Source organism: Sorex fumeus, unplaced genomic scaffold (genome assembly GCF_029834395.1).
Source record: "Sorex fumeus unplaced genomic scaffold, SorFum_2.1 ptg000091l, whole genome shotgun sequence".
NCBI classification, from domain to species: Eukaryota; Metazoa; Chordata; class Mammalia; order Eulipotyphla; family Soricidae; genus Sorex; species Sorex fumeus.
This window is the reverse complement of record NW_026606148.1, coordinates 4,138,050-4,276,261: the sequence shown is the minus strand read 5'-3', so window position 1 is coordinate 4,276,261 and position 138,212 is coordinate 4,138,050. Positions and strand designations below refer to the sequence as shown.

The 138,212-nt window shown below is 57.5% G+C and overlaps 2 protein-coding genes and 2 non-coding genes across 7 annotated transcripts; 3 read left to right on the top strand and 1 right to left on the bottom strand.

Moving 5' to 3' along the window:
- Positions 1 to 19,964: 19,964 nt before the first annotated feature.
- APLP2 (amyloid beta precursor like protein 2) lies at positions 19,965 to 79,768 on the top strand. Of its 4 annotated transcripts, XM_056131458.1 has the most exons (18): positions 19,968 to 20,147; positions 53,863 to 54,036; positions 54,701 to 54,824; positions 58,946 to 59,058; positions 59,636 to 59,847; positions 60,252 to 60,487; positions 61,182 to 61,349; positions 63,732 to 63,862; positions 64,778 to 64,852; positions 65,596 to 65,754; positions 67,829 to 67,957; positions 72,091 to 72,190; positions 73,856 to 74,008; positions 74,826 to 74,861; positions 77,637 to 77,722; positions 77,840 to 77,914; positions 78,077 to 78,232; positions 78,821 to 79,768. In XM_056131458.1, the coding sequence occupies exons 1-18, from the start codon at positions 20,040 to 20,042 to the stop codon at positions 78,920 to 78,922; spliced, it is 2,337 nt and encodes a 778-aa protein (XP_055987433.1). In that variant the 5' UTR covers positions 19,968 to 20,039; the 3' UTR covers positions 78,923 to 79,768. The 4 variants fall into 4 exon arrangements, with proteins under 4 accessions (XP_055987435.1, XP_055987436.1, XP_055987434.1 ...); XM_056131460.1 differs by lacking the exon at positions 61,182 to 61,349 and having other exon boundaries at positions 19,965 to 20,147; XM_056131459.1 differs by lacking the exon at positions 74,826 to 74,861 and having other exon boundaries at positions 19,967 to 20,147.
- A 10,508-nt stretch (positions 79,769 to 90,276) lies between these two features.
- On the top strand, positions 90,277 to 131,651 carry ST14 (ST14 transmembrane serine protease matriptase). Its single transcript, XM_056131468.1, has 19 exons — positions 90,277 to 90,358; positions 114,662 to 114,821; positions 116,144 to 116,280; positions 116,433 to 116,503; positions 117,624 to 117,781; positions 117,869 to 117,904; positions 117,997 to 118,243; positions 121,018 to 121,157; positions 121,409 to 121,506; positions 122,053 to 122,162; positions 122,245 to 122,375; positions 123,240 to 123,344; positions 123,529 to 123,639; positions 126,022 to 126,135; positions 126,436 to 126,558; positions 127,862 to 128,048; positions 129,609 to 129,883; positions 130,423 to 130,559; positions 131,288 to 131,651. The coding sequence occupies exons 1-19, from the start codon at positions 90,278 to 90,280 to the stop codon at positions 131,447 to 131,449; spliced, it is 2,583 nt and encodes an 860-aa protein (XP_055987443.1). The 5' UTR covers position 90,277; the 3' UTR covers positions 131,450 to 131,651.
- On the bottom strand, positions 97,404 to 97,530 carry LOC130039607 (small nucleolar RNA SNORA3/SNORA45 family). The gene has a single exon (XR_008794931.1). It is a non-coding gene; the product is annotated as a small nucleolar RNA SNORA3/SNORA45 family (small nucleolar RNA).
- Positions 100,579 to 100,719, top strand: LOC130039603 (small nucleolar RNA SNORA29). The gene has a single exon (XR_008794928.1). It is a non-coding gene; the product is annotated as a small nucleolar RNA SNORA29 (small nucleolar RNA).
- Positions 131,652 to 138,212: the final 6,561 nt, after the last annotated feature.

The window sequence follows — 138,212 nt, the reverse complement described above, 5'->3', positions numbered from 1 at the left end:
GAAAATGTTAACTTTAGAAATATAGCAATATATTTATATACATACATATACATGTTGGGAGGGGTTTGGGGCCATACCCACAGTGTTCATGGATTACTCTTGGCTCTTTGTTCAAGGGTTACTCCTGGCGGTGCTCAAGGGACCATGTGGGGGTCCCAGGATTAGAATCAGGGTTGTGTGGGCTCAGCCGCACGCTAGGCAAATATCTTATTTAACTTTAGTAGTAAATCTCTGAACCATAGAAATATGGAATATTTTATTTATTTCAATTTTAGCTTTAGAAAATACAATCACCATACAAATATAGAATGCCTTTGACTCAGGAATTTGGTGGCTATTATTTCCTATTTAGTGCTTAAGATTTCAGCAATGGCATGAGAATTTCCAGGGTCTTTTGTTGGTTTGTTTGTTTGCTTTTTGGGTGATACAGAGCTGTACTCAAAAATCACTCCTGGTTAGAATTGGGGCACCTTCTGGGGTGCCAGTGATCTAATCTAGCTGGACCATGTGTAGGGCAAGCATCCTACTCACAGTCCTCCAGAATTTTCCAGGCCCCTAGAATTTTCCATTTTTCCTAATCTTGATAAATGCCACATGATTCAGAGTGACTTAGGCAGAAAGAGCTAATAACTCAAAGGAGATTTCAGGGTGTTTATTAAACATACACATACCAAGTAAGACTGCTTTCAATTTTTGGATAAAGTAGAATGAAAGACTGGGGAAAGTCTCAGTGGGCTGGGGTGTAAGCTTTTGGGTTTTTTTGTTTTGTTTGTTTGTTTGGGGGGCAACACCCAGAACTACTCAGGGCTTACTCCTGGCTCTGAACTCAGGGTTCACTCTTGGTGGTTCTTGTGGGACCATATGGGATGCCAGGGACCAAATCCAGCTGCGTGCCAGGCAAGCGCCCTCCCCACTGTGCTCTCTCTCCAGCCCTGGAGTGTATGCTTTGACTGCAGGAGCCCTGAGTTTGACCTCTGGCACGGCAAAACCCCCCTAGTAGTACTATCTGCAGGAATCCCTGAAAACTACCGGATTTAGCTCAAAAACAAAAAAAAAAGGGGGGGGTTGAATGGCTGGAACAATAATACAGAGGGGAAGGCACACGTTGGCCTGTGCAGGGTTTAATCCCTAGCGCCCCATATGGTCCCCCCAACCCCACCCCAGGTGTGATCCCTGAACGCAGAGCCAGGAGTAAGCCCTGAGCATTGCCGGTGTGTGCCCCCCTCAAAAAATATGGTCACGGTTCACGGTCCCGTTGTTCATCGATTTGCTCGAGCGGGCCCAGTAACGTCTCCATTGGAGACTTTGTTGTTACTGTGTCTGGCATATCGAATACGTCACGGGGAGCTAGTCAGGCTCTGCCGTGTGGGCGAGATACTCTCGGTAGCTTGCTGGGCTCTCCGAGATGGGCGGAGGAATCGAACTCGCGTGGCCATGTTGGCTGCGTGCAAGGCAGACGCCCTACCGCTGTGCTATCGCTCCAGCCCAAAATATGAATAGGATATAAATAATAGAAAACCACAATCAGGCTCCAGAGTTCACTTTAACTAATTATCTCAGCATGAGTCTCTTTCTTTCCTTTTTTCTCTATCTCATATCTCTTTTCTTGGGAAGGCATCTCCCCGGAAGTGCTCAAGTAATCTGGGGTCACACCTAGAAATGTTCAGATGATTCAGTGCTTGGTTAGAGGTGTTGCCAGCCATGAGGATTATGCCGAGTGGGGCTGCAGGGAGAGGCATTCAGTACCAGGGTCTGAATTCAAAGTCTTTGAGGTATTTCTCTGGCCCCTGCATCTCTTTCTCTGGTCCCCGCATCTCTTTCTGTTTATTTTATTTGGTGGCTGGAGTGATAGCACAGCGGTAGGGCATTTGCCTTGCGCGCAGCCAGCCTGGCCAAACCGGGTTCGATTCCTCCACCCCTCTTGGAGAGCCTGGCAAGCTACCGAGAGTATTCAATATGCCAAACACAGTAACAAGAAGTCTCACAATGGAGATGTTACTGGGCCCGCTCAAGAAAATCGATGAATAACGGGAGGACAGGACAGTGACAGTTATTTGGTTGGTTGATTTTTGGCTTCTGGACCACACACAGCAATGCTCAGGAGTTACTCCTGGCTCTACACACAGGGATCACTCTTGGCAGTGCTCAAGGGATCCTATGGGATGCTGGGATCTAACCCGGCTTGACAAGGCAGAAGCGATAGCACAGCGGGTAGGGCATTTGCTTTGCACACGGCCAACTTGGGTTCAGTTCCCAGCATCCCATATGATCCCTCAAGCACTGCCAGGAGTAATTCCTGAGTGTGTGAGCCAGGAGAAACCCCTGTACTTCACCAGGTGTGACCCAAAAAGCAAAAAAAAAATAAAAAATTAAAAAATAAATAAATAAAAATAAAAATAGCCTTGCATGGCAGTTGACAAGGCAAGTGCCTTACCCACTGTATTTACTCTCCAGCCCCTCTTCCTGTTTATTTTTTATTGATTGATTGATTGATTGATTGATTTTTGGGTCACACCTGGTGATGCACAGGGGTTACTCCTGGCTCTGCACTCAGGAGTTACTCCTGGCGGTGCTCAGGGGACCATATGGGATGCTGGGAATCGAACCCAGGTCGACCGCATGCAAGGCAAACGCCCTACCCGTTGTGCTATCTCTCCAGCCCCTCTTCCTGTTTATTTTTATTTGAGACACCATGATTTATACATGTTGTTACCCACATGTCCTTTTTGGCAGAGTTTCTCAAGCATGGGAAATTTTGATATTAAAAAGAAACCTGTATGGGGTTGGAGCGATAGCACAGCGGGTAGGGCGTTTGCCTTGCACGCAGCCAACATAGCCAACCTGGGTTCAATTCCCAGCATCCCATATGGTCCCCCGAGCACAGTCAGGAGTAATTCCTGAGTGCATGAGCCAGGAGTAACCCCTGAGCATTGCTGGATGTGACCCAAAAAGCAAAAAAAAAAAAAAAAAAAAAAAAAAAGGAACCTGTCTTTGCCTTTCGTCAAGGGAATAACTGGAGTAGTTTGAGGGATTGACCTGAAGGTCACAGCACAGAGATGACAGATGGCTGAGAGCTGACTCGAGCTTTGACCACATGCCTCAGCACCTCCTCTACAATGGATTCACAGAACAAGAGATGGGAATAGCAGAACTCTGGATGGACCCCTTGACATGTTTTTAAAAACCCAAGCAAAGGGCCAGGGAGATAGCACAGGGGGTAAGGCACACCCCAGTTCCGCCCTTGGCATCATATATGGGTCCCCAAGTATGGCCAGGAGTGATCCCTGAATACAGAACCAGGAATAAGCCCTGAGTATTGCTGCGTGTGATCCCAAGTACCCCTCACATAAAATAAGCAAAAAGGCACACCTGGTGATGCTCAGGGCTCTAAGCACTCAGGAACGACTCTCGCAATGCTTGTTGGGACTCTGTGGAAACTTATGTTCTATCTTCTATCCTGGGATTGAACCTGGGTCAGCTACGTGCCATGCAAGGTAAATGCCTTTACACTATCCTGTGTCTCCATCCCCTGGATGCCGCGACCCCTCCCATTGTACTTGACCATGGCCATATCATTTAGTGTGCGAGTACCCGCCGTGTTCAGGGGGTCTAGCCCTGGTTTTCAGAGCGACTCTGTGGCAGATTGGGCTTTTCTGAGATTAGCACCATGTGAAGCATAACAGCAGGTTAGTCAGCTCCCAGTGATGAGGGCCTCGCCCGTCTGCATTTCCTCTCCCTGAGGACCACGCCTGCCTTCCCCAGGTCTTTCTGGAAGCAGCCCAAGTCCCCGGCAGTCACCCTCCCGGAAACTGGAAGGAGGGATTTAAAGGTCGGTTGGCAACCCATCTCTGGGCTGCTGGATGCAGGATCCTTCTTAGCTCAAAATAGTACAGACATCATCAAAAGCCCCAGGAGGGCCAGCGGCCAGGAGAGCTGATGCTGCTGACCATCCTTCCAAGGAGCTGAGCCAGCCCCTGTGATCAGGGGCGGTCTCAGGGGCCTCCGGGTGGGGTACCAGGCCATACTTGGATAGCAAAGCCAGGGCGGGCATGGAGCTCAGCGTAAAGTATATGCTTTCAGTGGAGTCCTGACACTGAAGGAGAAGGGGGGGGGAGAGAGAGAGAGAGGAGCGTGGGCGTGGGTGTTTATGGGACCCTAAAATGCTGGGGATCCAACTTGGGGTTCCCATGCGCAAACTGAGTGCTCATCCCTTTGAACATCTCCCCAACTCACATCCCCATCCACCTCTTTTTGCTGTTGCTGCATTTTTGTTTTTGTTTGGGGGTATCATCCAGCCCCCGCGCCTCGGTGTTCCTTCCCGGAGTCCCTTGGAGGGGAGCGGGTTGAGCTTTCCTCCCCGCCCCGGCCAGGGCTACGGCAGCCGGAGACCTCCAGGACCAGCCACCACCATGCTGAGACCACTCTCCGCACACCTGAAGGTACTGGCAGAGGGACAAAGCCACGCGGGTTCCGGGGCCGAGACCTCCAAGCCTACTCGAATTGGAGTCGAGCATCTTCCACCCAGATCCTCCAAATTCCAGCAGGCGGGGGTCACACCCACCACCTGGCCCCCTGGCGCCGTGTAATCCCATCAGCGGCCAAGACTCAGAGACTATAAAATCCAGATACCGGAACCGCGCGGCCGCATTCGCGGCCGCGCGACATCTTATTATCTCATTCCTACTTTGGACAAACTTGCAGGCTGTCGAATGTAGCCTGCCCACAGGGCAGAGTCTGGCAAACTCCCCGTGGCCTACCAAATATGCCAAATACCAGTAACAATGATGGGTCTCATTCTCCTAAAGAGCCCTGAATATAATCTCAGGGCTAGGATGAAAGAGACGTTACTGGGGCCTGCTCGAGGCAATCGACGATTAACAGGATGATGAAATGAAATGAAAAATGAAAAAATCATCCAGCAGTGCTCAGGGCTTACTCCTGGCTCTGTGCTCAGGGATCACTCCAGGAGATGCTCAGGGCACCATATGGGGTACTGGGGATCAAACCTGGGTTGGCCACTTGCAAAATAAGAGCCCTACCCCTTGTACTATCTTTCCAGTCCCTGCCTCTTTTCCAGTCCCTGGAGCAGTTGACTTGGTCGCTCTCAAGCACAGACGTCTGCTGGGAATGCTAAAGTCAGTATGAAGTGAAGTCACTCCCCACTTTGCAGATACCTTGATAGAGCAGGCGACATTGCCTGGACAGCTCGTGTGAGGAGCAGAGGTGAGTGGTCCAGTGGTAAAGCGGGTGCCTGAATGCAGGACACCCGGGTGAGATCTACACACTACAAAACACATAGCAAAACAAACTAGGGTCCAGGGAGAAGGCACGGAGGGAGGAAGTTCTTGTTTTGCATGTGGGACGTCAGAGTCGGCTTCCAAGACCACATCCCCCCCCCTCCACACACACACACACAAGCACTGAGGAGGAAGGAGCACCCAATATAAGTGGGTCTGAGACGAGAGCAAAATTCCAAACATCCACTCACAGAAACTTGCACAGGAATGTCCGTAAAATATTCTTTGAAATAACTCCCAAGTGAAAACAATCTAAGTACCTCCCAACTGCTGGGTGGGCACATGAAATGCAGATACGCACATATAGGTTCACTGCTTGGCGATAGGAAGTGGTAAGGACAGAGAGCAACTGCAACCAGGCTGGGCCTGAAATACCACCAGGGAAAAGCCAGGCGGAGAACTGCACATCTCTATTGCCACTGGTAAGAAACGCCCAGGAGAACGCAGAGCCACACAATCAGGAAGTAAATTGGCTGCAGGGGCCGGTGGGCAATGAAACTCTGGGTGGGGAATGAAACTCAATGGACGCCGCGTCTCTTTCTGGTGCAATGAAGATCTTCTCAGATTGTAGTGAGAATTACACAACCCTGAACATGAGAACCACCAAATTGTCCCCTTTAAATGGGTGGATTATGTGGTTTGTGAACTGCAGCTCAATTTTAAAAAAAAATGTAAACCAAAAATCAGGTTCCATCAAGTTCCTCTAATTTCTTCTTTTATTTTTTTCCTTTGTTCATTTTTGGGTCACATGAGTGGAGCTCGGGGGTTGTTGACTCTTGGTACTCTTGGCTCAGGGGACCATATCCTTGGGGATATCCAACTTGGGGTTCCCACAGGAAGAATGTCTAATCCAGCCCAGTGATCTGTCTTTTGGCCCTAATGCTCTGATACTTCTTGTTTTGTCATTGTTTGAGGAACACATATAGCAGTGTGCCGGGTTTGCTGCTTGCTCTGCACTTGGGGTTCAGTCCTGGCGGTGCCCAGCGAACAATCTAAGGTGCTGGGGATCGAACTCAGGTTGGCTGTGTGCAAGGCCAGTGCCCTCCCCACTGTCTAGCTCTTCGGCCCTCTCTGTTTTCCTTAATTGGTACAATAAACACCCACAGGCAGTGTAAACCAGAGAACTCAACATGGTATATTCCCTTAACTTCTAGCTTGAAAGGTAAGAAGTTCTCAAATCACTTAAAGCTGTACCATTTTGTAGATTCAAGGCTCTTGAACTTTCTGTCATATTTGAATCATCTGGAGAGCATCTGAAATTCCCGACGACGTTCTTCTATTTCTAAGAACAGGGCTGAGGGCCAGCCCACAGCTATGAGAGTGACAGCGTCATATCTGATGTTAGACTCAAGCTAAAGGAGTTTTTTGTCTCGTGTTTCTTTTTGAGGCCATATCTGGCGATGTCTAGGGGTTACTCCTGGCTCTTAATCACTTAATCACTTAATCCCCGTTATTCATCGATTTACTCGAGCGGGTGCCAGTAACGTCTCCATTCATCCCGGTTGCGTGCTAGCGTAGCCCAATGGTATCTGTTCGTTCTAGAAACATGCAGAGCCTCAAATCAATCATTCAGGGTCTTGACGAAGAAGTCTGACCATCTTGTAGGTGGGCGTCCACGTGATCTTTTGATGTCCCGTGGAATCCAATCAGTAATGGCTCTAGTCCAGCGGTTGTCTGTAAACCTCATTACGTGTCCAGCCCATCTGATTTTTGATGTCTTGGCAAATGAGATAGCGTCCCTGATTCTTGAGCATTGACGAAGATCAGAACTCCGGATTCTAGCTCTCATTTGAGTGAATCGTGATATTCCAAGCATAGTTCTTTCGATTCCTCTTTGAGAGACCCGAATAGCGTTCTCATCCTGTTTTCGTAGGGTCCAGGTCTCTGAGGCATATGTTAATGCAGGAAGAACAGTGGAATCGAAGAGATGTGCTCGTAGCTGGAGGTTCTTTGTCCTTTTAGTTATTTCTTCAATGCTCTTGAAGGCATTCCAAGTCGCTCTCTTCCTCCTGTGCAACTCAGGTGCCAGGTCATTCATCATGTTGATTTCTCGACCTAGGTATATATAACTGTTGCATTCGGAGGTGGTGGTTCCGTTGGGAGCGAATGGGGCGTCAGGAACGAGGCTGTTTCTCATAAACATTGTCTTCGTAAGATTCAGCTGTAGTCCGACCTTTCCACATTCACGGTCAAAGTCGTTCAGCATTTGTGCCGCTTGACTGATGTTTGGTGTTATTAGAACGATGTCATCAGCAAAGCGAAGGTGGTGTAGTTGCCGACCGTCTATCTTCACTCCCATGCTTTCCCATTCTAGTCGTCGCGTGATGTTCTCGAGGGTGGCACTGAAGAGTTTTGGTGAAATGGTATCACCCTGCCGAACCCCTCTGTTGATATGGATGATTACTTCTTTGTAGAATGGTGAGATCTTGGTAGTGAATCCGCAATAGAGCTCACGAAGGATCCTGATGTATTGAGTTTGTACGCCCTGATTGGCTAGGGCTTCCATGACCGCTTCCGTCTCAACAGAATCAAAGGCTCTGCGCTCAGGAATTACTCCTGGAGGTGCTTAGGGGACCTTATGGGTTGCCAGGGATCGAACCTGACTTGGCTGTATGCATCGCTGCAGGATTCTTGAGTCTGTTCAGGTATACTCCCCATGAGTACTCAACACGACGTGAGAAGCAGCGCCATAGATAAGCCAACCGACCTGTATTAAGTGCGGCTCTGAGCAACAGGTGGAGAACCTAGAGGAAGACCCCAGGCAGGACACTGTGGATGGAGGAAAGACAAAATGTATGAGTATCCTGGTAGTGTTCCTCCGCCCCTCTCGGAGAGCCTGGCAAGCTACTGAGAGTATCTCGCCCACACGGCAGAGCCTGGCAAGCTCCCCGTGACGCATTCGATATGCCAAACACAGTAACAACAAAGTCTCCAATGGAGACGTTACTGGGCCCGCTCGAGCAAATCGATGAACAATGGGAGGACCGTGATCAGTGATCAGTGATCCTGGTAGTGGGAGCCAGAGCCCATCTGAACCCTGATATGATCATTGGCATGTGTACGTGACACCTGAAGTGTCTTTCTCCCTGTTCTCCCTCCCACCTTGTCTTAGTTATCACCCCAACCTCCAGCCCTCGGGAGCTCCTGGTTGCTCTTTCCCTTCCCTTCTGGAAGTAGCTGTGATGAAGGGTGCAGGTCACACGCGTTCAGTTGCAGTGCTTAGAGCAGGTCGCACACTTCGCTGCAGAGCTCACACACACTTGGCTGTGGTGTGCACGGCTGTAGCATAGCACACTGGGTTGTGGCACCAGGAATCCTAAATGAAAGTCCTGCTGGGATTGCTCGTGGCAGAGCGATAGCACAGCAGGAGGGCGTTTGCCTTGCGCGCAGCCAGCCCTTCGGAGCCGGGTTTGATTCCTCCGCCCCTCTTGGAGAGCCCGGCAAGCTACCGAGAGTATCTTGCCCGCACGGGAGAGCCTGGCAAGCTCCCCGTGACGTATTCGATATGCCAAACACAGTAACAACAAATCTCATGATGGAGACGTTACTGGGCCCGCTCGAGCAAATCGATGAACAACGGGAGGACAGTTTGTGTGGGTAAAGCTGGAGTTCGAACTCACGGCCTCATGCCTACAAGCCAGGAGCTCTGCTGCAGAGCCATCCTAGGGCTCCCTTGGCACATAATTTTGCCCCCCACTTCCCTGCTTCCCCTAGTTATTGATTCAGGAGCTGGGCTGTGACCTGAGCTGGAAAATCTCAGGCCTGTTGTTCTTCGGAAGGCTGGAGCAAAGCTGTGGTTTTTTTGCAGCAGGTTTCTGCCGGAGGACAGGGTCTGAAGCACTGCCGGCGACTCCCTGGCAGCCTGAGGAGGCCCAGGAGAATCACAGGGCTGTGATCTGGTTGGCACCAGTGCCCCGCTACCCCTTACCTCCAGATTCTGCAGTGTTGTAAAGTCAACACACACGCACATTTTTTTTTTTGGCTTTTTTTGATGGGTCACACCCCATGATGCTAAAGGGTTACTCCTAGCTCTGTACTCAGGCGGTGCTCAGGGGACCATATGGGATGCTGGGGGTCAAACCCGGGTTGGCTGCATGCAAGGCAAACACCCCCAACCTGCTGTACCATTGCTCTGACCCCACATACACTCTTTTGTTGTTCTGTTGTTGTGGTTTTGGATTTTAGGCCACCCCCTGGCAGTACTCAGGGCTGACTCCTGGCTCTGCGCTCTGGAATCACTCGTGGCAGGGCTTGGCGGATCATATATGGCGCCGGGGATAGAACCTAGGTCAGCCTTGTGCAAGGCAAACGCCTTACCCGCTGTGCCATCGCTCCGACCCCACAGTTTTTTGTTCAAGGCAGTTTGAATGGACATTTCTATTACATATAGCAAACTTCTCCAAAATAAGATGATTCTTGTAAATTCTAAACTCATCTGAAGGAGCTCTGAGCACAGCCAGACACTATCAATGACTGTTTCACTTCCCCTTCCCAGCCCTATGTTTTTGCCTTTGTTGCCATGACCACAGATCACACTCTCTCAGGGGTGGTGCTCACAAGCTCTCGAGGGTAGTGTGCCAGAGCCCATGCACTTTTGTTGTGGCACTGAGGCTCCTAAAGGGTGTGGCCCCCATCGGGCCTGCACAGGCATGTGGGTGGCACTGGGCATCGAACTCTTGGCCTCATGCCTGCAGGTCGGGCACCGCCTGGAGTTTGGGCCACATCCAGTACTCAGGGGCTATTCCTGGCTCTGTATACTCTCCTTGGGGCCCGCCCTCCATTCTTTTGACCCAGTATCCTTGACAACCTCGGCAAGAAGTCCTAAAATCAGACATTAATTTTTTTTTCTTTTGGGGTCACACCCGGCGATGCTCAGGGGTTTCTCCTGGCTCATGCACTCAGGAACTACTCCTGGTGGTGCTCAGGGAACCATATGGGATGCTGGGAATCGAACCCAGGACGGCCACATACAAGGCAAACGCCCTCCCCGCTGTGCTATTGCTGTAGCCCCCATACATTATTTTTGCAAGAACCCCAAAGTTATTTATGTTTTAGGCCTTACAGAACCTGCTGGCTTTTAGCATGAGAACCAGATAACCAGCAAAACTACGCATGGATAGAGTGTATAAAATTGTTTTTCAGATGCAGAGATACAGTACAGGGCTTAAGACACCTGCCTGGCATGCAGGTGAACCAAGTTTGATCCCCAGCATATATAGGACCCCCTGAGCCCCACCAAGAGTGACCCCTGAGTGCAGAGCCAGGAGTCAGCCCTGAGCACTGCCAGGTGCGTCTCATCTCCCCTGTCCCCAGCATCATTTTTTCTCAGGGTCAGTGTTGGAGCACAAGCATAATATATTCAAGGCCCAGAGTTTGTTTTTTTATTTTTTATTTATTTTGTTTGCGATAGCACAGCGGTAGGGCGTTTGCCTTGCACGCAGCCAATGTGGCCGACCCGAGTTCGATTCCTCCGCCCCTCTCAGAGAGCCCGGCAAGCTACCGAGAGTATTCGATATGCCAGACACAGTAACAACAAAGTCTCCAATGGAGACGTTACTGGGCCTGCTCGAGCAAATCGACGATCAATGGGAGGGCCTTTACTTTTTATTTATTTTGTGTGTGTGTGTGTCACACCTGGCGATGCACAGGGGTTACTCCTGGCTCTGCACTCAGGAGTTACTCCTGGCGGTGCTCAGGGGACCATATGGGATGCTGGGAATCGAATCTGGGTCGGCCGCGTGCAAGGCAAACGCCCTACCTGCTGTGCTATCTCTCCAGCCCCCAAGGCCCAGAGTTTGATCCCTAACTCTGCCTGCACCCCGCACCCCTGCCCAGCACGACTGCCTATAGACTATGACTCTGGGTCCCCACTGCCCCCTATGCATTAGAGATATACAGAAACTAAAACTGTTTTCCAAGCTCTGTATTTCAGACACACCTACACACCTAGATCGTTATCTTTGAAAACAAGAGCTATTTACATGTACACTGCGGGGCCAGGTTTTAACCCTGCCTGGGCCCTCTCCCGGCGTTATTGAATTTGGGTGTTCTTTATTGATTGCAGGTGCTGCTTTCTGGATCCGTTTGAAAACAGGCCCCCTTGGCTTTCATCTAGCTCGGTCGGGGGGGAAACAAGAAGAAAGGCTTCCTACAAGACAACATTTCAGTCTTCACGCCCTGATCCTGTGGTGAGGATGTCAATCGTGGAAGCACCCCGATCTGTTCTTCTGGAAGCCATCCCCCTTGCTGGGCTGCAGCCACAGATGGAAGGCAGAGGCCTAGGGAGCAGCAGGGAAACGGGGGGCCGCTAGCCTCTGCCTGCCCCCCCGCGTTACGTTGTTCCCCGGCCGCTCCTATTTATTAATGGGAGTGTGGTTTTCTCCCACATCCCAGAGCCGCATTAGGATGGCCGGGAAGAGAATGTCCAATGCCTAGAGGCACGCCGACACACGGCCCACATGAAGATTTCCTAACATCTGCCGGGGTGTTGGTTAGCAGCGACGTGGAAGGAAGATCTCCAGTGTCCGCGAAGTACAACGCGAGATTGAATGTGCTCTTGACCGCAGGCCTGTTGTTTGGCTTCTCCCAGCCTCAGTTTCTTGCTGCTGCCTTCTTCTTCTCTTCTCCTTTTCCATTTCGGGGCCACGGCTAGCAGTGCCCGTGGACTTGCCTGGCTTGGCAAGGCTCAGGGATTGTTCCTAGTGGTGCTCAGGGGAGCAATGTGTTGCCAGAGGTTAAACTCAGGACCTGACATCTATCTGCAAGGCAAATGCTCTACTACTAAGTCAAATCCCTGAACTCCCTCACTCTCTCTCTCTCTCTCTTTCTCTCTCTCTCTGTCTATCTCTATCTCTGTCTCTGTCTCTCTGTCTCTGTCTCTAACTCTCTCTCTGAGGGGGATGTGGGGGGCCCCATATTTGACTGTGCTCAGGGCTTAGTCCTGACTTTGTGTTCAGGGATCATTCCTGGAAGTGCATGGGGTCTGTGTGTATGTGTGTGTGTGTGTGTGTGTGTGTGTGTGTGTTTCTGTCTCTCTGTATCTCTCTCTCTGAGGGGGCCCCATATTTGACTAGGCAAATGCTCTACTACTAAGTCAAATCCCTGAACTCCCCCCCCTCTCTCTTTCTCTATCTCTTTGTCTCTGTCTCTCTGTCTCTATCTCTTTCTCTGAGGGGGATGTGGGGGCCCCCATATTTGACTGTGCTCAGGGCTTAGTCCTGACTTTGTGTTCAGGGATCATTCCTGGCAGTGCATGAGGTCCATATGGGATGCCAGGGATGAAACCCAGGTCAGCAACACGCAAGGCAAGCGCCCTACCCTCTCTGCTCTCTCGCTCTCTCTCGACCCCCTCTCTTATTTAAATTTTGGTTGTTGTTAGTGGTGGGGACCACGCGCAGCACAGTGCCTGGGACCAAACACACAAGGAATGTGCTCTCACACTTGAGCCACATCCCTGGCCCCTCTCCAGAGCCGCCTTATCACCCACAAACAGTGGCCAGAGAACTCCCCACCCATGCCCACGTGAGCGGCTGGCTCCTCCGTGCCCTCAGCAGGACGTATCTTGAAGTCAACTGCTCCCTCTCTCTGCTCGGCCACACAGATCTTGACTGCCTGAAGTAGCTTTAATCCTTACAAAAAAGGACCCAGAGCAAGTTCAAGGGCTCTGAGTTCTGCGTTCCTGACTCTTCATCCCGTTTGGCCTTTTCTAGCTTTTGCCTTCCTGCCGCTATGACAGACATTGGCTCGGCTGAAACAGAATCTATCCTGGTTTCTTTCAGCTTCTCTTGTTGCTCTCTCCTTGGGTTAAATCTCCTGGATTATTTTCCCCTTCCTTTTTCAGTGGTGAGGGCACACCTGGCAGTGCTCAGGACTTACTCCTGGCTCTGTGCTCAAGGATGACTTCTGGCGAGTTCAGGGTTCCCAGGATTGAAACCTGGTCAGCCACAAGCAAGGCGAACACCTTCCCTGCTGTATTATCTCTCTGATCCCAGATTCTAATCCCACCCTCTCCCTCTCTGAGCTTCTCCCCAGTAAGCATTCTATCTCAGATGGGAGATGCCCCACCACTCCATCACCTCCACGCTCCTGCCTGCTCCATAATCTCATTTCCTGTTCCTGCGGATGTCATCCCTCCCTCTTCCTGCCAGATTTGGACCCGAGTTCTTTAGTTTCCTCTTCCCCTACCTCCCTTGACTCCTGAGATCCATTACTAACCTTTTTTTTTTCCTTTTTGGGTCACACCCGGCGATGCACAGGGGTTACTCCTGGCGGTGCTCAGGGGACCATATGGGATGCTGGGAATCGAACCCGGGTTGGCCGCGTGCACAGCAAACGCCCTATCCGCTGTGCTATCGCTCCAGCCCCCTACTAACCTTTTTTTACCTGTCTCTCCAATCCCACCGCTTCTCTCCTGGTTCTGCCCCTCTTGCCTCTCTCTCTCTCTCAGTGCCACTGGAGACCCTCATTGGTCTCCTTGCCTCTGGCAAGGTGCTTCTTCAACTTTTCCTGCTTAGACCCCCTTCGACCACCTGAGAAATGCAGCCTGGGTGAGCGCTGCCAGAAGCGCCTCAGATTCACAGCACAGTTGATGTCGAATTCATTTGTGGTCTCAGTGTGTTCAGAAAGCTTGAACGGTGGCCACATTGTCCCTGACCTAACCTTTGGTGATGCCAATCCATAGCATGCCAATACATCCCAATGGACTCTCCCCTGAACACCTGAGCATCCCTGAGACAGCCTGCCAAGTGGTGACCCCAGTTTAAGAAGTGAGAGTCAGGCTAGAGTGATAGTACAGCAGGGAGGACGTTTGCCTTGCACGCGGCCGACCAGAGTTCAACCCTCAGCATCTCATATGGTTCCCCAAGCACCCCCAGGAGTAATTCCTGAGTGCAGAGCCAGCAGTAACCCCTGAGTGTCTCTGGGTCTGACTCAAAAGGCAAATAAATAAATAAATAAATAAATAAAGCGCGACTCTCCTGTGGCAGCCAGAATCATTGTGTCTCTTTTGTTTTGTTTTGTTTTGGGGCTACTCCTGGTGATGCTCAGGGCTTACTCCTGGCTCTGCACTCAGGGATCATTCCTGGAGGTACTCAGGGGACCACACACAATCATTGTGTCTAAAGGATGATTCTGTTTCTCCCGCCAGAGCTTTCAATGCCTTCTCAGCATCCTTGAGCTAGACCCGCCAGCCCTCCCATTTTGCTTTTCATTACAAACCCTGGGCTCTGCTAAGAGAAACATACACTTTCTCTCTCTTGCCTCTCCAGGGCTGCCTGCTCTGTGCCCTTTATGCCCAGTGTTCATGTGGGAACTTCCTGAATCCCTCCCTGCTGCCTCCTCACTGTCTTAAGAGGTTTTGGGGGATGGGAGGGTCTCTGATCAGGCATCTGTCCCTTTAGGACATCGAAAGATGCCCAGTCAAGCTACAGGGTCACTGCCCGAGCACATGCCCACTTGAGGGCCCTCTCAAACAGAGGCAGACCAGTGTCTGGGAAACGGGCGCATGGACCAGCCCAATGGACTCACCCCTGAACACCTGTGTATCCCTGAGACATCCCTGCCAGCTTGCACATCTTTTGGGGGTGATGGAAAGAAGAGGTGCATGAGGAACCTGAGTCCCCTAAAGATGAGCAGGTTGACATCATGAGGAATCAGGTGGAGAGGAAGAGGAGGAGGAGGAAGAGAAGGAAGAGGAAGAGAAATTATGCAGGAATGAGAAGAAGGGACAAGACCGAACAGTGGTAAGATGTGTTAAGGAGGGCGCCCACCCCACACTCCTGGGGATTGGGCTTCATTGGGGGTGGGAGGTTGAACGCAGGGCCTTATCCATGTGGAGCTGCACCCCCAGGCTTGAGATCACTTTCTTTTTTTTTTCCCCAAGGTCGGTCTCCCAAGCAGTGCTCAGAGGGCTGCAGGCTGATTCTGCAGAGCCTGATCAAGCTGACCAGACAGTTCAATGCTCAGCAATATGGTAAGAATCTGGCCCAGGCGAGCTGGGGGCCACCAGGACTGTGCCTGGAAGTGCTTGGGAGGCCACACGGCGCCAGAGATTGATCTCAGAGCTTCGTGTTTGTGTGAAACATGTGCCCTACTCCTTTGAACTTGCTCTCCGGCCTCAAAAATGAACCATTTCATTCAATTTGGGCTACAACCCACAGGGCTCATCTTACTTCTAGCTCTGTGCTCAGCCACCAGTCCTGGGGCATCATTCAGGGCATCACATTCGTGGTGCTGGGAACGAAACAGCGCACATGCAAGACAAGCATTTTAGCCGCTGTCTGATCTCTCCAGCTTTTCATTTTATTAACTCAATTGGTGATAAGGCAGTGCTTAAAGCTGACTCCTGGCTCTGTGCTCAGGAATCACTCCTGACAGTACTCAGGAAACCATAACGGTGCTGAAGATGGAACCAGGATCAGGTTGAAGCAGTTCTATGCAAGGCAACTGTCTTAACCCTTATGCTATCTTTCCAGTCAAAAGTGAACCTTTTTATTTCTTTTTTTTTTTTCTTTCTTTCTTTCTTTTTTTTTTTGCTTTTTGGGTCACACCTGTCATTGCACAGGGGTTACTCCTGGCTCATGCACTCAGGAATTATTCCTGGCGGTGCTCGGGGAACCATATGGGATGCTGGGAATCGAACCTGGGTCGGCCACGTGAAAGGCAAACGCCCTACCCGCTGTGCTATCGCTCCAGCCCCAAATGAACCCTTTTAAAGCACACAGCTGAGCAGCGTGGATCCATTCCCAGTGATCTTCCACATCCGTGCCTCCTTCCATACTTCTTTTTTGACTCTCTCTGTGCATCCTGTGGCCATTCCCAGGGAATCTCGGCTAGAGTTCTTAGATTCCGTGCCTGATCTCCTCAAATGTAACCAAGCTCCTCCTGTAAATTCCCTAAATATTCAGCCAGTTCTCTTAGCCCCTTTAGGATGTCCCATCTAGTGCTATACTCGCTCACACGGACAAGTCTTATCCTATGTGTCAGATTGGGAAGCTCCTTTAGTTTCGTGTTCAATCAGAATCTTTTCCTGGCCACCTGTGAAGTAGTTACCATGATGGTAACCTGCAGAGATGAACATGTCATGATGAGAGACAGCAGGGCCTGAGAGATAGCTCAGGCTAGTGCCAGGCTTGCCTGCAGGAGGCCCTGGTACTGCATGGTCCCCCATTTATCACTGGGAGTAACCTCTGAGTACCAGAAGATGCCTCTGAGCATCTCCAGGGATGGCACTCCTCCAAATTAAGCAGATAGTAAGGAAAACAGGTATGGAGGAGGATGTGTGTAGACCATACAGATGTGACGCCCTGTGTTTGATTCCAGCATTGCAGAAAAAAGAGAAGGAAGACAAGTGATTACTATCTGGTTCAGGAATACTGTGACTGAGCCATGGTCAGAAGGATTGGGGGAACTTGGGTGAGCACAGGGAGGTGCACCCCTCAAGCTTTGGAGGGGTACAAAGCAGAAAATGTCCACGAGCAGTTGCTACATCACTGGTCCAAGTCTTTTTATTTTGCTCTGGGGGGGGGGGCATACCCAGCAATACTCAGGGGCTAGTCCTAGTGGTGCCTGGGGGACTACATGGGCTGCATGGGATTGAACCCAGGCCTTCTGTGAGCAAGGCAAGCGCCCTAATCACTGTACTATCATTCTGGCCCCAGCGGTTCAAGTCTTACAGGTGAAACAGAAATGGACCAAGCTCAGGAACTCCTCTGGGGCTTGGCAAATTTCAAATTTGCCGAGAGTTACAGGCTCAGGGCCAGGCTGAGAACTCATTCACACTCTTCCTTGCATTCCAACTGGGTTCCCTTAAAGAGTGGCCACCATTCTGATCTTCACTTAATCACTTAACTTCCCGTTAGTCGTCGATTTGCTCGAGCGGGCGCCAGTAACGTCTCCATTTGTCCCTGTCGCGTGCTAGTGTAGCCCAATGGCATCTGTTCGCTCCGGGAACATGAAGGGCCTCAAACCGATCGTTCATGATCGTATCGTATTCGATATGCCAAAACCAGTAACTACAACTAGTCTCATTCACCTGACCCTGAAGGCTTCACCGACATGGCATTCTGATCTGTAAGGACAAAAACAAAGTAGGGGGTTCTCCACAGAGACACCCTAGTGTTAGAGAGGTAGCACAGGGCTTAAAAGGGCCTGCTTTGCATGCCATCGACATCGGTTCCATCCCCAGCACCCCATATGGTCCCCTGAACCCCACCAGGAATCACCCCTGAGCACAGAGCCAGGAGTAAGCCCTGAGCACCACTGGCTGTGGCCCCAAAGGAAACAAAGTAGAGGCTCCTGGGTTTAAGTTGCTAATTTTTTTTTTTTTTTGCGCTTTTTGGGTCACACCAGGCGATGCTCAGGGGTTACTCCTGGCTCATGCACTCAGGAATCACTCCTGGCGGTGCTCGGGGGACCATATGGGATGCTGGGAATCGAACCTGTGTCGGCCATGTTGGCTGCGTGCAAGGCAAATGCCCTACCCGCTGTGCGATCGCTCCAGCCCCATTAAGTTGCTAATTTTGTGGAGCCGATTCCAGAGCAACGTGAACCATGGAGATCCCCAAGAGAATTTGGACCGGGGTGGGGGGAGGGGTCTTGGATTTGGCTCCATGCAGCCTGGCAGGGGAGTTCGGTCCCAGTCTGCTTCGCCTCCTCCGCCCCTTCTTTCTGGTACTTCAGTGCTCTTCCCACGGGCACAGTAGAAGGGAGGCACATGATGGAGCAGGAGAGAGAAGTCCCGTGGCTTGCACGGTATCAGAGGCCAGCAGCCCTACCAGAGTGGGGTTCTGAGACCCAAGTTGATTTTTTTCCCACAGTAGCGGAGGCTGGGAAACCCCACATCCTGGGGCTGGCACGTTTGGTTGTGGGCTGCCTTCTCCTCCTGTGTCCCCCCCCACACACACACACACCCGGGGTGGATGCAGGAAGCTCTCAGGTCTTTTCCTCTCTCTCAATTTCATCAAATTCTAGTTCTCTGTGTAGCCCATCTTGGGGTATGAGGCACTGAAGGTTTAGGGCTTCAGCATCTGTGCAATTCGGGGGAGGACACATTCCAGTCTACAGTCAGCTTGGCTGGTTTCGTTAAACAAACACGGCCGAGGGCTCTGGTCTGAGAGGGGCACGCTGCACTCCAGTCTGGCCAGTGGTATGGGAGAGGCGTGGAGAACAGGAGGAATGACAACATTTTCAGGGCCCTGGTGATAGTGCTGAGGGTTGGAGTGCAGCTGGGAGCAAGTCCTTCCCAGGGCATTTCAGGGCATAACTCTGGAGCCCACACCCAGCCCCGATCCCTGGTGGCCCTCACCCCTACCAGCACTGAGCAACCCCAAATCAGAGGGCTTGGGCTAAGGGAGTGGTACTTACCCCCTGAGCACTGCTTGGGAGTGCTCCCTTCTCTCTGCTCAAGGAAAATGCTTCCAGCAGGTAAGAGACTGGAGAAAGAGCTCTGAATGCAAGCCTTGGGGTGTCCTTGGGGGACAAGGAATTCACCCAGCAGGAGCGGGCAAGCCACCGAATTGGGTGGGCAAATCCCGTTTCATTTATTCAGCACCGTCTCCTCCTTTCTCTGAGCGGAGAGTCTTTTTCTTAAACCTAACACAGGGCTAGCCAGGATCTACAGAGGGTGGCACAGAAATCACAGGACTCTTGAAAGGACACAAAGCCGGGATCCCTCACCACGGGGAGGCCAGGCCAGTTGTGAAACGGGGCAGCAGAACACTTCCCCAGCTGGTGTGAATGCCCCGGAGCAGGGCGGCAGAGTGGAGCAGGTGCTTGGCCGCGGCGCTGGAGCTGCAGAAAGGAAAATCATCTTTTTCTAAAACTCCCGGGGAGGGGACCCGGCCTTAAAGTCCATGCGGTCCTTGCAACATTAGTCTCCAGGGAGAAGCAGCCGCCCCGGCGTCGAGGGGGCACCAGGGAAAGATCACGGAGGAGGCCTAAAAAAAAAAAAAACTGGAGTGAAAAGTGTGCGAACATCTCCCAGTCCAGGGGCAAGGGAAGGGCAAAACCTGCTCCCCGGAGGCGCGAGCTGCAAGGGGCGCGCCCGGGGCGCTCACGGGTCTGAAAAGGAGGGAGCGGCTCCCCTGAAGTGCACCGCTGCCTCCGGAACCGAGGGGTGCGGGCAGGGTTCGCTACACTTGCCTGGACTCGGAACCACTGGTTCTGGGTATTTCCACTAAAAAACCATTTTCAGAACCCCATAGAGGGCGGTTCCCGGAGGGATCTGAAAAATACCCGGCAGGGGCGGGGGAGCGGGGCGTTCCCTAGGGGAGGCCGCCAGCGGACGGGCCAGCGGCGCGGGGTGCAGGACACGAGCGCCAGCCCGAGCCGAGGGGCCAGAGCGCGGCCCCCGCCCCGCGGCTCACACCCCGACCTGCGCGGCGGCGGCGGCGGCGGCGGCGGCGGCGGGGTCCCGCGCGGGAGGCGGGGCCGCAGGGCGGAGGGGCGGGGCCGGCGGGGGCGCGCGGCTCGCGGGGGCGGGGCAGCAGGCAGCCCTGCTCGCCGATTGGGTCCCGGTGGAACGAGGGGCGGGGCCTGGGGCGGGCCCGCGAGCCCGCGCGGGGGAGGGGCCGGCGGGGAGGGCGTGGCTCTGTGACGTCAGTTCCGGCCGGCGTAAAACCCCCGGGGCGGCGGCGAGCGGGCTTCAGACGCCCCTGGGTCGCGGCGGGGAGGTCCCGGAGTGGCCGCTGCGCGTCCGCGAGTGTCCGCGCCTGCGAGCCCAGCTCTCGAGCGACCCGGCGAGGGATGGCGGCCTTCGGCACTGCGGCCGCCGCGGCCGCGGCCCGGCTCCTGGTCGTGCTGCTGCTGCTGGGGCTCACGGCGCCCGCCGCCGCCCTGGCCGGCTACGTCGAGGTGGGCAGCGCCCGGGCGCGGGCTCCTTCCCCGGGGTGGGCGTCCGGCCGGGCGCGCGGGCGGCGGGGGGCGAGCGCGTCCGGCGCTGCGGCGGGTCCGGCGCACCCTCCCCCGCCCCTGCTTGGCGCAGTGCTTAGCGCTGGAGGTCGGTCCGCCTGCACCGCCGCAGAGGCCAAATGAAAGGCATCGGGGCTGCGGGGGGCGCCGGGCCGCCGCCGCGGCGCTGCCGCCTCCCCGGGGGACCCCCGCGCGGCGCAGACGCCCCCCCCGCCCCGGGCCCCCCGCCCCCGCCCCGGGACAATGCTGGCCGGCGCTGGCGCGCGCTGCGGCCCGGCGACCCCGCACCTTCCCCGCGCGCTCGTGGCGCGGGGGTGGGAAGGGGTCGCCCGGAGACCCCCAGCCTCGGAGACCCCCGGGGCTGCCCCACGACTGCAAGCTGTCGCTGCCGCCTTTGTTGGCCCCCGTGGTCGTGGAGGCGGGCTCGCGGGCTGGCCCTTGCAGGGGTGCGGGGTGCGGGGTGCGCGCCCCGGCCCTGGCCGCGGGGCCGCCTCCTGCGCGCTCGGTGCCCGCGGGCACCCAGCCGTTTGCGAGCGGTTTGCAGAAGACAGGCATCGTCCTTAAACCCTGGGGGACCCTCCCAGTCTCCGGGAGTCCGTGTGGCTCCCCGCTTTTTCTGGGGGGTTACCTCTCGCCGTGCCGAAGATCCCCGTGCAAACCCGCGTCCGCCTGTCGGTACTTTCCGGGTGTCAGCATGAACTAGTTGGGCCCCGTCCATCTGAGAGCTGCCCGGTCCCCGCCGTCGTGCCACGGAGCTGGCCGAGTGGCCCGGAGTCCGGGGCGTTCGGCTGGAGGCCGCCGGAGCCCCCCGGGTGGCGGGATCGGGGCCGGGTCTGCGCCGCGGTCCGGACTCCCGCGGCCGCCGGTCACGCACGGTCCCTGCTCCTCCGCCGGACACTACCCTCCACGGATTGGGGGTGGGTGGGGTGGGGGTGCTGCTGTTGCACGGGGTTGCGCGTTTCTGGGGCGGTGGATTCCCTTTCACCCCCCTCGCGGCTATTTTTAAAATGCCGATCGATGCCTGCGTTTTACGCTGGGTTCGGAGAGACGCGAGGCTGGGTTTGATTACCTAGGCATTTACCCAGAACTTTCTAAGAACGAACCCGGGCCCAGTGGGCAGCAGCAGCAGCAGACCGGCCAGACCCTTCCCCAGGTGAGCCCACCTCGTGCGCACGGTTTGCATTCCTTCTGCGCTAAAGCCGAAATTCTTTTAAGGGGATGGCCCTGAAGGAAGGTGGAGCCCCAGTAGCGAATTGTGAATTTGTACCCTCCTGTAGAAGATTACTTTGTTGCTTTTTAGTCTGCACACAATGGTAAGATTTGTATCCCTGATCCCAGGTTGGTGTCCCTGAAAGCCTGCTAGGTCGCCGAGGACGGGAAGGGAAAGGAAAAAGGGCTTTTGTATGGAACGAGGACTTTGAGGTCAGGCTATCCAAAACCACTTTCACCTCTCTGCCCAGAGGCAGGAGTAACTTCTGTCGCTAGTGGATTCACAACGCAGAACGCATCAATTTTAAAGACATCTCTCAGCTTAAACAATATACTAACACTCCCACTCGACTACCACCCAGAAAGCAAATAATATTAGAATTGGTTGTTGTGGATTCAGCTCGTTCATCACCACCACATTGCTCGGTTGAGAAATGATTCAGTCAAGACAGAATTAAGATATCTCCCTAAGATGTCTAATTTTAATTATTATTTTATGGTAACTTCCACTCCAAAGTGTGGCGGGTTTTTTTTTTTCTCTCAATGATCTTGCAAAAAAAAATTTTTTTTTTTTTTTTTGGTGAGGCAGGCAGAATTGTATTCATGTCCTGTATAAATAATTGGGTTGTGTTTGTTTGCTGGCAGAGGACTGTCTGGACCTTAATTTAAACAAGAATGGCCTAAATCGGGATGTCTTTGGGAAGGGCCCTACTGGCATTTGCCAAAGGGATTCTAGCCAAATCCCTGATCAAGTTGCTTGGCACAGGATTATTGATTGGCGAATCTTTCATGGACCTTCGTGTTGATTGAGTTAATCTCTTACACCTGTTTAAAAGGAACCTTCTCACCCCGGGGCCTCCCAGCTAGGAGCTCAAGGCCGTTTCCTCTTAAATCTGAGACCGTTGTGGGCCAGAGCCAGTGGGTAATCACAGCCTGTCTCAGTGGACGCTGCATCTCCTGTGTGGACTATGAAGCCTGAGATCCTTGGGCCAGGTTTAAAAGGGGCTATGTGAGGGGCTGGAGCCATAGCACAGGGCAGGGCATTTGCCTTGCACGAGGCCAACCCGGGTTCGATTCCCAGCAACCCATATGGTCCCCTGAGCACTGCCAGGAGTGATTCTTGAGTGCAGAGCCAGGAGTAACCCCTGTGCATGGTCAGGTGTGACCCAAAAAGGAAAAAAAAATTATAAAAAAAAAGAATAAAAGGGGCCAGCTTGTAGGAACTCTAAACTCTGTATGTATGTATGTATGTATGTGTATGTGGGGGGGGGGTCGGAGGAGGGTCTGCCTTTTGGTAAATATGATGAACCCGGTTTTACCAAGCAGGCCCCTCCTTTGCTGGAGGGATTGGTTTCATCATCTGAGTTGTCCCCAGAGCAGCACGTGCGCGGCCCTTGGGACTGAGAAATTATAATAAGAATGCTGCATTTTTTCTTTTATTTAATTTGTAATTAATCTATGTTAACAGTTGAAAATGGAACTCAGCTCGGTGATTGTAAAACTCGGCGGTTTGAAATGACAGTTACTACTTTTTCCCCCCGCCGTCTGTTTTATTAAGAACATGTGTGTGCGGGGCCAGAGCGAGCGATTAGGCGCTTGTGTTGCGTGTTGCTGAGCCTGAGTCTATCCCCAGCACAACATGGGGTCCCCTGAGCACTACTGGGTGTGGCCCACCTAAGTGCATGCCTGTACGTGGGGGTCGAGGTGCCGCGGATCAAACCCTGACCCTCACACGTGGGAGATCATCAATGAGCTGCATTACGGAATCATGCAAACTGAAAACCAATCTGGTTTTTCTCATGGAAATGGATTTCTAATGAAACCTGGATTTAGACCTAGCCTAAGTGTAAAACGCGTACCAGAATTTGAAGATGTAGAAACAGAACTGAAAGAATTCAGTGACTTGCACTGGCCGTATTAAAAGATACTATTTTAGAATTAACTAAGGTAGGTAGCCTGGCATTCTCCTGCATGACACAGTTTACTTCTGCTGGGTGGTGCTAATTTAATATCTGGCTTGAAGTTGGTCCTGTTTGAGTTTATTATTAGTGCGTTGTTGTTGTTGGGGGCCCCACCCGACTGTGCTCAGGGCCACTCCTGGCAGAGTGCAGGACCATAAACGTGCCGGGGGCCATGCCACACTGGCCGCAGGCAAGGCACTCTAGCTGCTGGACTCAGCTCCCACATTTTTAATATGTTGCTGTCCCTCCAACCCCCCTCCCGCCAAAAACAATTTTGAAAAGCTTTCATGAAGGTGGTTCAACATAGCTTAAGATTATAAGCACCGTTTTAAACATTTTTGTTGTTTTTCCGTTACATTTTCTAACTTGGGCCATACCCAGCTGTGATGGGAGGGGGGTGTTCGGGGGGGGGGGGAGAGGGCGGGTGCTGTTCCCCTCGATGCCAGGATTGAACCTGGACCTCCTTGGCAAGAGACATATGCTCCAGTCCATTGAGCTGTCTCTGGCACTGGGCTAAAAGCCTTATTTAGAATTTCAGCTTGATGGAGTGCCGCGCAGTGGAGCCCAGTGCTCAGGCAGCCGTCACTTCATTCATTCGCCGAGCCCTGGGAGAGGGTTGCTTGCTTCTGGCCTGACCCTTCACCCCTGGAAAACAAGGCTTGTGATATTTTTGTCAGGGCCAAGGCCGTTGTCTTATATAACCTTACTCTAATTTTCTTTTTTCAACCTTTTCAGTGTTTTGTTTTGGGGCCATACCTAGCAGTGCTCAGGGCTGACTCCTGATTCTGTGCTCAGGGGTCACTCCTGGTGGGACTCCGGGGATCTGTTGGGTGCCAGGGATTGAACCCGTGTTGGTCGCGTGCAGGGCCGCCGTTGCCTTACCTGCTCTTCTGTGCCCCCAGCCCCCACCTTAGGGTCCTTGCCCACATAAGCAAATTGAGCATCGACACAAACTTTGGTCCAGTCTACAGATATTATTTCAGTTTGTAGGTTGACCCGATAATGTGTTCTTTATAGCGTTCAAAAATAAGGCTATTTTTAGAACTAAAGAGTTTAGAATTCTTGGCAGGAGTAGTTGAAGGGTTATTAATTTTTTTTTCAAATAAAAAAAATCTGAGTTCTGTGGTGATAGCTTCTGTGGCTGTGTGTGCCTTGCCCTGGGGGAGGCCCTGTGTCCCAGCCCTGTGTCCCCAGACAGTGCTCCGTGTGTCCTGGTGGCCCCGAGCCCCAGACACTGACGCCCCCAGCGCGGGGAGTGGCCCCAGCTTCCTTCCATATACTGGGTGTGGCCTCTTTCAAACAAAACAAAACTGAACTTGTTTGGACTTTGGAAAATCAAAGTTAAAAACCTTTCAGGATTTTTTAATTCTATTACTCATCCTTATTGAGTTTTCAAGCTTTTTAAAATAGCAGAAAAAAAAACTCTGTGTCGTGTAGTGCATATTCATTGTAGGGAGAAAAATTAGTAGCTAAACAGTAACTGCAAAAGAGCCTGAAATCATATTTCAGGGAACCCTTGCTAAGCATTTTGGGAGTGTATATTCTATTATTCTCTGTAATATATCACTTGGTTACTATAGATTTATTTTGGTAGTATTATTTCATTGTTTTTTATGTAATATATATCACTAGGTTACAATAGATTTTTGGTAGTGTTTGTTACTCTGTTGTTCTTTCTATAATATATATCACTCAGTTACAACAGATCTCCTTGATAGAAATGACATGTGTCACATATTAAAGCCGGTACCCCAAAATTGCCGTTTGTATTGTTCTAAAATGAACCACTCAAAGAAAACAAGAGTTTTCTGTGTGATAAAAAGTAGAAATACATCCTGTACAGTAGCTGACGTTTCCTTGAGAGGGGCCATTTGAGAGAATTTGAAATAGCCCCTAATCCAATTTTCCTGAGTTGTTTTTTAGTGAGATAAACTAGATTACCTTGTCGCTTAATTGCATTTAGCTCAGGGTATGTACCTTGATTTATGGCCTGTGATGGCAGCTTCAGCCATGCCTGCTCAAATAGAAATGAGCTCCAGTTCTTTGCATCAAGTCCCACAAATAATCATTTTTGTTTGTTTGTTTTGGGGCTAAACCTGGCAGTGTTCAGGGGCCCAGATTGCACCTGGGTCTGCCACATATGAGGCAGATGCCTTACCAGCTGCACTCTCTCCGGCCCCAATAATTACTTTTTTTGTTTGTTTTTTTATTTCGTTTGGGGGCTACACCTGATGGTGCTCAGGTGTGACTCCTGGCTGTGCGTCATGGCTGAGCACTCAGGGGTCACCCCTGGCAGGCCTCGGAGGACCCTGTGTGGTACTGAGCCATGGTTGGCCTTGTGCAAGGCCAGTGCCTCAGCCCTGCTCTGTCTCTCCAACCTTATGAAGTCATTCTTCTTCTTTCTTTTTTTTTTTTTTAACTTATTTTTTAATTTTGGGTTAGGGGCCCAGCACGCTTCCGCTGCACCACTCTGCTGGGCCGGAGCGATAGCACAGCAGTAGGGCGTTCGCCTTGCACGCAGCCAACATGGTCGACCCGAGTTTGATTCCTCCGCCCCTCTCGGAGAGCCCGGCAAGCTACCGAGAGTATCTCGCCCGCACGGCAGGGCCTGGCAAGCTCCCTGTGACGTATTCGATATGCCAGACACAGTAACAACAAAGTCTCCAATGGAGACGTTACTGGGCCCGCTCGAGCAAATCGACGATCAACAGGAGGAGGCCTTTTAATTTTGGCATTTTGGGGCGGCAGCGGGCAGCATTCAGGGTCTACTCCCCGGCTTTGTGCTCAGGGGTTCCTCCTGGTGGTGCCAAGGCGACCGTGTGCAGTGCGGGCGTTGAGCCCGGCGTCCGCTGCCTGCAGGGCAGCCGCCTGTCCTGTACAGTCGCTTCCAGCCAGTGAGGTTTGTAAACATCCCTGTAATCTCTTGGGACTCGAACCCCGTTGTTGCTGTTTAAACCACGGCTTCCCTCTGTTGTTCGGCCTCGTGGTGGTCTTCCTTCCTGGAGCCTGGCCGACGCAGCCTGGTGCCCGGCGCCCACCGTCCCAACCTACCTGTCGGTTCTGTGAAAACCAGCCTGTGGGCCCCACCCTGTGCCACATGTGATTCTGAGTCGCCAACGGCCCTCACCCCCACCAGTGCTCCTGGAGTCCTTTGGGTATTTCTTTCATGTGCTCCCCAGGTGATGCTGGTGCGCTAGAGAGAAAAACAAAACAAACCACCTTTAGCTAACAAAAACCCCAGCGGCTCTCATTCCCGAGCCTGACGTAAGTCCCCAGTCCGAAGTTGCTGTTCTTCTTTGCCTGAAACGGGAGACAGGCGGGGGGCTCCCCACCAGCAGAGCCTGGCCCCGGGTCCCTCCGTTATGTTTGATTGCAGGTTTCATCTTGACTCACAGCTGCCTCCCTCTCCCCCCAAACCTCATCACAGTCCCCTTCCTCCCTCCTTTCCTTCCTTCCTTCCTTCCCCTATTGGGCCACACCTGGAGATGCTCAGGGCTTAGTCCTGGCTCTGCTTTCGGATCACTCCTGGCAGTGCTTAGGGGACTGTGTGTGGTGCCAGGGATTGAACCCGGGTCAGCTGCGCCTGATTCAAGCACCCTACCTGCTGTGCCATCTCCCGCCCTACCTACCTACCCTGGAATTTTAACAGCTCTGAAATGTTTATTCATTTTTTTGTGATTGCCAAGCTTGCTTCCTCTTTTTTTTTTTTTAAGTGATTTCATCTCAGTGAAGTGACCATGACACCGCAGGTGGTGGAAGGAGACGGCAGGGGTGTGGGATCATTTGGGAGAGAAAAGGGTTGCCCCATGGCTTTTGAGTCACTGGCTTCCTTGAGGATCAGACCCTAGGAAGACGCAGAAACCAGCGTGGGCAGGGCCTTTGGTGTGGGGTACCGCTAAGGGCGCATTGAGGGTGTCCCCCCACCCCGGGGTCACATGTGGGGCCCAGAGGAAGGACCCTCACTTCTGGCCGAGGGAGGGAAGACACCAGCACCAGACCCTCCCGTCATCCTGGGCAGGATTGATCGGCTGCTCTGGCCGGCCCAGAGGAGGGTCTTTGCTGCTGGGGGCCTCTGCTGGCTGTCAGCAGCTGGCCCGGGTGGAAGGAACAGACTCCTCTGGTCCTGCCCGAGTCTCCGGGCATTTGAAGCTTGTCAGCTGCGAGGTCATTGGCATCCTTCTCTCCCGGATCTCGGCCCCTCCCTGGAGGGGTGTCTGGAACAGACCAGAATGGTGGCAAGGTGGAGCAAGGTGCGGCCTCAGAACCCTTGGAGGTGACTGTGGAAGGAATGTCAGGGTGATAATTAGCTTGGAGGAGAAGAAAGCGGCAGGATTAGTGGCGGTGAAGAACCCGACAATTTCCAGGCTTGTTCTCATTGTTCGGGGATGCTGGAGGCTGGCTGCAGTTGGGCCTGGAGAGGGGGCCTGATAAAATGATAGAGCTGGCTCCCTTTAATTACGCGCATTGCTAACCGTTTAGAAACAGATTAAAGGACTATATTTGCTTAAATCTTAAAAACACCCCCCCAACATCCCCCCCCTTCCTTGTACCTCCCTCCCATCCCTCCCTCACAGGTAACTTTAGTTCTGCTGTCAGTAAGGACTTTCGTTCCGCGTGACTAAGCAAGGGGCTTGTTCTTCGCTCTGTACTCCAGAATCACTCCGGGCAGGGCTCGGGGAACCAAGCTGGGTTGACTGGGTGGTCAGGCAAGCACCATGCCGCTGAGTTTCATTTTATTTCATCCCACTTAATTTCTGTCTGTTGCCTCCCTGGGCAAAAATCGTCTGGTTTTTGTGTTTGTTTGTACTCTTATGTTTGTTTGTTTTTGGGTCACACCCGGCAATGCTCAGGGGTTCCTCCTGGCTCTGCACTCAGGAATTACTCCTGGCGGTGCTCGGGGGACCCGATGGGATGCTGGGAATCGAACCTGGGTCGGCCGCATGCAAGGCAAACGCCCTACCCGCTGTGCTATCGCTCTAGCCCTGTTTGTACTTTTAAAATTTTTCTTTCTATTTATTTCACTTGGCTTCATTTCCTGCTTTGCCAGCAGTGGTGAATTTCTTTTTTTTTTTTTTAAATATCAGAAGAGGGTTTTGTGGTGAGTCTGTGTGGCATCATCCTGATTGGCTCCCTGCCGCTGGACCCTGTGTGTCGCGCCTTTTAAAAAAGAGCTTATTTCTTAGAAGTACAGAAAGAAACGATGACAGGGAGGCGGGATTTGAACTTTAACGAGTGGTTTGTTTCGGGGGCTGCCCTGGCGCCTTGCCGGGGATGGTAGCCCCAGTGTCCCTGGACACGTGCAGAACATACACACACATACACACACATACACACACACACACACACACACACACATATACATACACACACGCGCATGCGTGCATCATCACTGGGACCCCGAGGGAGCTCTTACGGGGAGGTCACATCTGGCCGCGCTTGGGAGTGTCTCCTGGCTCTGCTCAGGCCTGGGTCCTGGCAGTGCTCAGGAGATGCCAAGTTGTGGCAGTGCCCAAGCCCAGGCCTGTTGAGTGCCCGCCTCAGCCCCAGAGGCAGCTCTTCTCTTTAGCTGGGTGTTTGCATCCCCGTTCCGGCCGAGAGACCCCCTCCCCACTCCCGCATGCCAGAGCTGAGTGGTCCGAACTATGCCTGCGTGTGTCTTCAGGAGGGAGCTGGCTCTGGTGAGTGAGTGGGGAAGAATGCTGAGATGCTTGGTCTGAAGGGAAAGCTAGCCCCTGGCTCTGGAAGGGGTGTGTCCCCCTCCCGCGTTGCCTCCCTGAGAATTTGAGTGTTTTGTTTCCGAGCCACTCTGAGGGACCTGGTGTTGAACCCGGATTAAAGACCTGTGTGCAGAAGCATGTGCTCCAGCCCGCTGGCCTTTCTCGAGCACTTTTAAGCTTTTAAATAAAATTCACAAGAACTTGAAAAGGTATATGCCAAATACCCCAATGACAGAAAGGTTTTTTACAAAACAAATTTTTAAAAAGTTGGTTTTTTTTTATAAAAACAGATGCTTTTGTAATCAGGGTCAAGGTCAAGAAAAAGAACATTTACACCCCACCCCCACCCCCATCCCACTTTCCCTCTCTTCTTGGATTTTATCATTTTCATTCCAAGCATTTATTCCTGAACACACACACACACACACGCACACATGCACACCAGTGCTTTCTAGCTATGTAAATAAATCATTCTGAGATTGTCTGGGGAATGTTTGTGGCCTCTTGACCAGGGTGTGTGTGACTTCTTTTGATGAGGGTGTGGAGTCGTGTGTGTGTGTGTGTGTGTGTATGTGTTTCTGTGTGTGCGTGCGTGCGCCTCTGTCCCCGTGTCTCTGTCTTGTGTCCATGTGCATGTCCAGGGCTGTTGAGTGCAGCTCTGGGCGGGTGTTTCAGGGCTCTGAAGGTGTCTGCAGTGAGAGGTTGTCTGAGAGAAGCCGTCTCCTGGTGGCTTACCCTTTCGACGCTCCTGAATGACTTTTGAAGAGGTCCTTCCTGTTAATGCCTAACATACTGTCAGATTAAAAAATGCATGACCCAGGTTCAACCCCCAGTACCCCTCGAGGTCCCCTGAATCCCAGCAGGAACCATCCCTGAGCCTAGAGCTAGTTATAAGCCCTGAGCTGCCCCTGGGCTTGCCACATGGCAGCTCCCTTTTGGGTCCTGGGTGAGAAGATCTTCCTGCCCCCAGGACTTAGAAGTTTTTTCTAGGTCATCTGGCCAGAGTGTCCTGTGGAGTTTCTGTATCTTTGCCATAGGAATAGGGCGCACATACCTGTGGCTACCCCATTCCAGCCTCCATGGTCAGGTGGTCCCTTCCCTTCTGTTCTGCCCTGCCTTTGTCTCTAGGGCCGTCTGTTTCTGGTCCCCCTAATCCACTGGACTCTGTCCCTCCACATACCAAGTGCACTATCTAAATAACTGCCTCACTGATAGGCTTGGATCAGCTGGAGTTTGCAATAGTGATGGGGCTGTTCTTATATCTAACCTCTTTCTTCCCATGTGTATCCCTAACCAACCACCTACTGGGCTTTCGATTGGGTTGCATGAAGTCCCTCTTCAGTCAGGGAAATTGAGACTTTCCTCAGACCTGAGTGTCCCCACTCAGGAGTGTGTTGCAGACAAGCTTCTTCACCACTTCCTCAGGTTACCTTCAGAGCTGACAGATAGCTCTCTGCAGAGATCTTGCATGCCTTTTATTAGGCTTATTCCTAAATATTGGATTTTAAAAAATACCACTGTGTGTCTGGGGGTGACCGAGTTGCATTGCTGCTGAGCGTGGTTCGAACCCTGGTACCACATGGCTCCCCCAATCCCTGCTCGCAGGACAGAGCTGGTGTAGCCCCTGGCACTGCTGTCTGTAGCCCAACAAACAAAAAACAAAATAATAATTACCATCTGTTCTCTCAGCAGCTTTGAACTTGATAGCACTGTGTTATCATCACTGTCTTGTGTATCTGCAGAACTTAGCCAGTGACGTAAGTTGGGGGAGGAGGGATGTAGGGATGAGCACATGACTCCTGTATGGGAGACCTTGGCAGTGTGGGGGTGGGGAGAGTTGGGGTGAGGGTGGGGGGTTGGGGGAACATTCACGACAGAGCCTGGCAAGCTCCCGCGGGGTATTCGATATGCCAAAAGCAGTAGCAGTGACGGGTCTCATTCCCCTCACACTGGAAGAGCCTCCAGTGCGGCACCGTTGGGAAGGACAAGTAAGGAGAGGCTGCCAAAATCTCAGGGCTAGGAGAAATGGAGACGTTATCGGTGCCCGCTCCAGCAAATGGACGAACGATGGGAAGACAGTGATACAGTGATATTTAAATGTAAATTCTTAAAACCCATGAGCTCTATACTGCGCGTCTCGATTTCCAAATATGTTATTTTTTCTTGTCTTCTTTGTTGATTTCTTACCTTCACATAGTTTGCAGGCTTCCGGTCTTTCGAAATTGGTTACGACTTGCTTTGTGAGCCTGTTGATTGCAAACTTTTCATCCGTGAGAACGAAAAGAATCTGTATTTGCAGTGCTTACTTCCAGTGGTTGGTGATGTGTTTTTCCCTTTTTGTCCACACCCATCTGGTCTCTCCAAGGCACGCACTCCAGACCTTTGAACTATCTCCCCGCCCTTCTTGTGGGTTTAACGTTATTTGCTTTGCTTTTATGGCTTTTATTTGCTTTTATTATTTTATGGCTGTGTTATTAGGAATACACACATTTAGGGTTTTGCTCTCTTCCGAAGAAGAATGTCGAAGAAGAATGCCGGCCACTTGCAACTTCTCCCTTATTTCTAGCAGTATTTTTGCTCTTCTTAGAACTTTCTCTAATGTTTCCATCTTTTTGTTTATGGTTGATAAGGTAGCGGTGTTTATGGCTGGTTTTTCCTTAATTAGGCATTATCTCTCAACTGATAAATTTAGTCCATTTGCATTTAACGTGGGTGCAAGTATGCTTGGGTTTTCACTTCCTCGGCTCCTTTCCTTTTTTGCCGTCTGCTTTTTTCCTGAACGAATTTGAAATTGTTCATTTACTTACCACTTTAGAGCACAGTTATATATTTCATAGTATTTTAAATTTTTTTCCACTTTTGGTACTTTTTAAAACTTATTTATTTTTGGTATTGGCCGGGGAAGGGGGGGTGTCATACCTTGTTATACTCAGGGATTATTCCTGTCTCTGTACTCGGGATTCACGCCTGGCCAGCTCAGGGCACTATATGGGAGCTGGGGATCAAATCCGGGTCAGCCATGCAAGGCAAGCACCTTCCCTGCTGTGCTATCACCCGAGCCCACATTTTTTAGCTTTGTTTTAAAACTGTGTTTTAAAAATGATTTCTAGATCCACAACTACATCTTCAAGTCCTTACGTAGCTTTGAACATCACAAGTGTATTGAGTCTGTCTAATAATTCCAGCATCTCCTTTTGTACGTTCCCATTGGTTTGCATTTCTGTTCATTTATGTCCTTGTGTGATGATTTAATTTGGGAGTGGGGGTGTGGGCTACCCCTGAGTGTGCTCAGAGCTTACTCCTGACTCTGTGCTCGGGGATCATGCCTGGTGGTGCGGGGGATCAAACCCGAACCGGCCGTAGGTAAGACCAGTGCCTTGGCCGCTGTTCTGCCTCCCCAAACCCCACCTGTTTTTGACTCTGCCAGACATTGCATTTCTGTGGACTCTTAGGGGTTAGTGTGAGGCTGTCGGCTCACGTTCTGCCCCGGTAGTGAGATGAGGGCAGCCCAGGATTGCCTGGTTTTGTGGGCTGTGGGTGTCCCAGCCGAGCCCCTGTCTGCGCCCTGTGGCAGTAGCACTTCTGAATCTCCGTGGAGTTCGTGGGGTGCTTCCCGCTCTCCTGCAGGGCTGGGTCCCAGGTCCTACCCGCTGTCCGTCTGTGCTCTCCGAAGCACAGGGGCTCCGTGTTTCAGACCCGGGCGTCCCCCGAGTGTCTACGGGCTGCCCGCCTACAGCCATCTCTCCCTTGCCTTCTGTCTTCCCAGGACCTTTACGTGGTCAGTCTTCCCTATCTTTCTAGATCCCTACCACTACCACCATTTTTGTCTTCCTTCGGTTTGTGGTTTTCCCCAGGGCCACACCTAGTGGGTATCAGGGCTTTCTCCTGGCTCTGTGCTCAGGGATCACTCCAGGTGGGGGCCCAGGGGACCTTATGGGCTGCCAGGGATCAAACTGCGACCACAGTTAAGTCCCTTAACCTTAATCTCCGTGGCCCAGTTTTATGTTGTTTTTTTTTTTTTCCCTCTTTTTGGGTCACACCCGGCGATGCACAGGGGTTATTCCTGGCTCATGCACTCAGGAATTACTCCTGGCAGTGCTCAGGGGACCATATGGGATGCTGGAAATCGAACCCGGGTTGGCTGCGTGCCAGGCAAACACCCTACCCGCTGTGCTATCGCTCCAGCCCGTTTTATGTATTTTTTAAGGGTCCAATTTTTTAAGTATCAGTTTAGGGGTGTTGAGTACATTGGCCGTGTTGGGCCACCATCCACGCTGCACCTTTCAGCTTTCATCCTAGACTCTAGCCTGAGTCAAATAAGGCCCGTGCTGTTCCGGGCCCCTTGCCCAGCCCAAGGAACCTCCCTGGCCATCACTTGTTCTGTGTGTCCGGCCTTGGTGACTGAGCATCAGGTTTTCAAGGTCCGTGTGCAGGAATGTCAGTCCTGCCCCACTGGGTGTGTGCTCACTCACCATGTGCCAGGCACTGTGGGCGTTGGGCGGCTCCTGCCTTCTGTCTCTCACGCCCCGGCCTTTGCATCTGCCTTGGTGGCTCGGGGTGTCACTGTGAGTTGGGCTTGCTGGATTGCCGTGGCAGATTCTTCTTTAGTTCTGTTTTTTGTTGTTCAGGTGACCGTGGCTTCCAGGAGCGTAGAACAGGGTTCGGTTCTGAGATAACAAAGCTTCTGCTCCTTGGCCACCACCAGAATGCAGTGTCCTTAGTTAGGTCACCTCGGGCCCGCCCCCTTTTCGCCTCCTGTTGCTCTCTAGCTTCTGTTTTCTGTCTCCAGGCCGCGGGTTTGTGGTGGGTGCTGACTGTCCCCTTGTCCGGTCTCCCTGTGCCTGAGCGAGAGCCCTCAGGGACTCTCTGGGTTGAGCTGGCCTGAGGATCTTCTTTGATGAGCTGCTTGGACTGTTCCAGCTCTCCCTGGCTTTGAAGAGGATTTCCACAGAATGCGGTTTTCCTCAGCCATTTCCTCTCTCTCTCCCTGTCTGAGCCACTCTGTTCCTTTGGGGGGAGAGGGGGTTTTGACAGGGACGCACACCCTGCAGTGCTCCGTGCTCAGCGATCACTCCCGGCAGGGCTTGGGGACCATCGGTGGTGCCAAATACTGCCCCTGGGTTGACCGCATGTGGAGTAAAGCACCCTCCCCTCGTACCCCTTCTCCGGCCCAATCTTTGGCGGCCGGAGGAGCTTCCTCAGGATCTACATTAATGGACTGTCCTGCCAGCTGCCCCCTTGGGAAGAGGAATCTTGTGAATCGGAGCAGGTCATTCCAATTGAATGTTACTTAGTATTTTTAAACAGTGGCACACTAGCGATCCGGACAGATGAGGACCAGATTAGAATGTCTTTTTAAGAGTATTGATTGTAAGCGATTACATGCAGTGGCAGGGCCTCCCACCCCGTCCGCCTCCAGCCAGGCCATCTGTGTCTGGCTCCCAGCAGCCGTGGCCAGGCAGATAGGACAGACTAGCGGATCCAGGCTGAGTCGGAGGCTGCGTGGGCTCCGTGGGTAAACACAGAGAGGGACCGAGGATGTGGCTCAGTGTAGGTAGGCACCTCCCCCCACCAAAATAAATGTGTGGGTGAGGGGAGGTGCTGCAGAGGCTGGAGTACATGTCCCCAGATTGGACCCCCAGCACTGCCGGTGAGACCCTCCTGCACTCGGATGGGGGTGGGGAAGGATGGGTAGTCACGTGATAAGCTTGCTTCTTGAAGATTTAACATTTTTGTGTTGTGTTATTTGGGGGCCGTTCTTAGCTGTGCTCAAGGCTTCCTACCTGGGACCTGTGCTCAGGGTTCACTCCTGGCAGTGCTGGGGGGGAGCATATGGGGCGCCAAGGATCGAACCTGGGTCCGTACGCCAAGCGCCTCAACACCTGCTATCTCTCCTCTTGAGCGTTCTTTCACCTGGGTCATCGAAGAGAAATCTCCTTGGGCTGGCCTCTGGGCTGCGATGGCATGTGCAGTTTTGGGGGTGGATGGGAGGCAGCGGAAGACGTGGTCCGTGATGGGTGAGACGTGGTACGGATCAAGCGCGAGTTCGGGCCGCTGAGGTGGCAGAGTGAGAGTGTGGTTGGCAGGGGAACCGCTTCCCACTCGTGTCTGATGCTCTCGGTCTGCCACGCGTTTGGGAGTGACGGAGACCACTCTGTTCCCAGGGCCAGATCAATCACTGTGCCAGATTTGGACGTGTGTTTTCATCCTGACATTAAGTATTAGAAACGGCATCCAAAAAAATCTGCCATTGGGCCACTTCACAACGGTTCCCAGGCGGTGCGCAAGGTCGCCGGGAACCTTTCTAACTAGGCCACACGCGTCGCCGGGATTTAGCTTGGAAACTGAGTTTCCAGATAGTATTAACCATAAACAAGCTCGGTCGGCTTAGGATGGCTCTTTAGAAGCAGAATGAGAGTCTGAGAGAGACAGAGACACTGTGTGTTTTCCTTTATCTGCTGAAAATTACCTTGGGGGCTGGAGAGATAGCACAGCAGGGTAGGGCGTTTGCCTTGCACGTGGCCGACCCGGGTTCGATTCCCAGCATCCCATATGGTCCCCTAAGCACCGCCAGGAGTAACTCCTGAGTGCAGAGCCAGGTGTAACTTTTGTGCATCGCCGGGTGTGACCCAAAAAGCAAAAATAAATAAATAGAAATAAAAATTACCTTATTATCTGCCAGGCAGGTGAAGGGTGAGGGCCTACGTAAACTGGCAGAAATAATTTGTTCCTTGCAAGTGCTGGGTTTGACAAATCAGAATTAAGGACATAGAGTTTTATATATACATATGTAATATGTTTATATAAACTGGCTTTTTGGGTTGTGTTTTCAGATCATATTAATTCTCGGTGAATTTTTTTAAACTGAATCACCAGGAGACACATCGTTGCAAACTTGTTCACAATTGGGCTTCAGTCATACAATGTTCTAACACCCATCCCTTCAGTAGTGTACATTTTCCATCACCAATGTTTCCGGTTTCCTCCCAACACACCCCTCAGTGAATTTTTAAGAATTTGAAACTGTGTGGCCTGTGTAAATTTTAGTCCATCTTTATAATTTGCAACTCTCTGTGTGTCTTGTGATTATAATGCGGCATTAAAGATGAAAGACTATTATTGGGGGCTTTTTGTTTTGTTTTTGGGCCATACCCAATAGCACTCAGGGTTCACTTCTGGTGGACTGGGGGAGGGGGCGGGCATCACATTGGGTACCGGGGATTGAACCCAGGTTGGACGCATGCGAGACAGCATGGCGCCTGGTGTACTATCACTGTGGTACCTGTTTGGGGCTATTTAACTCTCGGGGGGATATGTGAAATTTATTTAGCGAGATGGTTGTCATTTTCTTTTCCACCCAGAATATTAATAGTTTGGAATTTGCAAGTGGTTGCTACACTCTCTCTCGCTTTCACCTCAGCCTTTAACTAATTTACTTACGGGGTCTGTCTTGCATTCAGATTGAATTGACACTTGGAGGAATTGATTAGATTTGGTCTGGGCAGTGTCTGTAAGTGATCCTTGGGAGAAGGGTTCAGCACCTGGGAAAGACGATTGCATTGCTCTAGGAAAAGAAACTAATCAGTGGTTTAACTCCTGGCAGTCAAAGTCACGGTCCTCCCATTGTTCATCGATTTGCTCGAGCGGGCCCAGTAACGTCTCCATTGGAGACTTTGTTGTTACTGTGTCTGGCATATCGAACACTCTCGGTAGCTTGCCGGGCTCTCCGAGAGGGGCGGAGGAATCGAACTCGGGTCGGCCATGTTGGCCGCTTGTAAGGCGAACGCCCTACCACTGTGTATAAAAATAAAAGGGAAAAAATAGGGGTTTTGATTCCTCAGTGTGCCTTTCACTGTGGCTGTCACCGTGTGTGTGTGTGTGTGTGTGTGTGTGTGAGAGAGAGAGCGAGAGAGAGCCCGTGATGCTCAGGGGTTCCTCCTGGCTCTGTACTCAGGAGTTTATTCCTGGCTGTGCACAGGGGACCATATGAGATGCTGGGAATCGAGCCCAGGTCGGCCACGTGCAAAGCGAACGCCCTGTACATTGTGTTATTGCTCTGACCCCTTTCATTGTCCTTTGGGAACTGGTTATAAGTTGGGCTACGATAGTCCTCACCCAGACCAGACCTCCTCCTGGGGGGGATTTGTCCTCCTGGGACCTGTCCTAGAGGCCCTTTCCCTATTTGCCCAGAGAATGAACTGAGCACCCTAAGGGCCGCACCTGTCCCCTCTCCACGCCGTCAGTCATGGGAGAAGGGTTCAGCACCTGGAAAAGACGTTGATGATTTTGTTTTGTGGTCTGCCATTCCATTGTTGATTTTGTTTTGTGGTCCTGGAGCTCAGGGGAAGACTTGTTTTCTTCAGGGCTAGTGTTTGTGGATCTTGGGAGGGAGGGAAAAAGGGAGGGGTCCTCTCTCCCATTTCCACCAAGTGAGAGCCACCCTCCCCACACACATCCCCTTGCTCACTCCCACCCCAGTACTTGATCCCTTGGAAGGGTCTCAGGCGCCTTTTCCCTGCCTCAGTTCCCGGCTGACCCCACGTCTCCTGGTGTCGTCCCTGGACCCCCTTCTGCCACCTTCATGTGGTTTTTCTTTCCTCTTTGCCTGAGGGAGGGAGGGAGGGAGGGAGGCCCTCCTGAACTCTTCCCCACACTACTACTTCCTCTTTCCAGCCTCGATTCCCAGCAGAGCCGGGGAACTGGGCTTCAGCCCAGGGCTTGGGGCTAGAGGGTCATCCCTGGCCATGGCAGTGATGAAATGACCTTCCTTAAGTTCCAAAACACCCAGGACTGACATTTTACGGACCAGCTGTTTAACGATCGAGGTGACTGTGAGAGCCAGGACAGACCTTCCCCAGACACGTTGCGGGAAGACGGGGCCCCCAACCCAAAGAAGTAAATCTTCGGGCCAGAGCCAGAGTACAGTGGGGAGGGCACTGGCCGTACACGTTGGTTCAATCCCGGCACCCCACACGGTCCCCTGAGCCCACCAGGAGCGGTCATGATTCTGAGCTTTGGAGCCAGCAGTCAGCCCAGATGTGAGCCCTGAAATACAAAAGTAAGTTTTGATGGGGAAGAGGGGAACGTAGATTCTGTTGCAGGCCATCTGACTCTCTCCCCCGGTGTGGGGCTGAGGGACCCGCCTACCTCCTCCTCCTCTCCTGGGGAGTGCCAGCGAATGTTAGGGCTGGGTTAGGGCTGGTATAAAGTCTCTCGTGGACCTACACAAGTGCACTGTCCCGCCCCACCAGCCGCAGAAGCTGCTGTCCTGAAATCTCTTCGGTCTGCACCACCCAGAGGAATTACCCTTTGCAGGAAAGGGAGAGGTCAGAGGGCCTCCACCCAGGATCGCCTGCCCTGGCAGAGAAGACTTTCGGGAGAGGACAAACAGCGAAGTGAAATAGCTTAACATAGGGAAACGTGCTGGGAGAGAGATGGTTGGATTGAGCAGTGACCTTCCTTGGTTTTATACCGACCTTTGATTCTCTAGTTGGCGTTGCCCAAACTGCCCGCCTGGAACTTAGTCAAGGGAGGGCCTTGGACTCTTGGTGGCCTTTTCATACTCTTGGTTTGGTTTGATTTTTTGCTCAAGGGTTACTCGTGGCTCAGCTCACACCTGAGCTCACATGGTGCTCTGGGGACCGTATGGGATGCCAGAGATAGACCCTGGGCTGGCTGCATGCAAGGCAAATGCCCTCCTTGCCATTCTTTCGCTCCAGCCCAGCCTTTTCATGTTCTTATTACTTTAAGTTTCTCTAGACGCTTCTTCTCTTCAGGGGAGTGCCACCCTTCTCTGGCTAGTACCACCATTCTTACCTAACGAAGTTCCCCAGGTGCGGCGTTTACCAGGTATCACATTGGTTTCTCGGGCCTCCTATTAACTGCGGAGATGATTTTTGTGGCAGTAAGGAAGCGTCCTCTCCGTTGTGAGTCAAATGTGAGCCAGCTGCCAACAGCCCCCTTCCACATTTCAAACAAACGGGTCTGTATGGAATTTAACTTAGTTGCTTTGAATTCATGTCAGGCTAGTTAAAGAGTCAGTAACACATTTGCCCCTGACAGCCAGATACCCAGGGGGATGTGCCTGGAGCCACGGCCTCTCCATGCCCAGGGCAGTCATGATTACCTGTGGTTCCTCCGAATGTGCCTTCCACTGGGGTCTGGAGCCAGGGAGGGGCTGTCTTCAAAGCCTCTTATTAATGGATAATGAAAACTTCCCCAAAGCTGGCGTGCAGGTGTCTGATTGCACACAGCCATGCAAAGGCCGGGGGTTTCCCTTGGTTAAGGGTGAATGCACCGTGGCGGGCACGTGGCTCGGTGGGAGAGCGAGGTCCTGCACATGGGAGCCCCTTTGGCTGTCCTTGCCATCATGGCGGGGGTGGGTGTATTAACTTTTTTGTTTTCTTGCCAGGGAGGGTCCTTGACTCCGGGGTGCTCTGGAGGCTGTGCACCAGGGACCTAATCGGGATTCCAGCACGCAAGGCCATCCCTGACCCCATCTTCTTGGTGCTCAAGGACTGTGGGCTGTCCAGGGGCACCTGAGTTTTGCCCATCTCCCTGGGGCGTTGAGCAGCCTGTACCTCCTAGAGGTGCAGGAACTGGGTTGAAGCCCCACCAGCCCCCTGGAGGCCCCCAGGTCCATCCAAATCTCCAGGTCACCTGCTCCCCAGAGATCCCTTTTACTTCCTGTCACCTGCAGCCGCGGGTGCTGTCACCACATCCTTGTCTCCTACCCGGGCCCAGCCTTTGTTTACCCTGCTTCTGGATCATTCTGTGGCTCCCAGATTGGCCTCATCCTGGGGCTGGAACGATAGTACAGCGGGTAGGGCATTTGCCTTGCATGCAGCCAACCCGGGTTTAATGCCCGGCATCCCATATGGTCCCCCAGCACCGCCAGGAGCGATTCCTGAGTGCAGGGCCAGGAGTAACCCCTGAGCATCACTGGGTGTGACCCAAAAAGCAAAAATGAATAAATCCCCCAAGCTTTTTAAAGAAAATTTGGCCTCATCCTAATCTCTCTGTCGAGATTAGGCCCCACCCTCCTGCCTCCTTCCTAGAGGTTCCAGTCCTCCTGGCCTGTGCTGTCCTGTCTAGTGCTCCCCCTCCGTTGGGGAGTCTCAGAAAGGGCCCCTCCTTCGTTACAGGGCTCAGCACCCTCCCTCCATAAAGTCTCCAGCAGGAGTCGAGCAGACCCTTTCTCAGCTGAGGCAGTGGGGAGCAGCTCCAGCATCAGAAAGGGGACGGAGGCTGCAGGCGTCTGCCCGGACAGTTACCTCCAAGGCTGCGCCCGTCAGGACTCAGGAGGGCAGGCCAGGCCAGGCATCTGCTGGTTCCTCGGCTCTGGGCTGTGAAGCTCCCACCTGGACACGGTTCCCTCCCTCCCTCTCTCCTCTCCCGCACCCGCCACCCCAGCAATGTTTCCCCTTTCATAGAGGAGTTAGTGCTGCACCCAATTCCAGGGTGACCTCATCTTGGTCCCATATACTAATCTCCCCGTTGATTCAGTTACGGGGATCCGGACTGAAATCTTGGGGTCGGGGGACACACATTTTTTTTTTCAAGTAATAATTTAAACTTTATTGTAATGTTATTTAAAACATATATGTATTTTTTTTCATTAGTGAAACACCATGAGATTCAGTTGTAGACTTACAAACTTCCGTGCTTGGGTTTCAGTTATACAATGATCGAGTACCCACCCCTCCACCAGTGCCCATTCTCCACCACCAATGGTCCTAGTAATAGGCCTCCCACTCCCCCACCCTCCCCCCCTCCCCCCGCCCTTTCGCTCACTCTTTCCTTCAGGGTCTTGTAGTTTGCAATAGAGGTATTGAGTCAGGGACACGCACATTGAGCCCTAACAGTCATGCCTAGTAGTGTGTGTGCTGTACTGTCTTGTAAAATGGTCACAATATAATCTTTTGAGTAAAAGAAACAGTTTCTTTTAAAAAAAAAGTTTTTAAGTTTATTTTTAAATTTTTTAATTAAAAAAATTTTTAGCTTTTTGTAAAGTTTACTTTTGGGGACCACACCTGGTGATGCTCAAGACTTACTCCCGTCTCTGTGCTCAGAGGTCATTCCTGGGCATGGCTTGTCGTCCACCACCTTTTCCCCCACCGCTGCCTCTTCCACTTGGGGAGCTTGTTTTATTTTTAACCAGCCTTTTCCTAAACTTTATGTCCTTGTGCACATTGGCGAACTCACATTAGCGATCTCCGGCACTTTTTCCTGGCTTCTTTCACCTTGCATAGAACACCCAGCTCCTTCCTTCCATTTTGCCGCCAAGGGCAAGTATCCTTTTATTATTATTTTTTCCCCCCGTAAAGTTGAATAGTATCTCAAAGAACAAACGCAGCACCTCTTTATCCCTTTCATAGGATGGGATGTCAGTTGTTTTCCTCTTCCTGCTATGGTAACTGCCGACTCCAACTTTTCCCAGGCCAGCGTGCTTCTTGACTGAGTGTCCAGGATCTTATTCACAAACGCCCCTTTGAGCCCTTGTGCCACCAGTGACGTGGGGCTGGGAAGGCGTCTGGTCCTACGGCTGGGGGTGAGAGCAGAGCTGCTTGTTTGCTTACCCGTGAGCCTGGGAACATCCTCCAAGGACAGAAACCCGGGCTGCGGGGAGCGGGGCGGCAGATGGTCCCTGAGCGGGAGGCACAGAGGGAAGAGAAATTGCGGGAGGCTGCCCAGTGCCAGGAAGGTGACCGTGCTCAGGGCTGGGAGAGCGGAGGGGTCACTGCCTGTTTTCTGTGTGCCTGAAGAGAACGCTGCAGTCTACGAGTCGGGAGAGAAGAGGCAGATGCCACGCGAGTGGACAGCAGCCCCCGAAGGGCTGAGGCCGCTCCCAGAAGGAGTGGCAGGAACATTCCAGCAATTGGCCCCTGCCCACCCCACAACCCAGGAGGGCAGGTGAAGATCACTCAGGGCAACCAGCCAGTCCCAGGCAGGGAGCAGCCCGGGGTTGGCTCCGGAAGGAGGGCACTGGAGGCTGGCCGCAAGCCCTTCCATCTCTGGGCACAGAGACTGGCCTTTCGGGCCTCTCCCGAAGGCCCGGGTTTGATGATTTGGAGTCCCACATTTGAGGGGCTCCTCCAGCAGGGCAGGGTGTTGTCTGCCCACAGGAAGGGGAGCAGGCAGAGAACCTCCGGGGAGGAAGGGGCGTTGCCCACGAAACAATGGTCTGCAGTAAAATAAGGCCAGGGGGAGAGAGCTTGGAACTTAGCAAAGTCTGAAAATGGAAACACCAATAGGCACCTCGAAGAAAGCGGAAACACAGAAACGAGCAGGAAAGAAGAGGGGTCTCTTGGGTGCTTGCTGCAGGGGGCGACTTCAAACAGCGTGGAGGTGCCACTTGGCTGTACTTGCAGGCTGGTACGGCCCACTGGAGCTCAGGCCAGCAGCCAACGGCGAAGACCCTATCCCAGGCCCGTCTCCATGGCAATTCCAGGATACCAGCAGTTTCTTCTCTGTAAGAAAAAAAAAAACAGACGTGCAGTGAGGGATCGGGGTCCGATGGGCCTGGGGTCTAGGAGCTGTGACTCTTCAGTTCTGAGGAGGAAATGGTCCGGGCCCAGAGTTTGGTGCTGGTCCAAATGCCTGGCGAAGTCTGTGCATCAGGAACTTTGCCTTCTCTCAGGCAGGGTGTCAAGAAGGCGGAAACCCTGGGCCAGGAACTGGGATAAAGGTGGGAGAAGGTTCCCGGCCAGGCCAGCGGCAGTCACAGCCCCGGGGGCAGCGGCGCCAGGCCAGGGAAGAAGCAGGACACAGGGCAGACCGGGCTCCTGGTGAGAGGCGGAGTGCAGGCCTTGCATGTGGCAGCCCTGGGTCCATTCCCCGGCAAGTGGTCCCCCAGCACCAAGCTAGCAGGAACCCAAAAGCCACCAAGGGGGACCAGACGGTTCTGGAGACTCCTCGCCCAGCCGGGCCTGTGATCTGGGCGTCTGAAAGCGGCAGGACAGGCGTCAGCCTGCACACCCTTTCCTAAGAAGGGTTGAGCCTTAAATGTTTATGCTACAGCCATGTAATTAGGGTTATTGATCTGGCCCAAGGGCAAAGGGAAGTGGGTGGCCCTAGCCTCAGGGTGTGGCTGAGCCTCTGGGTGACTGAGCCTTTGGGAGGTGGCTAAGTAGGTCTGGGCTGAGAGAGAGAAGCCAGGCACGTGGCTTAGAAATGTGGCGGCAAGTAGAAGCCATCTCTGAGGCTTCATTCAGTGGAAATGGAAGAGGGGGGTGGGGCAGGGAGAGAAGCCCAGGGCCTGGGAGAGAGGCTAAAGCCACACTCGGGCTCTGCACGCGGGAGTCCCAGGCTTCAGCCCTGCACCTCGTAATCCCTGGAGCACTGGGCCTGGGAGGAGCTGGCGGGGGTGGCAGGGGCCGTGGGGGGAGGGAGAGAATGAGCCCAGTCTCCTGCGCGCTCTGATTGGTCATTCCTTACAGACCCGCTTCTGTAAGGCACCGGGCACTGAGGCATCTCTGCTGGCAGCCCTGAGGACAGAGGAGGGGATGCTTTGACCGTCCCCCGCCCCCCAGCGACTGGAATCTCCCCTGGGTTTTTCCCCATTATACTGATGCGCTCTAAAGGGCTCCGTCACTTCTGGGAGTGTCAGCCGTCCCCTTTGCATCCCCTCTGCGGTCTCCCCCATGCGGAGGCAGCCATGGGGCCGGGGGTGGGGGGTGTCCCTCCCCTGGAGGAACGTTGAGCCACTTCCCCATTGCTCCAGGGATAGACGGGGGGAGGGGACCATCCTCAGGAGGACCCTGTGCCCCCCCCCCAAGTTTGCAGGGCTCTGCAGAGGCTTTGGGTCCCTTGCTCGGCACAGGACTGAGGGGTTCTCAGAGCGGCCGCAGGGGGCAGCACGGAGAGCGGGGTACGGGCCCAGCTGGACAGTTGGAGCTTCCGCTGATTGTCCATCTCCTTTTCATTCGCTCCTTTTGCCGGAGTTGAGGCTCTCAGGCGCGCATTCGTAGAGGCGGCTGGGGCCCCGGCGGCTGGTTAAGGGCCCTGGCAGCTCGCGGCGAACAGCCACCAGCTCCTGCTCGCATTATGACTTTATTTTCTGAAATTGCTGATAATTACAATAATGCGCACGGGCACGGGTCCCAGACAGGAAGGATCGCTGCCTGCAAGCAGGTCTGGTGTGCACTGATACAGTCTGTGTTGACTCTCGGCTCAGAATGTGAAATGCTGCATCAATCACTTGATGGTGCCTTTTTGCCTTGCTTTGAGCCGGGAGGGGGGAGGGGAGGGGGGGCTGTTCACATTTCTGTTGTTTTCCCGTTGCTTGGCATGGATGTGGGAGGATGGCAGGGTTCCTCTCAAGATCAGGGCCTGCACACTTCCGGCGGCCAAGTCAACGCAGTGCAGTGTTGGGGGAAACAGCCCTTGGAAATGGGGGCTGGGACTGGAGAGTGGAGATGTCCTCTCCGCGACTCCTAGGACAGTCCTTTGGGCAACCTGTCTTACTCGCCTTGTAAACTGACTTGGCGTATTCCCCTGTGAATTTCTGCCCTTTTTTGCAGAACCTTAAGAGGTAGAGTAAAAATCAGCTTGTGACTCTCCCAGAATGGTGAGATCTGAGACAGACTGGGCCAGGGAATTGACTCAGAGGGCAGGAGTGCAGGTTTTATCTGCAAGAGCCTCAGGTTCGATCCCCGACACCCACCACATTGTCCTCCCAAGCAGCATGGGTGTGGCTCACGCTGCCTGCTCCCACAACCCCTGCAAAAATAAAAAAAAAAAAAAAAAGAAAGAAGACGACCCTGAGAAATTTAGAGTTCAAGCCCGTCCTCTCTCAAGTGAGGACAGTCAACAGCAGGATGACCCAGACTTGCTCAAACGCGTGCTATCAAAAACGCCTGCCTTATCTTGCATATTTCCAGGGTCTGTTGCTGACCACATTAGACCCACCAGGAGGGGCGGGAGCCTTTAAAAATCACCAGTGAAGGGCTGGAGAGAGAGCACAGCGGGTAGGGCGTTTGCCTTGCACACGGCTGACCCGGGTTCGAGTCCCAGCATCCCATATGGTCCCCTGAGCACCGCCAGGAGTAACTCCTGAGTGCAGAGCCAGGAGTAACCCCTGTGCATCGCCAGATGTGACCCAAAAAGAAAAAAAAATTAATAAAAACAAAAATCACCAGTGAGAACCACCCTCAAATTGAGAGCATGAGCTGCTTTCTGCAGAATTGGTTTTGTTTGGGGGCCACACCTGGCGCTGGTCAGGGCTGTTTCCTGGCTCTGCCTTCCGGCATCTCTCCTGGCTGTGCTTGGGGCTGGTCCTCTGTGGGGGGTCAGGGATCAAGCCTGGGTAGCCCACGTGCACGGGCAGCACCCTCTCCAGCCCACCTTTGCCCCTGGGGAGGCTGCAGAGCTGAGGCTGGCCCCTGCGGCTCCCTTGCCAGTGGGTGGACTTCCCAGTCGGTCCTTGGTGACAGTCCCTGCACCAGGCAGAGAGCCCTGGGGTTGAGGCTCTTGGGCCCAGCTCTGCAGGGGATTCCTGCAACACCGAAAAATCACCAGGTTACCCTTTTTTTATTATTATTTAATTGAATCACCATGAGATACATAGTTACAAAGTTGATTGGGCTTCAGTCATACAATGTTTCAACACCTGTTCCTTCACCAGTCTACATTTCCTACCACCAATGTCCCAGCTTCCCCCCCCCCCTTTTAGACACTGGTTTGAAGTACTGTTACTGTATATTATCATGCAGATCGCTTTACCTCTGCACAAGCACCCGGTTCTTGTCCAGAGCGATCATTTCCAGCTGTCACTGACATAGTGGTCCCTTCTCTGTCCTAACTGCCCTCCCCCCTCACTTGTGGTGAGCTTCCTACCATGGAACAGACCTCCTGGCTCCCGTTTCTACTGTCTTTGGGTATTAGTCTCATGCAATGTTTTTTATATCCCACAAAAGAGTACAACCAGTCTTTTTTTTTTTTTTAACTGAATCACATGAGATAGAGCCTTGCAAAGCTGTTCATGATTAGGTTTCAGTCACCAGTGTTCCAACACCAGAGTCTAACCAGTCTTACGTTTATTCCTCTCCCCTGACTTGTTTCTCCCAGTTGCTACTCTCCAGGTCCATCCGTGTCTATGCAAATTTCATGGCTTCGTTTTTTTCTTAGCGGCTGCGTAGTATTCCATTGTGTAGATGTACTATAGTTTTTGGGGGATGGGTTTATTTTAATAAGCTTGGACTGCTGGGTAAATTAGATAAATTTCTTTGTCTTATTTATTTATTTATTTTTGGCTTGGGGATGGGGCAGATTCCAAGAGGTGCTGTGAATTTTGGGGGTCCATGGCCAGTTCTGGTTGTTGTCAGCCAGTGAGGCCAGCAAGGGCTTTTGGATGGGTACCGGGCTTGCCAGAGCGCCCAGCGGTGCTGGGGCTTACTTGGGCCTTAACCCCTGGCCTTAACCCCTGTACTATCTTTCTTGCACCCTCCCCCCATGTTCTTTTTTGTTTATTCACCAAAAATTAATTTTGTTGCACGAAAATTTGAAAACAGGCTGCAAAATTATCTTGGACGTGATTTAATGTTTTTTTAAAGACAAGAGAGTTTGCGAGGGGGAGGTTGTCAGGGATATAGCCAGAATGAGCCTGCAAAGCCCAGGTTCTATCCCCACCCCACCCCGCCCCCCTCTTCCAGGCCATGCGGGTGTGAAAGACAGTGAAAGTGACAGTGAAAGAGTGCGGCCTTCCAGACCAGCCAGAGACCTGCTTGTCACTTCCGAGACTGTCGTCTGGTCTGTGCCTGGCGACTGTAGAACATTCCCATCGTTTGTTTGATTTCTAGCAACTAGAATCAGTGAGTGGCTGAGGGTGGACATGCTTGTTTATTAATATTTGATCAGGAGTACTTCTGCGTGTTTGTTTCTTGAAATTACTCCCTAGTCCACCCCCCTTTTTTTTTTTTTTTGGATTTTTTTTTTTTTTTGGCAAGGGCAGGCCCCTATGCTGCCAGGGATCGAACCCGGACTCCCTTGTCAAAGCCTGGTGCTCCTGGCCTCTGAGCCATCTCTGGCCCTCATTCCTGGCTGGCAGCGGGTAGGAGTCACAGGCCTGCCCACCCCCCACCCCTGCGCACAGTAGGCATTTCATTGAGCCTGTTCATTCCAAAATCGCTCCTGCTGGCTGGTGAGCACTGAGGCTGAGTCCAAGTTGGCACCCTTCAGAGGCTCGTCGCGGAGATGTTTCTCCTGTGCTCTGACTCCCATAGGCCCTCGCTGCGTCTGGCCTTTTGGGGGGTGGGAGCGGGGAACCGTTCCCATGCTGCCCGTGGCTTTCCTCTGGCATTTGGGCGGTGCCCCAGAAGTGAAGACTGAGGCCAGGAGAGATTTATGAGCTGCCAGAGGAGAGGGCTGGCTCCCCCCCCAACCCCCCCCCCCCCCCCCCGCAGAAAACAGGGATCCTTTGATCCTAGTTGTGTCGCCAAGGTAACTGGACCTTCCTCCCAACCTCACTTCCGGCCGTGCCGGAAGCTGGTCCCACGCCAGGAAGCCAGCAGCCTCCTGGGGATTTTCTTTCTCTGAAGTGATGGGTCAGCACTGGGTTGTCCAAGCAGAGTCAGGGGCACTGAATCCCCCGCTCCGCGCCACCCCCAAATAAAGAGCCCCCAGGGTCAGCGAGAATGTGACTCTACTAAGCCCATTTCGTGCTGCCTGGGGTGGGGGGGTGGAGGAGCGGTGCCCGGTCACATGGGCACAGCATCTGCTCTGTTCCCTGGCCTGAGCCCGTGCTGGCTGTGGGATCCAGCCCAGGAGCAGGAAATCTGGAGCCAGCCGGATGCTCGTCGATGGCATTGTGCTTGGGGCTGTGTGCCTTATCACCATTTGTCCCTGCCGCCCAGCAGAGCCCTGACCGCATAAGCCCTGCTGCCGTGGTGATGCTGAAACCGCGGGTCCTGGCCTCGGTTCTTGAAGAACTCATGGGGCGGGCAGGTTGCAAGCATGTCCTGTGTCGCCAGCACAGTTGGTCCTACCTGTGCGTCTGTCATCACTGTCATCGCCGTCCTATTCTCCAGGAGGGAGCAGGCCCCAAGGGAGAGCTGAGGGCCCTCAAACTCGGTGTCTCTCATGTTCCTGGTCAGCGCTGGGGGTCGCACGCAGGCCCCCTCCCATGGAACTGCGCCCCCAGCCCATGTTCAGAGCATCTCCTTGCAGAAGACAAGTGTGCGTGCGCCGAGGCGTGTCTGGGACCTGGGAGGAGAATTTCCAGGCTGCAAAGCCCTGTCCTGCAGCCTTTTCCTTTTGCCAAACATCTGTTACTGTTGTGGAGCCATACTTTGTGGTGATCAGGGCTTACTCCTGGCTCTGTGCTCAGGGATCACTTCCAGGTGTGCTTGGGGGACCATCTGGGACCCAGAAGCACTGTACCTGACGTGCTGTTGCTCCAGCCCCCAGATATCTTTTTGTTGTTGTTTGGGGGTCCCATCCAGCAGTGTTCAGGGCTCACTCCTGGCTCTGAGCTCAGGGATCACTGCTGACAGGGCTCAGGGGACCAGCTGGGGTGCCGGAAATCGAACCCAGGTCGGCCATGTGCAAGGCCAGCACCCTACCCCTTCTGCTATTTCTCTGACCCCCTTTGATCAATATTTTGTGTTTATTTTGTTTTCTTGCATATTTTGGTCACTTTGGGGACAGTGGTGGGGGAGGGGAGCACTCTTGGCAGTGCTCTTGGCTGTTCCTAGCTCCTCGCTCAGGGTTCACTCAAGCAGTGCTCAGGCAGCCATGCAGGGCCAGTGCTCATACCTGAACCTCCTGCATGCAGGGTCTGTTTTCCGCCTGTTGAGTGATTTCTGCCTCATTCACTTTTTTTTTTTAAGTTTTTGAGCCACACCCAGCTACTCCGTGCTCAGGGCTGGCTCCTGGCTCTGTGCTCAGGAATCACTCCTGGCAGTGCTGGGGGAAGTGGAGAGGGGACACGTGGGGTGCTGGGGATCGAATCCAGGTTGGCCACCTGCAGTACTACCTTCCCGGTCATTCAGCCACTGGCCCGTCAGACACACGAAAAGACAGAGGTCTCTTCCGCCCCGGTTTTTCTGACCCTGTCCTTACCCACGTCACCCAGGTGCACGACTTACCCACATTCTTGCAGAACCCTCGGAGCCCAGCCAAACCGATTGTAGTCTTGGAAACGAGACCACGTTTACATTTCACTGTTCTAAGAAAGGTGAGGGTGGGAGGAGGCATGCTGCTATTTCTATAAATCCCTGCCTGGGAAAATATTATTAACTGGGGCATGTCTGAGGGAACATTGGTGTTTAAGTGAGAGGTTTTACTTAATTTATGAGTTTCTAATTAGTATTAAGTTGAATTTTTTTTTAAGGAGAAAAAAAAGGCCAAGGAGTTTTCAGTTGGTGTAATGCAAACTGTCACTTGTAAGAACGGTTTATTTTTTTTCGCTTTGCTGCTAAAACTGTAAGATGCTTCACAAGAATGCTGCTATTTTTATTAAATAGTAGGTTGAAATGTTGGGTGCTTAAGATTTGTAATTGAGCGCTTCTCCAGAGGTGGGGTGGGGGGCGGAGCTGGCTTTGCGAGTGCCGAGAGCTGGCTTTGGCCCATGCTGCTGAAGACTTTTTTTTTTTTAAGACTTCTTTTTTCTGGTTTGCAATTCTATCAGTCATGGATTCTCAGGGACCTAACTCTGAAACCATCCCCATCCCCCCGTGTACCCGTGCCCAGATCGCTTGTGTGTGTCAGGTTCCCCTGTTCCGTTCATTGTCTTTGGATGTTGTGGATGAGGGTGCTTGAGCGACTGCTGACGGTGAGAAATGCAGTTTCCTCTGGGCTGAGCTTGAGGTGGAAACGGTTCTCCATTCGGAGACGTTCTGCCCTCCTTGGAAATCAGACCGGAGGGGGCGGGAGCAGTTGCCACTGTCTGCTGGGACTGGCCTCCACCACAGACGGGCAGGGCACTTGCCTGGCACGCAGCTGGCCCGGCTTCGGTCCCTGACACCCTGTACGGTCCCCCGATCCCGCCAGGGGTAAGACCTGAATGTGGGCCCACCTCTAGCCTGCAAAGAATTTAACTTACAATATCAAACTGAATAGATGGGTGTTCTTCTTTTGATTTTGTATTTTGGCCCACACCCAGCGGTGCTCAGGGCTTCCTCCCGATTCTGTACTCACAGGTCACTCCCGGTGAGCTTGGGGACCGTACGGGGTGCCAGGGATGGAACCGGGTCAGTGGCATCAAGGCCACGTGCCCTCCCCTCTGGCACATTAATTCCCCTGGACGTCTGCGCAGGTTCAGGGGACCAGTCACAGGGTTCAGGTTCAGAGGTGTCGGCCCTGCATGTATTTCTGTGGCCCACCTCAAGGTGCCTCCAGGGTTGTGTGTGTGTGTGTGTGTGTGTGTGTGTGTGAGAAGTGGATCACATGCCTGGATTTGCTTCCCCGCACCATAGCCCCACCCCAGCGCGTGCTCACAGGGTGGTTAAAAAAAAAATGTCCCTTTTCCTTTCGACAGATTGAAACTGCACGGTCATGTGACCAGGCAGGTGATGCGATCCGGCAGGATACTGGAAACCCAAGCCGCGGGGTGGCCAGCTTGGTTTTGAGCCGAACGCGGGGCTGTGGCAGCGCGTTCCCACTCGGGGTTCCAGCTGACAGAAGCCCGGCAGCCCTCCTCAGGGGCGGGGGTGGCGGTGTGTCTCCGGTGGGAGTCTCTGCGCTCTGCGCTGACTCAGACCTTAGTCACCCCACGGTCCCCCGCCACTGGTCCTGCTGCAGGCTCCGCGTTCTGCTTCCCTGTTCTCTGCGCCAGCTGCTCGCCTTTTCCCCAGGCCCCTGTGCGTGGGGCTGCCCATGCTGGGAGTGTCACGCTCTCCGGCAGAAACCCCCGTGGCGGTGTGGGCGTGCCCTGGGGAGACGCCGTGAAACCCTGCCTTTAGAGCTTGGCGTGGGGGCAGATAGCACCGGGGTTAGGACGCCAGCCTGGGTTTGGTTTCACAACACTAGGGGTCCCCGGGCATCACCCCGTGGCCCCAGCCTTGCATGTCTGACACCCTGCTTGGCTGACAGTCACTGATGGGGAGACGGCCCGCCCCGCGGTGAGGCCTCTAAACCAACGGTTTGCAGAGGCCGGACTCGGTCACCTGCTCTGGGGCTGCGCCCTGGAGTGCCCAGGAGTGTCATTTCCAGGGGCTTTGGCTCCTGACTAGATTGGCCTCTGGCCAACGGGGGATGGGCAAGGGCTGGACCATGCCCCCAGAGGGCATCTCCTCAAGGCTCTGCCCTCTACGCTTATTCACCAAGCCGGAGATCCTGAGCGGTAGAAATGCTGCATGGTGCGGCCCAAGGAATGCGGCTCACTCGGAACTGGGGGAAGCCCCCTCTGGGAGAGCCGCCTCTCCACAGGCTCATCCGCCAGCACCCAGGCCCTGTGAGCACCTGATCTCGCCAGGCCCCTCGTCGAGGGTGGGCACAGACCTTGCGCCTTGGAGGACACTTTGAAGTGCGCCTTCCCTAGTCGAAGTGGGGTCCAGATTTCCATTTACGGCTACAAAACCGTTACAGGTTTTCCAAAAGGTACTAAAAAGCCGCATTTTTTTTTTCTCCTTAAACCAAGTTGAAATTTTCTGTCCTTGGAACGCCCAGCTCTTCTCCCCGCCCTGAAATTAGTAAAAGGGAATTTTTTTTTATTAGGGATGAATTATTAAGTCAGTTGGAGGCCCCGGGCTGAGAGAGCAGTTGCTGATGTTTGTAGGCAGGCGCGAAAGTGCTGCCTTGACTGGGCGTAGATCACGGGGAGGGCCTGAGTGCCCGCCCGGGCGTCCCCCCCACACGCACACGCACACACACACACACACACACACACACACACACCCGCCCCCAGCTCCACGGCCACGCCGAAGTGCTGACGCGGCAGCGAGGTCCCATTTGGAACCTGTTAGATCGGGAAGCAGATTGATGGATGTGCTCCCGTAATGGACGGTGGCCCGGTGCGTGCCGGAGGAAATGGAGAGCACTTTGAATAAGAGCATTTTTCAAAGCGAAACCGCCCACCCGTCACGGCAGAGAAGGGGTCTGTGGGACGCCGACCGCGCCGGGCCCGTCTGCTGAGCCCGTTCTGAGACGCGGCCCGCAGAGGCTTCTCAGGTCTCGACGCGCCTCCTCGAGAGCCTTTCCTGACCACAAGGATTAATCTCTCTGAACTCCGAAGTGAGTCCTGCCCGCCTCTCAGCTGCCTGGCGCGGCTCCAGCCGCTCTGCTCCTTCCTCCTGCGGGGGGCCGGCAGACGGGGGCTGTGGCTGTGGCTCCCGGCCCGGCCGCCTCTTCCTGTTGCTTTAACCTCGGGGGTTTGCGAGTCTCTGCGGGGGAAGGCGGTGCTGACCCTCCCCCGGCCAGGATCAAGCCTCTCACCCTGTGGGCTGCCCTCTGCGGCTGACCCCGGAGGGAGCGTCCAGCCAGGCGGGGCTCCCGCAGCCAGCGACACGCAGAGCGGGATCTTGGTGCTGGTGGACAGCTGCCTGCCAGGGGTCACCCGTGGCCAGGGCTAGGTTTGGTTCGTTTTTGCAGGCGTGAGAGGGGCCACACCTGACGGGGCTCAGGGGCTCCTCGAGGCCCAGGGGTTGCTCCTGATGGGGCCCGGGGGGCTGATTCTTAACACCTGCGGCTGGAGAAGGCCGTTGCTTCGGACAGCACCGCCCGCCAAGGGCCGCTTCCCGTCTGCAGCCGTCAAGCCTGTCTCTCCGCCTGCTGCCTCTCAGCCCCTGCTCCTCTTCCCTTTGGCTCTGGCTTCCGCCCGGATGCCTTTGGCGGGGGTCGTGCCGGAAGCCACAGGGCAGAGGGGCTGGACCCAGCAGTCCGGGAAGCCAGGTGGCACCAGCGAAGAGCCGGGGTCCTGCCGTGCCAGGCACCGGCAGAGCTGCGTGGTGCGGCGATTAACTTGGTGCTTAACAGCTTTCTACTCGGGGCTGGTGTTTGCCTTGCACGCAGCTGACCCGGGTTCAATCCCCAGCATCCCATATGTGGTCCTCTTAGCGCTGTGGGGGGCGGGGGAGTGACCCCTGAGCACCAGGTTGCACCAAAACAAAAACAAAAGCTCTTTCGGTGATAAGAGATGGGACTCCCCTCTCTCCTTCCCCCTGCAGCCCTCCCCTACGGACTCTGTCTGAAGTCAGACCCCTGAGTGCCTGCCCTGCTCCTCCCCCCCAGTCCACAGTCCTCCTTGCACAGTGCTCATGGCTCCCCGCCAGCACCGTGTCCCGCACCTCCCTGCCCTGGCAGGTGCCTCCCCCACTGGGGATCCGGGCACAGCCCCGAGCATGGCCTCCTGGCCTCAACCAGTGACAGAGGACAGCCCCAAGGGAGGGGCCGCTACCGTGTTTGTCCCCTTGTGTGTCTACAGCGGTCACCGTGGTGCTTTGCAGTGGGTCTGACTGCGGGGTCAGGTCGTCCTGCTGTGGGTGGGTGGGTGGGGGGCCGTGTGCTAGGCTGGGCACGTGTGCCAGCCACCGGGTGCAAGGACAGCGGTGCCCGTGGCAGCCGGAGTCTGGGTTCTGGCTCACAGTACCCAGGTGGGGTCTGTTTCCTGGTATCACGGGGAATAGTGGGTTTTGCTCGTCTCTGACGGAGCTACTCCCAGCTCTGTGCTCGGGGTGGGGGTGGGGGTGTACCCAGTCCAGGTGGAGCAGGGGCTCGAACCCGGGGCGCCCGTGGATGAGCGAAGTTCATGCTCCAGCCCTTCCTCGCGCCCTCTGCCAGCCCACCCGGGTCCCGGCCCCTCGGGACTAACCCGGCCGTGTTCTCCCTGGGCTGCAGGCGCTGGCGGCCAATGCCGGGACGGGCTTCGCCGTGGCCGAGCCCCAGATCGCGATGCTCTGCGGGAAGCTGAACATGCACGTGAACATCCAGACCGGCAAGTGGGAGCCGGACCCCTCGGGCACCAAGAGCTGCTTCGGCACCAAAGAGGAGGTGCTCCAGTACTGCCAGGAGGTGAGGCCGCGGCCGGGGACGGGCACCCGTGTCCCCACCGGGGCGAGGGCTGAGGTGTCGCTTCATCAGTCTGTCGATGGTGGCTCTGCGGTTACGTGTACAGGGCGTTGCAGGCCAGGGCCGAGGTCCCGGTCCTTTCTGCACTGCCCAGCCAGCTGGTCAGGTGTCTGAGGCCGGCATGGCGCTGGGGCGAGTGCCCTGGCTGCCCGCTGTCCTCAGACACTGGCCCCTGACATGTTCTTCAAAATAGAAGCGAGGGGCCGGAGAGGGCGCGCGGGACAAGACTCTGGCCTTGCCCGTGGTTGACCTGGGTCTGATCCCTGGCACCTTGTAGGGTGCTCCTAGTCCTGTCCAGGAGTGACCCCTGAGCATTGCCTGGTGTTCACCTAAAAAAACAAAATCCCAAAACAACACAAGTCAAAGATGATGCATAAGACGAGGCCAGCAGGCCGGACAGAACCAGCTGTCTTTCTTCCTGGGGTTTGGCAGAATTGGGACAGCAGGTAGCACCTTCGTTTCTTGGGGTCAGTGGACAGTGGCTGGGAAGTGCACCCTGACTTGTGGTGCAGCCTGGCCTGTTCTGACCAAGGGCCCAGCAAGTGGGCGTGTGGGGGTCATTTCCTCCCTCACTGATGCCCCCTGTGGGTCTGTCCTTCCCTCGCAGATGTACCCTGAGCTGCAGATCACAAACGTGATGGAAGCCAACCAGGCGGTCACTGTGGAGAACTGGTGTCGCCGGGACCGGAAGCAGTGCCTGAGCCACATGGTGATCCCCTTCAAGTGTCTGGGTGAGTGACCGGCTGGGGTGCAGGTTCACGGTGAGAGCCGGGGGTGTGGGGGACCGTGGGGTCACTTAGATGGGCTGCCACTCACACTCACTGGACCCCAGAGATCCTTGCTCCGGCCTGGCGCTGTCCTTGGGCCCAGTGCTGACCACTGCGTGTCTGCCCTGCGTCGTGTCCCCCGCCCCGGTCGGTCAGGAGGCTGGGCCTGCCGGCCTGAGCGAGTGCCTGCTCCCAGCCGCCTGCCCGGGGTGTTGTGTGGTTTGGACCATACCCAGTGGTCTTCAGGGGTCGCTCCTGGCAGGGGACCTTACGGGGTGCCGGGGACTGAACTCAAGTCAGCTGCGTGCAGGACAGATGCCCTGCCCTCCATCCTACCTCTCTGGTCCCCTCAACTTTGATTTCGTCGTCTCCGTGCTTTTCTCATTACGGACATGGGCACATGCTGCCCGGCACCACCCAGCAGTCACGGGGATCGGAGCTGGCCGAGGCGCCGCATCTTGATCCCGCCAGGGTCCCCTCTGCGTCTCGTCTCTGCAGCCCTCCCTTGCTGGCCTGCCGAGGGCGTCGACAGCTGCTTCCTCTACAGCACAGGCTGGTGGCCGAGCCCCCCGGGGCCGCGGGGACTGGCACAGGCATGTGTTTGCCATGTCAGCCCCGCTGGGGTGTCTGTTGTGGGCAGCTCTGAGGGCGTCTTCTCTCCCGCGCTGCACACAGACTCGGCCACCAGCTCCGACACAGGAGCTGCCCCCATGGGTGCTGGCACCTTTGCCTCACCCAGCCTTTCCCCGAGAGCCTCCTGACTTTCTGCTGTCACGCGATGACGCTCCAGGGCTAGGGAGACAGCACAGAGGGCTCTTGCCTTGCACGCGGCCGACACGGGTTCGATCCCTGGCACCCTCTCATGGTCTCCCAGGCCCTGCCGGAAGTGACGGCTGAGTGCAGAGCCCGGAGGAAGGCCTGAGCGCTGCTGGGTGTGGCCCCCCACCCCCAAATAGCAAAAGACAACCTAGACTTATCTTGTACCATCCCAGGCTCCTGTGGCAGGATGTGGGGTTTCTCCCCCAGAGTCCCAGTTTTGTGCGGTGGTGAACGGGGTTCAGATCGCAGGGTCTGGGCTGGGGGCGTGTTTGCGCCTGGCCCCGCCAGGCGTGTGCTGAGTCGGGAGTGTGTGAACCGCGGCAGGTCCTGTTTGGTCCCCCTTCTCTCGTGAGGACTCCGCCCCCGTAACTGAGACAGCTCACCCGTCCCCAAACCAGCCGTTTAATGGTCTGCTCCGGACATTCGCAGAGTGACGCGCTGGCGCAGGCCTTGAAACACAGGCGATGTTCTAAAAATTGCTGCAGTGAAGAGACCGTCCTGTGCCAGCGCTCTTGGACGGTCTGGAGGCATCGCGCTTAGAAAGACGGCAGTGGTCGGGGCTGGAGAGATAGTTCAGAGGGTCAGGCACTTGCCTGTCTGCTGCCAGCGTCAGAGGCTCCACAGGGGGTTCCTTGGGCGCTGCCAGGGGCTGCCCCTGCGCTCAGCCCCCGCTAACCCAGCCCCTGCCCCAGTGACCGGCTTTGCTTCTGCTGATGCCCTCGAAAGGGTCCTGCCGCCCGAGGGCTGGGAGTGGGGACCAGGTATGGCCCGTTTCCATGGCCTGCCTCTTCTCTGGAGCAGCAGTTCCCAGCGGGGCTTCCCCAAGGATATTCCAAGGGGCCAGAAGTGACGACTGGGTCAATGAAGGCAAGGAGCACTGTTCCGGGGAGCACCCCAGGCGGGGCTCAGGGAACCACGTAGGGCGCTGGGGGTTGAACCTGGTGCCAGTGTCAAGGCCGGCGTCTCTTCAGCCCAGGGCCAGTCATTTTTGTGAGGTAGAAGACGAGGGATCTCAGTCGGCCCACTTGGCGGCCACTGGAGAATGACTTTTAGTGGCTTGTGTCCAGCTACAGCCCAGGGTCACCCCTTCTGTGGCACTCAGAGCTGTCCTTTTCTGAGTCATGCACAGGCACTGTCCACGCTACTCCGTGATGTAGAGAGGGACTGTGGGGTGCGCAGGGGCAGTCTCCCCTCAGCCTCAGCAGTTGCCTCCCTTTTCCCTCAATAGACAGGAGGGAGGGGGGGAGGGAGGGAGGGAAGGAAGGAAGGAAGGAAGGAAGGAAGGAAGGAAGGAAGGAAGAGAAGAACAGGAACAGAGGGGGTGTGGGGGGAGGGAGGAGAAGGAAGGAAGGAAGAGGAGGGAGGGGAAGAGGGGAGGGAGGAAGAGGGACGAAGGAAGGAAGGGAGGGAGGGAGGGAAAGAAGAGAGGAAGGGAGGGAGGGAGGGACGGACGGACGGTGGGAAGGAAGGAGAAGAAGAAGAGAGGAAAGGAGGGAGGGAGGAAGGGACGAAGGAAGGAAGGAGGGAGGGAGGGAGGGAGGGAGGGAGGAAAGAAGGAAGGAAGAAGGAAAGGAGGGAGGTAGGAAGGAAGGGAAGGAGGGAGGGAAGGAATGGGTAAGTGAATTGGTGGTTAGTAGAATGCAAGACGATGGCTGAATGGACGGGTGGGCGGCGAGAGGACGGACACGTGGAAGGATGGCTGGGTGGTGCGTGGATGTGAATGGGGGAGGGAGAGGGGGTGGAGTGAGGATGAGGATGACGAGTGCGCAGAGCAGGGACGAGGCAGGGCTGCTGGGGTCTGGAGGAAGGAGTTAGTCATCGGCACTTATATATAGACTGGTGCCTGCTCCCAAGAAGAGACTTTTGCAAACTCACGGCTGTTTGGTTATTTTGGGCCAGAGGTTCCAACTGGGAAGGATCCTGGGGGGAGGGGAGGTGCCCGGTGACCGTCGTCCCCCTCAGAGCTGCGGGGTCACCCCAGCTCCTGCGCCTGGGTGTCCTGGAGCGACACGCGGTCCCTGGCCAGGGGCAGATCTACCTCTGAGGGGGCAGCGTGGACTCCAGGCCAAGGCTGGCCCTGCCCCTGACAGTGCTCGCCCCCTGGAACTGCTTTCTGAAGTAGCGGCTTCACTGAAGGGCGTGGCGCGTCGGGTGTAGGAGAGCACGCAGTGTGGCCAGCATCCTCCCTCTCAGTTGATGGATCGATTTTGTATCTTGGGCCCCACCAGCAGCACTCAGGGGGTCCTCCTGGCTCTGCACTCAGGGGGCGACCCTCTGGGATGCCAGGGATGGAGCCTGGGTGCATGCGCAGGGCAGATGCCCTCCCGCCGTGCTCTCACTCCGTGCCCTCCCCTCTCGGCCCCAAGAGCAGGGAGACTGTCTGCGTCCAGACCATTCCGCACCGAGTCTGGCCCTGAATTTGCTGTTTTGCTGTTTCTGAGTCCTGCTTATGTGGCCTGCTCACCTGCGTGAGCTAAGGGGTAGGGAGGGCCTGGAAGGGGCTGCTGAGGGCTGGGGCACCCCCAGCTCCCATCCCCGGGACTGCTGGTCCCCCACTCCAGAGCTGCCTGTTCTCCTGGGCAGTCCCCAAGCATGATTTGTTGCAGCAGGGCTTGTCAGAGAGTGGGATTGCGGGACATGTGTCATCAGAGCCGAGGTGGGCAGATCAGGGAGAGACGAGGCGGGGAATAGGGTCCAAGTGAGAGTGTGGGAACCGCAGCTGTGAGTGTGTGAATGTGTGTATGTATGAGTACATAAGTGCTTGTGTGTGTGTGTGTGTGTGTGTGCGCGCGCGTGAGTCTGTATGTGAGAGTGTGAGTGTGTGTGTGAGAGTCTGAGAGTGTGAGTATGTGTGTGAGTTTGTATGTGAGAGAGGGTGTGTGTGTGTGTCTCTGTGTCTCTGTGTGTCTGTGTGTCTCTGTCTGTGCATGCCAACAGGGCGGGGCCTGCCTCTCCCCATCTCGCATCACGTGCTCTGGCATCTTGCAGTGAAGTGTAAGGCTTGGGTCTAGCTGGGCCCCGTGGCCACTGGACTCACTGTCTCCAGCTGCCCTTTTGCATTTTGGGGGGTGCCCACCTGGAGTGCTAGGACCATCCAGTGCGGGGATTGGACCGCGGCCTGCGTGGGGGAGAAGCCTGAGGTCAGGCCCCGTCAGCTGCCCTTGTCCCCTCCCAGGGCACAGCTCGGGGCGCGTCCTGCCCCTTCAGGCCCAGTCCACCTGAGCGCGGCGTGCGGGGGTGCGTCTGACACTGCGGCTCTTTTGCAGTGGGTGAGTTTGTGAGCGACGTGCTGCTGGTGCCAGAGAAGTGTCAGTTCTTCCACAAGAAGCGGATGGAGGTGTGCGAGAACCACCAGCAGTGGCACACTGTGGTCAAGGAGGTGAGCGGGGCCAGGGCCGGGCCTGGTGGGGCCCTCGTGCCGGGACCACAGCACTTAGCGGCACGCAGCCGCCTGGATCCTCTCTCCCCGGCAGCCCGTGAGCCATCCCCTGAGCACTGCCCGGAGTCAGCCCTGAGCACAGAGACAGGAATCACCCGGAGCACTGCCAGCTGTGCCCCTCAAATCACCCCACCCTCCCCTAAGAAAGCCCGAAAGGGAAGGAAAGCACGTTAGCCTTGCAGAGCTGCCGGTCACCTGTGCCCTGAAAACAGAAAAGGGGGTGGGGGGTGCCTGTGCTGGGCCCCCACACCTGCCGTCTTCAGCTGGATGGGGGGAGAGGGGTTGGCACCTGAATTACTAGCACGGGCACCGTTGACCCGAGGTGACAGAGACGGAAGAAGCCCTCCCCGTCCCCACGCCTCAGCTGTGTCTGTCTGGGTTCGTGGCTTTGGGTCCAGAGACCCAAAGTTTCTCCTTCCAGCGAAGCTTCTCAGAGCCCCGCCCCGGGCCCTGGGGGACCCCGCTCGGGACTGACCGGCCGTGGGGCTGGCTGTGATGCTGGCTGTGGTTCCTGCAGGCCTGCCTGACCCAGGGGATGACCCTGTACAGCTACGGCATGCTGCTGCCCTGCGGAGTGGACCAGTTCCACGGCACCGAGTTCGTGTGCTGCCCCCAGGCCAAGGTCATGGCCTCCGCCGTGGTGAAGGAGACCGAGGAGGACGAGGATGATGAGGATGAAGATGACGAGGAGGAGGAGGAGGAAGAGGAGGACTATGACCTTTACAAAAGGTGCCCCTTGGGGCCAGAGCGGATAGCACAGTGGGTAGGGTGTCTGCCTTCCACACAGCCGACCCGGGATCGATCCCCGGCATCCCATATGGTCCCCCCGAGCACTGCCAGGAGTAATTCCTGAGTGCAGAGCCAGGAGTATCAACCCCTGAGTATTGCTGTAACCCCAAAAGCAAAGAAAAAGAAAGGTGCCCCTTGTCCTGGAGGTGGGGGGCTCACATTCCCAGCCCAGCCGACCCTGGAGCACCGTTGCTGGGCTGAGGCCTTATGTGGTCGGCAGCTGAGCTGATTCCCTGCCTCTGGGCCCGAGTCGCAGAGCAGGGTGGGTGAGTGCTGCAGCCCGCGAGTCTGCTCTCAACCTTCCTCTTTCTCGTGATACTTTTGGGTGCGGCTGTGGCCTCCAGTGAGTTTCCTACAGAAGTGGATTTGGAAGACTTCACCGAAGCGGCTGTGGAGGAGGACGATGACGATGAGGAGGAGGAGGAGGAGGAGGAGGAAGAAGAGGTGGAGGAGGACGGGGAGGAGGAGGAGGTGGAGGACCGTGAGTACTACTACGACAGCTATAAGGGAGACGACTACAAGGAGGAGCCCACGGAGCCCAGCCCGGTCCCGGCCAAGGAGGCGGCTCACGACGTCCAAGGTAGGTGTGAGCCAGCGGCCGCCCAGGGTGGCGGGCACTCGCAGCTGAGAGCACGCGGGCATCGCTGGGTGAATGAGACGCGATGGTGCCCCCCGGATGGGTTCTTCTGCGTCCCCCCAAGGCCCCCACTGCCCCATTTCCACGGCTGCAGGACGGACTTCATACCCTGGTTCTTCTCTGACCCCGGAGAGGTTTGTTGCAGGAGGGTGGGGCTCGGGGGCCGCCGTCCTTCCTGCCACGGTCCTCGCCACAGTGATGCGGTGCCAGGGGCCCTCTCTGCACAGCCCCTCAGCGACAGGGTTCCCGCGGCCAGTCAGGCCTGACGGGTTGGGCCCCGCGGCGTGGGCCGCGTGCACGCGGATCCTAAAGCCTGTGTGTGGAAGTTCCCGGCCAGAGCCAGGCGCACTGGCCCGTGGTGGGTCGCCCCGCCACCCACCCCCGTCAGACGGCGCAGCCCTGCACACGTGCCCGGCTCAGCCCACCCCCACCCTGGGGCTCCAGGAAGGACCAGATAAAACCACCCGATCAGTAGCCCTGGACTGGCGAGAGCCCCGCGGGGAGACGGCGCCAGCCGAGCGATCGAGGAGCGGCGCAAAGGGCCGGGGGTCGTGCCCCGCTCCCGGCCTGCATCCACGGCGAAGCCCCCGAAGCCGCGGGCCCGGCACCCCGCTGACCTCTGCCCGTTTCCACACAGCTGTCTGCTCCCAGGAGGCCATGACGGGGCCCTGCCGGGCCGTGATGCCTCGCTGGTACTTCGACCTCGCCCAGGGCAAGTGCGTGCGCTTTATTTATGGCGGCTGCGGAGGCAACAGGAACAATTTTGAGTCTGAGGACTCGTGTGTGGCTGTGTGTAAGACCATGAGTAAGTCCTGCCAGGGCGCCGCGCCCACCGCGTCCCGTCCAGCGTGCCCCGTGCCCGCCGTCTCCTCGTGGCTGCGTCTCCGGGGGCCGCCCCGCCCCGCCGCGGGCTCGGCCCTCCGTCCACTGTGGCTCTCTGTGGGCTTCGCTTCGCGGGCGTGTCCCGTGCGTGTGCGTGTGGTCACGTGCGCCTGCGTGTGCGGTGTGCACACGCGTGTGGGTGTTTGTGCCCCCGTGGTTCGTGCTGTTGGGTGGGGTTGGGTAGCTTCTGTTTCGCCGTGTCCTGTGCCGTGTGTGTGCGCACACACGCGTGTATGTATGTATGTGTGTGTGTGTGTGTGTGTGTGTTCGTGGCTCATGTACTGTTGTGTGGGGTTGGGTGGTGGCCGGCCATGCCCGGGGCTGTCTGGCGCCAGGAGGGGACACTGCCCACGAGTCCAGCTCTGGGCTCGCTCTCTGCTTGTCTGACCAGGCCGGTCAACAGCACCCGCCCTCCAGAGAACCGTCCAGGGGTCGCTCCTAGGACGGCTGATGTGGACACGCAGGGGAGATGGAGGGGTGTCAGCTGGGCTTCCGGTCGCCTGTCTCACAGCGACTGGGGGGGTGGTGGGCCTTGAGGCCCCCTGTGGTGAGGGAACTGAGTGATCTGGTGCTGCGCCTCGCTCAGACAGTGGGGAACGGCCCTGCGGGTCTCCTGCTCGCCAGGCGTCGGTTGGGCGTTCGCCCCTGAGTTGGATCTTCGACTCGGTTCCGAGCTGCTGCCCCGGAGTTTGGTCTTAGACTCGGTTCCGAGTCGCTGCTCTTCCCTGGCGTTTGGCTGGGCCTGGTGCTCTTCCGTCCCCCTTCCTGCTTCCTCTCTGCCCCCCCAGCCAGGTGACCTCCCCGGTCTCAGGATGCCACACTTCCGGCCTCCCCACAGCTGTGCCGCAGAGGGGCCTGTTGACATTCTCATTTGATGAGCTTGAAAGGGGCGGGAGGGGGGCGGGCGGGCAGAAATCAGTCTTTAGGGAGCTTCGGTGGCAGAAACTTTTTTTAAATACAGGAAAGAAATGGAGATTGAAATTACTTTTATTTCCTGCTTTGTAAAACGCTGCGCTGGGAGCGGAGCCATAGTATAGCGGGAGGGCGCTTGCCTGGCGCACAGCCAACCGGGGTTTGGTCCCAGCACCCCGAGCCCCATTGGGAGTGATTCCTGAGCACTGCCAGGCGTCATCCCTGAGCACTGCTGGGTGTGGCCCAGAAGCCAGAAAAATAAATTAACGGGCAGCATTGCCCTTTCTGGCTGGAGCCCAAGGATCCCTGTGGGCTGTGTGGAGCTGGGGTTCACGGTCCCCCACCAAGATGTTCACGGGGTCCTAGCCGGGGCCTCTTGAAAGCTGTGTAGCCTCACTGTCCCAGAGGTCACGAGTGTCCCCCTCAGAGGCCAAGGTTGGTGCCCGCACTATTTCCTGGCCCGGCCTTTCCCTGCGAGCCTACTGCGAGTGTGTCGTGATGACTGGGGTCACTTGGCTTGTGCCCCGCGTGGTGCCCGGGGCCTCGGCACTGTTTCAGGCTGGCCCCTGTCTGGGGACATGCGCGGAGATGTGACCTGGTCTTCTGGGCTGAGGTGCCCGATAGGGGTCTTGGGCTCCCCGTGTGGCTCTGATGGTCCGTCTTGAAGCAGCCAGTCACTCGGACCCCTCCTGGGCCCACAACATTGCGAGAGCTTTGGCCTCAGGAGAGGCTGATGGAGGAAATGGGCCCCTCCGGCCTCCTGTCTGAGATGGTCCACGGAGAGGACGGGGCTTCTTGGGGCCTGTCTCTGGATGGTCAGTCCTCGTCAGGCAGAGCCCCTGAGCTTGGTCCCTGTGCTGTGGCCGCTGTGATCACAGGCGTCACGACACTAAAACTCGAACGTCATGCGGCCGTGCAATAGCACAGCAGGGAGGGCGCTTGCCGGGCACGCGGCCAACCCAGGTTCGATCCGAGGCATCCCAGATGGTCCCCCGAGCATCATCAGGAGTGGTCCCTAAGCATCACTGAGTGTGACCTATAAAAAAGAAACAGACTAGATCACTGTGGCAGGGCGGGGGGGCGGGGGGGGGGGGACCTGGGTTCCCACCTTCCAGCCTAGGAGTAGCTGGTCAGTGCCTTCCCCAGAGGGGAACTCGGATCTGGTCACAGCCCTGGGCTCAGCCGCGAGGGAGCTGTTTATTCTGAGCACAGCTCGAGGAGTGACCCAAGTTGGGGGCATTTCCTGCCCCTGCTGCCTCTGGCCACGCCGCCGGGCATAGGGAGCGGTGAGCAAGAGGGCCCTGGAGTCGCCCGCGCCCGGAGCAGCCTGGACAGCCCTGCAGGCCCCGAGCCCCAGGCTGGCCCTCACGGATCCGCCGCCCCTGTGTTGCAGTGCCCCCCACCCCGCTGCCCACCAGCGACGTGGACGTGTACTTCGAGACGTCCGCCGACGACAACGAGCACGCGCGCTTCCAGAAGGCCAAGGAGCAGCTGGAGATCCGCCACCGCCACCGCATGGACCGGGTGAGGCCACAGCCTGGCTGCCGCCCGCCCGCCCAACCGCCCGCAGCCCAGGGCATGCGGCTCACGTCCCCCCCTTAGACTAGCTTCGCGGTTGCCCTGGGGGCCAGAGAGGTAGTCCTGCAGCGGGGGACGTCAGCCCTCGGCACCCAGTGTGGTTCCCCGAGCTCTGCCAGGACTCAGGATTCCTGAGTCCAGAGACAAGGGAAGCTCCGAGCATTGCTGGACTGCCCAAAACCAAAAAAGAAAAAATAAATTCCCGTTTTCAGTGTTAGAGGAGGAAGCCAAGGCGGCTGTTCAAATTGGGCGTCGTTAACGCTTCCTTCTAACAAGGTGACTGTGGAAGTAGCAGTGACAGGCTGTTGCAGGGCGAAGCTGTGCTTTAGGTCTGAGTAACCGTTCCGGGGGACGGCCAGTGCTGGGTGGGGTGGAACTGTGTCCCCCTCCCCGCCCCCAGCTTCCTGGGCGAGCAAAGTCAGTGCAGACGCTGGACAGTGCTGGGCCGAGGCCTGTGTAGGCCCCTCACACCTCCCTGTGGGCTGACATGTTGGAGAAGGCACGTCTTTGTTTCTCCACATCACTTCGAGAGGGGTGTGTGTGTGTGTGTGTGTGTGTGTGTGTGTGTGTGTGTAAGAGAGTGATTTTGTGTGACTGAGAGTTTGTGTGTAGGATTGTGCTCTGTGAGTTCTCTCGAGGGAGCCTGTGTATATACGAGTGTTGGTCGGAGGGTTGAGGAGGGTCCCCTGGGGGGGGGGGGGGCGACCTTCTGAGGCAGCAGCTCAGGGACCAGCTACACTTGTGGGGTTCCTGGGGGTGGTTTCCTCCCTGGGCTCGGAGCCTGAAAGGATTATTGGGGAGCCGGGTCGGGGTGTTTTCTCCAGCTGCTGTCTGCTCACGGTGGCCCCGACTTGCTTCTAGGTGAAGAAGGAGTGGGAAGAGGCTGAGCTGCAGGCCAAGAACCTCCCCAAGGCCGAGAGACAGACCCTCATCCAGGTACGGGGTACGGGGTGTGTCTGAGGCCCGACCCGGCCAGACTGGGGGTCCAGAGGCAGAGTCGAGCCCGCCTTGCAGCTGAGCGGCTACAGGGGCTTGCTAGTGACCTCCTGACAAATGGCTCGGCCACAGGAGAGGACTCGGCCAAGCCCCTCGGTGCCAGGGCCCCGGGGTGGGGGGTGTGTGGCGGGGGTGCAGCTCAGTGCAGCCTCCACACCTGGGGACTGGGGCTGGTTTCTCAGCCGTGCGAGGTTGTTTGCTTTTGGCGGGGGCCACACCCAGTTGTGCTCAGGGGCCCCTCCTGGAGTGGCTTGGGGGCTCCTGTGGGGTCCGCTGTGTTCAAGGCAAGCGCCCTGCCCGCTGGGCACCTTCCCTCTGCCCTCAGCCACACCTGCTTCCTGGGGCCTCTGTGCACCTCTGCACATTCCCGCCCTTCTGGGGGCCCAGGGGTTGGGGATCTGCTGCCAGGAGAGGTGGGTGCACCTTTGAGAAGCCAGGCTTTGGACTGGTCTGTGCACTACCCCCCCCCACACACACACAGTAACACACACACACACACACACACACACACACACACACACACACGGCCTCGGACTGTGGCTTATCCCCACTGTTCGGGACAGCGACGCTGGAGGAAGACCGGGGCGGGCAGGTGGACGCGGGCGCAGGCCTCACCGTGCGGGCAGCGGGGCGTGAGCACCAGCAGGCCCGCGGGCTCACCCCCGACCCCTGCCCCGCACCAGCACTTCCAGGCCATGGTGACAGCGCTGGAGAAGGAGGCGGCCAGCGAGGAGCAGCAGCTGGTGGAGACGCACCTGGCCCGCGTGGAGGCCATGCTCAACGACCGACGTGGCATGGCGCTGGAGAGCTACCTGGCGGCCCTGCAGTCCGACCCGCCGCGGGTGAGACCGTGCAGCCGGGAGAAGCGGCAGCAGGGCCCCTGTGGGCTCTGCCAGCCGCCCCCCACCCCAGCTCCCCAGCCCTGGGCCACCTCACGGGAGGCCAGAGCTGGCAGGGGAGGGTGTGGCGACTCCGTCGCAGGGACAAAGGCTTCTAAGCCAGTTTCTTTACTTAGTTTTGGTTTGGGGCCACACCTGGTGGTGCTCCGGGGTTACTCCTGGCTCTGCACTCGGGAATCACTCCTGGCGGTGCTCAGGGACCCATTTGGGATGCTGGGATCCAACTAGGGCTGGCCACAGGCGAGGCAAACACCCTCCCCCCTGTATGGTCGCTCTAACCTTGAAACAGTTTTATCCTAAATAAGATCGGGACGGCCGCGCGACATCTTATCAGGACATCTTTTATGACATCTTATGATCTCATTCCTACTTTGGACAAACTTGCAGGCTATCGAATGTAGCCTGCCCACAGGGCAGAGTCTGGCAAACTCCCCGTGGCGTACCAAATATGCCAAATACCAGTAACAATGATGGGTCTCATTCTCCTAAAGAGCCGTGAATATAATCTCAGGGCTAGGATGAAAGAGACGTTACTGGGGCCTGCTCGAGGCAATCGACGAAGATCAGGAAGGAAAGGGCAAACTTAGGAACTTTTTCCTTTTGTGCAGATGGCCTTAGATTTCGAACACTCCAAGAGCTGGAAAAGTACTGAAAAGGAGGTTGTTTGTCTGCTTCCTCTTTCTCGGGGCCCAGGGGCTGCTCCCTGTGATTCCCGGCCAAGCAGGTGGAATGGTTTTGTGCTCAGCCAGCAGTCCTGGGGTGTCTGTGCAGTCCTGAGGAGCACTCCTGGGGTCCACACATGTCAAACATCTGGCCCTGACCCCACTGTGCTGTCTCCCCAGCTCTCTGTATGTTTCTTTGTTTGATTGTTTTTCTTTTTCGGTCACACCTGGCAATGCTCAGGGGATGTTTCTGGCTTTGCATTCAGGATTCACTCCTGGTGGCATTCAGGAGACCATATGGGATGCCGGAGATCGAACCCGGGTCAGCCGTGTTCAAGGCAAAAGCACTTCCCACTGTTTCTCTGGCGCCAGTCTTCGTGTTTTCTTAAGCAAGCGAATTTTTTTTTTTCTGGGTAACACAGGCCATAGCCAACTCATAATTAAGGTGTCAGGGCTCTTTAAACTCCGGCAAGAGGAAGGCTGCAGGAGTCCAAGATCCTTGAAAATGCTGGTTTGGCTTGGAAGGTGGTTTTTGGTTCTTAGGAAGGATAACTTCCTGCAACTCTGTGAGCAGAAAGACTCTTGTTTTTTGCATTTTTGGTTTTGGGGCCACCCACAGCAATGCTCAGGATTACTCCTGGCTCTGCACTCAGGAATCACTCTGGCAGTGCTCAGGGAATCACATGGGATGTCAGGGATCAAACCCAGGCCAGCCGCGTGCAAGGCAAGTGCCCTCCCCTCTGTACCCTTTCTCTGGCCCGCAGGAAGCTTTTAAAAACTCTGCTGAAGGGTCACAGAGACCATCCGGGTGTAAGACACCTGCGTGCACACTGCCCACCCAGGATCGGTCTCCAGCCCGCAATTGGCCCTCCTGGCACCGTCAGGGAGGAATCCTGAGCAACCCCTGAGCCAGACTGAGCCTTTTTTTTTTTTCTTTCTTTTTGGGTCACACCCGGCGATGCACAGGGGTTACTCCTGGCTCATGCACTCAGAAATCACTCCTGGCGGTGCTCGGGGGACCATATGGGATGCTGGGAATCGAACCCGGGTTGGCCACGTGCAAGGCAAACGCCCTACCCGCTGTGCTATTGCTCCAGCCCCCAGACTGAGCCTTGAGCACTGCTAATGTGGCCCCAAACCAAAATAATAATAATAATAATAATAGTGGGACTGGAGCGATTGTACAGGGGAGGTCTTTTCGGCGCCCAAAAACTGGGGAAAAGAAAATAATAAAAAACTGCTAATGCCTCGCCGAGCTCTTTGTTTCTTGGAGAGCTTCCCAAGCTTTGTTTTCCCGCTCAGGCCAAGGCCTCTCGTCCGGGGGTCTTAAGGTCACTGTCCTCTCTCCACTGCAGCCGCACCGCATCCTCCAGGCCCTGCGGCGCTACGTTCGTGCCGAGAACAAAGACCGCCTGCACACCATCCGGCACTACCAGCACGTGTTGGCCGTGGACCCGGAGAAGGCGGCCCAGATGAAGCCTCAGGTACCCGGACTTGCCCGCAGGGTGGGCGCTGCTCACAGCTGCACTTGGATCCAGTCCTCTGGGGGCCACAGGGATGGGGCAGGGCTGTATGCCGCCCACCCGCCTGGTTCAAGCCCAGCACCGCACCACCCCGTGTGGTCCTGTGGGGAACCACTTGCGGCCCCAGAACAAAGCACGAGAATGCCTTCTGGGTTCCAGAGGCATGAAATAGGTGCAGAGTTGGTGTTTTGCACTGGAACTTTTTTTTTTTTTTTTTGCTTTTTGGGTCACACCCGGCGATGCTCAGGGGTTACTCCTGGCTCATGCACTCAGGAATTGCTCCTGGCGGTGCTCGGGGGACCATATGGGATGCTGGGAATCGAACCCGGGTCGGCCGCGTGCAAGGCAAACGCCCTCCCCGCTGTGCTATTGCTCCAGCCTCCCGTTGGTTTACTCTTATGGAGGTACCTGCAAGAGATGAGGCTTGCGGGCCTCTCCCTGTCAGACGCAGGTCTGAGGCCGCTCTCTCGCGTGGCCCACGCCCACCCCTGTTCAGACAGACCCTCTCAGGCCTGGCTCTGCTCTGGTGTGGGCCCTGCTTCTGAGTTGGCCACTGTCAGCGCCGTGGCCAGTGTCCACCCTCCTGTTCGTAGGACGTGAGCGTGCGCTTACAGGGTTGCTGATTTCCTTTGTCCCGGCTTCCCTGAGTGACGGAACAATCCGACCTCGACCGCATTTCCCTTTGCTGATGGTGGGGATCAGGTGGTGGTGGGGGGGGTCTTGCCCACAGTCCCCGAGTGTCCCTGGAACCTGGAGGCTGAGTTCCCTGCTCCACTGTTAGGCGGAAGTGTGGCGAGTAGGCAGATCTGGGCTGGCCTCCCGCACGCGGGCTCAGGTGAAAGATTCTCTCGGAACCTGCAGCTTCCTATCTCATACCTGGGCTAGACTCGGGAGACTGGAAAGGGGACAGGTTGGGCTTGGCCCCTCGAGCCTCAGTGTGGGCACTGGTTTAGGACGGGGGAGTTGGGGGGGAATGGCCGGTCCTTGGACAGCATCACGGTAAGATGAGGCAGCTGGGGGGTGCCATCTGGGGGAGGGAGGTTCGGACCAGGTGGTGGGTCTCAGGGCTGGTGTTTATTTGTTGTTGTTTTTTTTTTTTGTCTTTTTCCATTTTTTGGTCTAATGTGCAGAAGACTAGACTGTGGAAGACTTTGCAGAGAAGGAGACTTGTGTGGAGAGTGTGGTTGGGGGAAGCAGAACATTAGTCAGTACATGCAGTTTCCCAGGGACTGGGTCACCTGCAGGAGGGGTCAGAGCACACCTACGTGACACAGGCTCGGGGACCCAGCCCATCCCCACACCACTGGCCGAGGCTGCCGTCCACTGTCTGCTCCCAGCTGAGCTGTCCACTCACAGCCATGCTGTCTGCTGGCTACTGTCCACTATCAGCTATGCTTTCCACTGTCCACTCTTGGCTGCACTGTCTCCTGGCCACCGTCGGCCCCACTGTCCACTCTCGGCCGTCCATCTCAGGCAGCTTTGCCGTTGGCCCCCACGCACCCTCTGCCTGGTGCCGAGCGTGGGCCGAGCTCCCAGCCCCCCAGTCTGTGCCACCTGACCCAACACGCGTGGGCATGGTCTGTCCCGCCGTCTGCCCCCTGACCTCCCGTGGGCGCGTGGCCCATGACTCGCAAGCCCTGCCTCACGGGCGACTGCTCTCGTGGGTGTGGGCCGCTGCCTGTCCCTCCTCTGAGGTCGCCTGTGGGCTTTCCCTTGTGCTTTCATGCCAGCCTTTGAAAGGTCACAGTGGCCCCGTCTGCCCTGGACGCAGCGCTGTGCTGCCCTTACCGGGTTGGCCCTGGACCTTCCTGGCTTGGAGCCCGGGCGATCGAGCCACTTGCGTGAAGCGCCCTCTTCAGGAAGGGCTGGGGAACTGCAAGGGAGGCAGGTTCTTTTCTCTCCCACTCCACCCCCCAATTATTTTTTTTCTTGGACCAGCAACCTTGACTCTTACACGCTGGAAAAAGCAATAAGGCCGGTAGCTCATGTGTTCGTGTGTGCGCCTTGCATATGAGGCTCCGGGTTCTGTCTCACGCACTGCAAAAACTTTTTTTTTTTTTTTGCTTTTTGGGTCACACCCGGCGATGCTCAGGGGTTACTCCTGGCTCATGCACTCAGGATTCACTCCTGGTGGTGCTCGGGGGACCATAAGGGATGCTGGGAATCGAACCTGTGTCGGCCATGTTGGCTGCGTGCAAGGCAAACGCCCTACCCGCTGTGCCATCGCTCCAGCCCAGCAAAAACTTTTTAAAAGATAGTAGTTGGGCACATGTGCTGCCTGTGCCCATGCAGTGCCTGAGCACGTGTCGTCGTCACATCTCCCCTCCTGAGGGGTGGACTCTCGTATTTTTATATCTAATGCTGGATGTGTACAGGAGCTCCCTCTCCACTCTGGAGAAGCCATGTTCTTGTCTCTGTCTCTCTGTCTCTCTCTCTCTCTCCCCTTCCTTCCTCCCTTCCTTCTTCCCTCCCTCTCTTCTCTCTCCTCTCTCTCTCCTTCCAAATAAAACCTTTTTACTTCAAAATAAACAAAAAATTGAAAAAAATCAAAAATAGTAGCAGTGGGGCCAGAGCCATAGCACCGCGGGTGAGGCACCTGCCCTGCATGCAGCTGACACAGTTCAACCCCTGGCACCCCACGTGGTTCCCCTGAGCCCACCTAGAGCGGTCACTGCGTGCAGAGTCAGGAGTCAGTCCTGAGCACCGCCAGGTGTGACCCAAACCACCTCCTCCCCAGCGAACCAATAAAAGTTGGATTTAGGGGCCAGAGAGGCAGTACAAGGGGGTGAAGTTCTTGCCTTGCCCACGCCATCCCTGGGTCCGCCCCTGGGGAAGACAGGCTGGGCCAGAGAGCAGCACAGCAGGTGTGGCCCTGCCTTTTATACAGTTCAAGGTCCTGGGTCGCTGCAGGCACCCTGAGCCCTGCCGGGAGTGACCCCTGAGCACAGAGCTGGGAGTTACCCTGAGCACTGCTGGGTGTAGCCCAGAAAACAGACAAGAAGAAAGACTTACAAGTCCTCGGGGCTGGAGCGGTAGCACAGTGGGTAGGGCATTTGCCTTGCACACAGCCGACCCAGACTCAATCCTCCGCATCCCATATGGTCCCCCAGCACCACCAGAAGTGATCCCTGAGCATCACTGGATGAGACCCAAAAAGCAAAAAAAAAAAAAAGACGACTTACAAGTCCTCGATGACACTCAGCAGCACTTGAAGCATTAGGTTGAGAGTTCGAACCCCGGTACCAAGCACATGCCCTAGGCTGATGGGCTCTCCCCAGCTATGTGGTTCCAGAGTGGCAGGGCAGGCCCAGGGCTGGGAGTGGGGGGCCAGGGGCAGGCTTACCTACCCTGTCTGAAGTTCTCGGAAGAGTAACTCGTTTACTTAAACTGGAAGAGTTCTGCCGTTCACAGAGCAGCTGCTTCCCGAGTGAGAGCCACAAGCGCCCGCCTTCTCGTCCAGTCAGCTTTTCTTTCCGGCAGTGCCGGGGCTCAAACCCAGGTTGCCTGAGTGCGAGGCGCATTCTCTGCCTGCCTGGATCAGCGCCTCCAGCCAGTGATTGTGTTCCTCTGTCCCTTCCGTCGGATCTGCCAGGGTGACACTCACCCAGCTTTCTCCCCGCACAGAGGCCTGGCGTGGCCCGGTGCAGGCTGGCCTCTTCGAGCCTGTGCAGAAAAGTTAGGGTGTGCTCATCGGAAAGCCTGATCAGGGGCCGGGGTAATAGTACAGCGGGGAGGGCGTTTGCCTTGCACGCGACCGACCTGGGTTCGATCCCCGGCATCCCATAGGGTCCCCCCAGCACTGCCAGGAGTGACCCCTGTGCGTTGCTGAGTGTGACCCAAAAAGCAAAAGAAAATCTGATCAGCAGTGGGCTGTGGGGGAGTGGGGGGAGGGAGCCAGGGTGCCGGGCTCGGTCCCTGCCCGGAAGTGGAAAGCGCGAGGCTGGACGAGCTGAGTGGGAGCAGCTTGGGGTGGGTTCCCTGGTCTCTGGGGTCAGGTCGGCCGGTGGCCTTCTTTGCTGGGGGTTGTGGAAGAGTGTGCAGGAGGGCAGGCCGCGGGCTGCTTCGCTGACCCTCCCTGCCCTCGCTCCCCGCAGGTGATGACCCACCTCCACGTGATCGAGGAGCGGAGGAACCAGAGCCTGTCGCTGCTCTACAAGGTCCCTTCCGTCGCCCAGGAGATCCAGGAGGAGATAGGTGGGTGCGGCCCCTTGGCTCAGGGGGACACAGCCGGGCTCGAGGGGGCTGGGCCAGGCCGTGCTGGGGTGTCACACGCGCTCCAGAGTCTGGAGGCCGCAAGGGCTGACGTGGTCTGTCATCATGGCCCCGAGGACAGATGGGCTGGCAGGAGCCCCGGGCCTCCTGTTTCATCCATCTCTCGTTACCGGAAGGAAAATCAGGGGTGTGAAATTGCAGAGGACCCAGGAGTTTCCTGTGGCCCTGCCTGTCCGAAACCGCTGACACGTTCAAGGTAGCGTGTGTGCATACTCCTACACACACACACACACACACACACACACTCCCTTCCTGTACATACATGCTTCCTCCCTACACACACACACACACACACTTCCTCCCTGTACATACATGTGCTCTTCCTACACACACACGCCCCTTGCCTCCCCAACATCCCACCCTGACACACACACACACACACACACACACACACACACACACACACACACAGGCACACCCTGCCCCTCCCTTGCCCTGAGTCTGACCTTCTTGTGTCCACCAGCACGTACTGGCTTTAGGGGGGCAGACAGAGGTATTGGGGCAGGACGGGGCGGTCCCTCCCCAGCCCTGTGCAGGGCGCAGTGGCAGTGTGTGAGCAAGAAGGAAGATGCCAGAAGGCCAAGCCTGTGGGCCTGCTGGAAAGGACCTGCCTGGGGAGCTGAGAGGGGGGAAGGGCGCCGGGAGACCCTTGGGACAATCTGGAATGTAGGTCGATTCTAGGGTCAGGGGAGGCGGTTTGAAGGCTGTGACTGAGGGACTGAAAACATTTACGCAGGGCCAGAAAGGTCGGGCAGGGTTTAGGGACTTGCCTTGCGCGCAGCTGGCCCGGGTTCAAATCCCCAGCACCCCATATGGTCCCTGAGCACAGAGCCAGGAATAAGTCCTGAGCGCCTCCAGGGGTGGCTCCACGCACGCATTCCCACAAAAAATACAAAGAAAAATTCGACCGTGAATTTCAGGCTCTCGGAAGACCACTAAAAGGGCTGGAGCACAGGCTTCATATGCTGGAGCTCCGAGTTCCATCCCTGGCACTGCATGGTCCCCTGAGCACTGTGTCTGGAGTTAAGGATAGCTCCCCCCGTGCCCAGTACACAAGATCCAAAACTCCAGCATGAACTTAGAAAGATCTGTGCTCTGGGGGACTTGCGCCGTAGCACAGCGGGAAGGGAGCTTGCCCTGCACACAACTGACCCACATCTGATCCCCGGCATCCCTTGTGGTCCCCTGAGCACCGCAAGGAGTAATCCCGGAGTGCAGAGCCAGGAGTCAGCCCCGAGCACTGCCGGGTGTGGCCCCAAACCAAACAGGACCTGTGCTTGGCTGCTCTGGCCGGTCCACAATGGAGACTCCCCCGGGACGTGGCTGTGAAGATTGGCGAGTCCAGGGGGCAGATGCCAGAAGGGTTCTGAGGAAGAAGGGTGGGAGGCAACCAGGCTGCGGCCACGCTCCACAGCACGGAGGGGCCTTGAGGACGGCGGTGGCCTGGGAGCTGCCCCGGGGGACGCCTGAGGCGGGAAGGCCACTGCCTGCAGGCTCAGAGCCAGCAGGCCTCCCGCACCGCCTCAGAGTGGCAGGGCTTCCAGCACCTTCCAACGAGCTGCCCCTGGCCCCCCGCGTCCCTCCCAGATGCCCTGCTGCAGGAGCAGCGTGCGGACGTGGACCAGTTCACGGCCTCCATCTCCGAGACCCCCGTGGACGTGCGGGTGAGCTCCGAGGAGAGCGAGGAGCTGGCCGCCTTCCAGCCCTTCCATCCCTTCCCGTCCCTGCCTGAGAGCGAAGGTGCGTATGGCCTGGGGGGCCGCGGGCTGGGGGCTGGGGGGAGGCTTGTGCCTCGAGCACCCCCGAGGGGCAGCCCCGGGTCTGGGGCTCTGGAGGTGGGGGGACCAGGGCGGTTCTGCTCAAGGCCACGTACGTGTCCCCGCGGGGTGCCGGGGCGCCAGGGAGGGGCAGGGAGGCTGTCCCCTGCGTCCCTGGCATCCTGCCGGCCCACCCGGAGTCAACAAGCTGGGGAGCCCAGGGTGTGGAACCCGATTCTGTTTACACGCCACTGTCCCAGTGATGATAAAAATAGGCCCCCGCAGGGAGGCCCGGCCTGCGCTGGCCTCAGCCCCTGGCCCCGAGCGCCGGGCGCTCCCTCAGCCCAGACAGCCCTGCTCGGAGGGCCTGGGCGTCCCCCTGGGGAGTGCGGGAGCATCTGCGTCTAATGAGGACTCGAGGTGGAACCGGGTCCGAGCCCATGCTAAGAGGGTCCCACTCCCTCCCACCCCTGCAGAGGGTGCAGGAAGGGCTGAAGGGGATGCTGGGTGGGGGGTAGGGTGACTGGTGGGGGGGTGGGGGGCTCAGGCCAGCCCATTCTGCAGGTCTTGCGCCGGACCCCTGGTCGGAAAGCAAGCCTTGTCCGCTGCCCCTTGGCTGCTCTCCCAGAACGGGAGCGGGCGGACGGGGGTTTCCTCCTTGCTTCTCTCCCGCTGGGGCTCGCGAGGCCGGGCTGTGTGGCTTCCAGGACAGGTCCCCGGCAGGACCTGTGGCCGCACCCGTGGCGAGACGGCCGCTTCCTTAATCTCCTTTCGTGCTGTTCTGTTTTCCTCTCTCCCAGACCCTCAGCCGGAGTCGTACCACCCCATGAAGAAAGGTCGGTGTGTCCAACACGCCCCTCGGCCTCCCCCCACACCCCCACGTGCCACAAGCATCATTTTCTGTTCCATCCCATCCTGTGACCGTCGCCGCCTCATTTCCTAGGGCGCCAGGGCAGTGGGACCGGGGACAAGGCGCCGGGCTAGAGCGCAGATCCCACTGGCGTGGGGGTGTGGGGGGGGGGGCTGCAGATGCTGAATAAATGTCTCGGAGCAGCTCCAAGGCCCGGGTGGGCTGGAGTCCCCAGTCCATCCCAGGTCCCCGTGGCTCCCCAGCACCAGGCTGGGAGCACCCCCACACCCCTAAAAAAGAAGTGAAAAGTCAAAAGAATAAGCCTCATGTACAGTCAGCAGATGGTCATTAGTTACTTTTTCTTTCTTTTTTTCTTTTTTTTCAATTTTCATAAGGTTTTTCACATTAATCGATGACATTCAGTATTTCAACACCAATCCCACTGCCATTATTTCGAATTTTCCCACAACATTCAAGCCTGCCTGCCAAGGGCAGGTGCGAGATAATTTAGTTTCTCTTGCTTATTGTGATCCCTCCGCCCCTCTCGGAGACCCCGGCAAGCTACCAAGAGTATCCCACCCGCACGGCAGAGCCTGGCAAGCTCCCAGTGGAGTATTGGTTATGCCAAAAACAGTAACAACAAGTCTCACAGTGGAGACGTTACTGGTGCCCGCTCAAGCAAATCGATGGACAAGGGGAGGACAGTGCTACAGTGCTTATTATGAACATCATCAAAGACCGCAGAAGTGGCCGCACACTTCTGGATTCTAAAATTGTGAACGGTTGGGTCCAGAGACGTCTCTGTAGGGAACTGATGCATTTTGAGATTCACTTGGAAGTCTCTGGATCAAGGCATTTAGTGCGCTGAGATGGCGCCAGAGGCAGTTTGTGGGTCTGACGGCCAGGACCCCGGGCAGGAAGACGGGAAGGGATGGGTGACCCATCTCCGCTGCTGCCCTGTGGCCTGGAGTCTTAGTCCCTGAACCCGTGTACCTGGGTTTTGCTTCTGGAAGCGTGTGGCCACCCGGAGTTCATCTGGAGCGGGCTGAGAGGGAACACCCACTCCATCTGAGGTGCCCCGGTGGACTTGGCTCGGTACGGGGTCCAGAGAGATCTCCTGCGAGCTGCTTGTCTTCCGGGATTCACTGCTGAGCCTCGGGTTCAAGGCCGTTAATGCGCGCTTTTTTTTTTCTTTTTCTCCCTGTGGTGCCGGGGAGTGGACCCAGGGCCTGCCTCCTTCAAGGCCCCATCCTGACCCTGACTCTTTCCCCTCGTCCCTGTTCTCTGCAGCTGCCCCTGCGGCCTTTGGCCAGCCCATGGCCTTGGGCTCAGTGTCTGTCCTGGGGGGGGTCCCCAAGGCTGCATTTGAAGCTGGCGGATGGACTAGGTCAGGCTTCCCCTGGGCGAGTGTCCAGGGGCTGGGACTCCTGCGTGCTTTGTACACCACACTTCTAGGACCGGGCCACTACCCCCCGCCCCCCCTTGCCCTTGGTTTTGCTGTGTGTGTTGCGTGAGACACCAGTGTTGGTGGCTTGGTCTCTAGGACGTTCCCTGCCCTCTGGGTGTCCCTGGAACGAGCACTCTGGGCCCCGTGGGGTCTCTGGCTCAGACTCAGGGCCATCAAAGAGCCCCTCAGCCTCCCCTGCCCCCGGTACCGCAGAATCCTCTCCTCCTGGTCCCTGGCTGACGCTGCTCCAGCCCAGATGTTGGTGGAGAAATGAGAAAGGAGTTTCCCGCAGGGCTAAGGCGCTCCTGCCCTCCTGCTTTCACCGTCTTTGTAAATCATTTAAGTGACGACTTTTGGTCCCCCAAAGTCGCTGGTTGGCTCCATCTCGAAGAACCCAAGTGACCAGTGACTGGGGAATGTGGGAGTTTGACCCCCCGATGTTGGAACCGTCTGGGCTACTGGGACTTGAGGCCATCCAGCGCCTCGTTGTTCTTCAGGGCAGGCCTTGTCCCTCCGCGCGGGGCTGGGGTGTCGCGTCTTCTCACCCTCTCCCCTCTCATGGGGGGCTCCTAGGCTGCTTGTCGGCAGTGTGCGCCCCTGAGCCCCCTGCCCCAGACCCGAGTCGGGGGCGTTGGTGCAGAACGGTGCTTTCCTGGTTTCCACTGGGGGGCACGGCCATCTGGTCTGGGGATCGGACCCCGCGCCCTGGAGCCGTCTCCCCGGCCAGGCCTGATCTGTCTCTCCCGAAGGGCCCGTTGGAAGGCAGGGAGCCACGTGGGGGTCTGGGCACACAGAGGCTCCCTGCTATGGCCAGGGAGGCTCTTCTCCCCCGGAACCTGCCTGCCTTTTGTTTGACTTTTGGTTTTGGGGCCACACCCAGCAGTGCTCAGGGCTGACTCCTGGCTTTGTGCTCAGGGGTCACTCCTGGCAGTGCTTGGAATGAAAATGCACTTGGCTGTGGGCAAAACCCCGGAACCCCGGTCCTGTCTCTCGGCCCCCTGGAGTTGGCTCTGCCGCGCCGTTGGGAGATGAGCCGGGACGGGGTGCTACAGCCCCTGTTGCTGGGGGTCCGAGAGAAGCAGCATCCAGGGTCTGAGGGGCCATACCCGGTGGGCACGGGGTCTCCAGCCACCTCCAGGCCTTGCTGCCCTGGCCCCCACCCTGGTCTGCGTGACCACGTGCTCTGGGCCCGTGTCCATGATCCACGGCCACCTCCATCCTGCCATCTGTCTCTGACAAACGTCTTCACCCGGGGGTGGGGGGCTCACGGTGCCCACCGCACAGCGGGGCCTCAGCCCTGCCCTCTCCACACAGGCTCCGGTGCCGGCGAGCCAGCCGGGGGGCTGATCGGGGCCGAGGAGAAAGTGATCAACAGTAAGAATAAAGTGGACGAGGACATGGTAAGCACTTACGGTGGGGGCGGGGGCAGGGGTCATGTCACCACCCCTCCTGTGTGTCCTCCATCCCCTGGGGCTTGCTCCCCGCCCCGGGTCCCTCACTCTGGCCTGTGCTTCCAGGTCATCGATGAGACCCTGGACGTGAAGGAGATGATCTTCAATGCCGAGCGCGTGGGTGGCCTGGTGGAGGAGCCGGTGCGTGGGCCCGAGTCGGGCGCTCCCTGCCACCCCCCCCACCCCCAGCCCACACGGGGATGCCCCAGAAAACCAGGATCCCGTGGACCGGGGCGGAGATGCGGGTCCCTTGTCTCGTGGGTGTCCCTAGCAGCCCCGTTCACCGGGCCCTGTGTCCCCCAGGAGGCGGCGGGGCCCCTGCGTGAGGACTTCAGCCTGAGCAGCAGTGCCCTCATCGGCCTGCTGGTCATCGCCGTGGCCATCGCCACGGTCATCGTCATCAGCCTGGTGATGCTGAGGAAGCGGCAGTACGGCACCATCAGCCACGGCATCGTGGAGGTAGGCAGCCCCTCGCGGCCCCCGAGGCTGCTGAGCCCAGATGGGTGGCCACGCCGAGCCGTGCTGGGGCTCCTCCAGGCACGGTGCTCCCTGGAGGTGCCTGGGGTCGGGGGCACGGGGGCAGGAGCCCCGGGACTCATTTCCTTCAGGATTGGGACTTTGGGTCCCTCTGGTCGCATGGAAATAATGTCACCGTCGCGGAAAAGGCGCTGCTCTGCGGTTCAGCCTTCTTTTTCCTTTCTTTCTGTGTTTGTGGGCCACGTCTGGCCGTGCTCAGGGGTTAGACCTGGTGGTTTTCGTGGCGCCTTATGGGCTGCAGGGGATCGAACCTGGGTCCGCTGCATGCAAGGCAAATGCCCTCCCCGCTGGACTGTCCCTCCGGCCCCTCGCTCTACTCCTTGCCCTGGGAGGACTGGCGGTGGGCTTCCAGAACCTTCTCCAAGCGCCGCCTGGGCCCACCGAGCCTCGGACAGACAGTTCCCGGTCTGGGGTGTGGGCTCAGCCCCGAGAACCTGGACTGGGCCGGCCCGGGGGCAGGTGGCCGCAGCCTTCTGGGTGGCCCTGCTCACCTCGCTCCCCACCCTCCAGGTGGACCCCATGCTCACCCCCGAAGAACGTCACCTGAACAAGATGCAGAACCACGGCTACGAGAACCCCACGTACAAGTACCTGGAGCAGATGCAGATCTGAGGGCCCCCCCGCCTCTCGCCCTCTCGAGCCCCCAGACCACCGAGACGGGGCACACCCACGGGTGCCACTTCCTTGCTCCCAGGCGGGCGGCCCGCGGCCAGCGCCCCTGCGTCCGGGACGGGCTGGACACCGGAGCGCGTGGCTGTAGTTCCCTTTTTTTAAATTAAGCAGATGTCCCTCTTCTCGGTCCTCACTCGCCCTCTGCAGCCCTGCTCCAGCCGCGGGCGTGGAAGCGAAGCCCCAGGCCCGTCCACCGTCCGTCCGGCTTTTATTGGGGAGGGGGAGAGGGGGGCTGGGCGCGGCAGGGGGGCCACCCCCTTCCGTGAGCTTCCAGAGAAGTGACCGCCGGAAGCGCTCCCAGAGCACCTGAGCCCCGTCCCTAGAGCCCGCCTTGGGGCGTCCGGACCCCCTACTGCTCTGCCCCCCCAGCTTTCCCCGGCACGTGCTCCCCTCGGACATGGGCTTGGCCTCCCCGCTGCCCACCTCCCGGCGCCCCTGCAGGAGGGACGGGAGCGACCTGGGAGGACCCCGCCATCCACGCCCGCCCCGGCCCTCCGTGATGCTTGTCTGGTGTGTGGATACGCTCACAGCTCTTCTCTTTTTTTTATCCAGAAGGTTCTGGTAACCTGTGGTATTTCTTTCGATTTTTGTTCCTTTGGTTTTGTCTGTCTTTTCCTTTTTTCTTTTTTCTGTTTCCCCGTGGCTGTCATCCTTAGTTCTCTCCCTCCTCCCCTTATCCATGTCTCTTCCCACTATGCACAGATAAACTTCACCTACCAACTCCTTAATCTGATCTGTGGAGAATGTACAGAGTTTAAACACATCAATAAATAACTTCCACCAAGACTCGCTGTTTCCTTGACCTCTGGCGGTCAGCGAGGAGGTGCCTGTGCCAACCTTGGGAGAGTGGACACAGGACCTTTGACCAGACAGAATCGCGTTTCCCTAAGAAAACTCCCATCTCCCAGGCCACAGAGTACAGGGCGGAGGGCACTGGCCGAGCAGGCGCCCACCTGCGTTCCAGCCCCGACATCACATATGGTCCCTCCAGCCCTGCCAGGAGTGCTCCCTGAGCACACCCGGGTGTGGCCCAAAAGCCAAAAGAAAAGAAATCTGCACGTGCAGAGGGAAGCCTTTCTGTGGGCTCCAGGCCGCGGTCTCCACGTTCCTGAGCTGGCTCCAGTCTGAGGTTGTTTGGTCTGACCTTTGCCCTGCCTCCCTGCTTGGTTCCTGGAGTTTTCTATTGTGTCTGCATTATCTTCTGCAATCTGAGTGAATGTTTGACCTTTATCTCCCTCTCCAGACTCAGATTTGGTGGGGGTGGGGTGTGGGCCACATCCAGTGGAGCTTCAGGGCTTGTCCACATGGGGTGGGCCACGTGGAGGTGAGCCCTCAGCCCCTTGCACCATCTCTGGCTCCCAGATGGGGGTGGGGGTGTTCAGGATAGCCTCGGCCCCTGCCTGAACCTGGGGATTGAGCTCAGGACCCCTAGGCGCTTCCTGAGCCGTGACTGGGCTACCTTCTGGACTTCCTGGCTGGGGCCCCTAACCGGATGGGCTGGGGCTGTCAGATGCACAGCAGGTGAGGGGTTTGAACTCAGGGCCTTGGCTTTAAGCCTCCGGGGCCAGAGCAATAGTACAGTGGGGCGGGCGCTTGCCTTACACACGGCTGACCCGGGCTCGATCCCATGGCCAGGAGTGATTCCTGAGTGCAGAGCCAGAAGTAAGAGCATTCGGGGGCGTGGGGGGGGGGGAGGGAAGGGGGCTGGAGCCATAGCACAGTGGGTAGGGCATTTGCCTTGCATGCAGCCAACCCGGGTTTAATTCCCAGCATCCCATATGGTCCCCCGAGCACCGCCAGGAGTAATTCCTGAGTGCAAAGCCAGGAGTAATTAATCCCTGTGCATTGCCGGGTGCGACCCAAAAAACAAAATAAATAAAAACTCTATAAATTATGTTTCCCTTTTTTTGTTTGTTTTGGGGCCACACCCAACAATGCTCAGGGGATGATCCTGGCTCTACACTCAGCACCTGGCAGTGCCGGGGGCGTGGGGTGGGGGACCAGTTGGGATACTGGGGATCACACCTGGGTTTGTGCAAGGCAACCTCCTTACCTGCTGTCCTATAGACCCGGCCCCATAAATGACCTGATTCCTTTGAGCTGATTTCCTGTATCTCTAGCAAGCATTTGATCGAAGTACCAAATCAGCGGCCAAAGTAAGTGGGCAAGTCAGTCAAGAGTTTTGTTGGAGGGACCAGAGTGGTAGTCCAGCAGGTAGGGCGTTTGCCTTGCATGCAGCTGACCCAGATTTGACCGCCCCCCCCAGCATCCCATATGGTCCCCAAAGCACCACCAGGAGTGATTCCTGAGTGCGCAGCCAGGACTAGCTCCTAAGCATCGCCAGGTGTGACCCAAAAAAGCCAAAAAGAAATAAAGTTTTGTTGGAGCAAACTGTAATTTAGGCTGGACACTTCTCCGTGGTGCTTGCTGGAGACGAGAGTGGGGCTGAATTTTCGGAGATCTGTTTGCAGTTCTCATTGCAGTCTCATTTCTGAGACTCTTGAATAATTCGAGGTTTTTTTTTGTTTTTTTTGCTTTTTGCGTCACACCTGCCTGGCAATGCTCAGGAATTACTCCTGGCAGTGCTTATATGGGATGCCAAGGATAGAAACCGGGTCGGCCGCGTGCAAGGTCAACGCCCTACCCGCTGTACACTATCGCTCTGGCCCCAGCGCGAGATTCTTCAGCAGCTTCTTCAGTCACTCACCAGAGCGAGCACAGCGGACCAAGTGCAGACTTCTGCCAGAGGTCCGGGTCCAGAGGTCCTGGCATTGCATGTTGTGGCATGACCTCTGACCAGTGGGGCCCGCAGACAAATAGACCTGAGGCTCTCCGTGCGGCCACTCGGGTTCAATCCCTACAGGGGCCCAGTCAGGAGCAAGCCCCGAGCACATCTGGGTGTGGCCCCGCAGCACAGCCGAACCAAACAAAACCTGCCACTAGGCGGCGCTTTCTTGCAGTGGTTTCTTTCCTGCCGGTTCCAGCTGCTCCAGACTGGGGGCATGACCATGGGGCACTGGGCAGCCGTTCTGCCTCGAGCTGGAGGGGTGAATTCAGGGCTCCGTTAGTCCTAGCACAGTGTGGGGGTGCGGATGCTCTCTGGTGCCAGAGAGGTCCTAGTGCGTGCACGCACACAGGGCATTGAGCTGGAGGGCTCGCTCCCGGCTCTGTGCTCAGGAGACCATAGGGGTGCCGGGAATCAACCCCCAGTCAACTGTGTGCAGAGCAAGCGCCTTTCCTGACGTTCTATCTCTCTGAACCCATGTTACTATTATTTTGACTTTAGGTACTCAGGGCTTCCTCCTGGCTCTGCACTCAGAAATCACTCCTGGCAGGCTTGGGGGGACCATACGGGATGCCGGGGATTGAACCTGGGCCGGTCAGCGGCTTGCAAGACTCACGCCCTCCCCACTGTGCTATCACTCCGCCAACCCCACCCCGCCCCGACACACACACTTGAATTTATAAAGCCAGTGTCCAGGGTGTGGGCTGGTGCTGTTCTGTGGCCCTCCAAGGTAGCCCGGAAGGTGTGTATCCTGTGTGTTCTTGCTGACTGCATCTTTCCATGCTGCCGCCCCCTCCCCCACCCACCCATCAGCTCATCTCCACACAGTGTCTCATCTCTCTAACCAGCATGGTGACCGTGACCCAGGGGACCAGACTCCGGGGTCCAAATCCAGTCTCTCATTCCCAGTATGTCTTGCCTGATGGTGGCGCCCAAGGGTCACCCCAGATCCTGGTGCCTGGCGTCCAGGACCCATCCAGCTGATGGACCTTTGGAACTTCCTGTATCCCCCTGGCATTGCTGTGGCTTCATTTACTACATTCCTCAGGCCTGAGGGCCGAGGTCCAGAGACAACCAGGGCTGGATTTGAATGTCCTGGCCGCTCGGCTCCCTGTCCCTGCATTGAGCTCAGTGCTGATCACACCTCTAGAGAGATTCCCAACTTTTTTTTTAATAGTATTTTAGGAATCATGGTTTACAATACTGATCAAGATAGCTCATCCTGGGGACGTTTTAATATACACAAGTTAATCAGTGTAATACACCATATCAAAACAAGGAAAAATAAAAAGCAGTAGGTGCAGACAAGATTCCATAGCCATTCTTTTTTTTTTTTTTTTTTCTTTTTGTGTCACACCTGGCAATGCACAGGGGTTACTCCTGGCTCTGCACTCAGGAATTACTCCTGGCGGTGCTCAGGGACCATATGGGATGCTGGGAATCGAACCCTGGTCGGCGGCGTACAAGGCAAACACCCTACCCGCTGTGGTATCACTCCAGCCCCTCCATAGTCATTCCTGATAAAAAACCTCAATTAAAAGCTGAAGTCGTGGCACAGCGGGGAAGGCACTTGCCTTGCACGTGGCCGACCCAGGTTCCATCCCCAGCATCCCATATGGTTCCCTGAGAAGCACCAGGAGTAATTCCTGAGTGCAGAGCCAGGAATAACCTCTGAGCATTGCCAGGTATGGCCCAGAAACCAAAACTAGCACTGTAGCACTCTCCTCCCATTCATCAATTTGCTCGAGCGGGCACCAGTAACATCTCCATTGTGAGACTTGTTGTTACTGGTTTTTTTTTTTTCTGCATATCGAATACGCCACAGGGAGCTTGCCAGGCTCTGCCGTGTGGGCGGGATACTCTTGGTAGCTTGCCAGGCTCTCCGAGAGGGACGGAGGAGTTGAACCCGGGGTCGGCTGCGTGGAAGGCAAAAGCCCTACCCGCTGTGCTATCGCTCCAGCCCAAACCAAAAATAAATTAAAACCCTCTCAGATGGAAGATGGAAGTTGAAGGAACTTTGCCCAGCAGACGCAAAGCCGTTTACCACAAGCCCACTTTGCCTTTGAAAGGATGGGCACGGGCACGCACGCAGGGAAATGCAGGGACAGTGGCTGCCCAGCCCAGCCCAGCTCCACTCTGCCCCCTGGTGGCACCAGGCCCGTTGTCCCTTGGAGGTAAGTGAAACTTAATTCCAGGTTCCTGCCACCGTGACTCAGCGTTGCCCTCTAAGGAATGCAGCCCTGCCCAGGTGAGAGCCAGGTGCCAAGGCCTCCAGCTGCCTCTCGGAGCCTCCCACTCCCCCGTCGTCATCGTCGTCGTCAGCTCTCGGTCATACATGTCCCCTCGGCGGCGCCCCTCCCCGCCCATCCCTGTCCCATAACCAGGCGGAGCCCTCCAGGTGCCCGGTCATCTCTGGTTTCAGCAGCTTAGAGACACCCGTAGACTTTGGAGGCACAAATTTAAATGTGACAAAAGTGATGCCCAGGAAGCAGATGGCAAAAGGGAACTGCGGGGCTGGCCGTCCGGGCCCTCCTGGTGCCAGCTGCAGCCCGCCCTCAGGTCACGTGCTATCCAGAGCCAGGCCTGTGGTGGGGGTGACACTGTGGGTGCTCACACAAGAGGAAGTGGACTGCTGCCTCGATTCTTCCTGAGGCATCGGCCGCAATGGGGGTGGGGGGCAGAGGGTGGGGGGCCCCCCGTCTTCCAGGAGGAACCGAGGCCACAGCCTTGGGCTAGCCCTGGTGTCTGAAGCCAGGAGAGACCATCAGTCAGGAAGCAAGGCTGTGTCAGCCTTTTGTTTTTGGTTTCTGGGGGGGCCACATCTGGTGACCCCCCCTACCGGCCGTACTCTCACTCCGGACCCACACTTCTGTGTTCACACACTTTCCCTGTTCTCCTTCCCATCTGTAACCCCATCTCTGCGGAATTTATCTGTAATTCCCATTTCTGCAGAAAGCAACTTCCTGCTGTGTTGGGGTGGGGGGGACCCTAGCAGGACTCTATCTCCAATGGCATCTGGCTTTTAATTAAGAACCCCGAGAGCTGTGCCTTTATCCTTCTTTAATGAAATTTTCTAAATGGAGTGTGGTGTGATTTTGAGTGTGGCAGATCTGAAGCACTGAAAGAACTGTGGCTTCTCCTTGTGTTCTGGACATGTCATTTTTTTTTTTTTTGCTTTTTTGGGGGGGGGTCACACCCAGCGATGCCCAGGGGTTACTCCTGGCTCTGCACTCAGGAGTTACTCCTGGCGGTGCTCAGGGGACCATATGGGATGCTGGGATCTGAACCCGGGTCGGCCGCGTGCCAGGCAAACGCCCTACCCGCTGTGCTATCTCTCCAGCCCCTGGACGTGTCATTTTTAAGTGTTGTCAATCATGCCAGTTTCATATTAACACTGCAGGACCCAGCATAGGCTTGGAGGGATGTCGTTATTAACAGGAGACATAAATCAATGGTCTTGTTCGTTTAAAGCCGTTCTTGGAGCTAGAGTGATAGCACAGCAGGTACGGCACTTGCCTTGCACATGGCCAACCTAGAATTGATCTCATATGTGCCCCCAGGCCCAGCCAGGAGTGATCCCTGAACAGAGCTAAGAGTAAGCTCTGAGCACTTGCAGGGGAGGCTCAAAATAAAACAACAATAAAAATTTTTTGTTTGGTTGGTTTTTGTTTGTTTGGGGACCACACCCAGTGATGCTCAGGGGTTACTCCTGGCTCTGCACCCCGAAATTACTCCTGGGATGCCGGGGATGGAGCCTGGGTCGGCCACGTGCAAGGCGAACACCCTCCCTGCTGTACTATCTCTCCGGCCCCAACAGTAATCATTTTGAAAGCCCTTTTTGCCAACTTCTTATTAGATAAGAATTGTTTTTGTAACCTGAGTCGCTGCCCATGAATGGGCCCTCTGGTTACTGAACAAGCGGCTTAAGCCATGACCCCAGAGACTCAGAAACAAATCTTGAAACCCAGCGGCTTTTGGCAGAAATCCCTCCAGACTTAATTATTAAAATTTCAGAATTCCAAAAGCATGAGGCTGCTACCACAGTCGCATGACATCATATGCTATTCATAATCAGCAAGAGAAAACAAATTGTCTAGTGTTGCCTTTTCGGTAGATCTGAGTTTTCATTTTTTCATTTCATCATCCTGTTAATCGTCGATTGCCTCGAGCAGGCCCCAGTAACGTCTCTTTCATCCTAGCCCTGAGATTATATTCACGGCTCTTTAGGAGAATGAGACCCATCTGAGTGTTGGGGTAAAATCCCAAATAATATGGTGGGTCTGGTGTCAAAATATTGAATGTAATCAAAGTAGAGAGAGAGTGATGTGGAAATCGTCTGCCCCACAGGTAGGGGGAGGATGTGGGATGGGGGCATACTGGGGGTTTTGGTGGTGGAGAATGGGCACTGGTGAAGGGACGGGTGTTTCATTGTATGACCGAGACTTAGACCCGAAAGCTTTGTAACTGCTCTCATGGTGATTCGATAAATAAATTTATAAAATAAAAACAAACAAACAAAAAAAAAGAATTGTTTTTGTGGTTCCAGGGGATACATCCCAGGCCCCCACACGTGCAAGCCCCATGCTCTATAGAGCTGAGCCACAGCCCCAACCCCAGGGACGGTTGTTTTTCTGGTAACATGGCAAGGAAAAACTTGTAGGAGGAAAAGAAATGACAGTTTTGCCATTTTCTTATTTATTTCTCTATTTTCTTTTTGGGTCACACCCCACAATGCATAGGGGTTACTCCTGGCTCATGCACTCAGGAATCACTCCTGTCAGTGCTCAGGGGACCCTATGGGATGTTGGGGATCAAACCTGGGTTGTCTGCAAATGCCCTCCCCGCTGTGCTATTATCACTGCAGTCCCAGAAATCAAAACTTTTGCGTTGCATGTGGATTCCTGGCACTGCAGTTGGTCCTCTGAGCATTGCCGGGAGGGCTCCTTGACCACAGAGCCAGGAGTAAGCCCCGAGCACTGCCAGGTGTGCCCCCAAAAAAGTTTTTTAAAAGAGCGGGTGAGAGATAGGCCTCAAGACACTAGATTCCAAAGCCTGCCTTTCTGTCGCAAAAGGAGCATCCCATGGCATCAGCCGTGGTCCCAGAGCATCTCTCTCTTTCCTCTCTGCCACTCTCTCTCTCTCTTTCCCCCCTTCCTGCCTCTCTCTCCCCTCCACCGTTCCCTTCTGCGCTGCCCTCTAAGCATCTGCTGCAGATCCAAACTCAGAGCTCTGCAGGTCACACTCTGTGGTTACTGCATCCTGTCTGAGCGCAGGGCCATCACACGCATCTGAGTGGACCCTCACCTTAGAGTCACTGCTCTCACCCCTCACTGTGACAAAACCCCGCACAGAGGGCTCCTGACAAGTTGGCTCCATGCACGGTTCTTTTTCCTCCCTTCTCCTTTTTGAGGGCAGAGTTTAGAGCCGTACTCGCTGGTGCTCGGGGGCTCTTCCTGGCCCTGTGCTCAGGAGTGACTTCTGAGCACGCCCGGCAGTGCTCTCGGACCATATGCAGTGCTGGGGATCTAACCAGGGTTGGCTACACACAGGAGAAGCACCTCACCTCCTAGACCAGCTTTCAGGCCCACCCAGCTGTGCTCAGGGCCTAGTGGCTCTGCACTCAGGAATCATTCTTGGCAGTGCTCCGGAGTCCTGTAGGATGTCGGGGATTGAATCTGGGTCAGCTGCAGGCAAGGCAAGCACCCTCCAGGCTGTACTATGCCCTCGGCCCCTTCTCATTCTTTCGGACAATATGTGACCACTCCCCTTCCTCTCAGTGTCCCAGAGAGACCAAAGCGTCTTGTAATGTGCTGATTTGGGCGGGACTTGAACTGAGGGGCCATTTCTGAAAGTGGGTGAAGTTCCCCATTACTCGCTGGAGTAATTTCCAGAGAAGCTGGATCCAGAATTCACCGAGGAAGGCAACGGAGGCTGCTGGAGCTGCACTGTTAGGACAGGGGCCGGGCCACGGTGTGGATCATTTGGGGACAAGGTGACACGTCTGACACGACTTGTCATAAGGTGACAAGTTGACCCGTGGCTGCTTTATTTATATTTTTTTTGTGGGGACGGGGGTGGGAGGGCATGAGCTCAGGGATCGTTGCTGGTGGTTCCGGGGGTCCAGAGGTGGTTCCTGGGATCAAAAGTGGGCCGGCCACGGGCAAGGCACGCTCCGTGACCTCTGTGCTGTCTTTGCATCCCCAAAGCTCTGGGCTTTACTTGGGACCAGAGCCATAGCACAGGCGGCAGGGCGCTTTGCCTTACACGCAGACAGCCCAGGTTCGAGCCTCGGTTTTCATGAGCCAGACAGGAGTGATCCCTGAGCTCAGAGTCAGGACAAAGCCCTGAGCACAGTCAGGTGTGGCAAAAAGAAGGAGGAGAGGAGGAGGAGGAAGAGGAAAAGGAGGAGGAAGAGGAGGAAAAGGAGAAGAAGAAAAGAGGAAGAAAAAGGAGGAGGAGGAGGAAGAGAAGGAGGAGAAGAAAAGAAGAAAAAGGAGGAGGAAGAGGAGTAGGAGGAGAGGAGGAGGAGAAGGAGATGGAGAAGGAGGAGGAGGAGAAGAAGAAGAAGAAGAGAAGAAGAAGAAGAAGAAGAAGAGAAGAGAAGAAGAAGAAGAAGAAGAAGAAGAAGAAGAAGAAGAAATATTTTTAAGCATTGGGCTTTACTAAATTATTTAGTTTGGGGTGGCCGAGGAGGAGGAGGAAGAGGAAGAGGAGGAGGAGGAAGAGGAGGAAGAGGAGAATGAGGAGGAGGAGGAGGAGGAGGAGAAGGAGAAGAAGAAGAAAAGAAGAAGAAGAAGAAGAAGAAGAAGAAGAAGAAGAAGAAGAAGAAGAAGAAGAAGAAGAGAAACTAAATATTTTTAAGCATTGGGCTTTATTAAATTATCTATTTAGTTTGGGGTGGCCGTACCTGGTGGTGCTCAGGACTCACTCCTGGCAGTGCTCGGGGACCACATGCAGTGCCAGAGAGGGAGCTGGGTGGGGAGGGGGGCTGTGTGCAAGGCCAGCTCCCTCCCCTCTATCTCCTCCATTTATGCGCGTTAAGGGGTGTGGCCTGACAGGGAAGTGGCAGTGCCCAAAAGCAGAAGAGATGCCAGATCCTGCTCCACTCCTAGCATCCGGTATGCCCTGGTGCATGGGCTGAGGGCTGTGCTGGGGGGGGGAGGGGGGTTCCCAAACCAAGTCCTGCTCCTAAGTGCTGGACCGCCTCTTGAGCCCAGCCAGGGGCACCTTTGGCAGCCTGGTGCCCCACGAGTGCCCCTCGCCTGTGGGCCTGGCACGATCTCCTCGGGCAGGGTTTGCCCTGGGGCTCATGTCTCAGACAGAAGCAGATTTCCACGACTTGACACGGGGGCTGGATTCCCCCCTCTCTCATGCTAGCGGTCTTCGGGTCTCACTTCTCTCGGACACCCAGACACCCCCGAACCGGCCCCAGGACATTGGGCTGGCTGGAGAGTCCCCCTGCAGGTATCCAGTGAGGACTGCCTCTCAGACAGAGTCCAGGGGCTGCAAGAGCCTGGGGAACGCAGAGAGGGCACCTCTGGGCTGGGCAGTACTGGCCAGGTGTGAGGGAAGCGGGTCTTGTCCTTTAGGCTTCACTCCCTCCTCGGCTTCTTTGCTTAAACTTATTTATTTATTTATTTATTTTTGCTTTTTTGGGTCACACCCGGCAATGCACAAGGGCTACTCCTGGCCCATGCACTCAGGAATGACTCCTGGCGGTGCTCAGGGGGGACCCTATGGGATGCTGGGAATCGAACCCAGGTCGGTGGCGTGCAAGGCAAACGCCCTACCCCCTGTGCTATCGCTCCAGCCCCTCTTTGCTTAAATCTAAATACGAAAGCACTTAGTTTTGGGGGCCACCGGCGGCAGTGCTCAGGACTGACTCCTGACTCTGTGCTCAGGGGTCCCTGCTGGGGGTGCTCAGGGAACCATGTGGGGTGTGGGGGATGGAACCCGGGCCGGCCAGGTGCAAGGCCAGCGCCCTTCCCCGGGTTCTTGTTTGGGGTACTCTCAGCTCCACCCGGGGTACCCGGGGTGATGGGGGCTGCCGGCTGGCTCAGTGCTCGGTGGGGCTGGGGTGAGGGGGCTCCGCGCGGCCCAGAGGGGGGAACCCGGGTCTCCCCGCCGCCGGGCTTTGGGTTTGGCTGGCCGGCGGGGTGCCCCTGGACGGAACCGCGCGCTGGACGCCCGGCGGTGGGAGATGCGGGGAGGAGGGAAAGGCTCGGGGTCCCCAGGGTCCCCCGCGGGGGCGCAGCGGGAGGGCTCACCTGGTCCTGACCCCCGACTCCCACCGGGCCGGGGGAGGCGCCGGGAGCGGGACGCGGCGGCGGGAAGGTGGGGCGGGCCCGGCCAGGCCACACCCTGAAACTACCTGGGCCGGACAGGAAGAGCCAGCGCGCTCGGCGGGCGGCCAGCCGGGCCTGGACCGGAACCCGCGCCCCGCGCCCGAGCCATGGGAGCCCGCAGCGCGCGGGGACGTCGCCCGTGAGGCTCGGAGCGGCCGCGGGACCATGAGGAGCGATCGGGGCGGCCCGCGCGGCGGCGGGGGCCCCCGGGCCGGCGCCGGCCTCAAGTACAGCTCGCGGCCACAGGTGGGCGACCGGGGGGCCCGGCGCGCGGGGGGCGTCCCGGGGCTCCGCGGCGCGGGGACCGGAACGGGCGGGCGCGGGCGCGGCTTTGTCTGGGCCCCGGGGCCGCTCCGGTGCCGTCCGGTCGGCCGCCCCGCGGACAGGTGGAAATTCCAGTTCGGCGGGTCCCGGCCGGACCTTTGGGACCAGCGCGGCCTCCGCGGGGAGGCGGCGGCACCCTCGGGTCCCACCCGGGCGGGAGCCGCGCGCGCGCGGCCCGCGGGGGGCGTGGGGAGACGGCGGGGGTGGGGGGCGCAGGACGGGAGAGGCGCGCTGGGGGTCCGGGGGGCGCGGGCCGGGAGGGGCGGGCAGGGGTCCGGGGGTTGCGGACCGGGAGGGGCGCGCTGGGGTCCGGGGGCGCAGACCCGGAGGGGCGCGCTGGGGGTCCGGGGGCGCGGACCGAGAGGCGCGCGCTGGGAGTCCGGGGGCGCAGGACGGGAGGGGCGGGCAGGGGTCCGGGGGCGCAGATCGGGAGGGGCGCGCTGGGAGTCCCGGGGCGCAGACCCGGAGGGGCGGGCAGGGGTCTGGGGGTTGCGGACCCGGAGGGGCGCGCTGGGGGTCCGGGGGCGCAGATCGGGAGGGGCGCGCTGGGAGTTCGGGGGCGCAGACACGGAGGGGTGCTCTGGGGGTCCGGGGGCGCAGATCCGGAGGGGTGCGCTGGGGGTCCGGGGGCGCGGACCGGGAGGGGCGGGCAGGGGTCCGGGGGTTGCGGACCCGGAGGGGCGCGCTGGGGGTCTGGGGGCGCCGGCCGGGATGTGCGCGCTGGCGCTGCGCGAGGAGGTTTCCACTCCTTCGTGGCCAGACCCCGGTGGTGACTCCTGGTCAGTCCTTAGAGACCCCGGAGAGTCGCCCCCGCAGGTCCCCTGCGGTGGGGCTTGGGGGGCAACTGTCGCTTTTCTCCCCGGAGGAAGCGTCTGCCGGGGACCGAGGGCACCGACCCATTGGCCTGACTTTCCGGGAAGGGCTGCGGGGAGCAGCGCCGAGCCCTTTGGGAGGGCAGCAAGGGCAGGGAGAAGCCCAGGGCCGCCGCTCACCTTCCCGCTGACTTGGGGACCGGTTGGGAGTGACTTTGCTGAAGGTCACGCCCGAGTGGCAGTGCCCCGGCTGCACCTGTCTGTGTGTGGGGGGCGACCCCAGGGCCGCCTCTGGGGGAGTCTGAGGGGCCGCCAAGCCTGCTGGTGCTTGTGTGTGGTGTAGGGACTATGCGGGGTTTCTCTATCTCCGGTCCCTGATCCTGGGGCCAGGTCCGATGGGGACCCCGTCCATTCCCAGCTCAGACCAGATTCTGGGACTCTCCAGTCCACCCCAGTGCCCGGGAGGCAAGAAGTGCCAGTTTAGTGAGTGTACCGGATTCTGGGGTCATAGGAGCCACAACTGGCCGTGGGGACCGGGGAATTGAAGGGGGCAGACACCCCTGTTTCTGCGCTGTGATGGGAGGGGCAGGGCCCTGTGGGCAGCGCAGAGGCTGGACTGGCAAAGATCCACCTGTAAGGACTCCTGCTGTTTGCTTTGCTTATGTATCCAGGGACAGCGAGGCCACCTGCCTTCTCCGCCAACACCCTGCCTGGGTCCAGGGCTGCTTTCCCCCCAAGTCATTTGTTCTCCCCTTTGTCATCGCCTTCTGGGGCTTTCTGCTCCTGCTGTCCCCCCAGAGAGCCTGCTCCTCCAAGCTCTGAGCGGTTCCTCTTCCTCTCCCGTCTGTCTGTCTGTCTGTCTGTCTTCCACTCTTCCCTTCCCCCTGCCCATCTGGTGCTCTTCCTTCCCTGGGCCATTTCCCCCCTCCTTCAAGCTCCCCAGAATCTCTGGCCCCGACAGCACCCTGCACCCTCCGGGCACTGTTGGAGGGAGACCCAGCAGGCCAGTGGGAATACTGGGGACGGGCTCCGAGGGCCGCAGCGCCTGCTTTTTGGGGAGCGGGGCACTCCCAGTGGTGCTCAGGGCTCACTCCAGCTCTGCGCTCAGGGATCACTCCTGGGGTGGGGGGGCTCCAGGGGGACTATGTGATGCCAGGGACTGAACCTGGGTTGGCCACGTACAAGGCAAGTGCCCTACCCTCTGTGGCATCTCTCCGCCGTCGCATGTGGGAGCCCTGGATTCTGTCCCAGCACCATGGGTGCAGCCAACCAGGGTGCAGCTACAATGAAGAGAATGGTGGCTCCCCTCTGGGAACGAGCCGCCCCGTGAAGCCTGCTCACGTGACCACAGTTCTCTTACGGTTTGTGGGCAGGACGTTTGGGAACCACACCGTTAGTGCTGATGTTCTTTTTCGGTTTTGGTCTTTGAAGCACAGCTGGCAGTGCCCAGGGCTTCCTAGCTCTGTGCCGGCGATCACTCCTGGCAGTGCCTGGGGAACCATCCACGGTGCCCGGACCCAGGTCGGCCAGGCACGGGCCCCCGCTGTACTGTTGCTCCGACTCTCGGGGGCTCCTCTTCGTCCTGTGCTCCGGACATAAGCGGGGCTGGGGGTGGAACTCGGGTGGGCCCCATGCAGCGGGAGCACTCAAGCCCAGTGCTGTCTCCTGCCCCCAGAGGTGGCCTGCAGGCCCGTGCGTGAGTGCCCAGGGTGCTCAGGGAAGCCAGCACTCCCCGTTCCGGCACCCTCGGTTCTGCCCGCTGGGAGCGGCCGGCCGCCGGGTGACTTCCTTATTGCGGCCTTTCCACCCCTAGTGGGCAAAGGGAGGGGCTGCCTCTCCCACTGACTGCCCTGCCCCCGACAGCAGCAATGGCCCCTGGTAGGCACGGGGCTGCCCCAGGTCACTCACGTCCCCGGGTGACTGGAGACCCGACACCAGGGACAGGGCCACGCGGCTCGGGCCAGTCAGTGCCGCCGCTGTTCATTGCTCGGTCGTTGGCCAGCTAGGGAGCCAGGAGCACTGGGAGCTGAACCCCAGGATCGCGCGGGCCCCGGTTGAACTCGGGGTGGTCAGTGCTGATCGCAGAGTCGTCCCCTCGCCTCTCTGAGCTGCAAAGTCCGTGGCTGGCAAGCTGGGGTGATGTCGTCTCAGGCTTGGCCCCTGCCGGTGGCAGAGCTGCCCAGGCGCAGCTGGAGCATCTGAGCTGGGAGCTGGGTTCTCAGTGGTGCTGGCCGGGTGCTCTTAGGATGCAGGGAACAGCATCAAAGTGTGGGGAACGGCATCAGAATGAGGGAGACAACATTGGGGTGAGGGGAATAGCATCGGGGTGAGGGGAACGGCATCAGGGTGAGGGAAACGGCATTGGGGTGCAGGGAACACCATCGAGGTGAGGGGAACAGCATTGAGGTGAGGGGAACAGCATCGGGGTGAGGGCAATGGCTTTGGGGTGCAGGGGACAGCATTAGGGCTTGGGGAACAGCATTGTGCCACCCAGTCTCTTTCCTGTGTCTTCTCTTTTCATCTTTTTCCCATCTTGTGGCTTCCCTGAAGAAGCTTCTCTGGAAGAGGATTGTGCCAAGACCACCAGAGCCAGAGCCATTCCCCCACCCCACCCCGCCACACACACACACACACACACACACACACACAGGCCACTTCGATTTGGTCATTTCTTTCACAGATCCTAGGGACTGTTGTGTGTCCAGCTCTCTTGTTAGTGGTGTTGTTATGAGGTGGGGCCATGCTGGGGGGACTCTTGGAATCAAGACCCCAACGCAGGGCCCCACCCATGGAAGGCGTGAGCTCTGGCACGCAGTGACCCTCGGAGGTCCTTTCCTTGGCTTCCTCACTTTCCCCTCTGAGTCTCCTCCCTCTGTTGGCCATGCCCCAGGGTGATTCTCGGCGCTCCCACGAGCACACTGGAGGCCCGCACATTCCTGTCGTATCCATCGGGAGGCGCTGTGCTGCTCTCTCGGCTTGCTTTCCTGGCCAGAGTGCTCACATGTTTTGGGGGGAGATGCTCCCCAGTGGTGCGTAGGGTGCAGGAGCTGGTGACGGGGTGTGTGGGTCTCTGGTTCAGTGCCCTCAGGCCCAGTTTTGTGGGGGCCACGAGGGCTCCACATGGTGCCGGGGTGGGGGGCGGGGAGGCCATGGGCTGTGCTGGGGACCAAACCCAGGGCTCCAAGCAGTTCCCGCCTTCGCACATCCCTTTGGGTTTTTGTTTTGTTTTCTTGCTTATTTGGGGTCACACCCAACGATGCTCAAGGCTTACTTTTGGCTCTGTGCTCAGGAATTACTCCTGGTGGTGCTCCGGGGGCCCTTGGGGGTGCCAGGGATCGAACCCGGCCAACCACATGCTGCGCAAACAGCCTGTCCTCTGTGCTTTCGCTGCTGCCCCTCTGATCGTTCTTTCGTTCTTTCGAGTAACTGGCCTCCCGGGTGCCTGAACAGGCAGGAGAGGCCCTGCCCTCTGCCTGCTCCCGGGAAGGCCCAGAGACTCATGCCCCGCCTTTGGGAGAAAGGGAAACTGAGGCACAAGAGAACACGAGGCGCCCTGCTGGCTCCCTGACTCAGAGGTTGAGTCATCTGCTCCCAGGTGATGCCGCCCATCCGACTCCGCCCCTGTCTGGCCGCCGTGTGGCCACCGTGTGGCCGCCGTGGCTCCCCACTTCCCTGACACCAGCCTGTCTCTGGCCTGAGGTTCCGCCCACGCTGGTAGCTCCGTCTCTCCTAGGAGAGGGTCTGGGGGGTGGGAGCTGCCCCCCGTGCTGTCCTCCGGCGGTGCCACGCACGGGATCTCGCTGGCCCTCTGGGAGTGCGTGTCCACGGCCCACCATGCAGGTAAGCGCTGCCCTGGTCTTCATGTGACGGCTGAGGCCGCACACGCGGGCTGTGCCCACCAGGGTTGGCTCGGGACTGGTACTGGCTCTCGCTTACCTTGGTTTCAGGGCCCAGTGATCTCGCGCCATGGGTAGCGCCAAAGGTGCCCAGTGGCAACGCAGCTGGGACCGTGCTCAGCGTGGACGAGGCTGTAAGCAGGGAACACGTGACCTCATGGCCGGTGATGGTCCCCAGGGGCCAAGACTATTACATCAAAAAGGATTTCAGGGGTTGGAGCGATAGTTCAGCAGGGAGGGTGTTGGCCTTGCATGCGGCCGGCCCAGGTTCAAATGATCCACCCGAGCACAGAGCCTGGAGTAACTCCTGAGCACTGCTGGGTGTGACCCAACGCCAGTCAGCAAAGCCAGTTTTGTTGGGGCTGGGGAGTCCCAGCAGGGGCCAGTTTGGTCCGGGCAACCCGCAGGGCCCCGTGCACTTGTTCGGGCCCTGAATACTGCAGGTATGACCCCGCCCCCCACCCACACCCCCTACAAACCGACAGAAGATTGGGAAACTTATTTACTTTTAGGTTTGGAGACCGCCTCTGGCTGTGCGTAAGAGCTGCTCCTGACTCTGTGCTCAGAAGTCACGCCGAGGGGTGCTCCAAGGACCACGCGGTGCTGGGATCGAGCCCGGCCTCCTGCATGCAGGGCCTGTGCTCAGCCCTTTAGTTCTCTCTCCTGCGCCATGACCCTGTTAAGGGTGAGGGAAATGGTGCCCAGAGAGGCTCAGTGTCTTGCCTGAGGTCACAGAGCACACCAAAGGTGGGATTGGAACTTGAGTCCAGGGCCACTGGCTCCGCTGCCCTGTCCAGCTGCTGCTCCAGTACAGGTCAGGACAGGCAGGTAGACGCCTAAGTGTAGGCTTTGCTTTAGGTAAGAAATTGGATCTCTCTCTCTCTCTCTCCCCCCCACCGACCACATCCAGCAATACCCAGGGATTACTCCTGCTAGTGCCGGGTAACCATATGGGGCACTAGGATTCGAACCTGGGTCAGCTGTGTGCAGGGCAAGTGCCTTCCCGTTGTTGTATCATCACTCTGGCCCCAGAAGCTGGACTAATCTCTGAATGTTGAACATCCCTTGGGCTTAGCCAAGTCAGGGTCACTGTTCTGTCGTGTGGGATTGAGGGGCGGGGGGCTCTCACCTGGCTCACCATGGCCAAAGGGTGTTCGGTGATTACTCAGCGCCCAGGAGCAAGCATTGCATGTGCTTCACCCCTGTTTGCTCTCCATACCCTGTGTATGGTCCTCCAAGCATGGCGAGGGGTCGCTCCTGAGTGTAGAGCCAGGAATAAAGCCCTTTGACTTGGTTTGAGCAGCTCCTGGTCCCCCGAGACTTGCTCAGGCACGGGGGCACAGGCTCTGCACGCAGGAGATGCAGGTTCTGGCCCCCAGCACTGCTAGGATGGATGGCCTCTGAGCATAAAGCCAGGAGTGGCCCCTGAGTATTGATGGATGTCGCCCCCAAGCAAAACCAAACAAAAAAAAAAAAGGAAGCAGTCCTCACGTAAAACTCAGTCCTGAAACTGGCTTCCTTTTTATTTTATTTTATTTATTTATTTATTTATTGCTTTTTGGGTCACACCCAGCAATGCTCAGGGGTTCCTCCTGGCTCCTGGCTCTGCACTCAGGAATTACTCCTGGCGGTGCTCGAGGAACCAGATGGGATGCTGGGACTCGGGACTCGAACCCTGGTTGGCTGCATGCAAGGCAAACGCCCTACCCGTTGTTCTATTGCTCCAGCCCTTTTTAAAAAAAAAAAAAAAGAAAGAAAGAAAGAAAAGAAAAGTAGTATAGATTTAATGATCCTTCTTTCAGGTGACTTAAAGCTACCAGGATGCAGGCCCCTCCCACTGTCTTAATCTCCTCAGCTCTTCTGCTGAAGAATTTGGCTTTCACGATGACAGGCTGCTTTGGAAGTGTTCCCTCCCTAGAACTTTGTAGTAGCTCAATCGAACCACGTCAGTGATAGAAGCTGTTCCAGTCTTGTTTTGGGCAGCACTAACCCAGGTGTGCTCACTGACCAAGATCCACAGTTTGTCAAGATTGACAGTTGATGGACTGGAGTGATAGCACAGCGGGTAGGGCGTTTGCCTTGCACGCGGCCGACCCGGGTTCGATTCCCAGCATCCCATATGGTCCCCTGAGCACCGCCAGGAGTAATTCCTGAGTGCAGAGCCAGGAGTAACTCCTGTGCATCGCCAGGTGTGACCCAAAAAGCAAAAATAAAAAATCTATGCCATGTTCTCACTCACCGGCTCAAGGGACTCTAGGTCATTGTCACTAACCCGGTGACCAACTGTGCCATGAGGGCCACAGCCGGTGACTAAGGTCAGCAGTGACTCTTCGAGGACTCTAGCACACCAAGGCAACAGGATGCTAAGCGTGACCCTGGTCTCGAGCTGAAACGGTCTTCCTTCTTTTCGGCGTTTGCTTGCTCTGACTGGGCTGAGCCAAAGAACCCTTGGCATCCTGCACACGTCGCCAAGGTCTTGGAGTCAGTAGTCCTGAGGGTGGGGAAGGTGGAAGGCGGAGGAGACCACGATGCCTGTCACTCCCCACCCCCCCCCCCACACCCCCCTCCTCCCATCGCGCTCTGCTCACAGCCTCGATCACCGCGGGAGGTGCCAGGGCTTGTGTGCAGCAGTTCTGAGTCCAGACCCAGAGTGGGTGACTTCAGAGCCGCCTCTGATCCTCCCCGCGACGCCACCGTGGAGTGGGGCGCCCGCGCCAGGCGATTGATGCCAGCCTCAGCCAAGCCCTGGAGCCGTCGTTAAACCTGCAGCCACAGGCAGGCCCGGCGCCTTGGAGCTGCGCGGGTCTGCGCTCCCTTTGATGAGGTTACTCACCGGGGCACAGATGGGGGCCAGGGACGGCCCACACAGGCAAAGTGTAGCTGAGTTTACTACACACTCGCAAAAAGTTCCTGTTGAAAAAAATTTTTTTAGGGGCTGGAGCAATAGCATAGCCGGTAGGGCGTTTGCGTTGCACGTGACCGACCTGGGTTCGATTCCCAGCATCCCATATGGTCCCCTGAGCACCACCAGGAGTCATTCCTGAGTGCATGAGCCAGGAGTAACCCTTGAGCATCACTGGGTGTGACCCAAAAAAGCAAAATAATAATAAATAAATTAATTAATTAATAAATTTTATTTATTTATTTATTTCCTGCTGAAAATTTTGATTTTTGTTTTTGAGTGGTGCTCAGGACTTACTCCTGGCTCTGTTCTCAGGGGCCACTCCTGGTGAGGCTCAGGACACCATTGCGGATGCCTAGGATTAAAACTAGATCAGCTGTGGGGCTGGAGTTATAGCACAGTGGGTAGGGCGTTTACCTTGCACGTGACCAACCTGGGTTCGATTCCCAGCATCCCATATGGTCCCCCGAGCACAGCCAGGAGTAATTCCTGAGTGTAGAGCCAGGAGTAACCCTTGAGCATCACCGGGTGTGACCCAAAAAGGAAAAAAAGTTAAATTTTATTTATTTATTTCCTGCTGAAAATTTTAATTTTTGTTTTTGAGTGGTGCTCAGGGCTTACTCCTGGCTCTGTTCTCAGGGGCCACTCCTGGTGAGGCTCAGGACACCATTGTGGGTGCCTAGGATTAAAACTAGATCAGCTGTGGGGCTGGAGTTATAGCACATTGGGTAGGACATTTGCCTTGCACGCGACCGACCTGGGTTCGATTCACAGCATCCCATATGGTCCCCCGAGCACAGCCAGGAGTAATTCCTGAGTGCATGAGCCAGGAGTAACCCTTGAGCATCACCGGGTGTGACCCAAAAAGGAAAAAAAGTTAAATTTTATTTATTTATTTCCTGCTGAAAATTTTAATTTTTGTTTTTGAGTGGTGCTCAGGGCTTACTCCTGTTCTCAGGGATCACTCCTGGTGAGGCTCAGGACACCATTGCAGGTTCCTGGGATTAAAACTAGATCAGCTGTGGAGCTGGAGTGACAGCACAACTGGTAGGCCACTTGCCTTGCACGCAGCCGACCTGGGTTCGATTCCCAGCATCCCATATGGTCCCCCAAGCACCACCAGGAGTAATTCCTGAGTGCAGAGCCAGGAGTAACCCCTGAGCATCGCTGGGTATGACCCAAAAATATTAAAAAAAAACAAACAAACAAACTAGATGAGCTGTGAGGATGGCGAGTGCCCTACCCACTGTCCCATCTATTCGGCCTCCCGTACTGGAAATTTTAATTAATTAATAATTAATTAAGGCTTTTTGTTGGATCATGCCCGGCCATGCTCAGGGGTTCCTCCTGGCTCTGCACTAAGGAATTGTTTCCGGCTGTGCTCAGGGGACCGTATGGGATGCCAGGGATTGAGCCCGGGTCGGCCCTGTGCAAGGCAAATGCTCAACCCACTGTCCTATCGCCCCAGTCCCTGGAAAATTTTAAACGGGCCCAAGCCCATGAGGAAGTTGGCATTTTCTCCTGGTCTCGCTGCTCCTCACCGCGTGACTGCCTCCTGGTTAATGGGGTTTCGTGGCGGCCGGGCTGGGCTTGGGGTGCTGAGAGCCAGAGTGTGGGAGGTCGGGGGCGGGTGCGTCCCTTTATGCCCCTCTGGGCAGCTCCTCGGTCGGTCCTGGGCTTCCTTCTGCTTTCCCCTTCCCTTAGCCGCCCCCCACCCCCAGCCCGCCTCCTTCCCTTTGTTGTGGTTCGAGCTGTGAAGGCCAGAGGGAGCACACAGGTTTCCGCTAAGATACTTGCAATTTTATTTATTTATTTATTTATTTATTATGGCTTACTTTTTTTTTTGGCAGGAGATGAGGCACACTGGCAGTTTTCAGGGCTTACTCCTGGCTTTATGCTCAGGGATCATTCCTGGCAGGTTTCGGGGGGACCATACGGGATTCTGGAGATCAGGCCTGGGTTGGCTTTGTCCAAGGCAAATGCTATGTTGTTGCTTGGTTCCCCTTTATCGTTTTTTTTGGGGGGGATCACACCCAGTGATGCCCAGGGGTCACTCCTGGCTCAATACTCAGGAATTGCTCCTGGCGGTGCTCAGGGGACCATATGGGATGCTGGGAATCGAACCTGTGTCGGCCATGTTGGCTGCATGCAAGGCAAACGCCCTCCCCACTGTGCCATCGCTCCAGCCCCCTTTTACAGTTTTTGAGTTTTGATTAGATGCTGGAAACTTACTACGTAAAACTACAAAAATGAGCTCTGATTTGACTTCCATTTATTTTAAAATTGAGCATGCCACTTTTTTTGGGGGGGAGGGAGGGGCACACCTGGCAATCCTGAGGACTTACTCCTGGCTCTGCACTCAGATCACTCCTGGAGGGCTCAGGGACTACTCGGGGTGCTGGGAATTGAACCCAGGTCTGCTGTGTGCATCGCAGGTGCCCTACCCACTGGACTCTCTCTCCCAGGCTCTCAATCTTAAAAAAAAAACTGTCTCCAAAGATAGTCTTATACTGTTTAAAATAGGAAACTTCCCTTCCCGTCTGACTACTGCAGTTTCTCCTAAGAATAGATTTTAGTGGCTAGGCTTACGGGATAAAGCAAAAATTGCTGTGATATGAAAAGGGAGGATTTATTTGTGTCCTCCTTCTCTGTGAAATGACTTATAAGAAAAATAAAAGTAAAAAGGACACTTCCTTTCAACTTACCTGCCCCATAACCCCACTTTTTTTTTTTTTTTTGCTTTTTGGGTCACACCCGGCCAATGCACAGGGGTTACCTCCTGGCTTTGCACTCAGGAATTACTCCTGGCGGTGCTCGGGGGACCATATGGGATGCTGGAATCGAACCCGGGTGGGCCGCGTGCAAGGCAAACGCCCTCCCCGCTGTGCTATCGCTCCAGCCCCCCCATCCCCAGTTTCAAGTCACATCAGTCAACTTTTGGTCGTGAACATTTCTTTCTTTGTTTGTTTGGTTTTTGGTTTTTGGTTTTTGGAGGGATGGGCCACATCCAGTGGTGTTCAGGGGTCCCTCCTGGCTCTGTGCTCGGGATTGAACACCCCCCTCATTGAACACCATGGGGGCGCTGGGGATTGAACCTGGATCTCTCGTGTGCACAGTGGGTGCCCTGTCTGCCGTATATCTCCGGCCCTGTCACAGACATTTTTCTTTCTTTTTATTTTTTGCTTTTTGGGTCACGTCCAGCGATGCACAGGGCTTACTCCTGGCTCTGTACTCAGGAGTTACTCCTGGCGGTGCTCAGGGGACCATATGGGATGCTGGGACTCGAACCCGGGTTGGCCGCGTGCAAGGCAAACGCCCTACCTGCTGTGGTATCTCTCCAGCCCTGTCACGGACATTTCTAAGAGACTATACTTTGCTCCCGTAGCTTCTGGCTGTGAGGAAGCCGTGTTTTCCTTTATTGAAGGAGCGTGGTCAGGCCTCTCCAGTCCTTCTCGGCCCCCTCTTTGCAGCTGCAGGTATGGCCTCTGACTCTCTGCCTTCATCCTCATGAAAAGCTGCTGTTCGGGAGTTTTTGGAGCAAGGGTCGGAACTGTCTCTTCCGGCTAGCTCAGTCCGAGTTTGATGGATGCGGCAGAGGCTTTCTCGTCTCTCCGGAGTGAATCGGACCTGACATCCTTGCAGGCTTGAGGGGAAACGTGCTTCTTCCTCAGCTCGTCCCTCTCAGCGCCTGACTCCAACTACCCTCATTCCCCTGCGGCTCAGCTCCTGCCGCCTCTGGGGCGTCTCGTCTCTCACCTTCCCCTTATTTCGAAAAGTAGTGGGCGGTTGCTCAGACATCGCTCCCGCGGTGCTGGGGCATCAAACTGAGTGGAACCGGGAATCAAACTGGGGTCCGTGACCCCCCGACCTGTCTCTCTGGCCTGACCCTTGCACATTTATTTTGTTTTATTTATGGTTGCCCCACCCCTGGGAACTTGGGGCCACACTTGGAGATGCCCCGATGCTGTTCTTGGCTCTGTGCTCAGGAGCACCCCCTGGCCATGTCCGGGGAGCAGGGGGGGCATACACAGTACCTGGAGTTCAAACTGGGAATAAGCCACATGCCAGGTGAGCCCCTGGACCCCGTCCTGTCTCTCCGGGTCCTCCTTGCACATCTTTATAGTTGTGGTGTTCTGTGGGGCAGGGGGGTCATGCGGCAGGTCATAGTGCTCCTGTGCTTGGCTGCAGTGCTCCCATGCGTGGCTGAAGTGCTCCTGTGCTTGGCTGCAGTGCTCGCACTCAGCTGTAGTGTTCCTGCACTCGGCTGCAGTGCTCCCATGCTCGGCTGCAGTGCTTGTGCTTGGCTGTAGTGTTCCCTCGCTCAGCGGTAGTGCTCTTGTGCTCAGCTGCAGTGCTCACCCCGTTTATTCTTTTCTTTTGGTTTTATTGTTTTAGGTGACAGCCAGGCGTCCTCCTGGCTCTGTGCTCAGGGATCACTCCTGGTGGGCTCAGGGATTCTGGGGATTGAAGCCAGGTCCGCATGTGCAAGACCAGCTCCCTCCCTGCTGTGCTGTTGTTCTGGCGCCAAGGCTCAGACTGTTAGTTGGGGCACAGAGTTAAGGTTGCGGTGCTCACCGGGGGCAGCTTGGGAGGGGCTGAAGGCGCTGGCCTGCACGTCTCTGTCTCTTTCTCTAATGCCCGTGAGCTCAGAGCTCCCCAGGGGGTGCTCTTCTCTTTGGTACCAGAATCAGAGACTGCAGAGCTGCCAAGCCCACGTAGCTCAGAGTTGTCAGGATTGTGCAAAGCTCATGTGGGGCGCCAGGGATTTGAACTTATGACCACACGCTTGCCGGGGGGGAGGGGCTGATCTGCCATTTATTCCTGGGAGTCTGCCATGCCTTCTTTATTGAGTGACAGCTCATCAGAGGCCTTGGAGCGAGCATTTCCTTATCCACTTTGCAGGCGATACTCCGGGGAGGGCAAGGCCAGATACGGGGATGACTTAATTGTGAGTCAGAAGACCAGGATAGTCTGCGTGACAGGCTGCCGGGAATGGAGCTCTGCATCCGTGTTAGGCGTGAGCTCCCCGCATCCCACACCGCCTTCACAACTGAAACGAGAACCACCCCCTCCTGCCCCCGGGACTCAGGGCTCAGAGGCGGAGGCAGCAGATGGCGGGTTGCCCCAGTCTGCATTGACTAGTCAGCTCAGTGTGTGATGACACGTGGAATGTGCCCATCAGGGTCTGATTTGGCTGGATCTCGTACAAGTCATCGTGGACAGGCTGGTGGAGACACATTTGAAGGAAAAGCCTCTGACTCAGATTCGTAGAAAGAATTAAAAAATGGAGGAAGTACTCCGCAAAGGCCGTTTGATTATTTAGCAGTGTGTGTGTGTGTGTGTGTGTGTGTGTGTGTGTGTGTGAGAGAGAGAGAGAGAGAGAGAGTGTGTGTGTTTAATTCCTTTTTCCGGCTTGCCCTTCAAGCCCAGGTTCTTCCTTGAACACATATTTTTTTTTCTCTTCCCTCACATTTTTCTGAAGAAGTTTCAATACAAACTATTTTAGTTCACACCAAAAAACTATCGCCTCCACTGCCAATTAGAGAAGTTAGTGAGTTTTGTTCTTCTTCTTTTTTTTTTAATCAAGGAGTACAGGACTGGAGTGATAGTACAGCGGGTAGGGCGTTTGCCTTGCACGCGGCCGACCCGGGTTCGATTCCCAGCATCCCATATGGTCCCCTGAGCACTGCCAGGAGGAATTCCTGTGTGCAGAGCCAGGAGTCACCCCTGTGCATTGCCGGGTGTGACCCAAAAGTCAGAAAAAAAATCAAGGAGTACAGAAATATAAAAGTGAAAGTCTATCATTTTCCCCAGATTTGATCAAATCCTTGTAGAAACAGTTCGGCTTCTGGGGCTGGAGCAGTCCTACAGCAGGGAGGGCGTTTGCCTTGCATGTGGCAGACTCTGGTTCAATCCCCGGCATCCCATATGATCCTTGGAGCACCTCTGGGAGTGATTCCTGAGTGCCGAGCCAGGAATAACCCCTAGACAACTGCCGAGTGTGGCCCCAAATAAAAAACCAAACCAGACAGCTCGCTTTCTGTTTCACAAATCTTCTCTGTCTCTCCCAGGGCTGACAGAGACCATCACAGGTGGGGATTGTGATGTAATCCCCCAAGTTCTGCAGCGGAGGGCAGAAGCCCTCATGTTAGTAGTAGTATGGTCTGGCTAGAACTTTGGGGGTGGGTCCGATGCGAATTCAGCACTTGGCACTTCACCCTCAGGAACTTACTGTGCTATAGACCCGCGGTGGATTAACCCAGTGTGTTCAGGAAGCTGGATGATGGGAAGAGGAGGGCAGGGCGCCTGCCTGGCACGCAGCCAACCCGGGTTCAACTGCAGCACCATAGAGGCCCCCCAGCTCCTCCAGGAGTGATCCCTGAGCACAGAGTCAGGAGTAAGCCCTGAGCACAGCTAGCTGGGTGTGGATGATTCCCCCCACCCCTCCATCTCCTCAAAGAAAAGAAAAGGAAAGTGGCGCTTGTAATGAAAAAAAAATGGCTCCTCTTAAACTCTCACCCCTCTTTGTCTCCGGGGGCAGGTGTGAGGCTGAGGGTGGGAAGCCAGCAGGAAATCAATCACCTGCAAGAAAACAAACCAAAACTCGAAGGAAAACAAGGCCCAGAGCTGGGGGAGGGCGGGGAGGGTGCTGGGAGTACCCCTCAGAGGTTTTCTCTTCCCTTTCCCCAGTGTCTTGGTTTCTCTCCTCTTCCTCTTTGAAAGCCGTTTGGATGACGAGCTCACTGGCGTCTTCATCAGGTGCCTATGGGATGTTTATGGTCACTTGGTTTAATTTTAGCACCCAGGCCTGCTCACGGGCTGTGGGGTAGGACCAGGAGTAACCGGGCGGAGGGAGGTGGTGGAACCCGTGGAGCGTGCATGGGGTTGATTTAGATTGTGCTGTTATCATCTGTGTGTTGTGTCTCCTTGATGGGAAAACGGCCAAGTGTGTGGCGGAGGCGGATGGCCAGGGCTTAGGCAGTGCCCGGCTGGATGGAGCGGAGAGTGTTTGTTTAGCCCGAGAAGGAGCAAGAGAAACCGGTGGGGAATTTCAGGAGCTGGGTGCGTGCGTGCGGGGCAGGGCAGCTTCCGCATCAGCCCCCTGGTGGGGATCTTGTTTTTAGCCGGGAAGGATGTTCATGGGAGGCGCTAGGGTCTGAGGGCAGGACTCGGTCCCTGCCCTCACCTGTGGGACTGTTGCTCAGGCATGTCTCTGTGGGTTCATGCATCTCTCGTCACCTGAGCTGGGCTCCGGTGTACAAACCCCAGAGCTCCGGAGAGGCGTTAGAGGAGAATTCAGCCCAGGATCTTGGTGGGCACCAAGGTCTTTTTTGCACTTCTGCAGAATCTCAGTGAACCAAGTTCAGCATGGGGCTGGAGCGATGGTTTAGCGCAGAGGTGTAAGGGGTAGCGGTTTGGGGGTGGGGGGCGCTTGCCTTGTATGCAATCCTTGGCGTCCCAGGTGGTCCCCCGAGCACCGTCAGGAGTGATCCCTGAGCACAGAGCCAGGAGTTAACTGTGGTCCCCTGAGCAATGTCAGGAGTGGTCCCTGAGCACAGAGCCAGGAGTCACCCCTGAGCAGCTCTCGGTGTGGCCCCCAAATTGAAAACCACAAAAAAGGTCCAGCAGATGGAGCTTCCCTGTCTCCTGGGAGCTTCTCCCAGCCCTGGGAGGGAACTGCCTGCTTCCAGGGCCCCGGGAGCCAGCAGGACAGCTGGTGATCCCTGAGGAATTGAAGCCTGATGACTCATCATAGCACCTTTGAAGCCACTCGGCTTCCAACCCCGAGATAGACTAGTGGGCGGGGAGGTGGGTGTGTTTACAAGGCCAGTCTGAGGGGAACAGCCTCGGGGGCTCCCCCTGGAGCAATACCAGTGGCCAGGAATCCCCACGCCACCTGACCCGAGAGTTCCAACATGGTCCAGCGACTCGCTGGGGGAGCGCGAGGCAGCCCCAGCCCGTGCCCCGGCACAGGGAACACGCGGCCTCGGTGTCATTTATTTTTCTCTGCTTTTTGGGCTACACCCAGCCGTGCCAGCGAATGGTCCCAGCTCTGTGCTTGGGGGAACTGAACACCTCATGCAAAAAAAGCATTCAGGGGAATAGTTTTCTTAGGCTGCATGTGAATTGTGACAATCTTCCTGTTACAGTAATGTCAGTAAAAGCACAGGGAAAAGCACAGGGAAAGAGAATGTGGGTTCCAGGAAGAGTCAAAAGGGGGCGAGAGAGAGAGAGAGAGAGAGAGAGAGAGAGAGAGAGAGAGAGAGAGAGAGAATAGAGAGAGAGAGAGCACCTGCCATAGAGGCAGGAAGGGGTGGGGGTGGGGTGATGGGAGGGAACTTGGGGTCACTGGTGCTGGGAATGTTGAGACACTGATGACTGAAACCCAATCAAACACAGCTTCGTAAGGGTCTATCTCACAGAGATTCAATAAAAAATGGGTGGCTGGAGCCATAGTACAGAGGGCGGGGCGTTTGTCTGGCCGACCCAGGTTCAGTCCCTGGCATCCCATACGGTCCCCCCACGTCCCACCAGGAGTTACTGAGCATAGCCGGTGTGGCTGTGCCCCAAAACCAAAAAAAAAAAAGCACTGTAGCACTGTCCTCCCGCTGTTCATCGATTCGCTCAAGCGGGCCCAGTAACGTCTCCGTCGTGAGACTTGTTGTTACTGTGTTTGGCGCATTGAATACGTCACAGGGAGCTTGCCAGGCTTTGCTGTGTGGGCGAGAGAGAAAAAAAAAGGAAAAGAGAAAAAGAGAAGGAATAAAAAGAGGGAGGGAGAGGGTCATCTCATCATCGCAGCAGACACTGACTGGTCTGTGCCACCCCCAGGGTCAGAGACTGGCCCCCCCCCCCCACCTCTGCCCTCCGCCGTGGACCTGGCTCAGTGGGGCTTGCTCACGTGGGGCCTCCTGGCACCCTGCACTGTGCCTTTTCTTTCTCATGGGCTTGTTTCCTTGGAATGTCTGAGCCTGAATGGGGGCGCCTGGCTGGCTCTGGGGGCTGGGTGGAGAGTGGGCGGGACACGGGACTCGCCTGTCATCAGCAGGACCAGCCAGACTGGAAGCGGCTATTAACCCACTTTCCAGAAGAGGAAACAGACACAGCGAGGTCTCAGGGCTCCGTTCCAGCCGGTTCCAGCCGGACCCCCCCCCCCCCCCCCCGGGTTGGAACCCCACACCCTCGCCGTCCAAAGGGAAGGACGGCATCCGTTGGGGGGGCGTGGCCCCCAGGCCTCCACTCGTGTGGACATGGAGAGGGGATGAGGGGACGCGGCAGGGGCTGGTGGCGCCAGCTGGGATCCCGGGTGCCCCTGGATCTTCCGGGCACGCAGCTCCACCCACTTCCCAGCCGCACCTTCTTCTTGACAGGGTCAAAGGGCAAGGGTGGGAGGGTGGGGTGACACGGGGGCAGAGGTTCCAGGGTCCCACTGCTCCCCCTCCCGCCCCACCCACGTGTCCTCTCCCAGGAAAAGTGCGGAGTCCAGGAAGTGGTGGGGCTCTGGGTTGTGGGGTGACACCGAGCCTGTTGGGAGGTCGAGTGGGCCCTCACTGAACTAGGCCATGAGCCCGGGGGCGGCCGAGCTGTGCCCGCCTCTGGGCCTCTGGGCCTCTGGGCAGCGGGAGGGAGGGAGGGGGGTGGAGCCGGGGTTGGTGTTTCTGGATCTTTCAAGTACCAGGGTCCCCCTGAAGAGCCTTGTTAAACTTCCTGCCCCAGGCTGCCTGCGGGGGACTCTGGGGGCGGGGCTGGGGTTTGTCTGGTTGGGCCGGTTGCTTTCAAGACCCAACCAGCCTGGGCAATGTTGGGGGGGCAGGGCCCCCGGCACCCCGTGTGGGGGGCTCAGGGGCATTCTGGAGCCTCCTGCTCCTTGCCCATCCCAGGCATTGCGGGGGGGGTGAGGGGGTGCGTGGCTGTGTTTTGGGGTGTGCTCAGGGAGGGCCTTCCGGCACGGGAGCTCCGTCTGTGGAACCCCTGCACTACACTAGGAGTTTTGTTTGTTGATTTGGGTTTGGGGTCACACCTGGCAGTGCTCAGGCCTGACTCCTGACCTCTGTGCTCAGGAATCTCTCCTGTTGGGCTTGTGGGCTATTGGAATTGAACCCGGGTCGGCCATGTGCAAGGCCAGTGCCGTCCTGTCGCTCCTGTCCTGGCCCTGGGCTTCCCCCTCTCCTGGGGACCGGGTCCCTCTGCTGGCAGGTTTCCCCGGGGCTGCTGCAGTCACGGGCAGAGGCGCTGGGCACCTGCCCTGTCTCCTGCCCTGTCACCTGGCCCAGGTCTGACCCCAGCTGGCGCCGGGAGTGGCCGCCCCAGCCCGGCTCTGCCTGCGGCTTCCGGCTTTCCCCAGCCAGCCAGATGGCAGCTCCTCGGAGCTCTCAGTTCAGCCACCCCGGGCTGGCATACGGTGCCATGAGGACATACTGAAATCGAAAGCCGTCCCGTCCTGTGGGGGGACAGTGAGTCACCAAAAATGCCCAGCACCCGCTGAGGGCTGGCACGTGAGCTGCTCACCCGTCCTCCCTGTCTGAGCGCAGGACACGCCTGTGTCCTTGGCAGTGACCCCACCTGTGCTGGACCTTCCCCCAGGCACGTCTCTGCGGACGGGCAGGGTCCCGCGACCTTGAGTCTTCAGGCGCCCCCTCGGCTTCCCGCCTGATCCCATCCTGGCGCGATCCGGGAGGGACCCCGCTTTGATTTGGGGGTCCCACCGGGGCCTGCTCCTGGCTCTGTGCTCGGAGTTTTTCTCAAGGCCGAGCCCAGTGCTCCCGCATGCAAGGGAAGTCGGACTCACATCCCGGCCACGGGGAGTCTGAAAGAGCCAACGGAAACCTGGCGGGGAGAGTCCTTTCTCTGGATTCTTGTTTTGTTTTTGCTGGGGGACCACAGCAGGCCGTGCTCAGTGCGGCTGGTCCCGGCTCTGTGGGCAGGACCGAGCCCCAGAGGTGCTCGCGTGGGGATGGAACCAGGCTCACTGGCCTCTCTCCTCGGATTCTTGCTGTTACGCACCTGTTGCTTCTCTTTGGTTTCGGGTTGGGGGCCATGCCCAGGGCTACTCGGTGCTACGGGACCGTGAGGTACCCGGATCCGGGACTCAGCGTGTGCCTCGGCATGTCTGAGCCATCTCCCTCTCTCTGAGGTCACACTTGAAGGTTGCTGGCCCCTGGAGAGTGGAAACGTGCGAGGGGACCCTCAGCGGGGGTCTGGGAGGGCCGGTGGAACCATCCGGAAGGATTCGTGACTCTCCGACACAGTGTTCTTTGCACAGAGCACAGCACCAGCCCTGTCAGTCGGGGGTGGGGCTGTGCCCAGCCCTGCTGGTGTCTCCAGTGCTTGTAATGCGGCACGGTGGGGGCAGGGCAGCCTGGGGCCCTGAGGGGATCAAAGCCAGGACTCACACTTGATCCCGGTAACTGGGCTCTGGGGGGAAAAAGACAAAAAGACCAAAAGGTGCAGGGCTGGAGCAATAGCACAGCGGGGGGTGGGGCGCTTGTCTTGCTTGTGGCTTTCATCCCCAGCACCCCCCCCCCCCCCCCCCGTATGGCCCCCCAACCCCACCAGGTGTGATTCCTTAGTGCAGAACCAGGAGTAAGCCCTGAGCATCACCGGATGTGGCCCCCAGATAAAGAAACAAGCCAAAAAGAAACTCACCTGCTGGGGTGGTGGGGCGGATTTGCGTCCCTCATGTGTGTGTGTGTGTGTGTGTGTGTGTTTTTTTCTTTTGCTTTTGCTTTTTGGGTCAAACCTGGTGATGCACACAGGTTAGTTACTCCTAGCTTTGCACTCAGGAATTACTCTTGGCAGTGCTCTGGGAACTATATGGGATGCTGGGAATCGAACCCGGGTCTGCCACGTGCAAGGCAAACACCCTACCCGCTGTGCTATCTCTCCAGTTCCCCTCTTGTGTGTTTTGAACAATAATCCTTATTGTTTTGTTTCGGGGCCATGGCCATGGCCAGCAGTGCTGGGGACCAACCCTTGCGCCTTCCACCACGGGTCCTCGAGTGCACCGCCCGGCGGGCAGGGGCCGCAGGTGTGGCTGTGTCTGGCGTGACTGTCTTCATTGTCATCGTGACTTTGGACTGGTCACTCTCTCCGCCTGCTGTCCCCATCCATAAAACGAGTCTGGAAGTGGAGGCGAGCGGAGGGTCATAAAAGGCTGCAGCCTCGTTACTCATTACACAGCGTTTCTGAGTGGGCCCCACGTTCCTAGGCGGCTCCAACCCAGGTCCTGCCACCAAGCCTGTCCCACCGGGGAGGCTGCAGTCCCCCATCCTCTCCTGCTTTCCCCTGTCTCCGAGTGCTCTGAATACGGCAGGGAACCCGGCTCATGGCCTTTACCACCGAACAGCCGTGTGGTCATCACTGCATCCAGCTGCGCCCGAGCCTGGTGTCCAGCACAGGGGCCAGTCCCCCCTCAGTGCTTCCAGGGGTGCCGTGAGGACCCGGTGGGAAAGGGACCTTGCTGGCTCCCTTGGAATTCAACATTCACTTCCTGAAGCGCACGCACTGTCCCGAGACCTGGGCTAAAGTCCTGCGGTTGCTTAGTGTTGTTCCATGAGACCAGAGAGCCAGGAAAGGAAACCCACAGCCAGAAAGAGAAAGGCGAAATTCTAAGGCTGGGGACCCGGGACATGACACAGAGGACATACTTCACATGGCAGGGGTCTGGGTCCGACCCCCTGGCACCACCAAGCACGGAGCTGGGAGCTGGGAGGAGCCCCCGAGCATCACTGGGCCTTTGCTCTCAAGCGAAAACAGTCACAACCACAATCACAGCCATCCTGTTGTTCGTCGATTGCCTCGAGCAGGCCCCAGTAACGTCTCCTTCGTCCTAGCCCTGAGATTTTTTTTAAAAGTGCCACATTCGAGGCTCTTTCAGAGTTAGGAGAATGAGACCCTTCATTGTTACTGGTATTTGGCATATTGGGGACACCACGGGGAGTTTGCCAGACTCGACTCTGCCGTGTGGGCAGGTTACATTCAGTAGCCTGCCAGTTTGTCCAAAGTAGGAATGAGATGATAAGATGGTGCGAATGCGGCCGCGCGCGCTTCCGGGAGCTGGGTTTTATAGTCTCTAAGTCTTGGCAGTTGATGGGATTACACGGCGCCAGGGGGCCAGTTGGTGGGTCTGAGCCCCGCCTACTGGAATTTGGAGGATCTGGGTGAGGATGCTCAGCCCTGATCCAAGTAGGCTTGGAGATCTCAGCCCCGGAAACAATGTCAGTTAACAGTTTTTGGAAGTTACGTGTCTTAGTTTCTCAACGTGGTGGAGAAGATCATGATCTTGATTGTGTGGATGATTTTGTGGGTGTTTTTTTTTTTCTTTTTGGGTCATGCCTGGCGTCGCACAGGGGCTATTCCTGGCTCATGCACTAAGGAATTCCTCCTGGCGGTGCTCAGGGGACCATATGGGATGCTGGGAATTGAACCTGGGTCGGCTGCGTGCAAGGCAAACACCCTACCTGCTGTACTCTCACAGCCCCGATTTTGTGGGTGTTTATGTGAGCCCCCAATCTGATTATTGTGCCGTTTGATACAGACCTTTGCTTGTTGTGTAACTGATACCCGTCAGTTGCGGTCACTGAAACTGTTACTTTCAGTTCCATGGATGAGGGACTGGAGAGATGGCACAGCCGGTAGACTTTGGCTGGCACACAGCCGGCCTGGGTTCAATACCCAGCAACACCAAGTGTTCCCTGAGCCCCACCAAATGAGATCCTTGAACGAAAGGCCGAGAATAAGCCCCTAGCACCCCTGGCTGTCACCCCTAAAAGCAAAGCAAGAAGGAAAGATTCACATTGCCGAACTGTTGGGGTTGCCCAGTAAAGAAATTGGAGAGAGCTAGTGGGCTGGGCACAGCCTGTGTTTGCTGAAACCTGGTTTTCTCCCTGACACTGCCTGGTCCCCTGAGCACTGCTGAGTGTGGCACAAACAGACACCTGACCAGACACTTAATTGTGGCCTGTGTGGGAGGTTGTAGCTACTGGGGCACACAGAGCTTCCCAACGGTCTTCGGGGGCCCTTTCCTGAGCCCAGGTCTTTGGACACTTCCGGGCAAACGTGCAGCTTGGAAGAGCAAGTCAAAGGGAGACAAAGGCGATTTCCTCGAGATTCAGCATGGGAACATTTTGCATTCAGACCTCAAGAGATCAAGGAAGAACTCTTAGAAATTGAAGTTTGGATCGCAGAAATAGGCTAGGGAAAGAGGTGGACAATAACCGAGAACAAAGTAGACAGGACAACAGGAACTCCAGAAATGCCCATCAGAGGGAAGGAGGGAAGGACGATAGGACGATATGGGAAATCTTCCGAATTCAAAGGGCAAGTGGAGCAATAATCCTCAGGTGTCATAAAATCGACAGGCCCAATTCAAGGCTTATCCTCAGAGCTCTCAGAATAATAAAATCGTGAATGAAGAACCCAGGTCTGGGGCAAGAGCAATATCCGGTGTGTGTGTTGGGGGGCTCTTGTCTTGCACGCAGCCCACCCAGTTTGCTCTCTGGAGCCATGAAAAGGCCCCCAAGCACCACCCGGAGTGATCCCTGAGTAAGGAGTAAGCCCTGAGTACTGTCAGATGTGGCCCAGACCAGTCACACACACCGAAATCCCGGGTCTGAATTATCTATTTCTCAAGTAAAATTAGAATACGGAAGGGGCCAGTCGTGCAGAAGCTAAGGTGCTTGCCCATCCTTTCTGTTCATTTTGTTTTCTGGACCACACCAGCAGTGCTCAGGACTCATTCCCAGCTCTGCACTCAGTGATCATTCTTGGCAGGCTTAGGGGACCCCTGCGGGGGTCCTGGGGATCAAACCCAGGTCGGGGTGTGCAAGACAAATGCCCTGACCACTGTACTGTTATTCTAGCCTCTTGAAAGTGGCTTTTTGTTTTGTTTTTGTTTTTTTTTTTCTTTTTGGGTCATGCCTGTCATTGCACAGGGGTTACTCCTGGCTCTGCACTCAGGAGTTACTCCTGGCGGTGCTCAGGGATGCTGGGATCCCAGGGATGCTGGGAATCGAACCCGGGTCGGCCGCATGCAAGGCAAACGCCCTTCCCGCTGTGCTGTCTCTCCAGCCCCACTTGAAAGTGTTTTAAATGGTTGCCTGTGGGTTTTTTTTTTCTTTTTAAAATGTGTTCCTATTGAGATGTGGTGTTTCTAGATGGTGTGTGGTTTGCTCTGTAGCCGTTGATCAGATATGCTTATAGATCATGGGTGACCTCTGTGGCTGCGGCCTTTAGATAAGTCACAAATCTGACCCACTAGGGAGCTAACGCCCGGGTTTCGGGGGCAGGGCACAGGTCTCTCCTGATGCAGCCGGCGTGGGTGGCACCTGGCCTTACAGCAACCTCACAGGCAGCTGGAAAGATCCAGAAATGTTGGTTCCCTCATGCCAGGTGCAGTGAGGCCGCCGGTGCCCGCAGTCCCCCAGAGATCTGACCGTGCCTGCAGTTATGGGGCGGGGGCCTTCGCGACAGAGTCCTTTGGGGGTGGGGGATGGGCAGGACACAGTCGCATCTCATGGGACTGGCCTGTCCCTGCTCAGGTCTTGGATATGATGTTTTTAAATCTGGGTGCCACCTGGTGGGAGAACGGGGAGGGAAGGCAGTGGGGAGGCTGCTGGCCTGGGACTTGGAGGAGGTTCAGGTTCGTTTGCTTTTCACATAAGCCCTTGGTGTTTCGTTCCGGTTTTTGGGTGCTCAGGGCTCGCTGCTGTCAGGGCTCGGGGGACCGTGTGGGGTGCCAGGGGTGGAACTCAGGTCAGCTGTGCGCCAGGCAAGCCCCCGCCCTGCTGTGCTGTGTCCTGGTCCCTGCGCGGTGGATTCCGTGGAGACCTCCCTGCTCGCCCAGAGATGCTGGGAGCAGCCCCGCGGGCGGGTGCAAGCAAGGGTTGTCCAGCTGGGCCTCGGTATACCTGCCTGGACTTGCCGCTTTTTTATTTTCCGCTGTTAAACAAGGGTGGAGCAAGGTCCCCGGGGCGGGCACGCGTTTCATGTGCTGCCCACGGGCTCCTGGCTGAGGGGGGTCCCCCTCCAGCAGCCCCTGGCGCCCTGCCCACTGCTGCACCCCAGGAGGAGGGGCGGCCTTTAGAAGTCGGCAGGAGGCCTTCGGTGGCCAATCACCGCCCGGCCTGGAGCTGGTCCCCTCCTGCCCCACCTGGGCTTCTCCCTGCGCCCGGGATGATTCATTTCAGGAGAAGAGCCTCCAGGACGCACATCAGTTCCCCTGGCACCACCAGCTCTTCCGCCGTCCATGCCGGGGGTGGCCTGGGCTCTGGGATGCGTGGAGGGGGCGGCGGCGTGGCCCTGCTCGTGGCGTTGGTGGCCGGGCCATCCCGGGAAGAGAGTAAGTGCCCTGGACACTCTTCCTGGCCGGGGCCACAGGGCCGCTGGTCGATTTTTTTTTTTTTTTTTTTGCTTTTTGGGTCACACCCAGCGATGCTCAGGGCTCCTCCTGGCTCTACACTCAGGAATCACTCCCGGCGGGGCTCGGGGCACCTCATGGGATGCTGGGGATCGAACCGGGTCGGCCGCGTGCAAGGCAAATGCCCTGCCCGCCCGCTGTGCTGTCGCTCCAGCCCCGGGCCGCTGGTTGAGCCGCTTCTCTCTTCTCTCTGCGCAGAGCATGAACGGCTTCGAGGAAGGCATCGAGTTCCTGCCGGTGAACAACACCAAGAAGGTGGAGAAGCGCGGCCCCAAGCGCTGGGTGGTGCTGCTGGCCCTGCTGCTCGGCTCCCTGCTGCTGGCGCTCACCACGGGGCTGCTGGTGTGGCACTTCCATTGTGAGTGTCGGGCTCGTGTGGGCGCTGTAGCCGATGTGTAGGTGTCGGGCTGGTGTGTGTGTGTGTGTGTGTGTGTGTGTGTGTGTGAGAGAGATGGTGTGTATGTGTGTATGTCGGGGCTGGTATGTGGGTGTCGGGGCTGGTGTGTGTGTGTGTGTTGTGTGTGTGTGAGTATGTCTGTGTGTGAGGCTGGTCTGTGTGTGTGTTGGGCTGGTGTGTGGGTATCTGGTGTATTTGTGTCAAGCTGGTGTGTGGGTATCTGGTGTGTGGATGTCGGGGTAGTGTGTGGGCATCAGGCTGGTGTGTGGGTGTCGGGCTGGTGTGTGGGTGTCGGGGCTGGTGTGTGGGTGTCAAGCTGGTGCGTGGGTGTCGGACTGGTGTGTGGGTGTCGGGCTTGTGTGTGGGTGTCAGGCTGGTGCATGGATGTCGGACTGCTGTGTGGGTATGTGGTGTGTGGGTGTCAGGCTGGTGTGTGGATGTCGGGCTAGTGTCTGGGTATTGGGCTGGTGTGTGGGTGTCGGCTGGTGTGTGGGTGTCGGGCTGGTGTGTGGATGTCGGGCTAGTGTCTGGGTGTCGGGCTGGTTGTGTCGGGCTGGTGTGTGGGTGTCAGGCTGGTGTCTGGGTGTCGGGCTGGTGTGTGGGTGTCGGGCTGGTGTGTGGATGTCGGGCTGGTGTCTGGGTGTCGGGCTGGTGTGTGGATGTCAGGCTGGTGTGTGGGTGTCGGGGCTGGTGTGTGGGTGTCAGGCTGGTGTGTGGGTGTCAGGCTGGTGTCTGGGTGTCGGGCTGGTGTGTGGGTGTCGGGCTGTGTGTGGATGTCGGGCTAGTGTCTGGGTGTCGGGCTGGTGTGTGGGTGTCAGGCTGGTGTGTGGGTGTCGGGGCTGGTGTGTGGGTGTCAGGCTGGTGTGTGGGTGTCGGGCTGGTGCATGGGTGTCGGACTGGTGTGTGGGTATGTGGTGTGTGGGTGTCAGTGTGGTGTGTGGGTGTCAGGCTGATGTGTGGATGTTGGGCTGGTGTGTGGGCATCAGGCCGGTGTGTGGGTGTCGGGGCTGGTGTGGGTGTGAGTGCCGCTGGAGGTGAGCTGCCTTCCCACGGGCACACTAGCCCGTGCTCACACGGCCCCTGTGCATCAGCCCAGGCCCCTGAGTCCAGGCCCGGAGGGAGGCTGCCGCTGGCAGAGGGGCTCAGGGCTGGGGGTCGGCGCTGTGAGGAGGGTCAGAGCTGTCCAGGCCTTCGGCCCCCTACAGTCACTGATCCAGGCTGTGGCCCTGTTGGCACACCTGGTGGGCCTGCACCCCCCTCACCCCGCCCTCCCTCCCTCCCAGACCGGAACGTGCGGAAGGAGCAGGTCCACAAGATCTTCAACGGGTACTTGCGGGTCACCAACGAGAACTTCCTGGACGCCTACGAGAACGCCAACTCCACCGAGTTTGCCAACCTGGCCCAGAAAGTGAAGGAGGCGGTGAGTTCTGCCCCCGGGCAGGGTGCTGAGCCCGGGGTCACTGCTGCCCTCCCCACGTGGCCCGAGGGACGCCTCTCCCAGGGTCCAAACCCCCGGGTCGGCCTGGGCCGTGGGGGCTGCCCCGGGTCTGCTGACTTCCTCTCTCCCCGCAGCTGAAGCTGCTCTACAGCCAGACCCAGGCGCTCGGCCCCTACCACGTGGCGTCCGAGGTGACAGCCTTCAGGTGGGTGCAGGGGCCTGCAGGGCTGGGCGGTGGGGTGGGGGACAAGAGCTCGAGTAGTGGGGACAGGGCATGCAGGGACGGCTGCTGGGAACCCCTGGCTCTCCTCCTGGGGCCCCTTTCAAAGTAAACTCCACGAAAGCAGACGGTGGCCAGGCAGATGACTGAAAGGGCAGGCCTGGGTTTGACCCAGCCCTGAACCCACAGGGCCCCCTCGTGTCCCCGGCACCGCAGCGCCAGGCCCGAACCGTCCTGCCCGTCCCCCTAGTACTCCTAGGTTCTAGGGCCGTTGATGGGGCTGAGTGCTGCACACGGGCGTCCTGCTCCTTCTAGAGAGCAGCTCAGGTGTGGAGGGACAGAACGAGGGTCAGGCACTGGCATGAATAGCCAGCTTCTGCATCCCTGCTTTGAATCTGGGCACCACTAGGGGTCGCTCCTGAGCACAGAGCCTGGGACAGCCGCTGAGCACCACCAGGGGTCGCTCCTGAGCACAGAGCCCGGATCAGCCCCTGAACCCCCCCAGGGGTCGCTCCTGAGCACAGAGCCCGGGACAGCCCCTGAGCACCACCAGGTGTGGCCCGAGAAACCAATAGCAGAGAGCAGCTGGGGGCTGGGCATCAGTGCTCTGTGTCTGGCTGGTGCCTGCGTCTTAGCTCCAGCTCGGGTTATTTTTATGCTGTTTAAATTGTCTGGCCGCACCCTGCAGTGCCCAGGGTCTCGGGGGGGGGGGGGGGGGGGGGGACATAGGGTCTTGCTGCACTGGGGCTGGGTCCTGGGCTCCGGTGACCAAGCTCCACAGAAGGAACATTTTGATCATTGTTGTTACTGTTGTTGTTCTGGGCCCCCGCCTGGTGGTGCTCAGGGCTTCCTCCTGACTCTGCGCTCAGGGGTCACTCCTGGTAGGCTCGGGGGACCGTGTGGGGTGCCGGGGAGCCAACCGGGTTAGCCGCACGCAAGGCAGATACGCTCCCCGCGGTACTCTCTCCGGCCCGTGAGGGACGCCTTTTGGTCACCCCTTTGTGTGTGCGTTTGGGGGGTTCCCAGCCGCCCCTCGCAGCCTCTGGAGTGGGTGGGCACGGTCGGGTCCCTGGGGCACCGGCACTCAGCCAGCTCCTGTCCCCAGCGAGGGCAGCGTCATCGCCTACTACTGGTCAGAGTTCAGCATCCCCAAGGACCAGGTGCAGGAGGCCGAGCGCGCCATGGCCGAGGAGCGTGTGATCAGCCTGCCGCCCCGCGGCCGCAACCTCAACAGCTTCGAGCTCACCTCCGTGGTGGCCTTCCGTGAGTGTCGCCGTGGGCCCGGGCACCCCCCTCGGAGAGCACGCAGACTGGGTCCCTAAAGTTTTTCTTCTCCATCTTGTCCTTCAGCCACCGATCCTCGAACCGCAGCGACCAGACAGGACAGTGAGTCACGGGCCCAGCCCCGGGGGGCGCAGAGGCGGGAGCTGGCCGGGGGTCCCCGACTGGCCTGCCCACCCCCTGTCCTATGCCCACAGACAGCTGCAGTTTCGCCCTGCACGCCCGGGGCCAGGAGCCCCTGCGCTTCACCACGCCGGGCTTCCCGGACAGCCCGTACCCCGCACGAGCCCGCTGCCAGTGGACGCTCCGTGGGGACGCCGAGTCCGTGCTCAGCCTCACCTTCCGCAGCTTCGACGTGGCGTCCTGCGACAGCGACGGCAAGCACCCTGACCTGGTCACGGTGTACGACACCCTGAGCCCCGTGGAACCGCGGGCCGTGGTGCAGTGAGTGTCTGCGGAGTGGGGAAAGGCGGGCAGGTGGTCGCGTGCGGGGCTGGGGGGACACAGGTGCTGGCGTCAGTGACTTCCTCCACCAGGCCCGGGCGGGAGCAGAGCGCCCCCTGCTGTCTGCCAGAGCCCAGCTCCACCCACTGTCCCGAGGCCCTGCCATTCTGCTGGCGGGAGGGGCTGAAAGATTGTCACCGGCCAAGGAGACGCTCACAGGGCTGTATGTAGCTCATGCTCTGCAGGCCGGAGCCCCCCAAGCTTGACCCTTGGCACCACTGGTACCCTGAGCACTGAGTCAGGAGTATCCCCGAGCACTGTCGGGGATGACCCACAAACAGACCAAAACATTCCCCAGAGGAAATGCCAAGCAGGCCAGGCTGGAGAAGGCAGTCTTGGGCAAGAGGCTTTGTCTTCGTGTTGCTTCCTCAGGGAGGGGAGGGGACGGTCCCTGGCTGGCCAGGACAGTGCAGTGGGCCCTGGCGCCCCAGGCTAGCGCTGGTTGTCTGCTGCCTGCTCAGGGTGGGTGGACACTCCGAGAGTCCCCCGCTGGCTGAGCACCAGGGGACAGGAAACAGGAGAGAGTGTCAGGGTGCCCACACTCCCTTGCTGGTCCCACGCAGTGTCTGGCCCAGGATCTGCCAAGGGGGCTGTGTTGGGCAGTGAGGGGTGGCTGGCGACACGTTCAGGCGGCAGCCCGGACTCAGCATTGCTGCCTGCGAAGGCTTCGCCCAGGCTTCCTGTGTGCAGGGATGACCCCTCTGGCCCACGTATTGACTGTGCAATAAGAGGACTCCCTCCCCCCGAGGAGGAAGTAGAGAATTCTCTGAGGACGAAGTCTTGGGGGCCAGGGAGAGGCAGGAGCACAGGCTTGCATGTGGGGGGAGTTTTGAGCCCCGATATCCATCCATAGGTCCCACCAGGAGCGACCCCCTGAGCACTGGGTAGGGAGTCGTCCCTGAACCATGCTGGGGGTGGCCCCCCAACAAAACCCGCTAATTGGCATCTTTCTAGAAATTGTTAAAGGGTTAGACGAGGGCCAGAAGAAGGCTCAAGGGTGGAGCATGACCCTGTCCTTGGAGCCGAGTACCATCCCGGTCCCCCAACACCAGTGGGGGTGGCCCTGGGATCCCCCATCACCGCTGGGGCTCCTGTAAAATTTGTCTTTTCTGGGGCCACACCTGGCAGTGCTCAGGGCGGGACCTGGGGGACCATCTAGGAAGCCAGAGATCGAATCTGGGTCGAGCGCATGCGAGGCAAACTCCCTGCCCGCTGTACTATCGCTGCGGCCCCCAACTTTTCGCCTTAGACTGGAGAGACGACACAGGCTCAGGCACTCACCTTACCTGAGGCTGATCTGGGTTCCGTCCCCAGCACCCTAGGGTCCTCGAGCAGCTCCAGGAGTGATCTCCGAGTGCAGAACCAGGAATAGTCCCTGAGCACCTCCAGGTGCGGCCCCCCACCTGCAAAGTTTTTGTTTTGTTTTGTTTTTTGTCATACCCAGCGTGCCTGGGGGTTACTCCTGCTCAGGAATGCTCCCGGGAGAGCATTGGGGGACCAGACAGTGCAGGGGACAGGAAGCAGGAAAGAGTGTCTAGCTGGAGCGAAAGACTCTCAGTCCTGCTGTGGATTAACTGTGCATTCTTTGATTTATTTATTTTTCTTTTTGGGTCCCACCCGGCGATGCTCAGGGCTTGCTCCTGGCTCTGCACTCAGGAGTTGCTCCTGGCGGTGCTCAGGGGACCGTATGGGATGCTGGGAATCGAACCCGGGTCGGCTGCGTGCAAGGCAAACGCCCTACCCGCTGTGCTATCGCTCCAGCCCTAACTGTGCATTCTTTGTTTTTTTTCTTTTGGGGTCACACCCGGCGATGCTCAGGGTTTACTTCTGGTTTTGCACTCAGGAGTTGCTCCTGGCGGTGCTCAGGGGACCATATGGGATGCTGGGAATCGAACTCGGGTCGGCCATATGCAAGGCAAACGTCTTACCCGCTGTGCTATCTCTCCAGCCCCCTAACTGTGCGTTCTTGATGTGTCATGGCTCCACTCTGCCTCAGCTTCCTTATCTGCGTGATGGGAATAGTGGCAGCTACTTCGTGGCCTTGTTTTGAGCCCGGAGTTAATAATAGGGGGGGCGAGCAGTGCCCGGTGGGCTGTGAATACGGGTGTTTGTGATCCCAGGCTCCGGGCCCTCATGCCGGGCCTGTGGCATGTCTGCGTTTGTGTGCGTCCTTCCCTCGATGTTGCTGTTGCCACAGTCTCGACTGTGGCACTCGCCAGGGGTGGATGCGCACGGCTCAGAGTCTGCACCCTGGTCATTGTGCTCTAGCTGCAGTGCTCACGGCCACCTGGGCTCCCTCTGGGCACGCTGCAGCTCTCGGACCACATTTCAGAGGCGGTGCTGGTGGGGGCCGGTTCCCTGGCGATGGGGCTCGCCCCCACCTGCCTGCGTGCAAGATCCACACTCAGCACACGTGGGTGGCACCGGGGTCCAAACTCACGGCCTCGCGCTTACAAATAGGCACTCGGAGGCACTCAGCCAGCCCGGGTCGCCGGGTCCTGGTTTTAAGTGGCCCTTCCTTCAGTTGATGACTGGAGTTGTTTCGGTTTGGGGGCCACGCCTGGCTGTGCTCAGGGGCCGCTCCAGGCCTGGGGACTGAGCCTGGCCTCTGAGCCCGCTCCCCACACGAGAGCACCTTCTGCATGGGCCGGGGTGGGGGGCGGCCTGGGCTGGGTCTGCCCCCTCTAATGTGGCCCGTCCCCTCTGCCCCGCAGGCTCTGTGGTACCTACTCGCCCACCTACAACTTGACCTTCCTCTCCTCCCAGAACGTGCTGCTCGTCACGCTGATCACCACCACCGAGCGCCGGCACCCCGGCTTCGAGGCCGTGTTCTTCCAGCTGCCCAAGATGCACAGTAAGGAGGGCGCAGAGGGCAGGGGGCAGGCAGCATGCCCCGGGGGCAAGGGCAAGGTCAGGGGCATTTAGGAGCTGTTCTCTCCGTGAGGGGCTCTTTCCGGCACGGACACTGCCCGGGTATGCGGCCGGCGGGGAGCACAGCGGGGAGCACCGAGGGCCGGTGTGTGTGTGTGTGGGGGGGGGTACTGCCACGCTTAGACCCCCTCCCTCGCTCCCAGGACTCTGACTCTCTCCCGCCTTTGCTTTCAGGCTGCGGAGGCTCCTTGCGTGGTACTCAGGGGACATTCAGCAGCCCCTACTATCCAGGCCACTACCCGCCCAACATGGACTGCACGTGGGACATCGAGGTGGGGGCCGTGGCGGGGCAGGGGGTGGGTGGCTGAGGCGCCTCATCCCCGAGAGGGGCCATCGGCAGCCCCGCGGGGCAGGAGAGAGGGACAGTGTCCTCGCCCTAGAGCCCAGTGCCATCCATCAGTCTGTCTGGCTCTCTGTCCATCCGAATGTCTGCCCTTCATCCGTCCATTTATTTCTCCGTCCATCCTCTTCTCCATCTCTTCATTTGTGTGTCCATCCCTCTGTCATCTCATCTGTCCATTTGTCCGTGCATCCTTCACCAGCTTGTCTGTTTGTCCGTTCTTTCCACCCATCCACTTGTCCGTCCAGCCATCTCCGTTGGAGCAGGCGTGTGAGAGGCTCTGGCCGCCCCCTCAGGGGGCAGAGGGGACGGGGCTGCTGCCGTGTGGCTGTCCCCTCGTGTCACCCCTGTCCGGTGTGGGCACCCCAGTCCTGCCGCTGCGTGTCACCGCTCGCCATGCCCGGGGTCGGAGAGGGGACAGCTCTGCTGGCTTTGGGGGCGCGGGGCCATGGCCGGAGCTGACCGTCTCCCCGCACAGGTCCCCGCTGACCGCAACGTGAAGGTGCTGTTCAAGTTCTTCTTCCTGCTGGAGCCCGGCGTGGCGCTGGACACCTGCAGCAAGGACTACGTGGAGGTCAACGGGGAGAGGTGAGTGCGGGGCCCCGGGGGGCGGGCGGCTGGCCCGGAGCCCCCCTCCACGGGTCCTCTCCCTGCCCTCGTCCCCCGGCAGGTTCTGCGGGGAGAAGCCACAGTTCGTGGTGGCCAGCCAGAGCAACAGAATCCGCGTCCGCTTCCACTCGGACCAGTCCTACACCGACACGGGCTTCCAGGCCGAGTATCTGTCGTACGACTCCAGTGACCGTGAGTCTCTGCCCGCTGCTTCAGAGCCTGAGCCCTTCGCTCCCGTGGCCTTGGGGGGAAGGAAGGGGCCACAGAGTGTAGCGGGGCATGTGCACGGGGGCCTGGGGACACGTCTGAGCCCCAAGCCCACCTGCTGCGCCCCCCCTCCCCCCGCTGAGCTCCCCCCTCCTCCTGGGTCCTTTGGTGTCTCTGTGGCCTGGAGAATCTCCGCGTGTCTCTGTGGCCTGGCAGTGCCCTTCAGAGTCAGCCTGTCGGGAAACACGGGGCAGGGAGCAGCAGGTTGGGCCTCCCAGCTCTGCAAAGCGACTCCTCGGTGCCCCGGGACCGTGCCTGGGCGAAGGCGCTTGCCTGCCTGGTATCCCGAGTCCCCAGCACCGCAGATGGTCCCCCAGCCTCTCGGGGTCTCTCCCCGAGCATCGCTTGGGAACCCCCAAAGTAACACAGGGGGGCGGCGTGCCTTGGGAGGTCCTGGATCCCAACCTCAGCATCACGGAATAAAATCAGCCCAGCCCGCGGGGCCGGAGCCGTAGCACAGCGGGCAGCGCATTTGCCTTGCACGGGGCTAACCCAGTTCAGTCCCTGACCCCCCCACCGTGGGGCCCCCTGAACCCCACCTGAGTCCCACCAATAGTGATCCCTGAGCACCCCTGGGTGTGGCCCCCAAAGCGAGACAGATGATTTGATTCATACACCCACACCCCTCGATGGGCCGCCCGGGTGGGGCTTGGGGGTTTGCAGCGTCTCCCTGGGACCCGGTGACCGTGAGGTGTGTGGGAGGCGCAGGTCCAGCCGATGGGGGGGATGGGCGGTGGGCCCCTGGCGCGGTCAGGAGGGACCCCCGAACTCAGGCCCCCCTCCCCGCAGCCTGCCCCGGGAAGTTCATGTGCAACACGGGCCGCTGCGTGGGCAAGGAGCTGCGCTGCGACGGCTGGGCCGACTGCTCCGACTTCAGCGACGAGCTCGGCTGCAGTGAGTGGGGGTCCCCCGGGTGCCCCGACCTCGCCCCGGGCCTCCGCGCGTGCGCACAGACGCCCAGGCCCTTCCCGCCCTCTGGGGTCCCGAGAGCTTGGCGGGGGGTGCAGGGGGGGGTTTCCACAGCCCTTCCAGTTGGGGCGCCACTGAGGGCCCTGACCCCCCACCCCCGGCCCCCCAGCGTGCAACAACACCTACCAGTTCACGTGCGCCAACAAGCTGTGCAAGCCCCGCTTCTGGCTGTGCGACACCGTCAACGACTGCGGGGACGGCAGTGACGAGCTGGACTGCGGTGAGGGGCGCGGGAGGGGACAGGGTGGGCGTGCTGGGGGGCGCGGAGGGACTGTCTGGGTTGGGGGCTGGCTGACGGGGGCTGAGTGGGGGACTGGGGTCTCTCTGAGGGGAGCCGTCTGAGGGGTGCTGGGGGGACTGAGGAGGAGCTGAGTGGGGGCTGGCTGAGGGCCTGAGTGGGGGACTGGGGGCTGAGGGGGGCTTTCTGAGGGAGGACTGTCTGAGGAGGAACTGTCTGATGGGGGGTGTCTGAGGGGGGCTGAGTGGGGCACTGGGGTCTCTCTGAGGGGAGCTGTCTCAGGGGTGCTGGGGGGACTGAGGAGGAGCTGAGGGAGAACTGTCTAGGGGGGCTGTCGGAGGGCCTGAGTGGGGGACTGGGGGCTGAGGGGGGCTTTCTGAGGGAGGACTGTCTGAGGAGGAAATGTCTGATGGAGGGCGTCTGAGGGGGGCTGAGTGGGGGACTGGGGTCTCTCTGAGGGGAGCCGTCTCAGGGGTGCTGGGGGGACTGAGGAGGAGCTGAGGGAGAACTGTCTAGGGGGGCTGTCGGAGGGCCTGAGTGGGGGACTGGGGGCTGAGGGGGTCTTTCTGAGGGAGGACTGTCTGAGGAGGAACTGTCTGATGGGGGGCGTCTGAGGGGGGCTGAGTGGGGCACTGGGGTCTCTCTGAGGGGAGCTGTCTGAGGGGTGCTGGGGGGACTGAGGAGGAGCTGAGTGGGGGCTGGCTGAGGGCCTGAGTGGGGGACTGGGGGCTGAGGGGGGCTTTCTGAGGGAGGACTGTCTGAGGAGGAACTGTCTGATGGGGGGCGTCTGAGGGGGGCTGAGTGGGGCACTGGGGTCTCTCTGAGGGGAGCTGTCTGAGGGGTGCTGGGGGGACTGAGGAGGAGCTGAGTGGGGGCTGGCTGAGGGCCTGAGTGGGGGACTGGGGGCTGAGGGGGGCTTTCTGAGGGAGGACTGTCTGAGGAGGAACTGTCTGATGGGGGGCGTCTGAGGGGGGCTGAGTGGGGCACTGGGGTCTCTCTGAGGGGAGCTGTCTGAGGGGTGCTGGGGGGACTGAGGAGGAGCTGAGTGGGGGCTGGCTGAGGGCCTGAGTAGGGGACTGGGGGCTGAGGGGGGCTTTCTGAGGGAGGACTGTCTGAGGAGGAACTGTCTGATGGGGGGCGTCTGAGGGGGGACTGAGTGGGGGACTGGGGTCTCTCTGAGGGGAGCTGTCTGAGGGGTGCTGGGGGGACTGAGGAGGAGCTGAGGGAGAACTGTCTAGGGGGGCTGTCTGAGGGCCTGAGTGGGGGACTGGGGGCTGAGGGGGGCTTTCTGAGGGAGGACTGTCTGAGGAGGAACCGTCTGATGGGGGGCGTCTGAGGGGGGGCTGAGTGGGGGACTGGGGTCTCTCTGAGGGGAGCTGTCTGAGGGGTGCTGGGGGGACTGAGGAGGAGCTGAGTGGGGGCTGGCTGAGGGCCTGAGTGGGGGACTGGGGGCTGAGGGCGGCTTTCTGAGGGAGAACTGTCTGAGGAGGAACTGTCTGAGGATGTGCTGGAGTGACTGAGGAAGGACTGAGGGGGACCTGGGCGGGGACTGTCTGAGGAGAGCTGTCTGTGGGGGGGTTGTCTGAGTTGGGGGCTATCTGAGGGAGTGCTGAAGGGATCTGAGGCAGGGGGCTGTCTGAGGGGGGCTGAGTCAGGGACTGGGGTCTATCTGAGGGAAGCTGTCTGTGGGGGTTGTCTGAGTGGGGGGCTATCTGAGGGCCCAAGTGAGAGACTGGGGGCTGAGGGGGACTTTCTGAGGGAGGACTGTCTGAAGAGGAGCTGTCTGAGTGGGGGGCTGTCTGAGGATGTGCTGGATTGACTGAGGAAGGACTGAGGGGGACCTGGGGGGGAACTGTCTGAGGAGAGCTGTCCGTGCGGGTTGTCTGAGTGGGGGGCTGTCTGAGGGGGAACTTGTGGGGGGCTGTCTGAAGGCCTGAGTGGGGGACTGGGGGCTGAGGGGGGCTGTCTGAGGAGGAACTGAGTGGGGGGGCTGTCTGAGGGGGGTTGGTGGGCTATGAGGGAGATTGTCTGAGGGTATGCCCGGGTGTTGTCTGAGGAAGGACAGAGGGGGCTGCGGGGGCTGTCTGAGGGGGACTGGGGGAGCTGTGAGGGAGGTTGCCTGAGGGTATGCTGGTGGGTTGTCTGAGGAAGGACTGAGGGGGTTGGGGGGGCTGTCTGAGGAGGGCTGTCTGTGGGGTTGTCTGAGGAACTGAGTTCGGGGCTGTCTGAGGGGGTGGGGGGGACTGTCTGAGGGAGGACTGAGGGGGGGCTGTCTGAGTAGCTGCGGGGGCACTGTCTGTGCTCCCTGTTACCCCCATTCCCGCCTGCCCCCAGCAAGTACCCTGTGCCTTGTGCCCCCACCAGGTTGTCCAGCTGAAAACTTCAAGTGTAAGAGTGGCAAATGCCTCTCGCAGCGGGAGCTGTGTGACGGGAAGGACGATTGTGGGGATGGCTCAGATGAGGCCAAATGTGACAAAGGTGCGGCTTGGCCCTGCCCACGTCCTTGGGGCTGTCCTGCCCTGCAACCTTCCAGAAGGGCGGGTGGGGGTGGGGCGGGCGACACCTGCGGGGCCAAGGATGCACCTCCCTGTTTAGTGTGGTGAAGGGTGGCTCGCCCTTCCCGAAGGTTCCAGAAGAAGCGTCAGCAGGGCTGGCAGGACACGTGCGGGTGTGTCTGGGTGGGAACAGGCCCGAGTGAGGGGTCAGGCCCCTGTTCTGGTTGGTGCCACTGGTGCCACTGAGAAGTTGGTTCCCTCTCCCCGTGTCCTCGTCGCACAGTGAACGTTGTCACCTGCACCAAACACACCTATCGCTGCCAGAACGGGCTCTGTGTGAGCAAGGTCAACCCCGAGTGTGATGGGAAGAAGGACTGTAGCGACGGCTCGGATGAAAAGAACTGTGGTGAGCAGGAGGGCCCTGGACGGTTGGGCAGGTCACTCACTGTGCAGAGCGCAGACGGTGGTGGACATCAGGCTGGGGCTTCCCTCGTCCAGCTCTGCCCTGGTGAGGGGTGTGAGGGCCTGGGAGAAAGAATGACTGCCAGCCGGCACCAAACAGAGCAGGCCCTGCTGCTGGGGCAGCCCAGCTCCTCAGGCCACTGTGTCTGGGCTGGTGGCCTGGCCCCAGCTTTCTGCCCCACCTGCAGCCTTTGGCAGGCTTCTGCTGCTGCCTTCCCCTGGGCTTTTCTCTTTTTTCGCTTGTTGGGTCACACCCGGCGATGCACAGGGGTTACTCCTGGCTCATGCACTCAGGAATTACTCCTGGCGGTGCTCGGGGGACCATATGGGATGCTGGGAATCGAACCCGGGAGTCAAGACAAATGCCCTACCCGCTGTGCTATCGCTCCAGCCCCTCCCCCTTGCTTTGACTTCCAGCTTCTTCAAGCGCCAAGGCACTGGCAGAGGACGAAGCTGTCCTGTGACATGACATACTCGTCCCTCAGTGCTCAATAAGGAAGTCGGGGGCTGGAGTTTGGGTTTTGCATGTTGGAGCCCTGGGTTCAGTCCCCAGCACCGCAGGGTCCCTGAGCACCAAGGAGGGAGTAACCCCTGAGTGATAGTACAGCGGGGAGGGCATTTGCCTTGTAGGCGGCCAACCCAGGTTCAGTTCCCAGCACCCCATATTATCCCCTGAGAACTGCTGAGAGTGATTCCTGAAGGCAGAGCCAGGAGTAAGTGCTGAGCGCTGCTGGATGTGGTGAAATAAAGTTAAAAAATAAATAAATAAAAGAGCACCCCCTAGCTGTGGGCTGGAGCGATAGCACAGCGGTAGGGCGTTTGCCTTGCACGCAGCCAACATGGCCAACCGAGAGTATCTCGCCCGCACGGCAGAGCCTGGCAAGCTCCCCGTGACGTACTCGATATGCCAGACACAGTAACAACAAAGTCTCCAAAGGAGACGTTACTGGGCCCGCTCGAGCAAATCAATGAACAACGGGAGGACAGTGACAGTGACAGTGACCCCCTGGCTGTGCTGGGGGACCATATGCAGGGCCAGGGATCCAGCTGGGGCCGGCCGAAGGCGGCATGTGACAAGCGCCTTAGCCCCTGTACTTTCTGCAGTCGGGAGAGGGTTTAGATTTGGAAGCCGAGGAGAGGGGCAGGTGAGGACCTCAAGGCTCTGAGGCCCCTGCTTGGAGCTCGGTGGGGGGTGGGGCGGGCGGGTCCCCTGGTTCTCATCTCGCCATCCCTCTGCCTCCCCCCAGACTGCGGGCTGCGCCCCTTCACCAGGCAATCCCGGGTGGTCGGGGGCAAGAACGCGGACGAGGGCGAGTGGCCGTGGCAGGTGAGTCTCCACGCGCAGAACCAGGGCCACGTGTGCGGGGCCTCGCTCATCTCGCCCAACTGGATGGTGTCCGCCGCGCACTGCTACACCGACGAGCTCATCTTCAGGTGCGTCCCTGGCTCGATTCCCTCCCGCGGGGGCCCCTGTCCCCAGATCCCATCCCCCGCGCCCCACAGACTCCCCGACTGGTCCCCGAGCACGCAGCCAGGAGTAAACCTTAAGAACCGCCAGGTGGGGCCCCAAAACACAAACGAAAAAGCGTCCTTATATAAAAACGATTTGGTGGGTTTGTTATTTCTCCTGTGGAAGATCTGATGAACAAGACAATCTGTGGGCCTTGAGGACTAGTATTAGTGACTGAGTCCAGGTGTGTGGGCCTGGGGTCTGAATTCAGCTCCCTGGTGTCGACATGAGTGTGATTCTGGTAGCTATTGGCCATCTTGGTCGCTGGGTGTCTCGGTGACTTCCTGCCGCACCACGGCTGGGTGTGTCGGACGCACATTACCCCAATACTGAGGGGAAGGGACGGAATATCAACTAAGCATGCATCTCGAGGAAGAGAGGGACAGACACAGAAAGATTGCATTCATCTGGGGAACATAAAGTAACAAAATCGGAGACTAACACCCAAGAATGGCCGAGATAAGTACCAGGAGGTTCACTCCATGGCTTGGAGGCCAACCACACATGCTAGGGGAAAAGGCAGCTCAGACAGAGAAGGGAGCACCAAATAAAGGTGTTGGGAGGATCCTCCCAGGATGGGAGAAGCATGCTGAAAGTAGACTAGAGACCAAACATGATTGCCACTCAATGCCTCTTTTGCAAACCACAGCACCCAAAGAGGGAGAGAGAACAAAAGGGAATGTCCTGCCACAGAGGCAGGGTGGGATGGGGGGTGGGAGGGATACTGGGAGCACTGGAGGTGGAGAATGGGCACTAGTGGAGGGATGGGTACTCGATCATTGTATAACTGAAACCCAGGCACAAAAACTTGTAAGTTCACAACTGTACCTCATGGTGTTTCACTAATAAAAATTAAAAAATATAGGGGCTGGAGAGATAGCACAGCGGGTTGGGCGGCTGCCTTGCACGTGACCAACCCGGCCAACCCAGGTTCGATTCCCAGCATCCCCTATGGTCCCCTGAGCACCGCCAGGAGCGATTCCTGAGTGCAGAGCCAGGAGGAACCCCTGTGCAACGCCAGGTGTGATCAAAAAAGCAAAATAAATAAATCAATAAAATAAAAAATATCTATCTTGAGAGAGGGGCTGGAGTGAGTGCAGCAGGAACGGCGCTTGCCTTGCGTGCACAACCCGCGGTTCATTCCCGGCACCCAGCATTGGGCCTGCCGAAGTGAGTCCAGCACAGGTGTGACTCCAAAACAATAGCAACAGGGGGGTACAACAGGGGAGGGCTCTTGCCTTGCCGGCTCTTGGCTGACCCGGGTTCCAGCCATGGCATCCCATATGGTCCCCTGAGCCCCGCCAGGAGTGAGCTCTGAGCGCAGTGGCAGGAGTAATCCCTGAGAGACACAGGGTGTGGGCCCAAAGCAAAAGATCAGTGAAATAAGAGGAGGGGAGAAGTGGGGGAAAAGGGGTGAGTGGGTGCTGGGGGAGGGCAGAGTAACACCCATTGAGGGTCTTATGCCTTTCTGCTCCCCTCCCCAGCTACTCGGACCCCAAAAAGTGGACTGCTTTCCTGGGCCTGCACGACCAGAGCAAGCGCAGCGCCCCCGGGGTGCAGAAGCTGGGGCTGAAGCGCATCATCCGACACCCCTCCTTCAACGACTTCACCTTCGATTACGACATCGCGCTGCTGGAGCTGGAGAAGGCGGCCGAGTACAGCAACACGGTGCGGCCCATCTGCCTGCCCGACACCACGCACTCCTTCCCCACCGGCAAGGCCATCTGGGTCACCGGCTGGGGCCACACCAAGGAGGGAGGTGAGCCGAGTGGCCGCACCCCAGGGCTTCCCCGAAGTCCGCCTGCTTTCCGGGTGGCCGCGAGTGGGCTGCACTGTCGCTGTTCTGCTGGGAGCACGCGGGGAAGGGAGAGGGAGTGGTCGCGCCAAGAGTGCTACCCCTGAGCACAGAGCCAGGAGTCAGCCCAGAGCACTGCCGGGAGTGACCCCTCCCAGCGAGGTGTGCAGACTCTGGGTTTTTTTTTTTTGCTTTTTGGGTCACACCCAGCAATGCACAGGGGTTCCTCCTGGCTCTGCACTCAGGAGTTACTCCTGGCGGTGCTCAGGGGACCATATGGGATGCTGGGAATCGAACCCCGGCTCGGCCCCGTGCAAGGCAAACGCCCTACCCGCTGTGCTATCGCTCCAGCCCCCGGTGTGCAGACTCTGGGGGGCGCTCCTCCCCGCCTCGCTACCCTCCCGCTGGTGACCTGCCCCTGCCCGAGGGTGCTTTGGGCGCGGTGCCCCGGGGGTCCCGGGGTGCTGCTGCGCCCGGCCACTCCTCGCTCTGCTCGCCCGCAGGCTCCCCGGCATTGATCCTGCAGAAGGGCGAGATCCGCGTCATCAACCAGACCACCTGCGAGAAGCTGCTCCCGCAGCAGATCACCCCGCGCATGATGTGCGTGGGCTACCTCAGCGGGGGCGTGGACTCCTGCCAGGTGCGCCTGCGCCGCGGGGCGGGGCCTCCGGAAGGGGCGGGGCCGCGGGAGGGGCGGGGCATCGTAGATGGGCGGGCCCTCGGGGCGGGGCCCAGAAAGGGGCGTGGTGTCAGTGCCGGGCACAGAACAGGCAGGGACTGGAGCAGGATTCAGAGAAGGGTTCAGGGGCTGGAGCGATAGCACAGCGGGGAGGGCGTTTGCCTTGCACGTGGCCGACCCGGGTTCGATTCCCAGCGTCTCATATGGTCCCCTGAGCACCGGGTGGTCGATATGAGCATATGGTCCTCCAAGCACAGCCAGGAGTAATTCCTGACTGCGTGAAACAGGAGTAACCATCGCTGGGTGTGACCCCAAAAAGCAAAAAAAACAAAACAAAACAGGAAAGGGTTCAGGAGTGGTCACAGAAAGGGGTGGGGCATGCAAGGGGCGTGGCAACAATGGAGCATGCTAATGAGGGGCGTGGCAACAATGCAGCATGCTAATGAGGGGCGTGGCCTCGTGGGCCCAGAAAGAGGCGGAGCCTTGGGTGGGTGAGAGCAGGCCGGGGTGACCCGGGGCGAGGGGAGGCCAGGGAGGGAATGGGGCTGCTGCTGGGTGGGCAGGGTCGGTGGGGGTTTGGCTGGGGGCTGGGGCACGAGATTACGATCAACCGAGCTGATCACCTGCGGGAGGCAGGTTCCTGATGGGTCGGCAGCAGCGGGGACACTTACCTGGCCGCCTCCCCGCAGGGCGACTCCGGGGGGCCCCTGTCCAGCGTGGAGGCCGACGGCCGCATCTTCCAGGCGGGCGTGGTGAGCTGGGGCGACGGCTGCGCGCAGAAGGACAAGCCGGGCGTGTACACGAGGCTCCCTGTGTTCCGGGAGTGGATCAAAGAGGAGACGGGGGTGTAGGCGCCGCGGGCGCGGACAGGACGGCCCGCCGCACCCCTTCTCGGGCCGGCACGGAACTGAACCCCCAGGACTCCGGAGACCCCGTGGGGGAGCGAGCGGGAGCTGGGCCGGAGGGACGGCCGCGTGCTGGACAGGGCCGAGGCGCGCTTCCTACAGCGGGGCCCTGCCCAGGACCTTCCGCAGACTGGCGGGGAGCAGGCGCTCCCAGGGACCCCGGGACAGAGGGCCCCGAAGACAGGCGGGGCCCCGCTGGCATCCTGGGCCCAGTTTCCGAGCACCGTGTGCCTGTGTGGAGAAATACACTTCCTTTTCGGGGGAAAGCTTTTTCCTACTGGAGTTTCTGGGTTCTTCTTTCTCCTCCAGCCTCGAGCAACTCCCCTTGGCTCAGACCCTGGAGTCAGGCCAAGGAGGGTCGTGGGTGGGTGCACTGTGCAGGGAGGCACACGCAGGGTGAGAGGGAGCCCGGGGGTGTAGCCTGTGGGGGCACGCAGGACCAGAGGTGCGTGGGAGGGTGGGAAAGGGGGAAACTGGGGGACAGAGGTCAGGGGAGTTTCCTGAGCTTGTGTGTGTGGTGTGTGTCATTGTGTGTATGCATGGGGTGCTCCTGAATGGATGGGGGTGAGAGGGAGTGAATACGGCCCTATTATGTCCTCCTTTGAGGGTTTTTTTTTTTTTGCTTTTTGGGTCACACCCGGTGATGCTCAGGCGTTACTCCTGGCTTTGCACTCAGAATCACTCCTGGCGGTGCTCCAGGGACCATATGGGATGCTGGGAATCGAACCTGGGTCGGCCGCGTGCGAGGCAGACTCCCTACCCGCTGTGCTATTGCTCCAGCCCCTGAGTTTTGTTTTTGGGACCACACTGGTGGTGTTCAGGGCTTCCTCCTGACTCTGCACTCAGGAATCACTCCTGGTAGAACTTGGGAGTCGATATGGGATGCCAGGAATTGAACCTTGGTTGGCTGCACGCAAGGCAAGCACCTTACCCTCTGTACTGTCGCTTTCGCCCCAGGGTTATTGCTTGCTAAGGTAAAATATTCTCTCAGGTGGTCCAGGTTGGACCCCCGGCACTGAGCACAGGGCTGGGAGTAGCCCCCGAGTCCCACCGGGTGTGGTTTGGATGGCCCAGCAGGACTGTGCCAAGGGAGAGGACCACCGGGGTTCTGGATGGACTCAGCAAGGTTGGGAAGGGAAGAAAGTACCTGGACCGCGTGGAAGGGAAGATGGGCTCTCTTTGCTCAGTGCTGTCGCTCCAGGCTGCTGCCCGGATTCTGTTGATGCTTGTTTGTTGACTGAATGTTCTTTGCCCTCCAAATTTACTGAGTTTTGGAAACAAGAGTGGAGGATAGAGTCTACTGGAACAACCTGGGAAGAGTTCATGGAGAAAGCGAGCTTCTTCTTTCAACCCTCCCCCCTTCCCATTGTTGTGGGGATGCAGGAGGTCATACGCAGCGGGGGGGGGGTGGGGCAGTGCTACGGTCAGACCCTGCGTCTCGTGCCTACATCCTGGGGATGGAGCCACATCCCCAGGCCTCTTGGCTCTTTCACTGGATTCGTTTATTTTTGTCTTTGGGGCAACGCCTTGTGGAACTCAGGGACTACTCCTATCTCTGTGCTCAGGGGTCACTCCTTGCGGTTCTTGGGGGACCATACGTGGTCCCTGAGCTCGGGGTACCACATAAGTACTGCTGAGCAGAACTTAGGAGGCATCTGCAGAAATCAATGCAGATCGGCCTCCTGAGCACTGCCAGATGAGCTCTGGGCATTCCCCGCTCTCCAGGGCCCGAGCAGCATCAAATCCTGGCCTTGGTCTGCTGGCCCAGTTGACAGAATTGCAGAGAGGCTTGTCCTGAGCACAGTGGGACTTTCCTTGCCCAAATCAGTGCTGAATCCTTGCTGCAGGGGTCGGCCTGCTGGGGACTCACTCTCAGAGGTGCTGCGGGGTGGGACAGGCACATGGTTAGGGACCCTGTTCCCGCCCCGTGGCCTGGGAACTGTATGCAGGTTCTCCCTCGAACCCCCCTGGGTTCAGACACATCTTCCAGCTAAGTCTGATGCTCCTGACATTAGAGAACACGAGTTCAGCTGTCCGTCCCCAGCTCAGCGCATCTGGGCCACCGGGTCTGGCAGCCCCAAACCTCAGGCTCCTGGACACTCAGCCAAGTGCCAGCACCTTGGGAAAGATGGCCAAGCCTGAGACAGGGTTACTCCTGCACCCACGAGGAAGAGGGAGCGGAGGGAGGAAATGGGGATCAGACCTGCCACCTGACTCCACCCTGGCCACCAGGAGAGACTCTGGGATGCCGACAGCACAGGACAGGTGGCATGGCCCTTGTCAGGGAGGACATGAACCCGAGTGGGCCAGCATGCAGGGCATGAGGGACCCAGACAACTTGCAAGCACCCCAAAGAGCAGGGGTGGACAGCAAAATGCACCCCCTGCCATCCTCCTCAGAGAACCCCGCACCTGTGGGTGCTGTTGAGATCAATTCTGAGGAACTGGAGCAAATGGGTGCCACTGCCCCGGGCCTGCGCACCGCTAGCCCGGAGCCGGTGCACGAGGCCATTGTGGGTGACGTGTGCATGGCAGGAACAGGGTGTCGGGGCGCTGTGAAGCCAGTTGGGCTTCCTCCAACCCCCCTCCCCCGCTGCTGCTCCATGCTTGACTAGGGTGGGGGGCTGAAGACCCCACGGGCATATCCCGCAATGGGGAGATCCTCAGGCACTGATCCACCTGCGGGGGTGGAGGGGGTTACTGCAGCTCAGGGCCTGAGGTTTGCACTGAAGAGGTGGCCGAGGTCCGTCTTGCTCGTCTTTCTGGCTTGCTCTCTCTTCTGCTGTCTCCCGCTGTCTCCTGCTCTCCCCCTCTGTTGTCTCTTGTTCTTGCTGTCACTTCACAGAACTGCGCCCCACGCCCCCATAGAGTAGGACATGAGGGGCTGGAGCGATAGCACAGCGGGTAGGGCGTTTGCCTTGCGTGCGGCCAACCCGAGTTCGATTCCCAGCATCCCATATGGTCCCCTGAGCACCGCCAGGAATAATTCCTGAGTGCAAGAGCGAGATGTCACCCTCTGTGCAATGCTGGGTATGACCCAAAAAGCAAAAAAAAAAAAAAAAAAGAGTAGGTCACAAATGTCCCGTGCACATCCTCACCTGGCAGAAAGGATGTGAGAGCAAACTGAGTAAGTGCAGACCCCCTTGCTGGGTGTCCCCCCACCCCACCCCCGAGGAGCAACCCCTCCCAGCCAGCTCTGACACCAGACTGGAGGTCACTTGATGCCCCAAGCTGAGCCCGGGATCCCTGAGAATGTGGGAAGGGGATGGTTGGGTACGAGGGGGAGGGGAGGTCCTGCGGGCACATCTGGGAGTAGGACCCAGGCCCTCGGGGCGCAAAGATCACAAACCCGGGAGAAGACTCCCTGCAGGTGTGCCAGCTTTTCCCATGATCCTCCAGGGGGCTCCTGGCCAGAGCTGAGAGCACCTGCCACCTTGCAGATCAGAGGCCAGCCAAGGGATTGGTGTCTGATTTGGGGGCCGCACCTGGTGGTGCTGGGGTAGGGGGTGCAGGCAGTGTGGGCACTTGAGCCCGGGACGTTGCACAGGACCAGCCTGCTCACCACCTCCCATCACACCCTTCCGCAAGGGGAAACGGGCCCCACCTCCAGGTTCCTCCGCGGGGAACGGCAGACACGGCACTTGCCTTGCACACAGTTGACCTGGGTTTGGCTCCCCAGCACCCCATATGGTGCTCTGAGCACCGCTGAAATGTGGCCCCCCACACGAAAGGAAAGCTGGAACGCAGGCCTTGCAAGCGTGAGGGCCTCGCTTTCATCTCCAGCCATCGGCTCCCTTGAGGCATCCCGATTTATTTTGCCAATTAGGACTGAGTCCCTCCGAGCTCATTCCAGGTGAGAGCAGTAGGGGGCGCTCACACCCCGCCTCTCACAGCCAGATTGCAGACTTGGTGGCTGCCCTGCTCTCCCTCTGGGTCCTACCCAGGCTGGAAAGCGTAGACTCCCAGTGATTGCATGGGTGGGGACAACCAGGTCTGGACGCCCCAGTCCCACAGCCACCTTGTAACCTCCACGTGCTCGCCCCAAGGTCGTTCTAGGCATGCATGGGAGGACACACTTTGGTGTGGGTGCTGGTGGGTGCTTCCTCCTGTGTTTTTGTTGGGAGGGGGGTAGGGTGTCACACCTGGCAGTGCTTAGGCTCTGTGCTTGCTCCTGTTGTCCTTGGGGGACCACCCGGTGCGTGGCATCAAACAGGGTCTCCCACACACACAATCTGCACTAGCCCACCTCCAAGCACCCTGAGCCTCAGGGGCATTGCCCTGGGGGGGGGGGGGGCGGGCACCAATCTCCCAGGTGCAACTGCCTCCGTAATGGCCTGGAGCCAGTTCAGGGCTGGAATCTGCAGGCTTATGGGACAAAGGGAACTGTGGATCAGGGTCACTGCCAGAGACTAAGCATGTCGCTTTTTTTGTGGGGGGAGTGGGGGAGGCACGACCCAGTGATGCTCAGGGAGTCTGGCTCTGTGCTCAGGGATCTACTGGTGGTGCTCAGGGGACCACATGGGATGCTGGGGATCAAAATCAGATTGCCATGTACAACTAAAAACAATTTTTTAAAAAAAATTGGGGCTGGAGCGATAGCACAGCAGGTAGGGCATTTGCTTTGTGCGTGACCAGCCCAGCCGAGCCGGGTTCAATTCCTCCGCCCCTCCCGGAGAGCCCGGCAAGCTACCGAGAGTATCTCGCCCGCACGGCAGAGCCTGGCAAGCTCCCCGTGACGTATTCGATATGCCAGACACAGTAGCAACAAAGTCTCCAATGGAGACGTTACTGGGCCCGCTCGAGCAAATCGATGAACAACGGGAGTACAGTACTGCATTGTATGTTCTCTAATAAACTGAAAATATTTCCTAATAAAATATTTTAAAAAAAATTTTTAAGTAGGGGCTGGAGCAATAGCACAGCGGGTAGGGTGCTTGCCTTGCACACGGCCGACCCGGGTTCGATTCCCAGCATCCCATATGGTCCCCTGAGCACCGCCAGGAGTGATTCCTGAGTCCAGAGCCAGGAGTAACCCCTGTGCATCGCCAGGTGTGACCCAATAAGAAAAAAAAAATTAAGTAAAAAGTTTAAAATAAAATTAAAAAAAACTTTAAAAAATTAAAAACCTGCATGAAAAAGAGGAGCTGGAATACTTTCCTTGCACATGGTCTACCTGGGTTTGATCCCTGGCTTCCCAGATGGTCCTGAGCCCCCCAGGAGTGATCCCTGTATGCAGAGAGCCAAGTGTAACCCCTGAGCACTGCTGGGTGTGAAACCCCCCTCCCCAATTTTTTTTTACTGAGTTACCATGAATTACAAGGTTGTTCATGACTGAGTTTCAGGCATACAATGTTCCAGCACTAATCCCACGGCCAGTGTCCCCTCCCACCCGCGGCCTGCCCAAGTATCATGTCTAGCACTTCAGAGCTCCATTCCGTGTCCTGCTTCACCCCCACAGCCCAGGGCCAAGTTTCCTACTGTCTAGTCTCACAATCTTTATTTTTTTGGTCACACCCTGTGATGCACAGGGGTCACTCCTGGCTCACGCACTCAGGAATCACTCCTGGCGGTGCTCGGGGGACCATATGGGATGCTGGGGATCGAACCCAGGTCGGGCAGCATGCAAGGCAAACACCCTACCCGCTGTGCCATCACTCCAGTCCCCTCACAATCTTTATTTTTGTTGCCGACGGGCATTTGCTATCCACCTGCTGTTTCTTTCTCTTCCTCCCGCATATGAGAGATCATCCTAACTTCACTCAGCACGATACTTGGATCCACCCGTGAAGAAGTAAATTGCATGACTTCGCCCTCTCTCAGGGTCAAGAAGAATTCCACTGTGTGTATGGTGCGTGCTGTTTCTGAGGGGTAGGGGGTGCCCACACTCCTCCTCCTGAGCTGGGACTTCGCCCTGTTTCTGACCATCCTGCATCTGCGAGGATTCTCTCCCTCCAGGTTGAATGACCTGAACCTCCACAGCACGTTTTGGTTTGATTTTTAGCTGCAGTGATGGGATAGTGGGTAAGGCACTTGCTTGTATGTGGTCGACCCGGCTTAGATCCCTGCCATAAATGGTCCTCCACACCCTGTCAGGAGTGATCCCCGAGCACCACTGGGTTATGACCCCCCCCCCCCAAAAAAAAATCAAAAGAAAACTAAATTTTGTTTTGGGCCGTATGCAGCAGTGCTTACGGATGGGCTCAGGCCTCCGGCACGCTTAGCCAGAGGCTTCTGTGTTTCTTCTGCAGCCTGGGGCATTAGTTTCTCGTTTCCAAGCCCTGTTCACATCCAGGGAGCTGTGTGGTAGGGAGGCAGGGGAAGAACTGTGCTAGGTGAGGGCTGAGCCCAGCTCCTAACTAGGTGTTCCATCAACGTTAGTAGCAGTAGTAATGCCGGGATGGGGCTGTGGGTGTCCCATCACAAGCGAAGTGCCACTGCACTCCACCCCCAGTGCCTGTTTCTCTCTTTTTCGGGGAAGGGAGAAGGACCTGGTGGTATTTGCAGGCCGTTTCTGACTCGGTGCTCAGAGGTCACTCTCAGTGGTGCTCAGGAGGCCATGAGAAGACCTCCATCTCCTCATGTCCTTGAGCAACTGTTTTTCTGTCGGAGGTTCTCGAGATTACAAGAAACCCCAGAAGCAGTCGAGGTTGTGTGTCAGTTTTCTGGCCAGGGGACCGCAGCAGTAGTACAGCAGGGAGGGCATTTGCCTT

What these genes read in the sequence shown, in the direction of transcription:
- ST14 (XM_056131468.1), top strand. Translation starts at nt 90,278, where the DNA reads ATGAGGAGCGATCGGGGCGGCCCGCGCGGCGGCGGGGGCCCCCGGGCC. An exon ending in GTCGTACGACTCCAGTGACC is followed by an intron (nt 122,376 to 123,239) that starts GTGAGTCTCTGC and finishes CCCTCCCCGCAG; the next exon opens with CCTGCCCCGGGAAGTTCATG. An exon ending in CTCGGATGAAAAGAACTGTG is followed by an intron (nt 126,559 to 127,861) that starts GTGAGCAGGAGG and finishes GCCTCCCCCCAG; the next exon opens with ACTGCGGGCTGCGCCCCTTC.
- APLP2 (XM_056131458.1), top strand. Translation starts at nt 20,040, where the DNA reads ATGGCGGCCTTCGGCACTGCGGCCGCCGCGGCCGCGGCCCGGCTCCTG. An exon ending in TGCTCCAGTACTGCCAGGAG is followed by an intron (nt 54,037 to 54,700) that starts GTGAGGCCGCGG and finishes CTTCCCTCGCAG; the next exon opens with ATGTACCCTGAGCTGCAGAT. An exon ending in GTGGCCTGGTGGAGGAGCCG is followed by an intron (nt 77,915 to 78,076) that starts GTGCGTGGGCCC and finishes TGTGTCCCCCAG; the next exon opens with GAGGCGGCGGGGCCCCTGCG.